The sequence below is a fragment of the Cololabis saira genome, chromosome 13 (assembly GCF_033807715.1).
Source record: "Cololabis saira isolate AMF1-May2022 chromosome 13, fColSai1.1, whole genome shotgun sequence".
NCBI lineage: Eukaryota > Metazoa > Chordata > Actinopteri > Beloniformes > Belonidae > Cololabis > Cololabis saira.
This window is the reverse complement of record NC_084599.1, coordinates 34436998-34581176: the sequence shown is the minus strand read 5'-3', so window position 1 is coordinate 34581176 and position 144179 is coordinate 34436998. Positions and strand designations below refer to the sequence as shown.

Here is a 144179-nt window from a genome sequence, read left to right as displayed (position 1 = left end):
CCTTTTTTGGGGATAAACAAAAAAATAACCAAAAGTTGTAATGTAATGATGAAAAAAAAAAAATACATAAATAAATAAAATAAAAAATAAAAAAAAATCGATCTTTAGACATATGAATCGATTTTTAGGAATTAATATGAGAATCGATTTAGAATTGGGAAATCAATTTTTTCAACACAGGCCTAGACGTTAAATTGCTTTTATGACACCGTATTAAGATCTACTTTTCATTTCGGTCTCTTACTCAGCCAGTTTTCAGCATTTTCGCTTTCATTATTGCATTCTTATTTCCAGTCAACTCTGCCGTGACGTACACTGCAGCTCTGATACCCTTGTCCCACTGGGACACGAGTCCAAAGTTGCTTTGCCTACTTTTTCCATAAAATGGGGTCAGGAGAAAGATGATGCTTCCCAAAAGTAAGCAGATACTCCTGCCATGACATTAAAACGAATATTTTAGCATGAGCTAAAGTTGTTTGGGCTGCTTTTAATGCCAAGTGTGAACACAAGTTGCTGGTATTTTTATCGGGTGCATCTCAGGATGCATTTGAATGAAGGTCTGAGCGGGGCCTCAGATCTCCGGGTCTGTCTTTCATGTGACTGTAATCTGACTATATGATTTTATTCTTCTTTAGTGCCTAATGGGATGTTTTTCATGCATGATGTCACATCACAAAAACCAAGTTGAGGTGAAATAAAGCAAGTGCACAAACCCTAGGTAAATAACATAGTTAAAATATTTTGCTCATTGCTTTTGGACTGTGCGGGAAAGATGTTTCCAACTGCAATTTATTAGCTCATTAACTTATGTTTTGAGTTATATTTGGCATTTAAAATATAGTATACATGCTTTAGGCCTTGATGATTTTCTGAGTTGGACTTACTTTTATCATTACTATTATTTTAAGAACAATAAATGTCAATTTTATGAAAAATCCAATTTTTTTATAAAACTACAAAACATTCCCAATATAGGGAGAAGATGGTAACAACCTCATACCATCAGGATTTAGATCATTTGATTGACGCAGCAGAGGCTTTTTTTTTCTGTTTTTCCAATAACTTCTGTTATTGCAAAAGATGGAGTGGTACTGTCTCCCGTTTCGACGTCTTTGTGTGCTGCTCAGATTTATGGTTTTATGGCCTTTTGAATTCTGGAGTAAATCAGACGAGAAGGTGTTTATGAAGAGGACAGGGAGCACTGTGTTAAAAGCGAGAGGGAAAGAATAGGACGGTCCAGCATTCCTGCAGACAAACACATTGTGCACAATTTTCCATGTGATCCAGTCAGAGCACTTTCTGTTGGACGTTCGCTGGTCACCACTAACTGATTAGTAAAAAGGGCAAGCAGAGGAGCCCCAGGTCAGACTCCAAGTCACGGGTGTGAATCTGGATAATTGATGTCCTCCCAAGTCAATATGCCCTGAATGCCCCCTTTTTTCTGCATTTGACAAATGAACTTGTTCACAGTTTAGTGGAAAACTTAAACCTTTTGTTTCTCATAGGGCTGGGGATCGATTCAAATGTCAAGAATCGATTCGATTCCGATTCTTAAGATTCAGAATCGGTTATCACACTTTGATTCGATTCGATTCAATATTGATTTGGGTTACTGTTAATAAAACTGTTTTTTCAGCTGTTGCATGAATTATATGACTGTCTAGGTATGCAACATATTACTACTAGTATTATATTGAGATTCAACAGCAAGTATTGGCAGCTAATGATGCTGTAAGGACCAATCAGCTCCCAGAATGCTGATAGAACTGCTTTTAGAAACATCATGTGGGTCAGAATTATCAAACAGATCCAGGCAGCAAACAGAGGACGAAAGAAATCGCTTTTATTTTTTCCCCATTTATGAGAATTTGGTTTTTAACATTTATGCAAATGTAACCCCAAGACAGTATGTAAAGCAAAGAAATAGATACAATTTATGCAATTATAACTGAAAACTTTAATGTTTTCATACCTTTAAACATATTTAAAGGGATTGTGACATGAAAAACACATTTTTCTTGATTTTTTGTGTTTTGTTGGGTGTCTTGACATCAATTACACCCAAAAAACAACGAACTTTTAACATTCAGTGTATTGTGTGCTTTCTGGGATTTTCCGCATAACTGTGCAAAAACGGCGCATGTGGTTTGGTGGCGGATCGTTACGTAACGATCCGCTAAATCACCGCCCCCTCCACCCAGCTCCCTGCCTCCGCTCCTCTCCAGCGCACCATAAAGGCTGATTTATGGTTCCGCGTTACACCAACGCAGAGCTTACGGCGTAGGGTTACGCTGCGACGCGCACCATACGCTGAACCCTACGGCGTAGGCTCTGCGTCGATTTAACGCGGAACCATAAATGAGGCTTAACACGGAGCTGTTTAGAGCGTCTTTTGTTCTAATCACCGGAGGAAAACTGCTAAGAAGACCCGCGGCCACTGACTGGACTTAAGATAAGGGGACAGTGCTGCTTGCATGCCTTTATTTTTATGATTGTTTGCTGTGGTTCTCCCTGCTGCTCTTCCGTGCATGCTTCGCCTGTCGCTCCGACGCCGCTGTGAGCGTATGGCTGGAGGAGGAGGAGGTTTGGAGGAGGAGCGGAGCAATGATTGACAGGAAAGGGGGAAAGGAAGCATTTTTCACGGCGCAAAAAAACACTGTAATAAAAAGCCAGGAAAAGAGTACTAAGAGTGAAGTTTTTCTTGTTACACTCTTTTAGACACATTTGAGGGATGTTGGCCAAGACTTTTAATAGTGTTAAAAGCATGTTAAAAATGATGTCACAATACCTTTAAAGGCAAAAACATGGCACCAGTTATTCTCATGTCCAACAAAATATTCCTTTTTTGGGCATAAACAAAAAAGTACCAAAAGTTGTAATGTAATGATGAAAAGAAACCCTTTTTTTTTTCTTTTTTTTTTAAATCGATCTTTAGACATATGAATCGATTTTTAGGAATTAATATGAGAATCGATTTAAAATCGGAGAATCGATCTTTTCAACACAGGCCTATTTTCTCAGCTAATGAAAAAAGGACAAGCATGAAATAAAAACATTTAAAAGATATATTTCAGACATTAAAACCCTGCTTTTGTGGTAAATTCCTCATTAAGAAGTGAAAAATAAAAACATTTATTTGTTGTATCAGTTCCTAATGGGTTAAAAGGACTCTGCTGCAAACAGCTCTGCAAACATTTCCTGCCACATGCTCCTGAAACACACTTTCTGTTACATCAGTGTGATTTATTGTGTTTTCAGAAGTGTTCTCATTTATGCAGTCGTCATCAATTTTGATGCTTTTTTTCCAAACCCTTACAGAGACATCTGGCAAAAAAGAAGGGATTTCCTTAAACATCCTTTTCACATAGTGGGTCGCACGCTCCTCTTTTCTCATGGCATCAAGGACGGAGAGACACATCAGAAATCTGTGAGAGCATCCTCCGTGTGTTACAGTCGCCGCATAAAAAGCTCGTTTCCACCGCCACCACATCCCGGGAAATAAATTTAGCCCTCCAGTTAAGTGCTTTACTTAATTGAAACAGAATGGACCGTCATTATTTCTCTCCCCTCTTAATTATCCAAAACCACGAAGCAACAAATTCCTGACACCATCTAACAAGGGATTAGCTCTATTGTACTTCCTCCTGCAGGAGATAAATTAACTCTCATGAATCACTAGTACATGATGTCATTTGTACCATTTCTCAGAACCCGTGCTGTATGAATCTTTTTCAATTACAAAGCTTTCAGGGTTACTTAATGTTACAGTATAAAGCCACAAACTCCACCACCCTTCTGGTCTCATTCGTCTGTATTCTTGTGACATATCTGTTGGGATGTAGTCACAACTGATAAAGTTCAATATCAGCGCAACAGCAGCCATGTGCCTGACCACGCCACCTCTGGTCTTTGTTAGGAGCAGTTGTGCAACCGCATGGTGGGTTTCAGATCAAACCATTCTGTTTCTTGTAAAGCAGCAGAAGCAACCAAAAGAAAAAAAAAGAAAAACACTGTCTGGCTGCGTTGCCAGTCAGTGCACGTCAGAGTTTGGCTTCTCTGTATTTGAGTGTGGCCTGTTTACGTTGGTTTTCTGGAAATATGGCACGTCAAATTTCAAAAACTGGGGCTGACGACTGCTCGGTTATTAAATTAAAAGCAGAAATTGGTGAGAGCGGCGATAAAGAAGGAGGACGTCCCCCGCTGACCCCTGTACCCTCAGGGTTTATGAGCGTGTATGTGTGTGTGTGTTTGCGCTTGTCAATGCTTGTAGATAATCTGATTAAAGCATCACACCACCATTATAGATTTTGGCCGTATTTCCTCCCCAGCTCTGTTGCATCGACCCTCGCATCACAGGCAGGAAGCGTGGTCTTTATGAGCGGGTGACAGACGCAGCTGGATCACATTCATGCACGCTTACTGAAGCACAGTTCTGACTGCTGAAATCTTTTTTTTAAAATACACTAATTTAAGAGCGCTACATCATTGGAAGCTGAGCATCTTAAAGGAGATATATCCTGCCCTTTTTTTATAAGTTAACATCATGTCCCAAGATCCTCAGGAATGTGTGTGACCCCAGAGAGATAAAGCCACAGCATATTCCTTTACAGCCACGTCCTCATAAGAGCAGGTTTTAAGATGGATAAAGATGGAAAAAGATGGAAAGGGCTCATAATTCTAATCAGATCTGTGACGCTACAGCGATCTGGGGCAGTTCACTGAATAATACAAAGTGACAGAGAAGTTACATCATTAAATGGCAATCTTTCGTAGATTATTTTAACTCATTGAAGACTCTACCCACCGACTGATCCCTCCCGCTTACCTTAATTTTCTTTTCATTTCTTTCATTTATTTATTTGTTTTGATTATTGTTATTTATGCTGCATTTTATGCTGCTTGCTTTTTTTTTATTATTATTTCCAGTTAATGGGATATTAGTGATGGGCATTTGCATTTATCACTGCATTTGTTTTTGTATGCCGCATTTGCTCATCCATACTCTCCTCCATTGTTCATTTGTTGCTCATCTGTTTATTTTTTTTTATTTAACTCTACAGAGACTCTGTTCTTAGTTCTGTGTTTATAAAAAAAGGGACAATGTATAATGCATAATTCGTATTTTTGATTATTTGTGTCCATGTTGTCATTGTATGTTGTTTTCTTTTCTAAAAAGATCAATAAAAAAAAAAAAAAGAGAAGTTACATCAGAGGCTTTGAGTTAGAAGTCGCATCTGATACTTGAATAAATCTTCTCAAGCCCCCCAAAAATCCCCTCACCGAATCTCACTCACAGCTGCTATGTTGACATGAAGCACTTATATTGTGCTAAATTGTACAACAGGAGCATAATAGTCATAATTAGATCAATCTATGCAGAAATGTAACTGCTGTGCATTTAAAAGCTCACTCTGACCTTTCCTTCAGGAAGTTTAAATTTGACAAAAAGCGATGGTTTAAGTTGCTTCTATCAATTGCTGCTGTGCTTCATACAAACGCTGCATGCTCGGCAGATAAGCATCATATGCCGTAGCAAATGTCATAACGTTAATGAAATGATAAGGCCAATAACGTTTGTATCTCATGTCTGAAAGGGGCTTTAATGCTGAAACGGAGAGCGCGCTGAACTCAGTTCCCTCCTGGTCCCCCCCCTGCCTCCGCAGCCGGTGGGATGTTTGAGTGTGAACACAGTCATGAAGGCATTTCAGCTAATGTAAATGCGCTGTGTGTGTGTGCGTGTGTGTGTGTGTGTGTGGCTGGACTTCATGTGTTTGTGTGTGTGCTTCCTGTCTTCCCCTGTGGGACACTTACTCTAGATCTGAGTGCTGATCAGAAAGGTCCTTGTTGTCGGGCTGGAGATCGTGGAAATCCCCTTCTGTATTGTGGGTTTTTGTGTGTTACACATTTGGCTTTTGAATGCCATTTCCCCTGTATGGTCTGTATGATGTTAATGTGTAGCGACGGTTGTGGGTTTTTTTATTTGACTGTTTTGCCTCCATATCTTTAATTTCCAGAGAAAATAAATCCAAATGTTTTAAGTGCGTGCAGCTCGTCTGCCCATCGGCCACTTGGTAGAGCGGATCAGGATCTGGTACTTGTCTATCTGGTGGACACCTTTGTGGCACGGTGTTGCAACAATCACCTCATCTTGAAAGTAGTCAGTTACTGACTTTAGTTTGATTTCAGTCTGCATGAGTTTTCAGTCTGACCGATGCAGTAATTCTGTCTTTCTCTCTGACGTCCTGTAATCGTGCTGAGGGACTGTTCTCTTTATTATAATCAATGTATTTCTTTTTTACTCTGCAACAATATGTCCTTTTATGGATAAAGTATTGGAGTATTACAACTGCTCCAAAATAGAGCTTGAACAAGTGTTTTTGTTCTTTTGATTTAAACTCAGTTGTGAGCAGAGGTGGGTAGAGTAGCCAAAAATTGTACTCAAGTAAAAGTACTGTTACTTCAGAATAATATGACTCAAGTAGAAGTAAAAAGTAGTCATCCAAATAATTACTTGAGTAAAAGTAAAAAAGTACTTGGTGAAGAAACTACTCAAGTACTGAGTAACTGTTGAGTAACGTCTGATTTATTTTTTTTAACACAACCATTCAAACAGACAAAAGTACAAAATAATCATCGTCAGGCAAATTAAATCAATAAAATAATAAAATAAATTAAAATTAATAAAAAATAAAATAGCTTAAATTAAAATAATCTTAAAGTAAATTCAAGTACTTTAATAAATAATAAAATAAATAACGCGTACGCGGATAAAAGGGATAAAAGAAAAGTAACAAGCTCAACGTAGCCTAATGTAGCGGAGTAAGAGTAACAGTTTCTTCTTCACAAATCTACTCAAGTAAAAGTAAAAAGTATAGTGATTCAAAACTACTCCTAAAAGTACAAAATTTCCCCAAAACTTACTCAAGTAAATGTAACGGAGTAAATGTAACTCGTTACCACCCACCTCTGGTTGTGAGGTTGTAGCAGAGTGTTTAGTGAAGAACTGAAGAGGTTCCACTGGTTAAACTGACTTTTACCAGCATTCATTTGACTAAAAGTTGTGATTTCTAACAACTATTAGAGCTGTCTCTCCATTACTGAGGGAGTAAAAGAGTGTGCACATAAAGAGGTAGGCATGTAAATCTTAGTTTTTTTTCTTCTTTCTTTCTGTCTTTGTTTTTTCTGTTGTGCTTGATAAGGTCCAGCGGTTCCTCGCGCTGCTTGCCAGCAGGCCACAGATCAGAGCAAGAAAACTCGTGCAAGCTTTACAGTAAAGCAAAGCAACTTAGAAACTGGGTTTGGTATGCTGGAACCCACTGGGAGCCCACTGGGAGCCCACTGGGAGCTGGCAGCGGCACCGCTTTCAGGCCCTGACTCTGTGCACCAGATTTTAAGAGCGCATTGGTTTGATTTGAAATCAAAGTTTTGAAAGTGGTTAGCAGTCAATTCGAGCGTTCAAGTACTCTCTTTGAGAGAAAGCTCTACTACCCCTCCCTGCTGTGCCTCTTTACTGATCAAATGAACGCATCTGTACCCTGAAAGGAGGAAAAAGATCACCTACTGACCTTATCGGTCTGAAATATCTCTAAATACCATAGTGAGACATTTTCTTATTAAGTGGCTCACCTTTTTTACCATGACCAGTCCTAGAAGTTCCCAGGTCAGCTGTCGGTGTAAACCGTCAACCAAAAAAACCCAGAATTGTAATGCTGAAATATAACACGCTCCCAAACATGGGGACTGGCTTCTCTGGTAATATACAGAATCACCATCGTGTATCAGCCATCGACGGCACCAGTGAGGTAAATAACACGGGGAGGCTAAAGGCCCTGTCCCAATACTCCCACTACCCCTACTTTTCAGCCCTACCCCTAAATTTTGCGCGTTCCCGTGAGTGTAGTGGTGTCCCAATTCCTCTTTTCATCTAGGGGGAGTGCGGAAAACGAGGGTAGTGGCTATGAATCTGTCCCTACGGAGCAAGGGATTTCGGATGCTCACTAGGTGAACTAGGGACAGAAAAATTTCGTAATTTGCGGACTGAATAAAAAAAAAAAAAAAAGAGCGGACATTTCTTTAGTGAATAAAATCAATATTTTGAGTTAGTTTCTGCATAAAAATGCATTTTGATTAAATTTTTAGCGAGAAATATATATTTTACTTTCAGAATATTCACTCAGTGAATGTACATAATCACTCGTTTGCCCGTTGTTGCGAAGTCTTTTTCAAATCTGGCCAGAATAAAGGCTGATTTATGGTTCCGCGTTACACCAACGCAGAGCCTACGGCGTAGATTACGCGGCGACGCGCGCCGTACGGTGCGTACCCTACGCCGTAGGCTCTGCATCGATTTAACGCGGAACCATAAATCAGCTCCCGAGCCGGCAGGCATCATTATCCTGAAATTTTCGGAGCAAATTTCTTAACAGGCGTAGCTACAACTGTTAGATTTCATCTATTAAACCAACATTTATTTTCCTAAATTATTTATTTCAGCCAGCGGTAATTCTCCACAGAGCTGCAGGTTTCTCCCCCAGGACGACGGCGCAGGTTGACCCGGCCGTGAGCTGCTGCTGCTCCGAGCCGGCAGCTCTTATCTTCTCCGAAAACATCGGATCAAATTTCTTAACGTTATTTGGATAAACTGAGCCCAGGTTGGGGATCTTAATGGTTACTTTTACGCCTGAAAAAATATTAAAACTTAATAAAGTGGCATATTAACAGCGCTACAGCTGAAATTAAAACAGCTTTTGGCTCTCGGCTTCCTGATATGGTGTGACGTTTGTGCAAACGTAACTACGCAGTCGCTTACGTACCCGAACGTAAACCACGCAGTGACGTAGCAAGCAAAATTTAGGGGTGGTGCTGAAAAGTAGGGGGAGTGGGTGAATTGGGACAGGGCCCTGGGAAGATTTCAAGTGCCCTAAAATCTGTGGCTTCTTTTTTAGGGATAGTGGTAGTGAGGGAGGGCTAGTGGTAGAAAGTAGGGCTAGTGGTAGAAAGTAGGGGGTGTATTGGGATTAGCCCAAAGTGTATGCTTCTATCCACTTGTAACAGAGAGATCTGATAAACTCTTTCATACTAGGACCTTTTTATTGCTGCTCAAAAGCTTACTTGAGAGAACTTGCTTCATGGAAAAAGGCCTTCTTCACTTTTAAAACAGGACCACCTCAAAGATTTTGCAAATGCTGGAAAGCAAACTCTCGAATAGGTGTAAACCATTTCCAGATTAGACGCTTCTGGTGTAAACACACACACGTATAGACACACACACCTCCTCTTTCTCTCCGTTCCCTCATCAGAGTGAGGGATGGCGGTGGGCAGAGCGCCAGGTGCCTCTCATGTTTGGGAGAGCAAACAGGCTCATGTCTTTGATGGCGAGGAGATCAGAGCGGCGGACACATTCTGCGTGGCCGCGCTAGGGTCGCCTCAGTGCAACCCCGCTGCCACGTTACACCCTGCAGCCCGGAGACCCGGCGCGCGCACAATGCCGGGGCAGCAGATGCATGTGTGCTTGTGTGTCCAGCCATAGCATTCAGCTCGCTGCATATCACGTTTTGCTTTCCAAAACGGGCTCCAACCTTGACGTGCAGTTTAAGGTCACCGATAAATAGTCTAACTAAAGAACGGGAGTTAAAGTAATCATTCTGGGTGCTCGCCAAGATATTTGAGCGTTGGGTTGAACATCTTCACCACTTCATGATCGTCCTGCTTGAGTCACAGTGAATCTTCCTGGATTTTGTAGATGTTTAGTAACATTTTGTTATTCTAACTTGAGACTATTCATTTTTATATATCTAATTTAATTTATTCAACATTAAAGTTTGTTTGTATGATTTGAAAATGGTACATCACAACCAGTTTTTCTGGCTAAGACATCTGGAATTTAACAGTTTTTCTCTGTTTTATACAAAGTTGTGTTTTATTAAGCACTTCTGCTGTTAGAAAAAGAAAATATAATCTTTGATTATTTATGAAACGAAGATGTGAATTAAGTGGATATTTTTAAATAAAGTACCACACTTACCCTGCACAATTTTTTTTAACGCTAAAAACGGGCACCGAAGCCGACGAAAAGTTTAATTTAAGGCTCAAAATAGTAAATGTCGTTGCATTCTGGTAAATGTAATAACTAACAGTAGTTTTTTCTCTGTCTTTGCTGCATACGGGTCTCCATCCACCTACTTACGCCGTGCAACACAAAATCTTCATGGCAGCTATTTAAAACATCCGGTAACTGAGGTGGGGGGCAACCGCATAGACGATCTGGATAGCAAGTCTTCGTCTTTGCTCCTGAATTAAATAAAACATCATCCCCATATGTGAATAGCTAGAAGTAACGAGACTGATTGGATAATGTTGCTTGACCAGTGTCATTTGTTCACCTGAATGCACTTCTGTCAAACGGAGGATGCAAAATAGAAAATAAAAAAAAAGCAATGTACAAATGTGTGTGATTTTGGCAAATCTGTATGTTTCCTGCCAGTTGGGGTGAAGTGTGTCTGTGTGTGGTAGAGGAAAGAGGTGGGGGTATCTGGTTTCCTGCGATGAGGGGACTGACTTCATGCAAATGAACTGAGGGCCTCAGTTTGAAGGGGGGGGGGGGGGGTTGTCACAAGCATATGCACCAAGAAAAGCTTTGTGTGTGACAGAGAGGTCAGGTCCCAGCTTGCCTGCGCTCCGCCGACAGCTGCACAGTCCGACCATATCATCCCAGCGACGTCTCCCTCATGATGAAGGTGCCACCGCTGGCCGTTCGCTCCCTGCAGCACGAGCCGCAGCGGAAACCCCCGGCAGGACCCGGGGGGGGATGCTGCTGCCTGGGAGTGAGCGGGCAGCGCTCGGGCTCCACGCGCGCCGTCTGTTCTGACCGTGCGTCTCTGTGTGCCGGCTGTTTGACAGATGAGGCGTACCAGAAGCTGGCCATGGAGACGATGGAGGAGTTGGACTGGTGTCTGGACCAGCTGGAGACCATCCAGACCTACCGCTCTGTCAGTGACATGGCCTCCAACAAGGTAGGAAAAGGCCCCGTTTATTCCCCCTTCATTTATTTATGTATTTTACCTCCATTCCATAATTATCCAAGATTTTCTTCTTGGAGTGGCTCGAGGGTGTTGTCTTTATTTTGTTGCTCTGTTGAGGAAAAAGGGCTCCACGCTTTCAAGTGGCGCTCCTAACCTGACTAGGGAGGACTCGTGCAGAGAGCATTAATCCCGGAGCGTTATAAACACACGAACGGCAGCGTGCAGAACCCAGAGATACTGTAGCTGAACTCGGCGTGACCCAAGCAAAGTCAACAGTATTCTGTCAGGTCTGAACCTGTCCAGCGCGCTGAGACGGGGGAGGACACGGGTCCGGGAGAGGAGCCTTCAGCGAGTGCTGACTGGATTTAATAGCGCCTGCACGCTTGCATGTGACTGCATGTTACACATCTAATCTTTTTTTTTTCCTAAACCTTCACAGACCTCCAGCATTTTCTGCAGCTTTTTTACGCCCCTACGTTTTACTAAGACGGTCTAACGACAGGAAGTGTGTGTTTTCCATCTTGGCTTGCTGGAGGTCTTGTTGCAGGTTTCCTTCCCAACATTTTCACCGTCCACTAAAGTGCACCGAGGTTAAATTCCTGCTTCTTCATACGAGAAACCCCTGAATGTGTTTACCCAGATACAGAGAATAACACACAATCATATTTCTCTTTGTAGGGTTCATTTCTTACTGAGCTCACAACTTGATTGACAGCACCATCTTTGTTCTCTAACTGTGACATTTAGAAACCTCTCTAGATGTTTTCTTTTTTTTGTAGTAGTAGTAGTTTCCCCTACAATGAAAACAACGTCACAGGACGGAGTCTGATGAAACTTCTCAGAAACGAGACTCTGACTCAGATTGAGACATAACCTTAACATTGTACAATGTTTGTAGACCATTATTCCACATAATGATAGCTAAAAGGAGAAAAACAAATGTTTTTCGGTACTTAAACATACTTGCACAACCTTTTACCTTTTTTTTTTAAAGAAGCACCTTTTCGCTGCTTGCTGGTCCTTCTTTCTGTTTTACGTCACAGTTTGCAGCAACACTCACATCTTGCTTAATAACATGACAGGAAGTTGACGGAGAATGATCCTAATCTTCATTCGACTTCTACATTCCAGCATTAAAATTTATCGAGGGTTTTCATTTCTCTGCACCTGCTCCTGAACTTAAGTTGGAAGAACGAGCCGACTAGAGCTTTAGAAACCCCTGCTGCAGTTTTTCTTTTATGGCAGCGTATCATTAGAGTCGTTTAAAACATCACCAGCAGAGAGGATTGTGATTAAAGGTGCATGTTATTGTCCCAAAACTTAAGCTCAGGTCTAATCCACAATTTGTTTGCGCACACTCGTGTTTGTCTGGCCCATAAACGTGCATTATCGCCTCATAATTAGCCCCTTCTGACCTTTTGAGATAGTGTTGTGCAAATCTAAACACAGCTTCCTGCCTCTGAGTTTTATGTGTTGGAGAGGTTTGGGTTTTAAAAACACAAAGAACAGTTGCTGAACCCGTTTACAGACTGAAGTCTGTTGTCAACAGATGGATATGTATTTAATGGGGGGGGGGGGGTTGCCCTCAGGAGCAAATCTATAAAAATAAGCCACTATATTTTTTCTAAAAATGGAAATAAATGGAAAGGTTCAAGTTGTATAGTTTCTGATGACTTATAGTCTTGCTTTTAAGTTAGTTGTAGGACCTAACGCGTTCAGAGTTGAGCTCTTACTTGTACGTTTTCATTTAGTTAGTCAAATACAACAAAGGTGCTGCATAAGCTGAGAGGCAGTTTTGTGTAACAGAGCCTGAAAACACTCGGCTGCACGAGCCAAGAGGAACAGCTTGTTATTCCTCATAAAAGTGGACAACAGGATGTGAGCGATCCCACAGTGGCTCAAACACAATAAACTACAGAGGAAGAGGGACAATATTTGTGTGAGTATGTGAGGGATGCTTGCAGACCCCTGGGCAAAGTGACTCTCTCTTCCTGTCTCCTTCCTGATCCCCTGCACTCCATCCAGCTGACAATAGGCATCCCATCGTACTCCTTTGGATAGTTAATGGACGTGTTTGTTTATCCTATTGCTGGCGTCATCTGCACACGTATCCAGCGCTGACAGTCGGCAAAGACTGGTCTCCCCCTCAGACGCTTGACTATCACTGAATAACACGGAAAATTTGTCAATTACAGCAAAATGAAACAGGTAAACTCCAGAGAAAATGAAAACTACAGGTCTTTTTTTGTTTCTTTTTGTATGATTTAGTCTTATCTATTGGGATATTTTGCAATAATAAAAAAAACTTTGGCAGGGTGGAGCTGAACATCAGCTGTACTGTAGGTGGTGACTGATTTTATGAGGAAAAATCCCCAAATATCCCAGTAAGTGATACTGAAAAGGATTATTTCCCTCTCTATCTTTTCCCTCAGACAACATTAAACTCCCTATGAGCAGCCAAGATAATTACAGAGAAACATTATCCCACAACATGAAAAACAAACAGCAGTTCCACTTGAGTACCGAAAGCACATGTTGATTTTATTGTCTTAATCTTTGTTTTGAACTGTTTTATATGAAATAGTGTCGTATTTTTTTACTTTAAGTCCAAGACAAAACAAAACAGGAATGGTTTTAAATCCTATTTATTTCTCATAACAGTGATAAAACTGGAGAGAGCATTAGTTTGAGTGACACCGTCCTGGTTGACATTCTGACCCTTTCTCCTGGTTGTGACTTTAACCAAGGCGTGAATGCGTCCTTGCACGTAACCGTCTGTGTGTAAAACACCGCAAAAGTCCTCCACACATGAACATATGAATGCATGTTTGTGAGGACAAGCAGTCTGTGGTAACGCGAGGTTGATCCCGCACACGTCTCCGTTATCTGGGCCTCGTCTTTACAGTAAACTGAAACATTACACGACTGCAGCCCCTTTTTGTCAGGCCATACGTTACTCTGGACCTGGTTTTCTTTACAAGCCTGCGACAATAAGCGAATGTTCCCCTTTTGCATCTGCTCTATTGAGGATGGAATAACTGTAATTCAAGCTATGGGCGAGCATGAAACAGGAGTACTGGGGAAGCTGCTGCTGCTGCTGCTGCTTGAGGACGTCTCGTGCTACGTGACTGTCCCGTGTGTTATGTATGGTTGACATAGATGGGTCACGCTCTGTTGAACCTGTAGACATTGTGGTACGTGAAAGGGTAAAGGGAGGGTTTGAGTAAAGCGTCCAGCCCTGAGATAAGAACATTTATCAAACGTTAGTTGATCAATCAACTCTTCCAGTTCTAGCTTTCAAAAGTGGAACATTAATGCTTTTGTCTTGTTTGTATTTTAGATTATTTTTTAATTAATCAGACAAGTCATTTGGACTTGAAACTCTTTAATCACCAATTGATTTAATGGAATTTAGTAATATCGAGGGTAGGGCTGGGCAATTTTGGACAAAAATAAAATCCCGATTTTCTATTTCGATTTCGATTTTTTTGGTAAAACTACAAAAGACAATGGAATAAATTGTTTCAAATATTTTATTTTTAAAGAAAAATAGCAAACAGATTTCCTTATTGGGAATGAAGTGCAATTGAAAGATACTCTAAATCCTCCTTGAGTTTAGTAAAGTGACAACATTTACAATTTTCTTGACCAAACAAAGATGACTAGACGAGCTCTGTCTGTAATGCAGCCAGCTGCAAAAAAAGGAAAATTGGTTTTCCGATTTTCCTTTTTTTAACATCGTCTTGATTAATAAATCCGATGTAGATTTAAAATTGATTAATCGCACAGCCCTAATCGATGGCATTAACAACACATTCATACTCCCTGAAGGGAAGAATCATACTTTTGCATTTCAGGTTAGAACTTATTAGACCTAGTCGTTATAAAGAGTAATTGTGTGAGGGTTTTGTTGTAAAGACCTCCTGAACAGGTCACCGTTGCAACAGATCTGAAGAAGATTCTGCCTGAAGACGTGTTTTACTTAACCACTATTAGAGTACGCAGTGATTCCCACTGTGTTGTAAAAAACTACGTCAGAAACAACACATCATATCTGTACACACATATTTTCTGGATGATGGATCACAAAGAAGTCAAGATGGAAAAATTCCCCCATCTGGGTGACATCATCCGGTCTTTTATCTGAATTGAAATTCCCTGAAAAGCTGAGTTTACTGTAACACAAGGAAAGAAAAAGCAGTTTTAGTTTTGATTAGAAAGCAGCATGAGGCAAATTTTCAATCTCCAAGTGTAGTTTAGGTGTGTGAGTGTGCGCCAGACGCTCGCAAACTTTGTGCAGCTGTCAAGTGAATGCTGTGCTTGAACGCATCACAGAGCTGCTGCTGCTGCTGCAAACTTTCTGCCATCTGTAGACCAAAGTGCCAAGACACTGGCCACTTCCACAGATTCTGACTTCATTGAAAAGCTCGGCCACTGCTCATCAGAAAAAAGAAAAAAAAAAAAGGAAGTGTCCTATTCATTTGAATGATCAGTGAGACGTGGACTGTGTAAACAAAGCTGTGACTGCCAGCTGCAGGAGAGCGAACAGCCAGCCAGAGGAGCGAGGAGCGAGGAGGCTAGAGGCGGGTCTACCCCCAGGAGGGAGTGTGTATGAAGCGGAGCGCTCCGAAACCACGCACACAATCAATTCAGTCATTGCTCCACATACACAGAGTGTGAGGTAAAGCCCTGTCAGACTTCACAGCCCAAAGTGAGTCACAAGAACTCTGGCGTTTCCCAGCGTCAGCCAGCTCAGACTTTTTACTCATCCTGTAGTCAGACTTCGACAGACTCTTTAACGGACAGAAGCCTCGCTGTGCTCTACAGTCTACTCTGAGAAATAATGGGTGCCTGCTGCTTTGAAAGAAATGACAAGAAATTAGGGAAACTAAACGTTTGGAAGAAGGTGAGTCCTCTTGTCTTATGCTGATTAAATATACTGTATTATGTGCCTATATATATATATATATATATATATATATATATATATATATATATATATATAACTTTGAGGGTCAAACTTTTGTTTGCTTTGTATTCTACTAAGTTGCCTTCTTCTTAAACACAAGATGTTTCACTAAATCCTTTACATCTCTTGATTCTTTGCTGGTTTGTTTAAAAGCGATCAAGACATAAAGGACTTTAACGAGTCGCAAATAAATGCTCGAGTGTTTTCTTTGAAAAAAAAAACACATCGGAAAAAACATTATTGTTGTTGTGGTTTAGACTGCGGTTAGATTCAATTTATCTCTAATGCAATTAATGTCCTCCATGTCTTTGCACATTTCCAGAGCTTGGTGCTCAGAGAAGCAGTCAGACTTGCATCTCAAAGTGCTTGTGCATCCTCTCACATGTTGCTGGATTTAGATGTGTCAGTGCTAAAAGTAAAAGTGGTAAGATTGTGGTTGTTTCTGCACTATAACTTGAGGATCAGAGGGAATTAAGTGGCGATCACAGCTGGAAGTTCACACCTCGGGTGTTTTTATTTGATCTCAGCAGCAGGCCTGGGTGTCTCTTTACATTATTGCAAGTTTTTATTTTATTATAATAAATAATATAATAAAACTAGACATATCAGGGTGTCTTGGGTTTGTTTCTTATCTCTGGAAGAGTCCTGTATTGTCTAAACCGAGTGAAGGGAGCAAGTTGAAACTGAAATAAGAGCAAGAGCAGACAGATTAAGTGGTATATCTGAGCGTGGTAAACAGCGGCAGCGTTTCTGTTTCTGACACAGATGAGCCAAGGTCACGTTGATTTAAAGAGAGAAGAGCTGGGAAGCTGTTTGTATTGAGCTGGATTTTTGATCATCAAACAGCAGACGGAAAGAGTTTGGGTTGCCCTTTAAAAAATCCCTTTACCCCCTCCAAGAAAACACGCAGTATTTTTCATAAGCTCGCTCTCTGCTTTGGCAGTAACTGCTTTCATCTGTTTTCACGGAAACCTCGATCAACATGAGTGACATGAACGCATCTATCCTCTCCTCTCCATTTTTGTACTGTACGGGTCCAGAAACACACGAATGCGCTCCGTCTCACACAGAGCATGAGCGCATGAGTCAGAGGAAGTGAGAGGTAGCTGGGTTCTCAGACGTCTGCACCTCTACCCATTATTCACGCATTTCATACGTAAGAAGGTTCCCTTAATCTTTACTAAATTGGCGGCACCCGTCCTTGATGTTTTGGCGATGTTACCAACTTGCGTCACATGTTAAAGTAAGAGGAAATAAACAGCAACCTCTGCATAACTGGTGGTCCAGAATAAGTGAACACACGGAACTGATGGTGAATTTATAAGATATGACACATTAAGGGAATATATATTCACTTTTAATGCAGAAGCTTGCAAGAAATTGTTTTTTTTTATTAAAAATGCCCTTATGAGAACTTTATCCTTGTAGTGTAAAAGTGTGAACGCATTACCCTGCAAAACTTTTAAATGCTGCTAAAGCAACATTTGTTTGCACATTTCCAAACTTGATATGAAATACTTATGAAAAGTCATCAGTAAGTTGTAAAATAACTCTGCAATACCCCCTAAACACCCGGTGCTGGTGCGTCCACGGCAGAATGAGCTCAGTGCACCCACTAGTGGCTCTGAGGCACAACTTCATCTGCTGAAATTAGGCATTTTGATACAAGAGAAGTACAAGGAGAGATCTCAACAGGCCCAGTTCATCAATTCAATCTGTCGTGTGGAGTTTTGGCATCTTGTGCATGCTGATGTGGATTTAAAAATCACCAATGAATTAAATAATTGTAATGTTTTTAATCAGTTGAAATATTGGGACACGGTAATCAGCAGACAGATACAAAGCTGTGAATGGGGTGTTGGAGGTTGTGCGTGCCGGGAGAGTGCGTGAGCTGGGTCTCGTGTCGGAGGGAGACTCCGTGTCGGCCTCTCTCTGCCTACCTGTCCGCCTGGCTGCCCTGCACAGTGAGCTGTCAGATCAGATCACATCCGAGCAGAGCAGCTCGGCTTCATGTGCCCGGCTGAAATGCCACAGACTTCATTCACCTCCTCCGCCTCCCTCCGCCGCGGCGACTCTGCTGAATCGAGCAGAAAAATGAAAGAGAGGCACCTTAATGGAGGAGCGTGAGAGTCAAAGGCTGTGAGAGAGGGGGATAAACGGGGACGAGTGAGAGCAGAATGAAAAGCGGACAGGGTTGAAACTGTGAATGATATTCAGCGATAAGGACGGGATGGAGAGGTTAATCTTCCTTTAGTGTCGTGGTGTCAGTATAGGAGATAAAAAAGCTCCCCCCTCTCTTCTCCTCGGTGAAGTAAATCAATCACACGCTGGCAATAACACACTTCTAGGATGAGCTAAACATGAGAGCAGGAGTGTGTAAAGCCTGCATGTGACATGTCAGCATCAACTGCACTTTAGTAGATAATAGAGCCTGTGAGCCACCGTGGGTGTGCGTGTGCAGCGAGGAAGCACAGCCCCCCCCGTGCACTGCAGAGAGAAATCTCCCACTGTTATTTCTGCTTTCCTTATGTATTATGCAGTGAGCTATTATATAAAGGGTTGCCTCCTCTTCTTTTTTTTTCCTCTCTCTTTCTCTTGCTTCCTACCAACCCCGCATCTGGTTTTCCTCCGTGGGAGGAGGATCCCAGAATCCTCCTGGGAAGGCTTTGATCGTCTTCCCGTCTTCCCAAACATGTACGCACGTTATCGGACGTGGTGGGGGAACTTTCAGTGCTGACACGGCGTGAACTGTAGCATTTCCTCCTGAAAGACCCCTCGAAAACATTGACCCAACCACAAAAAAACACAAAAAACCCCTTGAAACGGATCAGTGGTGCTGATGTGGCGGTATATATCGGGTCAGGTGGCCCCGGCCCCGCACACTGCAGCAGTATCAACACTCGCTCCAAGGGCGGCCCATCGATTCCTGCCCGCGAGACTCAGAGATTGATGACTGTGTTGGCAAGTGGCAGGCGGGAGAGAAATTGACATGTAAGTGGTAGAGAGTGAAGGATGGACATTGTGGATGGAGGGAATTTGCGGCGAGGGGAGGGTGCAGGGAAGCAGAGGCGATGTGTGTGGTGCATCCTCGTGACAGCTCAGCAGCGATACCACATGTCTGCCTGCGAAGGAAGAGGGAAAGCCTCTCCCCTCCTTCCCCTCCTCTCGCATCCTTTCCTCCTTCCCTTGCCACCTAACGCTGTTGCTATGGCGTTGGGGGTTTTCTACTAATGGGGACACACTCGCAGGCAGACGGATCTGGGTGGGCTGATTCCCCCCAACCCCCCCAAGTTGGGGAAGGATGCAATTATCTGCCATCTCTCCTTTCTCTCATTTTTTCGTCCCCGTCTCTGACCATCTTCCTCGCTCGGCTCGTTAAAAATAGCCCGTCACAGACACCCTGTAGCATCAGATATTATTATGGGATGCAGAGGATGAACGGGCTTATGAGGTCCCCACAATGGCCGTGGCACTTTAGTTGTCAGAAGGACAGAGGGAGAGGGGGAAGGAGTGCGTGTGATTATAGAGATAATGGCGATTTAAAAATAAAGTTAATGCACGCTCACACTCCTCCAAAACGTGCCATTGTCAGCCATCATTGTTTCGTGCGTGGCGGGGAGTTGGTGTTTTACAGCTCAGTGACATTCCTTCACAATGGCTTTACTTTGTAAAAAGATCACATAAAGAGGGAATTACAGGGTCCTGAAATGAAAGAGGATGGAAATTATCTGGAAAAAAAGAGAGAGCTTAGATCTGAAATTCAAGTCTGAATATGCTTCAAAATGTCATCTACACCACTCCTAAGCTGTAATTAGGGTTCCCTTCTTCCCCCCATTTCTGTCAAATCATGTGTTCTGACTACAGTGTTGCTGGGGCTTGCAGGATGTACGGCGGGCGGGGGGGGCGAGGGGGGGAAAGGAGGAAAAACATGGAGAGAGAGAGAGAGATAGGGAGGGAGGGGGAGTGAGAGCTACAGCAGCGAGAGCAGCGAAGCGAGACAAATTCAGCGTAGGAACCCCCCCTCCAGTCAGATGAACATCGCTCTCTCTCTCTCTCTCTCGCTCTCTCTCGCTCCCTCCTTCTCCTCCTCCTGTCTCCATCGCTGTGTTTTTCCCCTCCTTCCTTCTCCGCTTCCTCTCCATTATTCATCAGCGCACCGAGAGTCCCCATCTCCCGGCTCCAGCTGCTGCTGCTCCAGCAGATCCGTCGTGCCTGCTGGATCTCCTGGCCCGGCTGCAGCGCCCTAAATTCCCCGCATCCGTCCATCCGTCCATCCCTCCATCCGTCCAGCCACCTACAAAAAGCATGGAGACTCAAAGCTGGCCTTTTTTTGCAGCTGAAAGGGAGAGTAAGCCAGTATTAAGCTGCTCTCTTTGCTGCTGAGAGAAACAAAAAAAGGGATTTTTTTTCTGATCTTTTTCTTGGGTGCCGAAAGGATCCTAGTTCGTCTTCCTTTTATTTTTTCCATTGGATTACAGTTCTGGCTTTGTGTAGGAACGAGACAAAGGGGTCCAAAATGCCTGAAGCCAATTACCTGCTGTCGGTGTCCTGGGGTTACATTAAGGTGTGTGGCGCTTACCTACGTAGCTTGTTGGGATCCCGTTCCTCATGTCGTTGCATCGCTCTGTGCTGTGTCGCCGCCACGTTAGAGGCTCAGTTCAAACGCAGATACTTAGATCTCATGATTACAACTGCCTTTATTTGAGATTTCTGGGATAGCAGGCTGGATTAGATGCATCCAAACATATTTCCATCACTGGGGGTGGAAGGGGGGGGTCTGGCAGAATGGTGTTTGGAGGCTCAGGCTCCATCTTGAGCCCTCTGCAGAGCTGTATTTCTGTTTTTGTATGTGTGCAAGTGTGTATGCATGTGCGTGCGCATGCATTAGTTTGCCATAAACATCTGCTGCTGCAGCGCCCGGGCTTACGTGCAGTACGTGTACTGACAAATTAATCTGTGTTTAGTACCTTTTTTATTTTATGAATATTTTTTCTTTGAATTCATTGATTTTTAAATAGTATTGAAAAATCCCAGAATGATTTTGTGAACAATATAAACACATTTCTTGCATCTTTGTTAAGATTTCTCTACACTGGTGCAAGTTGCACCTCCAAATAGGCTCCAACAATGTGAATGTGTGCAATAAAACTTTAAAATTGGTTCCTGTGGGTGACTTGAGGGGTATTAAAAGGCGATGGACTTCCCACTGGTAACACAGCGATGATCTGCATCATAATAAATTCCAGGGTAAATGGAGAGTAAAATACTGTTTCCCCTGCTGATTGTGCACTGTAATTAAATCACTTTCTAGCCCTTATGTAATAAGACTGGCCATTGCTGTGTTTTCCATGGAGTCTTGGGGCATCATTTTTCTCAGGTTTTCCCCTACAGTAAGTGGAAAATGACGACGTATTTCTTTCTCTCCCCCCCTCCTTTTTCTTTCTCTCCTGCAGTTCAAGAGAATGTTGAATCGGGAGTTGACGCACCTATCTGAGATGAGTCGGTCTGGAAACCAGGTTTCCGAATTCATCTCTAACACCTTCCTAGGTAAATGTGTAAAAAAATGTATACACACTTATATCCTGTTGAAATATCACATATTGGAACTTTATTATCTGCCTTTAATCACCACAGACTGTGGTTATGTGCTGCATTTTCAACAAAAAAAAAAACAAAAAGAGAAAAACAATTAGATACAAACACCCAACGTAGAGATTCCCATTTATTCTATGATTTGCTGCAGTATTTTCTGGAGGCTTTGTCTAGCTCATGATGGTGAGTTGTGCAAGTTCCTCTGGCTGGCTTTCCTGTTGGGGCGTACCATTTATTAAAAAAAAAAGAAGGCAAAGAAACTGCGCCATGAAGCTTAGTCGAAACAGATCTAGCTTTAAATGGCTCTGGAAATTTGAGATAAAGATATAGACTTCTGAAATGACTGAGCAATCTCGTATATTGGTCAATTTGTTAAAGCCGCTATTTGATTTGAAGGAGAATTGGTGTTTACTGGAACTCCATCAGCGTTGGTTGCACAATGAAGATCTGAGAAAAGATGGCAATAGCTGATTGTAAATACACTGTTGTGCTCTTTCAAGATTGCTCATCCTTTTTCTTTAAAAAAAATATATCAATTGCATTATGATCAAGTCAAAGCTCCCAAAAGGATAAAAAACTGATATTATTTATATGTTTTGAGAAAATGCAAGTTCACGCAAATGTTGGATTCATGAATGTCTGACAAGACAACAATCTAAATGTGCTGAAGTATGCAGGCGAAGATTATATCAGATCGTAGGCGAACGAGTCGGGGAGGGAGATGACTGCAGAGACAGGAAATATATAAATAAATAAAGAGAGGTACAGAGGAACCCCCTTCGCTGGCGGTGAGATAAGCCCGGCAGAGCGCGTGACTCATCCACATCTTCATGCATGTGTGTCAGCAGGGACACCATGTTGTCTCTTTACCGCTCACAGACCCTCGTCACTGACCCGGGAATCCAGGAAAAGATACCGCTCCGATTCAAAAAATTAATACATTTAAAAAAATTAATGATTACTGGTGATGGAAAAAAGTAAAAAGTATAAAATCTTTCTTTCAAGATTAGAGAAATAACATTTTGATGCCAAATTTAAGTGTGATTTTTAGATTGTGGAAGTAGTTTAATTCCTGGATTAATTAACCTTCCAGAATTTTAACTGGGGATTGTTTGGTTTTCCACCGGGGACGGCTGCCCAACAATGTGCACACCATTTGCGTTTTTCTCCCTCCACCCCAGCGCTTGCATGTACACTTTCCCTTTGATCACCCAGCAGCAAAACAAACCTCCCTCAGAGAGGATGGGGTGGAGGAAAAAAAAAAAAAAGAAAGTTGCCTGCTCCTTTCACAGTCTCTAATGCGCATATGCATCCTTCACTCGAGAGCATATGGAGGAGGATGAAAACGATTCAGAAGAAATCGAAATTAGACGTAGGAGGAGGTGACAGGGTAGAGAAGAGGTGCCGCAAGATACAAACATATTTTTAGTGTCTGCTCAGTTTTCTTAGCTTTTTTTTTTTGTTAAAAAAATAACTATCCATCAACTATTTGTCCTTTTGTTTAAACCTCAAACTGTGACATTTAATCAGCTGAATCCCACATGGTGACGGCCGTGCTGCGAAACACTTTACCGCTTTTACAGTATTCACCTCACACGTGGTTTGGAGGCAGAAATGAACAATGGCCATGACTGAAAGTTGTCTCTCACCAATCAGTCGTCACGAGTTGTGATAAATGATGAGCTAAGGATGAAATCCACAACACATGTGTGAGAGTGCTTAGTGGCCGGTTCTCACTTACCGGAGAACAGACCAGAACATGAGAGAACCGGGCGAGAGGGGGTGCAGAGAGCATGAGAGTGAAAGTGATTATTTGAATTACAGCTGGTAATTGAATAACCCTCCACAGGGGAAGGCTGATAGGCCGGCGATGAGCTTAGCCGAGGCTTGATAGATGAGCCCGCGGCTCACATGCATACCGATAGCCGGCCCCTGCGGGATTTCTATCAGTTCTCCTGTAACCTTTCCGGCTGTTGCAAGACACTTGTATTGTGTTTTACTTTTACCGTGAAAGCTAGCATTTGGGATCTTCTGTTTCGTGAATGAGAAGAAACTGTGAATGATGCCTCGGCTCTTGGTCGGTCAATGGTCTGACCTAGGAGGATAAAAAGCCAGAGATGAGATGAGAGCCTGCTGTGAGGCGGCCGGGGTGGAGGTGGAGCGATGGGGGGAGGAGAGAGAACAGTGGCAGCTCAGAGAGAGGCGCTGCAGGTGGCCAACAGGGAACATGAATGAACAAAGGGTGGCGGCACATGTGATGAATGACTCCATGAATTCCCCAGAAACGAAGCTGCTACAGGTGTCTACAGCAGCGCACCTGCACTGTCCTCTTTTAGTCTTTACTCAGACTGCAGTTTTCCACCTAAAAAAAAACAACAAATCTCTGTATTCTTTTCGCGCAGACAAACAGAATGAGGTGGAGATGCCATCGCCGACGTCCAAGACGCGAGAGAAGAAGAAGCAGCAGAAGCAGCAGCTGATGACGCAGATCAGCGGGGTGAAGAAGGTGTCTCACGGGCCGTCGCTCTCCACCAGCAGCATATCCCGCTTCGGCGTCAAGACCGACAAGGAAGAGCTGTTGTCCAAGGAGCTGGAGGATCTGAACAAGTGGGGCCTGAACATCTTCACTGTTTCAGAGTACTCCCATAACCGGCCCCTCACATGCATCATGTACGCCATCTTCCAGGTATGGAGAGTCCTATCTTCCATGACCAAACAAATGGAATTGTTCTCATTTTGTTTCACCAAGTAGCAATAATAATAATAATTGTATGACCAGAGTTTTTTCCTGTGTTGTTTTCCAGGAGCGAGACTTGTTGAAGACGTTCAAGATCCCGGTGGATACGTTCGTGGCCTACATGATGACCCTGGAGGATCATTACCATTCAGATGTGGCCTATCATAACAGTTTGCACGCTGCTGACGTCGCCCAGTCCACGCACATCCTCCTTTCCACTCCTGCTCTAGATGTAAGTCCTTCCATTCAGCGTCACTTTCCAGTATTGCATGTTATCTGTCTATATATTTCATCGGAGGGGCATCCGCAGACCTAAATGAAAACTAAATTATAGGAGTCGGTTTTTACATTTTCTCACGTGCAGCTTTCCTGGATTGTTTTTAAAAGCTCCAGATGCTTCCAATGAATCTTTTTTTCCCTTTTCTTAGAAAATTCTTTGGTCCAACAGTCTTATTTCCAGTTTTCTAACAAATGTCTTTTATTTAGAGGTGTGATTTATTACTGTCAGAGTGAACTCGGCTGTGATTTACTCCTCTAGACATCTTTCATATGCAGTTGCCAACAGACACTTTATAATACTCATATAATACAATCATAATGGACCTTCACATGAAGGATTTTAGCGGTCTGCTCCTCTTTTTTATGACACATGAATAGATTTTTTTCTCCATCTAAAGGGAGATAAAAGTCTTTTTTTCTCTCCCAATCAGAAGTCGGTGATAAATTATCTGACATGCTCTCCTGTTTCTTTCACAGGCGGTCTTCACAGATCTTGAGATCCTAGCGGCTATCTTTGCTGCAGCTATCCATGATGTTGATCATCCTGGAGTTTCAAACCAATTCCTAATCAATACCAGTAAGTTCAAAGTATTATTTAGCTGAAAAATTGCCATTTTAGCAGGAGAAACATAATGCATGTAATGTGTATATAACAGCTAACTTCACACAACTTATTTTTACCCACCGTGCAGACTCTGAACTGGCCCTGATGTACAACGACGAGTCGGTGCTGGAGAACCATCATTTGGCTGTGGGCTTCAAGCTGCTGCAGGAAGACAACTGTGATATCTTCCAAAACCTCACGAAGAAGCAGCGACAGTCCCTGCGCAAGATGGTTATCGACATGGTAAGATGCACGCTCTCACATTTTAACTCTCTTACTCTCAATTGCCACTGGTCACCGTCCCGTCAGTGCTGATCGTGTTCCTCTTTCATGCAGGTTTTGGCCACCGACATGTCCAAACACATGAGCCTGCTGGCCGACCTGAAGACTATGGTGGAGACCAAGAAGGTGACCAGCTCCGGAGTACTGCTGCTCGATAACTACACAGATAGGATACAGGTATGTGTTACTTCTGGAATACTACCAATACTGTCTGACTGAGGTCTATCAGAGTCCTTCTAGAACAGCGGTCGGCAACCCACAATGTTGAAAGAGCCATATTGGACCAAAAACACAAAATACAAATATGTCTGGAGCCGCAAAAAATGAAAAGTCTTGTATAAGCCTTAGAATGAAGACAACACATGCTGCATGTATCTATATTAGTTATAATTGGGGGAAGATTTTTTTTTCATTATGCACTTCGAGAAAAAAGTCGAAATGTTGAGAAAAAAGTCGAAATGTTGAGAAAAAAGTCAAAATGTTGAGAAAAAAGTCGAAATGTTGAGAAAAAAGTCAAAATGTCGAGAAAAAAGTCGAAATGTCGAGAAAAAAGTCGAAATGTCGAGAAATAAAGTCGAAATGTTGAGAAAAAAGTCGAAATGTCGAGAAAAAAGTCAAAATGTTGAGAAAAAAGTCGAAGTACAATCTTGAGAAAAGAGTCAAAATGTCGAGAAAAAAGTCAAAATGTCGAGAAAAAAGACAAAATGTCAAGAAAAAAGTCAAAATTTCGAGAAAAAAGTCGAAATGTCGAGATTAAAAAGGAAAGGAAAAAGGAAGAAAAAAAGGAAAAAAAGAAGAAAAAAGAAGGAAAAGAAAGGAAAAAAAGAGAAAAAAAGAAAAAAAAGAGAAGAAAAAAAGGTCAAACATTTTTGAAAAAGCTCCATTGAGCCACTAGGGCGGCGCTAAAGAGCCGCATGCAGCTCTAGAGCCGCGGGTTGCCGACCTCTGTTCTAGAAAAAAAACGTTTTAAAGCTGAACGTTATTCCACATCTGTGCCATGTAATAAATTGTGATTATGTGCTATTTCCAGGTGCTGCGTAACATGGTGCACTGTGCCGACCTGAGTAACCCCACAAAGCCCTTGGAGGTGTATCGTCAGTGGACTGATCGGATAATGGAGGAGTTTTTCCACCAGGGAGACAGAGAGAGGGAGAGGGGGATGGAGATCAGCCCCATGTGTGATAAACACACAGCCTCTGTGGAGAAGAGCCAGGTGAAGCAACTGCACTGTTTAAAAATGACAGGGAGTGCTTAACAAAAAAAACAACATGCCCTTAATGCTCGTTTGTCTTTCATAGGTGGGTTTTATCGACTACATCGTGCACCCTCTCTGGGAGACCTGGGCCGACCTGGTACACCCCGACGCTCAGGACATTCTGGACACACTGGAGGACAACAGGAACTGGTACCAGAGTATGATCCCCCAGAGCCCGTCCCCGCCCTTCTACGATCAGGGCTCCCATGGACACAGCGGAGGCACAGGTGGACAAGGAGGAGGGGAGAAGTTCCAGTTTGACTTGACCTTGGAGGAAGAGGACATGGATGGGATGGAAAAGGATGCTGAAGGGGAGGAAGACGATGAGGAGGAAGAGTTGGAAGAGGAGGATAGTCTTGGAGATTCTCACTCTCCTCCTCCAGGCTATTTGGACGATCAGGCGCCCGAGGACAGTGCCATGATGGAGCCCATGACAGCAATAGAGATTGTGACGCACGAGGCATCGCCCACCGACACATAGGGCTTCCATCACCTGGCTCACGTTGGTGATTTGAAAGTTTTTAGCAAAGCGGGGATATCCTCATGCTTTTTAACAAGCCCACAGAAGCGAGGGCTTAGTTTCGGCCCGCACAGGGGCCTCTTGCACTTGGGTGTTTGAAGCCAGACACAGATGGACAGTTTCAGAGAGGCGGCTTCAGAGTTCTCAGGAATTAATTACTGCGAACATTTTAGTCTTGGTGAACGGATGAAAGTGGAACTTGAAGGATTTCAGCCAGTTTTGGAAGTTTTTTCAACTGGACTGGCATTAAATGGACACTGACACTACTGAGAGAAGTTTTGTACCTAAAGACTCTGTTTTGTTTTTTTGTTGTTTTTTTTTTACAGATAAATGATCTAGAAGTAGCATAGAGTAAGACCTACTGATGGAGACACATTTGTAAAGTAAAAGAAAGTGTTTACTTTTTCTGTACCATTTGTCAAAGGACTTTTGTGTGCCTTTTTTACTATTGTCTTTATATAGTTTTTTATTTATTGAACACTTTAGTATGTTTGTTAAATGTATTTTTTTTCCTCAACTAAAGAAGAAATCTTTTTTTTTTTTTTGTATGTCAAAGAGATAAGTCTTCCATGTATTGGGCAATAGAGAAATCCAAACAAATGTCGACAAACTTATCTAGAGAAAGGGGGAAACATGACACCCACATCATTCAGACTTGTTTTTCAATTTGAGCACAAGTTTGTTTTTTTTATTTTCCTTACATCTCAGACATTTATGTTGAGTCATGGTTCATGTTACATGCTTAGTTTCTTTTCGCTTTTGATAACAAGTATCAGTCAATGAATGTCACGTCTGATTAATTTTTTGTTTTTAATTTTTGTACAGGGCTGCAAACAGTTGGGCTTTCGTAGTCGTTGGCACCAAAACTGGACTTTTAACTAAGTAAAATAACGGGGTCATATGAGTTACCGGATCTTTTTCTGCTTATTGTTGCAATTGTTCTGATGTCAAATGACCAAGGGAGGAGAAATTGTAGTAGGGCTGAAATCAGGCTGCTTCGATTAGAAGTTAAAATAAGAAATCAAGTCCCGCAGATGACGTTAACGACGGCGACGGACCTATTTTTAGCCGGCAGGTTTGCCACAGTCCCATTAATCTCACTAGTTGGAACAGGTTCTGACCCCAGATCTGAATGATGTAAAGCCCCCCCTACCCGGGTGCAATCAGGCCCAGACCAAACCATTAAAGGTGCTTCTGCAGCTGCCTGTCTAAAAGGCACTCGACAACCTTTGCCAAAGCCTGCATTCACATGGTTTACAAACCGATCTGGCCTCCACCGACGCGACCCCGAAACAATCAGGCCGCCTAGTTCTCCGTAATGATAAAAATCTCCAAAGAGCTGCTTCTGCTCATTGACGTCAGTTGGATTTTTTTTCTCCCTCCCCCTTCTGCTATATCGGGTTTCCAGGACAGTCGGGGTTTTAGGATTTTGCACAGCCGGCATTGTTTCAGCCTCCTGACTGACAAAAGATAATAGAAATAATTAGGTAGCCTTGATCCACCCTCCCCCCAGCACGCACACAGAAACGCACACACATACGCCCCTCTCCCTTCCCTCCCAGGAAAAATAACGGAGGATGACTTGAATGAGACTTGCAGATCTCTTGCTTCTGTCCCCGCCCAGCTGATTTTCTGGATATCAGTTGCATCAAATCTCTTAATTTTCATGGTTTACTGATACTCAAAAGGTACTTAGTTTCCCTAAAGCATGCTTAAGCGTTGCAGCGGCATGTGTGCTGTATGGCAGTATGTATATTTTGTATGCGTGTCTGGATCAGGCCTTACCCCACCATCAACCCATCACTCCGTCTCACTTTGTCTCTGTCGTTTGTCGCTAGGAGCTCAATTTGGTCCTTTTTGCTGTTTATAACAGTGTATATTTATTCTATACTTTGAGCTTGTAAATACAAAATACTGGTTCATTGTAAAAAAAAAAAAAAAAGAAAGGAAAAAAAATCTATTTTAATTTATATGCACTTGCATTACCTGGAAGTGGTGGTGTCTAATGTGTAGAAGACTCTGATGAGAGTCTTTTTTTTATATAAATGTATATTGTTTTTATATAAATATATCTAAATATATATATTCGCACAATGTTTTGAGTGCCCAGCAGAGCGGCGGTGAAAGAGACGTGTCACATGAAAACCTTGTAACTCGTGTACCGACCTTATTTTTACAGAAAAGCTCAAATTATTTTCCCTAATTTCACAGAAAATGATTTTAGTTTGTTAGCATGATGTATGACATTAAACCAAACATGCTGACACCTTCCTTCTTTCTGTTGAATTTCAGTTTAATGATATTTCTTAAATAACAGCCAGGACTTTTTATTTCCTTCCAATTCAAAACTGTTTTTCAACGAAACAGACTCTCTCTACAAGGATTTCATCTGACATCAGCAATAAGGTAGACCAGAGACAACATAGAGGACTTGTTAAACTGCATATTCTTGGATATAGACTACAAATATGATACTAAGTCAATCCTTAGTTTCAAAGAACACAGCTAGTTTAATTATCTCTCGGTGGCTTGTGCTTATCCATCCAACATTTGAATGCAGATTGCTAATATATGAGGCCAGATACAAGATCGAATGACAGACGCTAAGCGATTGTCTCCTTTTACACTTAATGCACTTCATGTACGAGTAAGGCACAGTATTGGTAGCATGCTACAATACGCCCAGCACTGATGTGAATTGTTCCAAGTCAACGACAAAACATGATATTATGTATCTGAATGTGCTAATGTGTGAACTCTTCTGACCAAACTTGTTAGCAGTTTTGAGATTCAAATTTTGTCAGTATTAGCGTTATCTATGTTCAAGCTTTTTTGGTCCTAGTTGTGTCCAAATGGTTAGCCAGATTTAGCACTATCTGCATGAAAGATGGGTTCTTTTTACTGTCAATGTGTTCAAGTCCACCGGTTGTTGCAGGTGGGTTTTTAAATGTTTCACACAATGTATGGTATAATATTGTATATTGTGTTCAAAATTAAATCTGACATACTTTTTCTATGAAGTGATTAAAAACGAAGCATGAATATATTTCTTATGTGTGAGCTGTTTTTTTTCTCACAAGTAGGGTCACAGTCTTCTTCTGGTGGCCCCAGAGTCATGTTTGTCATGTTTCATCAGCCTGTGTCCTAACAGACAGACTCAAAACCCATAATATGTTTAAAAAGGACTGAGCACCTGGATCTTGTTCCAGTTTGAATGTAAAACTGGATCAACAATGGTCTAAAATCTCTGCAAGGCACTGAAGGAGGTCTGTAGTTTTCCTAACATACTGACCAAAACGTTAGCAGCCAATTTACAAAACAGCACAACCAAAACACACATTATACAACACATGTAAGGCTGCAGCAGAATAAAATAGTTCCAGATGATTTGCAAACTTCTGAAAAAGAGATGCACAATATGAGACCACATCTCACAAGGACTGCAGCTGTCGGCCGTGCTCCATGTGAATTCATTTGACTGTTTAGTTTATATGATGTCTGAAAATGTCTTGACATCTTGGTTTTCTCAACAAACATCAAAAAAGCTACATACGTTTACCGTAATTTATAATATCTGAACAGAGAAAAAGCAGCAAAACTCGAGCCACTATTTGATTTGCTAATTAGTACAACAAAGACCAGGGCTGATGAGATCTGGATTGGATAAAAGAGGTTTGGTAACCTTGATATGAAAAAGAGCAACAAAAACAAACTGAGGAAGGTCATACGATCCCAGAACATCCTTAGGAAAAATAAATCATCAACCTTAAACGTCAGAACGGTGCTGGAAAGTGACGCAGAGTTATATCTGGCATGCAAGTCTTCATTTTCTTTGATGTAGCTGCATTTGCTGCATCATCACCGAGGTTTGGCTCTAATGTGCTGAGAAAGGAACACAGTGTGACACAGACTCAGCAACACATTGCACACACAGTCTGAAAGAGCTGTCCTCATGTGACATAAGGCTGAAAGCATAAAGACAGTTTTCCTTTTTCTGTGTATTGAAATGTTTTTAACGCACACACCACATCTCTGATAATAACAACTCCTGGACCATTACACCTCCTACCATGATTTGGTAAAAACCTTTACACGTGAAATACACACGTGGACAAAATTGTTGGTACCCCTCAGTTAAAGAAGAAAAACGCACAATTCTCACTGAAATCACTTGAAACTTACAAAAGTAACAATAAATAAAAATGTATTGAAAATTAAATAATCAAAATCAGCCATTACTTTTGAATTGTTGATTAACATTATTATTAAAAAAAACAAACTAATGAAATAGGGCTGGACCAAAATGATGGTACCCATAACTTAATATTTTGTTGCACAACCTTTTGAGGCAATCAATGCAATTAAACGATTTCTGTATTTGTCAATGAGCGTTCTGCAGCTGTCAACAGGTATTTTGGCCTATTCCTCATGAGCAAACTGCTCCACTTGTCTCAGGTTTGATGGGTGTCTTCTCCAAATGGCATGTTTCAGCTCCTTCCACAGATGTTCAATGAGATTCAGATCTGGGCTCATGGAAGGCCACTTTAGAATAGTCCAACGCTTTTCTCTCAGCCATTGCAATAAAAAAAATAAACATGTGAGACGTGTTTAGCCGAGGAGATAAGAAAAAATCCTGTAAGAGACCATTATATTTATCACGAATACCTGGTTTGACTTCAAAACTTATAAATTCTTAATTATAGCTGCACTGATATTGGATATTTGGTTGAATATTTTCTAACTTGCAGGATGATGTATCAGATAATGGTTAATATCTATGAGGCTGCTGTAATTAACTTGTTTTCTTTCCTAATTTATTAATTAAATACACAGTAATAGAGCGGCACAAACTCTTGGTACTATATTTTACTATGGCTACAACAATTCAGTTACAATTCATGTTTATATATATATATATATATATATATATATATATATATATATATATATATATATATATATATATATATATATATATATATATATATATACATGTATATATACATGTATATGGCATCCTGTCCAAGGTGAACCCCTGCATGTCGCCTGTAATTAGCTGGGACCCCTGTGACCCTGCAAAGGATGAAAAGGGTATAGAAAAATGGATGGATGTATATACATACATACATACATATATATATATATATATATATATATATATATATATATATATATATATATATATATATGTATATGTATATATATATATATATATATATATATATATACATATATATATACACAGAAATATATGTAAATGTTTCTAGATATGTTTTGCATGGATAGGAAAATTATGCTTACTGTATGTCAAGCAGGAAAAGTATCTGTAGATCCCGTCTTACAAGTTAAAGTCATCATAATACCTTCAATATTACACAGGATTTTATTGCTTTTTTAGTTTCCAGTTTAGAGCTGTTTTTCAAAGCCAAAGCATTACAGGGATAATCCAGCAGTATTTAAAATATATGTATTCCTTTACCATCATTTTAAGTAGAGGTAGATGCAGGATTCAGGAATGATACTGTTACTAGTGTTTATTTAATATCTATTTAGTTTATTCCAGTGTTTCGGTGCTGAGAAACATATAAGACATTTAGGGCAGTGGGACTTCGGGATCTGGAAGGATGAACACTGCATTAGAATAGGAGACTTGTCCAATTTTCATTCATATCCTTCCATATCCCGTTTCCTGACCTACAAGAGGCCGGAGGCAGCTCTTACATCAGCGCTGACCTTGAATCGTGAAGGAATTGCGTCATCATCATCATCTGACACCTTATTTGCCATTGACACCACTTTCATTCTCTCCCTTCAGTCCTTGAATCTTCACATCCAGGACTTTCCTTTAGCCCTGTCCGATCTCCTCACGTTTCTTCCATCTCTATTGCATTCTCCTATTTCCCACTGAGGAAGTCCCTCTCCGCTTTGCCTCTGACATAACCTAGTAAAAGGAAAGATCTGATTTGCTGAAAACTACTTGCGTACTTACTGTATTTTCATAAATGGGACAGGAAGCCTCTCCTGTCCCTTTATTACAAAAGCATGAAGGTCCACTGGGATGACCAAGTTATCTTATAGAGCTAAAAACAGAGCCACGCATTTCCCAACAGTCGTCATAAATGACACCACTTAGCACCAAGTGTCACACAGGAAGCTCAGGAAAGGAAATGGATTTCTTTGGAGATAATAGGGAATCAACTCTAGGCTTGAATGAATTTCCTGATGCATATTTATCTTGTAGATTAAGAAAGACTAAAAGAAAGTCATGAAAAAACAAAAATTAACAAAAGAGTGCTCTGTGGGTACACTAACATTAATAACAGCACCCTCTTTTAACTCTATTCAAAATACTGCAGTTTGATGGTCTGAAACATGATGTGTGGTAAAACAATGCCAAGAGGTAAAGTCATAAGCAATTATCTTAGAAAAGTAGATACATGTCTTATTAACTGTCAAGCACAAGAGTGGAGAGGTGATAATTTGGGGTTATTCTAGTTGTGATGGATATTTACCCTTGGCCATTTGAACGCTAATTCTACTGATGGAGTTATTAGTCTCCGCCTGCAACAGTGTGCAACCTGATATTTTGTTCCTTAAAGATTATCTTTGGTAGTACAAAGACCTGTTTATCTGAATTGTAAGAATTAGTTATCATTTGAGGTGTTTAAAATCATTATGCATGCCTTGTTCTGTGATATTTCCTGCATCGAGATGCCTAATGTATGTTCTGACCGCCTTGCATGCAACTGCTTAATTTGATCATTGCTAAAGTCTTATTCCTGGCAATCTAAATGCAAAATAGTCACCTAGTGGTATACAGAGGTGTTAATATGTTTTACAACACTGGTCATCTTGCAGTTGCAGAGTGAACCATACTACAGAGGTGGTGGACTTTCACGTTGCTAACAATACCCGTGCCCTATACAGTTGAAAAGCCTGGGCTCATCGACAGTGCTGAATAGACTCAACCATTGATATGATAGAACATAAAAACAATGCAAGGGGAAAAGCAGTCCCAAAGTTGAGGTGTATGTCACAAAGTGAATGGGCCCCACCACAGAGCCTTGGGGCACTCCTGTGAAAAAGAGCAGCAACTTGTTTCACACACTTAATTCCTCAAAGATCCAGAAATGCATGCTGCGTTTAAATACTTGTGAAAAGCTTGAACATATGTGCTTCCATTGGATTCTTGTGTTTTTACCATCCACAGTTTTTTTTTTAAAGGTACAAAAAAAGGTTTTTCTGAGTGAACAAGAAAACTCGTCACCACAAGATTAGAAAATGTAGGCTTTTCATTACCTATACAGATTATAAAATGTTAATATGAACAATGTGGGATTATGTTGTAGGAAGCTACAGCTACTTGGAAAGTCGATTCTTGTGCAATGAATGCAAATAATCAAACCAGACAGTAGCTGTGCAGTTGAAAAGATGCCGTGATGATGGTGGCCCATCATTTGAAGTGAGTATAGGTATATATATAGTACTATGAATACCCTTGTTTTATTAAAAGAAAAAAAAACCTTCATGGCCAAAGAGTATAGTTTAATTTTGCTATAATCTCAAATCAGAGAAGTGATTTTTTTACACTTTTCAGTTAGTGTATAGTGAGGTATTGTCTTCCACTTCACCTCTCCCTTTGACACAAGTGTCAATCTAAGTCTTTACTGCCAGTTCAAAATAAAAACAAACAGTGCCACAAATACCATTTACATAGCTGTCACATAAGCCCCTTTCACACAGAGATTCCGCAATATTGGTGTAAAGAAGTCCTGCCAATACGCCGCCTTTGTTGATTCACACAGAACCATACAACGCCGGCATAACGCCGCTCCCGTCTGTAAATTCACACAGCATGCCGGCGTTCCGCAATCAGAGGCGTGACGACAGCGTCAGTCCGACCGTCATGTCAGCGGCATGCCGGCTGTGTCATTCACACAGACCCCGTTTCGTCTCTGTGACGGCTCTGTGACTACCTCCGCTGCCGGCTTATTGGTGGGGCCACTTGGCCCCCCCATTCCGCCTCCGTGACTTTCACACAGAAGAGCGAGGCGGCTTAAAGGCGCAACGTTCCCGCCTCGAACTGGCTGTGTGAAAGGGGCTAAAGACGACAGGGTGTCAAAAAAGAGAGAAAAAAATACAATAAGAGATTTCCAACTGAAATGAGAAGCACTGCTTCTAAACAGCTTCACCCTATTCAACTAGTTCTGTGGATAGCCCAGCTACACTGGGCTCATTTGCTTAAATAAGTAAATAGAAACTATGATATAAGCAAGGAAGTAATTGTCTAATTTTCTTGAATCCATTAATGAAGATTGGGAGTCAATTTGAACTCAGAACTTCATCGTTGCTGTGTCACTGAGGCCTTGGGTTCTAAACTTGGTCATGATTTGCTGTTCTCACGCACTCTTGCCAAATCACAAATCTGCAGCATATGGAAACAATTTTTTAGCTTGCATGAGAGCTTGTGAGATGACATGTGTGTGCGTGTCTTTCACTCATTGCTCTTGTGTCGCCCCATTCCTTACCGTAATCTCTTGTACTTCTGAGATTTTCCAGTCAATGGCAGGCACAAACTGTTCAGCAGCAGAGTGTGAACTAGGGTCATTTTGAGAACTCACCTCTGACCTCCATGCATACCTACTATTAGGCATGACATTTTAATGTACTCGTTTACTTACATATTTATTTGGATGGCTCTTATTTTTAACAAGTTAAATGTATTCATGTAAGCCACATATTTTCTCATGAATTCTTAATATTGATCGTAATGAAACATACAATTTTTTTTATAATGAGAAAAAGGGAGGACAATGGAGATGGCAAAGAAAATTATTGATATGTAATTGGCATTACTATACATAGCAGAGTCCAAACTAAAATGGGGATATGTGATGAACCCCTTTTCAGTTTCCATTCAACTGATTTCAACACAGATTGGGAAGCTCAACTGACTGAAGCAGGAAACACCATTTCCCCCATGCGCTTATATAACAAAACCATATAAAATTTAAGTAAGTAATTAAGTAAGTAAGTAATTCGAAATTTTACATAGATTAGGAAAAAGAAAAGAAAAGTGAAAATATTGCCCAGAATGTGTAAACATGGTCCAAATATGGATGTTTCACAGGAAAGCAACTTGTGATGAATCAGACTGTGCTTTGAATAATCGGCACGCAATAAGTTCAGAATCATGTGAAAATAATTTTTTTGTTCTTACCAGTGTTTGTGACATGTTGCACAGCCACATTTGTGCAATAGCACAAAGGAGCCAAAAATAAACACTTACACAAGATGGTGTGTGTTAAGTACTCTGCAGGGAGTGTGATAAAGTCATCAGTGCAAACAAGGCCAAATCAGACCGTAGTTTTGTGTCATTCGAAACTTCAAATTGCTTTATATATGATATACAATATAAACAGAAAACACACTAAGAGAACAACAAACAAAGACAGAACACATTTGCACCCCATACTGGCCACTGACTGCATTGTTTTCCAATATCATCAGTACAAGATAACGACAAAACCCTCACCAGCCTCAACACTGATACTGGCTGGTCACCAAAGTGGAGCATTTAGAATCTAAAGAGAGAATGAATGAAGACGGTACACAAAAACCAGAGTGGGTATAAATAAATAAATTTAGGTAAATACAATTTAAAGTCTACATATTGTGAATATGATGTACAAAAACACATGAGCAGCAAATGCAATCTGGAGCAAAAGAGTTTAACACACAGAGGGCTAATAAAATAGTATATAACTCATCAGAGCTCATGCTCCGACTGTGGTGCTCCTGTCAGGAACTTCATCTGGTATTTCAATCCCAACAAACAAAATCAGACTGTTTCCTTTATTCAGTTCATGATAGTGGGATTGGTTAACAGGCATTATCAGAGCCGGGGTCTCCCTCCATACTTTCTTTTGGACTCACAGCTCACACTTTAACATGCATAACCTGTACTACACTTGACCTGCCATTTAAATAGACTTAGCTCTTAACGTGTATGCCTGGGCCTCTTACTGTACTGAAGCTTGAATCTTCATTCCAGCTTGTAAGCTGCTTTATTTAAACATGTCTGCTAAATGACATGTCAATGGTGCAAACACAACCATGGATAGATAATCATGTGTGTTACCTTGTTATTGATTAGGTTGCATTTGTAAGTTCGAAATGAATGAATGCATGTGCAGGGTGAGAACAATGGTAGAAGTGAAGCAGACAGGAGATACAGGGACTGAGATCTTGTCTCTAATGCCACATCATAGAACTAACCATATTGTTCTCTGTCTTAGTTGTTACAGAAACAGAGTATCTAAACAGTAAGGCACATTTTCTAAATATTTCTCTGTGGGATAACATCACCATAAACACATACCAACAATGGCTCACACAACATGCACTGATAAAGTTAAACTTACAAAGATGCACACACACATACTGTAAACTCTTGCACATGCTAAAAGCAACTGGAAAAAAACTGAAACATGCACTGATTATAGTGACAACATTGATCATCTTGTTTAGAGGAAATGAACCACTGAGAAACACTTTGTTCTGGTATTCATGAATGTTGAGGTCAGTCTACCTCAGCAACAACAAGAACAACAGTCATTGACACCAGTCTCCACCAGCAGGATAATATAGCCGACCAAACTTGCGGCCCTCCGAAATCCCCAGATCCAGCTCTAATTAAACGATTGAGGGATCCACTAACAAAGCTATGCTATCATTAGATGGAAGCATCCAGCTGTGTGCACTAATCAGTGAACATCATTGCTGGACTTATTGCAGGGTTTTTTTCATGCAAATATTTGCTTAAATGCATTGAGAGCATAACTGAGTTGTTGAAAAGAAACATTTTAAACATTTTTGATCTATCTATAAAAATGAACAAAATGTACAAAACATACAGTACACTAATGGAACTAAGAGGTTCACTTTACCCTGTGGAAGACATGCAATAATCTGCAGCAGGACAGCCCCCACATTTCTGATATACAGGTGACAGAAAATAATTGACACTCAGATTAGGATTTAACTGAATGCTGTGTGGCAGTCCTGCATGGTGATGTAATTTGGAAATCAAAGGTCAGCCAGCAGGGAAAGACGTCTTTGTTATGCAACACTATTGGGAAGAACGTCAAAATATTGTGATTTGCCAGAGGAAATTAGTTTCCTAGGCGGTTAATGATTAATTATCAACCAAGAGTCTGGGCTGTTGCTAGATCCAGGTATGGATCCGTCCAGTCACTAAAACTGGACTGCAGACAATACTTCATTCTCTGTAAGTATGCACATGTAGATATCCCACTGTTTAATAGACAAATACTATGGACTAAATTATAAAGTCTGTGCATAACACATTTGTCACTTATCACTTTTTTAAATACAATTCTCACACCAACAAAATCAACATCCCAAACTTGTATTAAGAAGCAATTTATATTCTTTCTCATATAATTAATGTCAATGCCAATGCACCCGGAAGTCAAAACATCACTCTCTCTCTATTTATTTATTTCTTAAGAATATTTAATATTTAACTTTCTTAACCACAGGAAGAAAATTATCAGATAATTATTCATCCATATAATTTTGACATACGGATATATTAATGAAAGGTGATCATGGTAAATAAAACAAACTCTTAATTAATATGTTTATATTAATTATTAAAAAAAATAATATATATATATATATATATATATATATATATATATATTAGGTTTTTACCAACTTGATATTAAATTAATAATTTTAATGAAACAAAGTATTAACGTAAATCTGTTTCAAAAGAGATACAAAAAATTATTTAACAGGTATATGGAAGAGGAAATGGGTTAACGAGGAGTGTGAGAAACAGATAAAATAGGGAAAAAGGTATATTATACTTGTTTAAGATCTGTTTAGATATTTATGTGGATATTTATGTAGTATATATTATATGTTGAGAGGGATAGTTATAATTATGTAATATATGTTATATATTTATTAGGTATGTAGCATATATATATATATATATATATATATATATATATATATTTACAGGGATATTTATGTAGTTTATATAGTGTATATTTATATAGGTTGATATAATATTTGTATTTTCTATATACTTATATGGATAATTATGTAGTAATAGTTGTATTTATATAGACTATATTTATATGGATATTGTGTAGATATAATGATATCAATAATGTAAATTCATAGAGTTATAAAGGAGTAGGAACTAGGAAAAAGTGTATACTTCTTCCTAATCCTTTTTTCAAACATATGTGAATATGAAGAAAAAAATATATAAATAAAACTGTTTATTTATTTTTATTTTTTATATACATGTTCGAAATAAAAATGTATTCATTCAAAAACCATTAATATGTATGCAGACGAATAAATAAATAAATAAATAAATACATTTGGGCGAGGGGCGGCAGATCTGTCAGATACGCCACTTCCGGCGGCCATATTTGTTTTGATTGACGTGGTTGAGTTCAAAGTTGGACATAAGCGAGTAAAAAAGTTTGCTAAAAAAATACAACCACGAGGACATAAATACACGGCTTCAAACGAAGAACCTATACAGGATTTCCAAACAATCGTAAGTATTTAATTATCATTAAAGGAAAAAAGAGTTCCATCTATCGCAAGCTTACTTTAATTCAAATGTAAACACTAACTGCATGATTTTTGACGTTTATCATACTTTTCTGATTATATTAAATTGACAAATGTGGTATTTTCTTAATGGCACATTTTAGCTTCCTGGTCTCAGCAGGACTTTTAAAAACGTGTCCACGCTTTTATCTTCGGCAGACTGGACTGTTCTCACGGGTCTCATTAATAAATGTCATTTATGCCTGGGAATGTTGAATAAAACCAGTCAATATACACACTTCTTTGGGAGTGTGCTCAGCTTTCTCTTGGCAATTTGAACGAAGCAGGTTTTGTTCCATGTGATGACTCACGTGGGCCTCCAATGTGACACAAATTTGACCATTAAGTTTAACACATGCTGAAAAAATGTGACAAAGTACATTTGCTCTAATATAAAAGGGGGCCCTTCATTTTTTGAATGGGGAAAATGAAGATGGAGCCTTTAGACGGGTCACATGTTCATCTGAGCGTTGAAGAAGAAAGGGTTCATGTAGAGGTTAGTCTAATGTTGAAATATCAGTGGGAAGAGGAGGGATTTGGCAATCTTTTGTATGATAAATGTGGAATGAGGTTTAAGATTTGGGTGTAATTTGCATGGCAATTCAGCCTGGGAAAAATGTCTGACCCTTGCTACTTGTGTTGTGCAGAGAAAACTGTAAAAAGCAGCATCACCAGGCAATGGATTGTGATTTCTATCCATGAAAGCCTGTATTTTACTGCAGTACAATAGACACCACTTTTTGGCCTGTTTACATCCATTCTGTGTATGTCACCATAGCCACCATGTGGATGAGGGACGGAGGTGGGTAGAGGAGCCAAAAATGGTACTCAAGTAAAAGTACTGTTACTTCAGAATAATATGACTCAAGTAGAAGTAAAAAGTAGTCATCCAAATAATTACTTGAGTAAAAGTAAAAAAGTACTCAAGTACTGAGTAACTGTTGAGTAATGTCTGATTTTTTTTTTTTTAAAACAACCATTCAAACAGACAAAAGTACAAAATAATCATCTTCAGGCAAATTAAATCAATAAAATAATAAACATTAATAAAAAAATAGCTTAAATTAAAATAATCTTAAAGTAAATTCAAGTATTTTAATAAATCATAAAATAAATAAAATAACAGAATAAAAAAATAAATTAAGCACAAGTAGCACAAAATTTCAAGAACAAGCCCATGAACTCATAGAAACTCTGTGTGTGTTTGAGTCTGTGTATATGTGACAAAACATGCAAAAACAAACATTTTTCCCAAAGAATCACCCAGTGATGTCATGAGATTGACGCGTATAAAAGAAAAGTAACAAGCTCAATGTAGCCTAATGTAAGAGTACCGGTAACAGTTTCTTCTTCACAAATCTACTCAAGTAAAAGTAAAAAGTATAGTGATTCAAAACTACTCCTAAAAGTAAAGAATTTCCCAAAACTTACTCAAGTAAATGTAACGGCGTAAATGTAACAGAGTAAATGTAACTCGTTACTACCCACCTCTGATGAGGGAACATATGGAGGGACACCGATTAGATCTGAAAACACGTAAACATTCAGAAAGACAGGATTCTGATCTGATATGTTAAAAATCAGATTTGTAGCAGTGTGAACAAAGCTTGTTCACACTGTTCAAAGCTATTCACATGGCATATTGGCATATCGCTAACACAGCACAACTGCTTTACTTGAATATTGGATATTTAAAAAATCCCAGCAATATTTAATAAAATAAGATGGATTTTCATATTTTACATGATCATTTCTGTGCATTAAATCTGTATTGTGTAAATAAGTCTCTGCCATCATAAAACCATTAACTAAAAGTCAAGATTTATATGACATGCTTTCATTAGTGAGGAACTGAGTTTTATGCAGCTTTAAATATGCTAAAACAATACATGATTATCTTATCTTATCTGATCATTTTTCTTCCCCTCTTATGACTCAGGAAATATGGTAAATCTGTTTGGATTGTTTTGTTTCTGTTGAATAATACATAATCTTCTGAGTTAATTGTGGGAGAAGAGAGGCACCAGATAATTTCTTCTTCATGGGCAAAAGTTTCCTGCGTCATGTCTTTGGGTTGGCCTCATAACTCAGTAGGCAGGTCCACTTTTTTTCTATCTCCAAAGGACTCGGTAGGCAGTAAGTACCAGTTTTTTGGGGGTGTTTTTTTTCATCTTTTCTCTTGTAAATCCGTACACCTATTTTAAGATGCCCCATAAATTATGGGTCCTGTTAAATGCGTCATTGGGAGGCCTATGCAGGCTCCTATCTGAACGTCACAGTGTCTTCACACACACACACACACACTCACACACACACACACACACACACACACACACACACACACACACACGTACTGTATACACGTAGCCTACATTAGCAACATCCTTGTGGGTGTCCAGCCGAGCTAGACTGAGCCAGTAAGCAAGCGTGGGCAAGTTCTTTCTTGTTTTTCTCACCCAAATGTAATTCATCATTAGTCAATTTATGTTCATTGTCTCGCACCACATTTTTCTGATTTTTATTTCTTTTAACTCTATTTATCAAAGTGTGAAATTCTCTCTTTGGCTTCAGGCACTTAGTTTGCTTTATCAGTCACGCAACACTTATTACACACAGAAACCTCCCAAATCCACTTAACGCTTGTTTAGAAATATACATTTCCTCCTCGAGTTATCCAAATAAGCTATTAGAGAGCATAAAACGTACACGTGAGGTTTTATCATCTGTCTTTAAGATACTCCTTATGGTGAGTTCACCTTGCTTCATTCTGTCATCTTTGCCACCCTATCCAAGAAAAGTAAAGCCCTCCCAAGGCATGCCTAATTTAAAACCGCTCCACTGTTTATAGATATATGCTGATTGTATAGCAAGTTTGGTCTGTGTTTATTCAGGCCTTGGCCTTGTGTGGAAATGGTAATTGGCGTGAGTAAGAGGGACATATTGGACTTGTGCTGACATCCTGGAGACCATTAGCGAGACCACAGAGCAGACCGTCATAGTATCAGAGAGATGAGCTCATCTTTTCCACCGCCAGCTCTCAGGCTGCAGGGGATTTCATGGCGGCCGTCAAACGGAGGCCTCCTCCGGATGGGTTTTGGGACAGTCAAAAAGTAGTTTAATTTAATTATTATTTTTTTTTTTATACTAATGCTACAGGGAAAGGAGGATGTGAGAAGTATATAATTTAGTGTGGTAGTTTAACTCAACTGAATCTTTTATTTTATGTTTTCTTGTTGGCTAACACATACAGTTGTGTGAAACAGTGTTTGCCCCCTTCCTGATATCTTATTTTTTTTACATGTTTGTCGCACTTACATGTTTCAGATCATCAGACAAATTTAAATATTAGACACGATAACACAAGTAAACACAAAATGCAGTTTTTAAATGAAGGTTTTTATTATTAAGGGGAAAGAAAAATCCAAACCTACATGGCCCTGTGTGAAAAAGTGATTGCCCTCCCCCTGTTAAAACATAAATTAACTGTGGTTTATCACATCTTTGGAAAGCTAAGTTCAATTTCTCTAGCCACACCCAGGTCTGATTACTGCCACACCTCTCAATCAAAAAATCACTTAAATAGGACCTGCCTGACAAAGTGAAGTAGACCAAAAGATCCTCAAAAGCTAGACATAATGCTAGAAGATTTCAAAAGCTAGAAATCAGGAAGGGGGCAAACACTTTTTCACACAACTGTACATGTACAGTTGCTATTGAAACTTCTTGCAATTGAAACTTAACCCACATTTGTCCCAACAAATATGTTAAATTTGCATCCAAATAGTTACCCCAGCTGCTTCAGATCCAACAAGACAAAGTTACCTACAGTATGAGTTGGCAGTCGGCCTCCTAAGCATCATCAAGTAATCAGGAGATGGATGCTAATTAGAAAGGGCAGCAAGTGCGGTAATGACTGAGAAGAATGTCTGACCGGCTATACCGACAGAATGACAGCACCTTGTGTGGCTGGATGGCACGTAGGCACACAACATGGCCCCCTGCCATCGCCCCGCCTCACGGCCCGCATGCCTTTCCCTGCTACTGAGTGGAATGTTGTTATGGTTTGACTGCACTCACTGGTGCTTAATCGGTGGGTGAGTGTTTGTCTGTGTAGGTTTAATGACTGCAGCCCAATCATCGTCCCTCATCAGGGCACTTTGGCTGTGGGAAGAGATGGCGCTGGGTGGGGGTTTGCAGGGATGTTTCTTTAGTAGCGCGCAGGAAATGACAAGAGGTCTTGAGGACATGAGACGTGACCGTTTCAACATATTCTCTGGGAAATCCAAGTGTAGAGATGACATTTATCAAGAGGCATCTGATCTTTGAAACATCTTGTCTTTAACAATTGACTTCCCTCAGGTGTGTCCCAGAATGGACAAAAAGCTATGGGTGTGGTGTCGACTTCAGTTGGTAGAGTTTAAAAAAAAAAAAAATAATCATTTCATGAAATCAGGTTGAATTTAAGACTTAGATTCAAAAATATGAAAAGTTTAAGTTTTATTGGCACAGACTAGAGAGAAACATGTTCACATAGTACATAGCTACAGTATAAGTTGACGTTGTGTGAATCAGGTCTTTGGAGAAGTTATTGAAAGCTTATAGAGAGAGCCTGGATACGTACAATTACATACAGTTACAGTATACTTATAATAACACAACAAAAACACATCATACATCGTTCCAGATCTGTGGAACGAAGTCTTCTTTTTTTTGCCATAGATAAGATGTTTTTTTTCTGGTAGGTATGCTGTGGAACAGATTGAAACCTGCTCAGTCAGTCTATTATTTGTTTTGTTTACAATTTGGTACATTGTGCATGCTGGTTTTGGTACACATTTAATTCTGTTAGCCGAAGGATACCAAAGCTCTTATGATCTTCTTGAAGCAAAAAAAAAACAAACGAGAAATAATATTTATTCTGATAAAGCTGAAATATCGTCATTGTGGCTGATAAATTCATATTAAAAAACAAATGATGAGACAGGGAGTGAAAAAGAAAATCCTGAGTGTTGCCATTGTATGAGTCGTCCACTAGAGGGCAGTCTGCAACTACTTCTTGGCAACACATTTGGAACTCAAATTTAACATAAACTGAAGTTTAAGGTAATTTGTTTTTCGAACGGATATCTTATTGGATTTCAACATCAGCAAATACCAGTATTAGTTTAAAAATGCCGATATTGGTTGGGCTCTAGTGTTGGATAGGTGTGAATTAATCTGATGAGCTTGTAGATGTGGATCCCTCTTTCAGATTGCTTGTTTCACTTCATTAGATGGTCATCATGTGCATATTGATCTGTTCTTTTTTCTGCTCTTTCTAGCCCTGTTCTTTTGGTTAATTATTGCCCCCAATACAGGTGTTTACAGAGAGAAACCTATTTAATTGGTGTAATTTTCTTTTTTACATATTTAAGAACTGAATTTTGTTATTTATTTGAGCAATTGATTGTCATGTCTTTATCATGTACTATTATATTTGTGTTTTACTGACCGAATACTTTGATACCAATTATTGCAATGAATAAATTAATAATAACAATAATGATGATGATAAAAAGAACAGGTACAATTTTGTAAAATGTAGTTTCATTTCATGTGAAAAAAATTCAAGTTGGATCTGGAGCAGAATGGATAAATCACCACATTATGAATTAAAGGACCGGCAAAGACATCTCCATGCATCACCTGTCATCCCTGTGGACCTTTACTTGCCAGGATAAAAGAAAATGTACTAAATCTAAATTTCCCTTTTTAAATGTTCTTATACCGTGTCAGAGATGGCCCAGTTGAATTAGTCTGGTTTTGCGGCTGGCAAAGACATTTTAAGGCCTCCAAGTAGAAACTCATCTCTGAATAGTAGGAAGCTAAGAGCAACACTGCACCCTGCAGGCAAAAGCCATGAGCAAAGGTTGATAGAAAGTAGGTCAGGGGGTGTTAGATGGAGAGCTTGTGATGGTGGGTGGAGGCAAATGCAGAAAGATAAAAACATACAAAGTAGACTGTGAAAGATGAGCAGAAAGAGAGATGAGATAGAATCAGAAATACATATTTTTCTTTTATGTTATTGATTTTAAATAATAATGCTGACTTTAAACAAATTTAAGTGTTATTTATAAAGAAAATAAAATCTACTTAACCAAAATTATTCTTTCTTATACTCTAATGGAAATTATTTGTGCTTTTTGTGACAACTATTGTTTGTGACACTGCAGATATTAAGCTTATACTTTAATAGTAAACCATCAACAAACAAACAAAAAAACACCATTGTTGCGTTCAGTGTCCTGCCCAAGGACATTTCCACACCTGACAGGGCTACGGATTCATCCTCCAGCCTTCCAGTTAACCCAGTTAACCATCTCTACTGTTGGACACTATTAAGATTTTTTAAATTCTGAGGACATAAACAGTGATTATTAAAGGAGCTTGAGGCAGGATTTTTGAAAAAAATTCGTATACGTTTTAAGTTTTCTAGTAATAATGTCAGATGAAGCGTTCCAAACCAAAAAGAATGAGCCCTCTAGCGTATCTCTCCGTTGCCTTGAACAGGCTGTGTGCTGCAAAATGTGCTGCAATTGTGACCGGAATTTCCCGCGCTGTCCTGCGGATGTGACGTCACATGACGCTGCATGCGTGTTCTCCCCGTTCTCACGTGCCGGCTTCGCTGTTGGCTGCAGTACCCCCGACGGCCGTCGTGGTGAAGGGTGGCGCTAGAGAGTCTCATTTCTTAAAAGGAGCCTCATGCTCCTTTAAGAGTTTAGTACAGTCTTCAGTCAATGCCACAGAGTTTGATTAGGGAGTATGATTCAGAACATGCATCAAAATGCGGACTGACCTTCAGTGCCTGACAAGTCAAGACGCCTAGCCTATTGTCCAACAAGTCCTCGTACTAGTCTCCACAAGTTGCACGTTTGCCTTCACCAGTGCACTTGAGGTTATTTACCGGTATATCCTGCCTGAGGCTGGAGGGCACACGCGCTCCTATGTGTCTGTTAGCTTCATAGTTCTTCATGAAAACTCATCCTGGTCTCCCTCTTTTCTTTTCTACTAAACAATTCTATCTGTTTTTTCTCTTATCATCTTTCTCTTACCCTCCATGTGACTGAAGTGAGTGCAGAGGATCTACAGAGAGAGCTGGAGATGGATAAAGACTGGTCCCAAGACTTGTTTGACATCTTTGCAGGTACAGTAAGTTTAATAACTTTGGTGATTTGTTTATGTTCTGACTTGTCTTAGTCAAAGTGTGTTCTTTGGCATGTCAGTAAAAGGAAAGAGAGAATCGATTTGGAAAAAAAAAAAAAAATCAACTTTAGTGTTTAGTCATTCAGAAAGAGAGAGCGACAGAGCTAAATAGATGCTAAATTCTGGTGCCATTTACACACAATGTTCCTACTGTAGTTCCTACTCTTTATTGCTTTCTCCAAGTGTAATATTTAACTTATAAAGCTCTTCAAGATTCCTAAGGCTTTTTCTACCAAAGCTGCTCCAGTGCTAGGTAGGAACCAGGTAGAACTGGTTTTTCACTTTTCAACTGTCTGTTGCAAAGAAAGCATTGGTGCTACATTGGCACCAAAACTTTGCCAGGATGGATGCAAAAATCTGTTGAGTCAGGTGCGACGGATGGGATTATGTACCAAAAAACTGTCACCCAGTGGGCCGGTATGCACGGCTATGCAGTACCGACACTTTTAACCCCCCCACAGTGTACCGGGACTATTCCTGGCTTTCCTCAATAGTCAGAACCCTCCTCTGACCTCCACACTTTACAGCTAGTTTTTTTGTCCTTAAAAAAATAAACATCTACCATGCGAAATAAGTTTTTGTTTTGACGCAAACCGCTTGCTGTCCACGTCATGCCGCACTTCAGGTTGTGTACATGTTCAAGTGGACGTACTGTAGGTCTGTCGGGTGAGAGGAAAAGTGGAGGGGAAACAGTCACTGCTGTGCTGTTGACTTGGGACAATTTGGTTTTCAACATGTTTATGCAGAGACTTTGTGATGCTGCTCAATTATTGAGTTTTTGAAGACATATTTACAGGTAAAACGTTAAATGATATTAATGAAGTAGCATGAGTTTGCACAGGCCAGGCCCCAATACTGAAAATAAATGCATTTTTACAGAAGGAAACAGTCATATTTCTTCACCTCTTTATGTTTCTGAGATGCTTTTATTTGATATCTTTATTTTTTCAATGATAATTTCCATGCCATGTTAACACCATGAAGGGTAAAGTTTATAAAGGTGGCTCCATGACACTTTGATTTGATTTAGAGCTGTCTTTGTTAGAGTTGTCCCGATCCGATCACGTGATCGGAAATCGGGGCCGATCACGTGATTGCAGACTCGATCCGGACTCGGACGTTATGAGCCGATCAGGAATCGGATATATATATATCAGGGTTTCCGTTGTCCGGTAATTGCCGGACTTTGTCCGGTAAAATATGCCGAAGTCCGGTATTTTATAATCTCTCCGGTCAAAATGTCCGGTGAAAATACTCACTGGCGCCGACATCCACGTGTGCGTTGATTTATGGTTCCGCGTCGCACCGACGCAGAGTCTACAGCGTAGGGTTCGCGGCGACGCGCACCCTACGCCAGACCCTACGGCGTAGGCTCTGCGTTGGTGTGACGCAGAACCATAATTCCGGCTTAAAAGTAAACAACATGCGCCCAAGTACCCGTGCATGACAGGCAGACACACACGGGGAGAAGAGACAATTTCTTTAATTTTTTTTTTTTTTTAAACTTTATCCTTATGAACGCAATTGTTATATACGGTAGTCCAACTTTCCTTATTTTAATCAGAACACTTTCTTTTTTCCTCTTCGGCGTGGAGTAGTGGGCTTGGAGCGGCAGCCATCGGTTAGTTTTTTCTTTTTAGATCCGAGGCTTTGCGTAGATGGTGGCTTCCGCAACTTTCAGGCGCTTTTTCTGCGCAAGCAAGCTTTATAGATGAGGCCCCAGGACTGAAGCATAATACATCCATGGACTGAAGCGGAGCTGCGGCGCCGGCATTATGGTTCCGCGTCGCGGAAGGCTCTGCGTTGGTGTGACGCGGGACCATAAATCAACGCACACGTGGAGTAGTGGGCTCGGAGCGGCAGCCATACACCGCATGCGCGCAGAGCACGCCTGTTTTGTTTTGAAGCTGAAGCAGCCCTATGCTAAAAAAAAAAAAGAAAAAGAAAATAAAATTTTTTTATACTGACTTAAGAATGTTCAAGCTGCCCACCTCCTATGTGCTCAGTTTACAGTACACATGTTAAAATATAATAAAAGGGTCATCCTGCATAATTTTCTTTTCTCTATTTCATTTTTTATTGTTTTATAAAAGTATCGGATCGGGACTCGGTATCGGCAAGTCCTCAAAATCAAAGGACTCGGACTCGGACTCGGGGGCAAAAAAACCTGATCGGGACATCCCTAGTCTTTGTTCTTTTTCATGTTTGTACAGTAAAGCGGTATATGGACAGACATACTGTATACATATCCCTCATGTTTTTGTCCAATATTTGTATGATAAACACCACTGGTCATCATTGTTGAATCACATCTATGTTGAAGAACTGAGTGAAAGGAATTGACAAAGATCTGCCACTGAAACGAATCAGAAGTCGCCCTATGAGGAGACCATCTCCTAGGACTTGTGGTTAGATGGTTCCTGGCTCGACTCCAGATAGGCTTGCATGGGTTTTCTCCAGTTAGTCCGGCTTCCTCCCACAATCCATGAACATATGTGCTAGGCTGATTAATGATTCTTAATTGCTCACGGAAGTGTGTGAGTGTGTGTGGATGCTTGTCTGTATGCGGTCCTGGTGCACTGGCAACCTGTGCAGGGCAAACCCCTGTCTCTTGGGCTGGGATAGGCACCAGCAGACACCCATGACTAGATTAAGCAGGTATACAAAATGGATGGATAGTGTTGGTGCATAAATAACATTCATAGTGGCTGCTTCAAACTGAATTTAGGAACAGTATTTGCATCTTCTTTCACATAAATTGTTGGATATTTACATGACACATAATTGTGTTTATCAATCCCAATCAAACAGCAGGAATAATATCTTTGAACGTTGTGTGATGTTACATAAAGTGGCACTCACACCAGCTGTTTCATCAATAAATGCTGCTGTCATGTCTGTAGTGTTGCTCAGAAATACCAGTCAGCATTTGGAAAAGCTGGTCGACATAGCAACGAATGTTACAAACACGAAAAGTATTTTACAACAACCTTTTATAAGTACTTTTGGCAATATTAAAACTTTTATTTTTGGCAGAAAACACTGTTATCTGTGCCTTGTTATGAAGTGAGATACTGCTGAAATTCACTCGAGGAAGTTTCAACATTGAGACAGATGTAATGACATCTAATGTGTTGACATGTCTCTATAATGGCTCTTTGTGTATTAAAATGTAAACCAGTTCATACAATGTTCTGAAGTGGAACCTGCTAAGAACTGGTACCAGCAACAGCCCAGTAACAGGGTTCAAACTTGTTTATTTAACTGTCAATTTTCATGCATTTTTGTTTTTACCCGGTGGTAAGGAAGAGGGTTTTTACCTTTACATTTGCTTCTAGTATAGCGACCTAAAATAAAGTGAGATAACACATACATAACAAAACATACCAAAGTGTACATACACAATATTAACAACCCTAAACCTTTGCAAACACTTTCATCATGCGTTGCAAAAACAAGCAGAATGGGACGGACATGCCAAGGCAAAGTGAAGCCATGACATTTTTGTTTATTTTTAATATTGCAATAGGTTGATTGACTTCTGACAAGTATCTAATGTTTATATAAAAATGAAATGTGGAGATCTTTATTTAGCCAGAAATGTCAAGTTAAATAAAATGGCCACACATTTATATTCTTCTTTGCAGTAGATGATAAAATGTGCATGGACACTAGATGGCAGTGCAGGAGGCAATTTCTTTCTTTTCTTCTGCAAAGATGTTCAGCAGGGAGACTGCAAGAGGAAAGGTGGAGAAAAATGGAGAGAGAGGAGAAGAAAGTGGGAATGGTAATTGGATATAGTGCAAAAAAAAACAACAAAACTAAATATAAGTAGAAAAGAAAACAGGATGGGGAGGGAACAAGCAGTGAGGAGGATGACAAAGTTAGAAGGATGTGAATTAAAACTGGGGCAGGATTGGAAGGGCCTCTTTGGACTCATTCGTTAATATAGAGAAGCTGCTTAAAGAAAGGCAGAAAGATTAAAGGAGGGAAGTGACAGAATCTACAACATGAAGAGAGCTTGAAAAATACCTCAGTGAGAGCAAAAACGAAGAATAAAAGAAAATCTGCAAACATGAAAGAGGAATAAATCATCTATGTGAGAGGAAAATAGAGATTTGGGGGGGCGGGGGGGCGTCTAGTTTCACGTGGCCTTAAGCATGACTTCGAGGTTTGAGTCACATGGCCTTTTCTGTTTCCAGCATGAGGAAGAGATTGCTAGTTCAATAAAACGTATAAATGTATGTCCTTCTGAAGGAAATCTGTAGCAATGAAATGTTATTTCTTAACTAAGCAGCATGTAAAGAGCCAATCCTCATACGCACGGACATGTAAACATCTGTCGACTTTGGCTGTTCCCTTCAGGGGTTGCCACGGAGAATCATCTGCCTCCATCTAACCTCCTCTGCATCCTCTTCTCTCACAACAGCTGACTTCATGTCCTCTTCACGTCCCTTCTTCAAAGTTGACTTTAAATGAAACCTATTTAAACCTTCTCTTTTCTATTAAACCTTTTATTATTAGGCAAGGTAAATTATTAGCTAATATTGATTATTAGCATGACCCCCCCCCAAGTATCATTTAGCTTTATTTTTTATGATGAAGTAGGCTGTCCTTGAGCCGGAATAATTGCGGTTTGATTTCCACCACATGTCAAATTATTCAGACCTTTATTAACGTACAACATGTAATTTTTTTTACATCTGGCATTAAAGCATGTTCCCAAGTCTGTCTCGAGCAATAAGATCTTATCTTCCCACACTATATGCAAATAAATATGCATCTCCAATTAGCTTTCAAACACCAATTTTCTTTTTTCCATGTTTGCCAAATGAAATGGCTTCATTTGGTTTAACTCCCGAGACGTGTGTGTGTGTGTGTGTGTGTGTGTGTGTGTGTGTGTGTGTGTGTGTGTGTGTGTGTGTGTGTGTGTGTGTGTGTGTGTGTGTGTGTGTGTGTGTGTGTGTGTGTGTGTGTGTGTGTGTGTGTGTGTGTGTGTGTGTGTGTGTGTGTGTGTGTGTGTGTGTGTGTGTGTGTGTGTGTGTGTGTGTGTGTGTGTGTGTGTGTGTGTGTGAGTGATGTATGTGTATATATAGAAATGAAATGGGGGGGGGGGCGAAGAACTTCCATCACAAACTTTTATTTCAGACTTTATTCAACAAACGGTATTTACTGTACAATACAAATCTGGGTGTTTACAGGAAAAGATAGCTTAAAACAGAAAGAGGAAACTGACTGGCAAAGGGCTTTATTGTAGTAATTTGTGCACAAATGAGTCATCTCTTATGATGATAGTTTGTTAAGCGATCCCTGTATTTGTCTTAGGATTCACACCCACATATTTTTACCAATATTTTCATCAGGGTGTGATTGTTGAGACGAATCTCTACATACTACACGTGGTGTGTGTATGTGTATAAAACATGTTGTATTTTATGACTCATATACAGTTTAATACTAAATATTACTGTACGATTAGAAATGTATCTTACTAACAGTATAATATATTCAAAATGCAAGGTGCTTGTTGTATCTGCTGCATGATATTTATTCTGTCAGTCACTTCACTTTTTCTGTGCGTGTATTTTTCTTCCTAAATGTTAATATGCTTTGCATTTTTAGTTCTAGTTCCCACGTTGACGCAGATATCCTGCCTGTTTCTACCCGCTCCTTGAAAATTAATCCTTTCACACACGAACACAAGCACACACCACGTTCCGGAGGTTGTTCTGTCATCAGCCCTTCCTGCTTGTTGGCTGCAGCTGTAGCCTGCGTTGCCTTGACGTCACGCCGACTGATCCTAGTCCTGGTGCAGTTGGTGAGCACAGGGACAGAAAAAGGGCTGCTGAGTGAAACAGGCTGTCAGTGAGAGGGTAAGGTAGGAGGGACCCGGGGGGGGAGGGAGGGAGGAGAGTGGAGTGTGAAACCACACCGATATTCCATAGATGGGTGGGACACAGCGTCAGGCACACACCAGCAGCTGCTACAGAAACTGAACAGGGCAGTGCAAGGCAAAGATTTCATGGAGATTTTATGGAGTATTTGTGTGTGTGTGGGTTCTCTCAACATGGGATGTCACGTGAAACACAGTTTCTCATTATTCTCTCTGTGACAAAATAATGTTACTCACCGCTTGGCAGAATCAGCTCACTGCACTGACATAAGGTAGGGTGAAGGGGAGGGGTGTGTGTGTCTGTTTACTACATTTGTGTGTGATTACTCTGTACATGTGTGTTGGCTTTTTCAGTGTGTCGTCCTGCATGTGTGGACATGTATGCGTTTTTAGCGTCTGCTCGCAGTTATTTGTCAGAGCCAGATAGTAATGTAGCGTCCTCTTTGCACATAGTGTCAGGAGATTTAAGCTGTAAACCATGTGACTCCGCAGAGAGCTGTGGGGATTGGCTGAGGCCGTCTGTGACCTCAGCACACTGCCTCTGTCCCTCCTCAACACTGCCACCCCCCCACCCCCCTTGCAAACACACACTCACACACACAAAATCCTCCCTCTTGGTTTCTCTGCCTCCCTCCCTTCCCTCACCCTACCCTAGCTCTCTCATTTATTTATTTTTTTTATCCTTCACTTGGATTTTTGTCTTCCTCTCAGCATCCTCAGCTGTGTGTAGGTTAGAGCTGCAGTAACAGCAGCAGTAGCAGCATCCATGACTTAAGCCTGAGCTTTGATCGACAGCTAGCCTGGCCCTTGCCCCTCCTCTCTCCTCTCTTTTTATCCCTGTCTTCCTACTGGGCTAGTTGACAGGCGACGTCTGGGGGTGTAGGAGGCTCATAGTTAGCCAGGGCGTTAGCCACAACCACACAGCTGCTCTCCTGCCCATCACTTATACTGTATATCTGTAACCGGGGGCCGCTTCTCTTCTCCCCCTCCCTACACTTCCCGATTTCATTTTAGGCTCTTTGGAAATAAAGGAATGCAAATCTGCAACCATGATGGAAGGTAAGCTTTAATTCATTTTTTATTATTATTTCCCTTTTTACACCTATTTATTAACGTAACCCTTCTCCGTGTTCTTGTGCTGCAGTGTTGTCTCTGCTGGCAAGTGTGAATGTTTGTGTGTGTGTGTGTGTGTGTTTGGGAGGGTGAAATGCCATAAGCAGAGCTGCTATTTTGAGTGCATGCATTTCAGTGACTTGGATGTTATTCTTAGGAGAGGCCACAGCCACTGAACGTCTAACACAGAGGCACAATGGCGAGGCTAATTGAAGCATGCACCTTTGTGTGTGTGTGCGTGCGCATATGTCTGTGTACCCCCCCCACCCACCCCCTTTTTTCCCGCTTCCCATCGTGAAGGATTATTTGGATTTATTGTGCAGTAGGGCTTATGTGCCCAGCTGGCTCACTTGTATAAATTCTCTTTGTATTATGTGCAGGGAAACGCATGTTCACAGTGTTGTATGACTCTGCTGTGTGCTCACACCAGGATGGTATTGAGCCCGGCGTTCTCATGGGGATTGCGCTTATAGATCGTACATAGGATCATTTCCTGATGAAAGTCGACCTCCGTTTAATTTTGTATTTTGAAAACAGTCATTAAGAGAATAAACGACTGTTTTCATATCTTCATGTCTCTTTAATTGATGACATCATCAGAGGCAAGCCGGTGATATAGGGATGAATCCCTACGGCTTTGCAGCTGTCATATAAAACCTGCAGTCCAGCTGGTTCATATTTATTTTGTTAACTTGTCTTGTGTATTTTTAAAGACGTATATTTGAAGTTATTTATGTCAAGAGAATAAACTGAATATGTGAAGATTTTGATCATCCTTGTATTATGTAAGATCTCATGGTCAATCATTTGAGGCCGTAAATGCTGAAAAATCTTAGTCATACACTCCCATATGCATCTCGTTACGTGAAAATCATCATGATTGTTTAGCATCTGTCCATCAGTGAATTTTTTGTATGTTAGATGTTCAAGTCTGTTTATTCAGGTTCACTTAGGATGCGACTTCTTCTGTCAAAGAAAAATCATGTTAGCATGTAGCCCGGTTGTTGGAAACCTGTGTGGGGGGAAATGACTGGATGTCATTCCTTCCTGCTATGTGTTCAGTATGTCTAGCCTGGCCTATTGAGAAGGTCCGTTTTTCTAATCATTATAACTTTATTTTCAGAAGGGTTGATTTTCAGGCCATGTTTTGTCTTAAGGTGCCATTTTTAAGTTTAGATAACTGGCATTGAAGATGTGTGAGATTAACTAACATCCTCAATTGGCTCAGTGTTTTGACCGTATAGCATTTCAAGACCTCATTATTAATATTTATACAGTATGAGACCATGATTCGGGCAGTTCAAAATGGTCATTGCTGTGTATTTTATTACTTTAAGCTCCGAGGTAACTCAGTGTATTAGCTGATTCAATAGCCTTGGTTTTTCTTCACTGTCTACATTATGTATTTTCAGGCAGTCAGTAAAAAGAGAAAAAGTTGTTCTGGTAGGATTAAGCGGGTTGTAATTGTCAGCAGAAGTACTAATTATTTCACATCATTCTGCAACTATGAGGTCCTCATGGGATTCAGATTTTTATTATCACCATGATTGCACAGTTTCTGTCTTGAGTTGTGTTTATACCACAGAAACGTTTCATTAAAATCCAATAAGCTCAGCTTTCTTGTGTGGGTGTAGAGGCACAACAACATATTCTTTTGAATACCTGTTTGTGTATTAATTTAAGTAACAGTTGTAAGAAAAAAAATAAAAGGTGTGACACTTGCAAAGTGTTTTCTGTTTTCTAGCATGGCTAGTAAAGGCTTAGCATGGAGTGTGTGAGGGCAGGATTACATTCAGGTGTTAAAATTGGAGGCTAATCCTTGTCAGCTCTGCTTTTTAAAGCCCGATGCCATGGCCAGCATGACTGTCCTTCAGGAACTCACAGGACTGAAGATGTTAGATGCTTACTTGATTGTATTTCAGGGCAAAATGGTGGACAATGCCAACGGTAACAACAGCCAGTCCTCTTCCTCTGACCACAATGCTAGGTTCAGGATTATGTTGGGCTCCTGTAGCAACAGAAAATCAAGTGAACTGTATGTGAAAAATGTGAGGCTCATTATGGGTTGATTGTTTTCGACATTTCAAGTTTTTTTGGCTTTTCAGCTCGAAGGTTGTTGAAGTATTAAAAAAACATCAGGATTATTTTGGTGAACAATAGCGTCGTGGTCATTGAAAGCGACTACCCACTGACTTTCAAAGAATTTTGCGTTTGCCGAACTCATAATAAAAATTATGAAATTCATACGATGCAAATTGAATAAAAACTAGAACTCCTCAAAATCGTTTAAGCATTTCAAACCAGAAACATCAGTTTGTCCTCTATCGACTTTATGTTGCGTACAAAAAGCAGAATGGGATCACCCACCTACGTATAAGTGGAGTCTGCTTAAAGTGTGCTAACCATTACAAGATAGAATACTCCATGAAGCAAAATTATTGTTTTTTTTTTCTCTTTTACATTATTTTTGTTAAACACTGAAATCACAATCAAAATTCAACACAGCCCTAAATTAGGCACCGTTTTAGAATAACTTGCCAATGCCTTATTTATTGTCATACTGAGCACAGCACACAGGTCGATTACTTTTGTTACAGAAATTGTTTTTAATTTACGAAATAGGTCTTTTTACTGTAGTACTATTTGAAATGAGAAATTCCACATAAATGATGTCTTATTTTCAAATCATTGGCTGCTGTCCTTACTCAACTTTGACCGTCAACGCAGGTCTTTGTATCAGCTGCTGAGTCACAGCTGAGTTCTGCCTACTGGCCCTTGCTGAGATTCTGCAGATGAGGCACATAGCTCTACTTTACAATTTACAATTTTCTTTTCTGTAAATGACCTCCAGCACTATATTACCTTATTTCTGCTAGTTTAGTAGCATATGTTACCTTACCATATCATAATCACTGTTATAAAATTATAAAGGACCTGGATTGGTCCGTGTCATTTTTGGAGGATAGTATTGTCAGTAAATGTCATTTTAGGGATCAAATCCTTTGTTGTTGTTTTTTTCATAATAATAATAATTCTTCATGTTCAGTTCAAGCGGGAAGAACGCTAACAATTTTGCTTTTTCGTTATTGAATTCATATCCTTTTTACTTTGTGTGGCTATTCTTCTTGAGCCAACGTGAAGTGACAACTTCCTTTTGTATATGTAACATTAATATTGTGACTATTCTGACATGTTCTCATTTTGATATCTGCATACTTCCTCTTTTCTAAAGACAAAAACAAAATATCACATTTCTAGATTGTTTGATGATCATGTTTATGTTTCAATTGGAGAAGGCTTTTAAATTCTAGTGTCATTTCCTGCTGCACCATCAAAAGCAAAGAGTTAATTAAAACTGTAGTTTCAACACTGATAAGGCTCTAACAAGAACTAAAACAATTTGTATAGCTTGGTGATGGGATCAGAATGTTATTTCCTAAAAATAGTGTGCCTTGCAGTAACCATATGCTGGGTTTTAGACTAAGAGTCTTTTTAATCTCAGTTACTATCACTTGGAATTAGACTGTCTGGCTCAAACTTAGAATAAATCTTTGACTAGAACGTTAGCGTAAAGCGCCATATGGTGGAGTTCTGGGGTCGATTTCAAAGATTTTTCTTAAATGTCTGACTTGTTTTTGCATGAACCTAACTAGTTTTATGGGTTTTTTTTGTTTGTTTTAATCATCAAGTTTTATATAGTGAAGTTTTGAGTAGTTGTGGGTTGTTTCATAAAATACAACTTTAATTAAATCATATTCATCTAAACATGAATATCTTCCTGAAAGATATATGTATCGTGAAAACATCATGGCATTGTATATTATTTTATTTAGCACATGGACATCACGTTAACTTAAGCCCATCTATTGTTTTGTACAATACATCTATGTATTCTATTGTAAGTCAAAGATGCTTGTATCACTTGTTTTTCAAACAAGGGGCATCCTTTACGATTTTAAAAATAAAGCTTGCTAGCTGCTGAATTGCAAATAGAAAAAAGCGTTTTCTTAGATGGCTACTTCAAGCTTCCATTCAAAAAGACGTGTTAAAATGCAGCAGATTACAGCAGACATAAATGACTACTAAAATATGTTTTTTGGTCTCTTGTACAGCTAAATTGTGCCTTTTGTAAACAGTTCTTTTGGCAGCAAGATCCCTGAATGCTTAACTTCCGAATGGTAACCCACAAGTGACACTGTTTTACCACTTGTTAACAGAGTGTAGTTTAAAAAAGGCCATATTTTCACATGACAGCAGGTTCAGATTAACTTTATGAAACGTCTGTAATATTGATATTACATGTTCATGCAAAGGTATGTTAAAATGTATATATTTCTTAGTGTGTTTTGGGATTGAAAAATTGGATTGTGTTCAAAATAAACCCATATTTATCATGTATAGTGCACTATATTTACTGTCAACCATTATTTGAGGATTCAATCTCTTGTTTCGCAAATGAATCTCCTATAAAGTACCCACAGAATCCTACAGGAGTATGTAAAAGCAGCGTTTGTGGCATTTGAGCAACTTGTGGTAAAAGCCCTCCATTGCAGTGTGTCACCTTGCATCTGATGTGGATTTGTCATTGCTCCAAAGATATAACTTGTGTGCTGATGCAAGTGGAAAAAGTTGTCTGTAGCCCAAGAGAATTTTAGTGCTCTTACAAAACGGGGATGACATGCCAGCAGTGAGTGTGACATTAATTTTACATCCCAGTCCTCCTTCAACATTATTGTAGTTTCTCAGATTCAAACTGTAAACATAATATGTGTATACATGGATATACATATTGCCCACTATTTTACTGTAACCTTTGTACATATTTTCACTACTTTTGCTAAAGGCCTTTTATGAATACAGATTTTAATTATTTTCACTTTTTGTATATTCTTATAGCTTTTTGTTTTTATTTGCTTGGAGTGTTTTTATTGCGTGGCTTGATGCAGGATTTTCATTGCTCAGTATAATGCCGTGTTACTACTGTTTGCATAACAATAAACCTTTTGAATCTTGAATTTAAAATCACAGTTATAAAAACATTAATAGCATCTGTACTAAGGCTTTTAGTAGGAAAATCCTGCACTGCTGTGCACAATATTCTCCCGTTAATATACCTTTTAGCAGTTCAAAGGATGGGAAACTGGTAGCTTGGTCCAGACATCAGTCCTGCAGTATCTCTGTGAGTCACTGGCCTCCTAATAATAACATAATTGTGTTCACGGATGTTCATGTGATGTTAGACAGTGCTGGTATGAAATACTAAAACATGCACGTCCTTGCAGAAGAGGAAGAGGTTGAGTATGTTACATTAGAGTCGTGCAGTTGTGGCTGTGCTTGACAGTAAATTTGAAACGAGCTCAAATAAACTTTCCCGCAACAAAGATGGGAAGATTCCGAGATTCTTGGAGAGGAGGGCGTGAAACAACAATAAATCACAATAATCTGCTTGTTCTTGCATGGACTACACTTATTCATAGTCCGCACAAAGTCCTCACTACAATCCCCCCAAATTCTCTTCTTGATGATTTAAATGGAATGAAACTTTACTTTATTCATCCCAAATGATGCTGTTTACATTATGATTGGAGAATAAATAAAGGAATAGAAAAATAAACAAGTCTGTCGTTACACACACATTCTTATGTAATAATGCCCAAGAACCAGCGCTAAATAAACGGGCATGTTTGTGTAATCTGATGGCGGCTGTAGATAAAGTTTTCTCTCAGCATAACCACAGTGTTTCCTTGATTGGTAAATCAAATTCAGCGTGGAAAACGGTTTTGTCAGAGGATTCACTTTGAGAAAAACATCATGCTCTAAAGACACGAACTCTGCACATAATTTGGCAAGCAATATTCTGGGAATAAGTCATGTCCATGCAGTCATTGTTTACTCCCCAGTGGTGCTGCACTGCTTTACTTAAATACTGCTTTACTGATCTGACAGCGCTGTGTGTGGCAGGGCCCTCTGTCATTTGACTGTCAGAACAGTTTCAGTCAAACATGTTCAGTCTAATTTGGGTGACTTCAGTTTTTAGTTTGTTATTTTTTTGGGAGGGGGAGGACATAACTGTGATGTCATCACTGTGATGGCATGGTGGGTGCACTTGTATTAATATAGTTAATGACAAGAAAGCAACAAAAGGAGGACCTGTTGGATACAGTACATCAACAAACGGAGAAACTTCTCCCTTATAACTTACATCTGAGGAAAGCATGGAAGTCCTACTTTTCTGACATCATCACCAAAAACAGTCATAATACCCGGGAGCCTTATTTGCTGCAGTTGACAGGCCAACAAACCCTCCTGTGTCAGCGGCAGCTGAACTTCAGTCCAGCGTGGCCTGCAATGACTTTGCCAAATACTTCACTGACAAAATCCAAAATATTAGACAAGCAGTTGGTACAGCAGCTTCAGGATATGTACCGATTCCACCGAAAACCGGTTCAAACACCACGACACAGTTTCATCCCATTAACAGCAAAGACCTGGAGGACATCTTACGTCAGCTGAATTCCTCCTCTTGCTGTTTAGACATCCTGCCAACAAGTCTGTTCATAAAGGACTCAAATATTTGGAGTCAGACCTGTTACAGGTTGTGAACTCGTCTTTAATATCAGGTGTGTTCCCAGAACCGCTGAAAACCTCTGCTGAAAAAGGACAATCCTGACAGGATACAAATGAACGACTACAGGCCAATCTTATATCTTCCATTTTTTTTAAGATAATTGAAAGTGTTTTTTCAACAGCTAAACTACTTATCTCCAAAACATTGCTCTGATGCCTTCCAGTCATGTTTTAGACAGCACCACAACACTGAGATTGCTCCGACCAAAGTGTTTATTGACATGTGCCTGAATACAGACGGTGGAAACATGTTGGTCTTAGTTTTACGGATCTCAGTGCTGCATTTGATACAGTTGACCACAATATATTCCTCAAACAACTGGAGAGTACTAAACTGGTTTACACGAGCAGACACGAATCACATGTTCCCCATGGTTCCCTCCTGGGACCTCTTCTGTTTAACATCCACATGCTCCCACTGGCACAGATTACAAAGAAGAACAAAATAAGCTACCATAGCTATGCAGATAACATGCATATATATATTACATTGTCACCAGGATACAGAGGCCCTGTACAGGCTCTTGGTAAATGTATTGAGGAGACTAATGACTGGATGTGCCACAACTTTCTCCAGCTAAACAAAAACAAACCTGAAGCAATTGTCTTTGGATCCAAAGAGAAACGATTACAGGTCACCACAGAGCTTCAATCTATAAAAACCACCAACCAGGCTAGAAAATCTAACCTCCATAACAGAGGACAGACTTAAAAGTTCTAATGCTGGTCTATAAAGCTCTTGAATGATTTAGGACCAAAATACGTCTGTGACCTCTTGACCCAGTGTAAACCTTCCAGACCCCTCAGGTCATCTGGGTGCAGTTTTATATCAGTTCCAGAGTCAAACCCAGGCATGGAAAAGCTGTGTTCAGCTTCCATGCTCCACATGTCTGAAACAAACTCCCATTCAGCTTCAGATTAGCTGAAACATTTTATTTAAATCCAGGTTGAAGACTCACCTGGTCTCAGCTGCATTTGAATGAAGCTCCAAATCTGCAGTTGCTTTTAAGGTAGAGTTTTAGCTTTTTTTGCTTAAATTTAGAATCATGTTTTTTATGTGATGTTTTAGTGTCTATGTCAGGGGTCGGCAACCCGCGGCTCTAGAGCCGCATGCGGCTCTAGAGCCGCGGGTTGCCGACCTAGTGGCTCCTGGAGCTTTTTCAAACATGTTTGACCTTTTTTTTTCCTTTTTTTTTGTCTTTTTGTCTTTTTTTTTTTCCTTTTTTTCTTCACTTTTTTTCCTTTTTTCTTCTTCTTTTTTCTCGAAATTTTGACTTTTTTTCTTGACATTCTGATTTTTTTTTTCTCGATATTTCAACTTTTTTCTTGAAATTTTGACTTTTCTCGACATTTCGACTTTTTTCTCGACATTTCGACTTTTTTCTCGAGATTGTACTTCAACATTAATCTCGACATTTCGACTTTTTTTATCGAAATTTCGACTTTTCTTGACATTTCACATTTTTTCGCGTCATTTCAACTTTTTCTTGACATTTCAACTTTTTCTCAACATTTCGACTTTTTTCACCAAATTTTGACTTTTTTCTCAACATTTACGCCTTTTTTCTCAAGATTTCGACTTTTTTCTCGACATTTCCGTCTTTTTTCTCGACATTTCAACCTTTTTCTCAAAATTTTGACTTTTTTCATGAAATTTTGACTTTTTTCTCGACATTTCCGCCTTTTTTCTCGAAATTTTGGCTTTTTTCTCGACATTTCGACTTTTTTCTCAAAGTGCATAATGAAAATAAATCTCCCCCAGTTCTAACTAATATAGAAACATGCAGCATGTGTTGCCTTCATTCTAAGGCTGATACAAGACTTTTCATTTTTTGCGGCTCCAGACATATTTGTTTTTTGTGTTTTTGGTCCAATATGGCTCTTTCATTATGTTGGGTTGCCGACCCCTGGTCTATGTAAAGCACTTTAATCACCTTGTTGTTGAATTGTACTATACAGACTTGCCTTGTCTATTAGAAGGCAGGCCAAGCTGGACTTGTATTTCAGATATTTAACAACCTATTTTATCCTAATAGTGGAAGTCCTCATTCATAACTAAGATAATTGATGCTGACTTTGTATAAAAGGTTAAACTGAGACAACGACTCTCCTCTGATCTAAACAATATAAATTACAGTATCTTTGCCATTTCTCCCTCAGACCCAACGTACACTGATGCAATCCAGCTCACAGAGCGATGCACACAGTACCCGGCTAGAGGAAAGACAGAAACACAGAAAGAAGGTGCCAGAACAACAAGCTAGGAGGCATGGGGAGTATCTTATACAGACATTCACAGGAGTTAGTAGCGAGGCAAAGTGAGAACTTGTAAGGCTGGAGGAGGAGACTGAGTGATTTAAAAATGTCCAAATGGTAAGGACGTGAGAGTACAAGGGATGCATGAAGAGCAGCAGTGCGTGTCAGAGCCCCGGGGGGAGAGAGCCAGTGAGGACAGCATAATCATCCTGAAAGGCCTGCATTTTGTTGAGTCATTTCCTTTTTTTGCCTAATGTTTGAGGCATTTTTCAAATCTGATCAGTGTTGTGAATGAACTTGAAATGAAATGTGAAATGGATGTCCCAAACCTCGTCATTTCATTTAGTTTTTTTTTTTTATCAAACTTATTTATGCATTTGTTTGTTTTAAAATGGCATCTTTAAGCACATCTTATATTTCCCCGTCATCACTCCACTCAACAAGTAGGATTGTTGGGCAAATGTTACACTACCTCCTTGCTTCTGTTATTTCCTTACTTTTCTGGAAAAACTTCCTTGACTGCATCTTATTCCACTGACATGTCGTTTTTTTTTCTTTTCTTGCACCGACTTTCTAATGATCAGAAGACTGAATAGGCATGGCAACAGGAAAGGCCGCAGGGATGTTGGCTTTATTTGGAAATTTAATATTGATGTGTTTCTCTACATAATGTATTCATATCCCAAGCTGACTCTTAGCGTTTGGCTCCATCTCTTAATTGTACGTAATTAATTAACATCATGAAATTACATTGTGGTTAGACTGAATGAAATTGTCTAGTTTATGAGGCAAACTGAAGTGCTCAGTATTTATTTTTATTTTTATTTTTATTTTTAGTGTAAGCACTTACTTTCAGCTTTTATCATCTCTATAGTTTTAGTTCTTTTTATTTCTACAAGCAGTTTTAAAATAAACTTTGATGTGTGTGAATATTACAAGGGGCTAATTAAAGGAATATTGACATTACACGAAACAAGATATTGAGACTCCTCATATGTCGAATACATTGATAATGGGTCTAATCAATAGATAATAGGTCTAATAAATCTGACATGTTTATGGATGTGTCTGGGTTGAATGTTCACGTGTGTTTGTACTGTATAGCTACAGCCACACTGTCCAAACAGATGTCACTTTCAATCAGCTGCGGATGTACTGGCACAGTGATGCAAAAACAGAGCTACAGGAAGAGATTAGCAGCGTTTAGTTTGATACCGGCCGGGTCAAGAGATGTAGTGATGAGAAGGTTTGGGACCGGAGAGACGGATGTAGGAAATGAAAGTGCGAATACTGTAATTCAGGAAGAAGAGATTGATATGGTTTTAAGAAATGTCTTTAATTTTCAAGTTTTTTAGGGAACAGATGTACAAGAAACTATTGCTTTTGTAGTCTCAGTTTCACGCCTGCGTAAAAACATAGTGTTACGATAAAACATTTTAAATTCATACTTTTCAGTGTTTTATCCAAGTGGCGCTCTCCATTTATCATTATTCCACTAACTGAGCAGGAGGTTAACAATTATACAGTTTTTTTTATGTAGAAAAGGTTAAGTTGCAGTAGATAATTACTGTTGTTACATTTTTAATGAAAACCTGTTCATCCCAGGTGTTATTAGCAATTCTCCAGCAATCTTGGTTGTTTGGGATCAGGGCAGTTAGTTTATGTTCAACACAAGTGGAAATGGCAGTGATTGGCAGGGGTACCAGAACTATTTCACAAGACAGAGATTTATTGAAGTGAATGGTTAATCAGGGTAGAGTCCCTTGTCTTGGCACAGAGAATAATTTTATAACATTATTATCCTTTGCAAAAATACACCAGAGCTTCCGATGCCTCTGAGTGAAGATATATCTCTTGTCTTATCAGTATGTTGTGAAGGAGGTGTCTGTCTCCTATGTTGAGCAGGTCGTTCAGCATTCTTTGATGAAGAGGGCCGGCTCTGTGCACTTGAGCCTCTGGAACTGATTGCTCAGTTTGTTCAATTTCTTTGAGTCACTTTCTCTGATACTGCCGCCTCAACAGATAACTGCATGCACCTCCTTGTACAAAAACTGCTTCCCTGTATTTGGCTTAATCATTGATAATACTAACCAGCATAGTGGTCACAGGGTTTGTACGTTTTGAAAAAACCTGGAAAAGTAATGGAATTTGAAAATGTCATTTTCAAGGCCTGGAAAAGTTTTGGAAACATAAGTTCACCCCAAAAGTTTTGGAAAAGGCATGGAATTTATTTTTCTCACTTGATAACATTTAGTAATAACAGCCTATAAGGTAGATTTAAAATTGCTCAAAAAATATTTCGTATCAAAGTCTCACGCGTGACGTGCCTAGCATCTTGCGCATCATGCATCACAAGCTTTTTCTGACCCCAGACGGCCACTGTGACACCGGCAGTTTGCAGCAGCAGTACCGCCACCGCCTCCTCGAAACAAGGGACTCTTTCAAATGTTGTCACCAGAAATGAAGTGCTAACTTCAGATGTCTTATGGGCGCTAAAGGTGCTAATGCTCACTATTCATAGAAGTCATCTGAAGACATAAGCCAGCTTTTCCAGGCTATGTTTCCAGATAGCCAAATAGAAACGAAATTTGCTTGTGGCGAACGCAAATGCGCATATCTGTGTATATTTGGACTGGCGCCCTACTCACTTTACGCTGAGTGTCAAAGATATGTCATGTTATTTGACGAAAGCCTGAATCACTCCTTGCAGTCTAAACAGCAACAGGTAAGCACTATAAACGGCTCCCGACATCATCTTAAGATATCTTTATTAAAAACGGCTATTCGGTCATTCTGTTAACTTAGTGTTTGTTAAGAAATTAATGTACAGACTGGGATGAGTTTGAGAAGTTTATTTAGAAGTTTTGTGTGTGTATATTGGCCGTGATGTTTCTGAGTATGAGTAGAGTGCTCCTTTCAAAATTGTGTGGTCATTGTCTGCCTATTGTTTATGTCAGTTATTTGTTCTTTAATGTGCAATATTAGATTCCTATACAACATATACTACAACATATTGCTGGTATATCAGTGTTAGTTTAAACAAATGTTTATTTTGTATAAAACCCTAATTGTCATTAGATCTCCACTGTGGTGACTTTTTACATAGTTTTATTCCTATATTTCATTCATACATTGATGTTTTAGAGGTCATGTATAATCATGGAAACTTGTCAAGTCCTGGGAAAGTCATGGAAATTTGTTGATTGTGTATGAACCCTGTGCTCAAATGTCAGTATAAGCCTTTATGAGGGGGGGATTGTTTACTACTAAACTAAACTACTAAGTTTAGTTTAGTAGTCTTTTTGTTTCGTTTTAATTTACATTGTGCAATAAGTTAGTCTGAGCTCGCTCTCTCTCTCTCTCTCTCTCTCTCTCTGTGTGTCCCCTTTATCATGTTGCGAAGGACTTTGTAATGTCAGATCTAAAATGTGCTACATGAACAATTCTACTAATCTGTCAGAACAAAGTTTCTTTTTTAGTCATTAAAATATAGGATGTTTGTTTTGGACTGTGGTCACAGTAATTTGTGTGTTTTAGTTTTGCATTGAACAAATATCTAAGCCTGAATGTGTCTTTTAAATTAGTATTTTGTTTGTTTAACTGTATTTTGTTAAGCTGGAGCAGTGGTTCTTAGCCCCGTCACTGCTCCACCAGCTAGCAGATGGATGACTCAGATAAGATTTAATTTCAGTGTAACAAATAGAGGATCCATTGATTTTTCACCATGTCAGCAGGGTGAAACAGGAAGACTTGGGATCTAGAGGTGCATGGAGATCTGAAACTGTGAGAAAACGGCAGATCCAGAAACCACGAAGCACCTGTCATCTGCAGAGCATTACAGAAGGAAGTGTTAGCTGTTTGTGTCTAGATGGGAACACAGGAGTTTCGATATTCTGTTGCTCTTTTTATTTTGAAGACCTTTGAGTCTTATTTATCTAGATCAGGGGTTGGCAACCCGCGGCTCTAGAGCCGCATGCGGCTCTTTAGCGCCGCCCTAGTGGCTCCTGGAGGTTTTTCAAAAATGTTTGACCTTTTTTTCCTTCTTTTTTTTTTCCTACTTCTTTTTTCCTTTTTCTCTTTTTTTCTTCCTTTTTCTTTTCCTTTTTGATCTCAAAATTTTGACTTTTTTCTCGAAATTTTGACTTTTTTCTCAACATTTTGACTTTTTTCTCGAGATTGTATTTCAACATTAATCTCGAAATTTCAACTTTTGTCTTGAAATTTTGACTTTTTTCTCGACATTTTGACTTTTTTTCGACATTTTGACTTTTTTCTCAAGATTGAACTTCAACATTAATCTCGACATTTCAACTTTTTTCTCGACATTTCAACTTTTTTCTCGACATTTCAACTTTTTTCTCAACATTTCGACTTTTTTCTCAACATTCCGCCTTTCGCCATTTGCCTTCATTCTAAGGCTTATACAAGACTTTTCATTTTTTGCGGCTCCAGACATATTTGTTTTTTGTGTTTTTGGTCCAATATGGCTCTTTCAACATTTTGGGTTGCCGACCCCTGATCTAGATGTATATTGTAACTGTAATACTGAAACTTAACTTTCTGTTTAGAGCACACGCAGGAACAGCTTGTTCAATACTGTTTAAACCAACTAATCTGTCATCTCTGATTCACAGTCTCTTGTGCTGTGTTTTAATTTCCCATGACTATGGAGGTGGTCGGTGCTTTTAATATAAATGTTTTGAGTGTGATGTGTTCATAGTTTCACTTAACCAGAAAAGGCTGTTGGATTTCGAAGCTCGAATTTCTGAGCGTATCAATTACAAGCCTGCTGGTCGTTGCTGTTATAAATGTCAGAACAACCTGGGTAGTTAATGCAAGAAATTATTCATTTATTTATATATTCCCTTTGGCTTCACTCAGAGGAAAAGGTGGTTTGAAGATGGACATAAAGAAATCAAGGCAGCTCAGTTGGAAATGACTTGTTCCTAATAACTCTTCACTAATTACTCCAAGTTTGAACATTTCTCATAGATTAGGAGCCACATTGTTTTTATTAATGGGGAAATACACTCTGTTGCTAAAGTCTAATTCAGTCAAATTAAAAGGTGGAACCAAGTATTGGATCTTAAAATTCAATTTGTGTGAAAGTATCTGCCTTTTCTGCACAGATGCTGTTTCAGCTTTTCTTCTAGACTTGTTCAGGGCTTTAAAGGGAACCCTGCATATTAAGACATGTAGTCTCTAATTAGCCACAATTGTTCTCTTGTACTAAAATATGTTGTTAGAAACACATAAAATAATCTAATTGCTTTAAAAATCTACAATGTTTATTACATATTTTGACCTGCGGGAGGCGCCATGTTTTACCTGCGCAATGTATTCTGGGGGCGATGACGTACGACGGTGGCTCTGGGAAGATAAGCCCCATTAGTTTAACTGGGACAGGTATCTAAAACATAGTTGAGCAGCTCTCTCCCGGCCGTGGAGGCTGACGAGGGAGCCCATAAGACGTCTCGGTTCAGGCAAACTGGATCAAAGTTCTGTGATGCACGGGAGATCTGCAAAAATGATCAATGTTGTGCGCATCTTACCATTGCATTAGGCTCCTGCGTAGACGGCGTAGCCTACGGCGTAGACGGCGTAGCCTACGGCGTAGACGGCGTAGCCTACGCCGTAGCCTGCGTAGCCGGGGCTCTACAGCCCGCAGCGCTCCGCCACCCGCTCTCCGCTCTCGCTGCCGCTGCCGGGATGGAGACGCCGGTGGGCAATATCAGTTTGAGTGGGCATAGCCCCCCCCTCTCCCCCCTAAAACCGGCCTCGGTGCTGTGTGATGACAGACCGGAGGCTGAGGGGACTGGCCCGGGACTTTGACGAAACGGGAGGCGCAGACTTCGCTTCAAATAGGCAAGAACATCTTTATTTAATTTAATGACGCCAGATCTGGCTGGGGTTTTTATTGTAGCATCGGTTATCTGCTAATTGAAACGTGTGGTCTGTTAGTCTATCTGAGTTTTATGGTGTTTTTATAGTTCATGCTGTATGGGGCTGCACCTTTTTTTAATTTTATTTAACTTTTTTGTAGGTGCGCCGTCACCTTAATGCTCAGCTGTGTTTTCATCTGTGTTTCTGGTGCGCCGTCATCTGTTTAGCTGTGTTTTCATCTGTTTCTGGGTGTCAGAACAGTGGACGGGGGCCAGCAGGTGCCACCGTGTGACGTTACTACCCAGTAGGGTTGCACGGTATACCGGTACCAGTATAGTACCGCGGTACTAGAGTTTTGAAAACGGTACTATACCAGCATTTAAAAACAAACGGTACTTTTATATATTTTTTCTATGCAAACGAATTGGTAAATTGGAGCCTGTCTCTTTAAGCACGGCAAGGTCCGCGAGTGTGACGTAGTTACAGAAGCAGAGCCGCCTTCCCCTCCCACTCGCATGCGGAGGAGAGAGAAACGAGAAGTCGCGTGTTATTAGACAGACAGAGCGGGTTGAAATAAAATTGAAATAAATAGAGATGGCAGCTGCAGAAAAGCCCGTACTTTTGGACAAAATGGGGGCAAAAGTACGGTGTGGAAATAGTTCGGGTTCAAACCGAGCGATAAGGGCGAACCACTGAACCAGACGCACCGCAGTGCAAGCGCTGCTACAACGCGTGTCTCGCAAAAGGAGGCAACACTTCAAACTTGTCCAAACGTTTAAAGGACAACCACGCGGACTTGTTCCACGACTTCAGTCAAGAACGACAGCTGATAACTTTGTTCACCAGTTCACTGCACTGTCATGTCAATGAAAGAAGTACAGAGCCTCTCCCAGCCCGTAGTAAACCTACTGTAGCCTACATACACAGTTAAAACAGCTCCATGGTTATTAAATGCAATTTTTTTTTAAATATTTTTAAAAAATAAATTACATTCTTAAAATATTTAAATAAATTCCACAGACTAGAATATAACTTTAATATATTTTTTATATTTTAATATTATTTAATGTTTCATATATATTATAAACCATTAAGGCAATGAATTATATTAATTAATATTATATATTAAAACACAATTTTGTAAAACATTCCATTAGCCTACAATATCTAATCCTATCCTAGAGGACTGTCTCAGAAAATTAGAATATTGTGATAAAGTTCTTTATTTTCTGTAATGCAATTAAAAAAAAAACAAAAATGTCATACATTCTGGATTCATTACAAATCAACTGAAATATTACAAGCCTTTTATTATTTTAATATTGCTGATTATGGTTTACAGTTTAAGATTAAGATTCCCAGAATATTCAAATTTTTTGAGATATGATATTTGAGTTTTCTTAAGCTGTAAGTCATGATCAGCAATATTAAAATAACAAAAGGCTTGCAATATTTCAGTTGATTTGTAATGAATCCAGAATGTATGACATTTTTGTTTTTGTAATTGCATTACAGAAAATCACAATATTCTAATTTTCTGAGACAGTCCTGTAGATAATAGAATGATCCTCAATTTATTTTTCTAGTTATGCCCATTTAATGTTTCATGTGGCCTATAGTTTCAAAACACAAACCTTTTGAACAATGAGAACAAGTAAAATAAAGCAATGGAATTCAAATTAAAATGACCATGTTAATTAAAATACTGTACCCCCTCCCTCCCCCAATTACAGAAGTCCAGTGCTCCTGGCTCAGAGAGGGTGACACCACCCACTCAGAAGCAGGAGTTTTTGCTGCTACAGTATTTTATTTAACATCGTGACTTTAATTTGAATGGCATTGCTTTATTTTACTTGTTCACACTGTTCTAAAGGTTTGAACATTTTAATATCCCATGCCAATTATTTATTTTATTTATTGTTGTTATTGTTCCCAAAGTCTGCTTTAAAATAAAGGAAAATATTGACATTGAGAGAGTTCCACCTTTTTACAAAAAGTATCGAAAAGTATCGAAATACATATTGGTATCGGTATCGAAACAGAAATTTGGTATCGTGACAACCCTACTACCCAGAATGTAAAAAACAATGGCGACCTACATGTTAAATTATATTTTCAAATTTTATAAAAACGAAGACATCAACAAGGTTTTTTATATCACATTGTTATAATTGATACCAACATTTATCTTTTAAGACCTACATGTCTTAATATGCAGGGTTCCCTTTAAAGCTTCCTCATTTACATGCTACGAGCCATCTAATCATCTTTAAGAGTGTGTTCCTCCATAAAATATTTAGACTAGGTTCCATCACTTTAGGCCATGAAGCTAAAATTTAAACTTTTACAAATGACCTCCAGTAAAAAAAAAAAAAAAAAAAGATTTAATGTGAGCCAGAGAGGAAGGGAGGGAGGATATAATCCAGCTTCACATAGCAACATTAGCAGTGTCTCATAAGATCGTAGCGTCAGAGCTCTATATTTCAATCTTGCTCGTGTCTGCATGCATATATGCAACAGCTGCTGTGAGATGTGCATGCCTTGATGCGGATGTTGTAGCAGGATTCTCCCACAATGGCCCCTTCTGTTGTTTTAGAAGTAGCAGTTAGTTGCATAACGTGGAGCCAGTAGCAACAACATCATTTTTTTTTTTTAAGTGCTGTTTTTTGTGGCTTATACAACATGTGTACACAGCATTTGGGACTCATACCTTGTCACTTACAATTCTGCAGAGAAGGCAGTTTCAAATGTATTAAATGAAAATATGAGATTTGGTATTTTTTTATGTTATATTTCCTTTTTTTTTTTTTAAATATATCCCTTTCTACATCTATTTTGGTTGTTTTTTTTTAAACATGAAGAGGACAGGAAGGGGAGGGAAAAAAAATCTAACAGTGGTTCATGAGTCAGAATTGATAGCAGCTTTTGCATTTAGTGTATGCACAAAACTGGAGTGAGTCAGCAGGATGATGAACGTTCCTACCTGCAAATATCTAAAGAGAATATCTTTACACATTTGCACACAATCTGAGGATCTGTGCTGTGTGTTTCTGCATCCGTGGTCAAGATGTGGGTTATGTAAGCCTTTCTGCTCGGGATTGCAGGGCTTTAGAGTGACACTTGAATTGATGGTGTGTTTCCACTAAGTGTTTCCAGATCTTGTGGTTCATCATGGTTTCTCTCCTCTCTTTCCTCCGCTTCTTTGTCACCCTTTTTCACTTCTCATTTCCTACTAGCTACAAACCACAAGGTCTAAAAAGATGATGTCAGAGTTTTTGAGTAAGCTCTTTTTCTTCATGTACTCTAGACAGACGAGACTTCTTTTGAAACCAGATTCTACTCAAACATGTAATCTGGGTGTGAACAGAGGAGGGGTGGAGTTCGTGGTCCGTCCTCACCAGAATAAACTGAGATTACATTGTTGGGAAGAAATGAGGCAAATTTTATCCACAAGAATTTGGGGCAGATTTTTAAGAACTGATCCTAATGAGAGGACCAGCCATAGAAAAAAAGATGCTGCTCCTCTCATAAGTTTTAACAGAAATATAGTGTGCCGGATGAACACAAGTCCTCATTATTCCTCGCCTCCATCCCTCCCCCTTTTTGTCCTCATTTTCTTAATAGCTTTTCTTTCTTTTCTACAAACAAAGTAATTTCCTGTTTTGCTCTTGAGGCACATTATATGAGGACGTGACCATGAGGCATCTTAGCTGCTGATAAATATCAACTTTGTGTCAAACCTTATCTGGAAGAGATCCACCTCAACACACACACACACACACACACACACACACACACACACACACACACACACACTTGTTAACACACAGCTTTCTCTTTTTCTCTGCCACGTTGTGTCATTCATTTCTGACAACTTCATTTTTTTATTTCAAATTTATAAGGGCTGTAAATCTTGTTACCGGACTTTTCATCAAAATCCACTTCAGTTTAAAAGTCGTAGAATAAAAAAAAATCATGAATTCTTGATTAAGAGCTAAACTACACATCAGGAAAAGCATGGAAAGTGAATCGTATGTATATATTACTTTACATACTATATATTAAGACACAAAAGCAACATAGTATTAAAAAGAGGCATTTTTAACATTTTCAATCAGCAGTACAGCAGAATACAACGTTTAAGGCACCCGTGATCAGAATATTTTAAACATTTGCCCTTTATGCCTTCAAATGATACTACAAGGTAAAAGTCCACATAGGTCAGATTATAAACATGATTATTTTGGTCGATATTGAAATCTACTGATTGTGAAGTATGTATTAATTAAACTTGATATGCAGATGTTGACATTTTCATCGTAAATTTTGATTGGGGAATAAAGACATTTTCAGACTGAATAAAGAAAGTCTCAAGCCAACAAACCAACTGCGTTGTATACAGTAGATGTTTGAATATACCTTTAACACTTTCGGACAGAAGCACTGTGTGGGCCAGATACTACTTAAATTAAAGCTGCAAGCAGCAATGAACGGACCCTTGCGCGTGCAATTTTCACCAATAAAGGTCAAGGACTCAAAACTGAGTCCGATGACACCACCCACGACTCTCTGTCAAACCATTCAAATGTTATGGCAGAAAATAGGGATTATCAAATATCGACCAATCAGAAGAAGGGGAGGGGCTAATTTGCACCAATTATGTTCCATGACTCAAAACCGAGTCAGATGACACCACCAGGAACTATCAAATATGGACCAATCAGATGAAGGGGGGGGCGCGCTTTTTGGCATCTATCGTCGCCACGGTAACGCTTTTGACTGAGAAAAGTAATGCCCATCGTCGCAGGATGGAGACGCACATTTTGATGTATAACACACCTGGGTGCACGTTACAGTTCGGGCCGCATTAACTGCCGAAGGAATGGCATAAATTGTGCCAAAATTACATGCTTAATTCAAAATGGTCGACTTCCTGCTCGGTTTCGGCCATGGCGCCAAGAGACTTTTCTTTAAGTTGCGACATGATACAGGTGTGTAGCGATTTTCGTGCATGTACGTCAAACCGTATTGTGGGGCTTGAGGCACAAAGTTTTCTAGGGGGCGCTGTTGAGCCATTAGGCCACGCCCATTAATGTAAACCATTAAATATCACATTTTTCGCCTGGCTTGCGTGCAAAATTTGGTGACTTTTGGGGCACGTTTAGGGGGGCAAAAAGGCCCTCCTTTCATCAGAAGAAAGAAAGAAAGAATAAAAAAAAAAAATCCTACAGATACAATAGGGCCTTCGTACTGTAAGTGCTCGGGCCCTAAAAATCATAATGAAACCGAAACTGAAATGTTTTCTTGTTCAGTCATATTCAGTATCATTGTCTTAGTTCTATTTACAGAGGATAGTCATTTGCTTAAATACAATGTATTTTAATTAAGCATATTTTCTCTCTTCTTGTGGCTGTACAGCAGCCACCACAACAAAAACTAAAGAAAACATTGCATTCTGTTCAGATATAATGTGATGTAACAAATGATTAAATGAACACCTTCGAGAGGCAGCATAAATCTGACCTGATTTGTTGATCACTAATGGCCAATTTATCGTGCAAAAAAATGGTCAACTGAGTCATCACTGACTCATCAATTAAGGGCTCAAAGTTCCCTTCAGTGCTGGTTTGGGGTTATTTGTGTGTTTGTGTTTGTCAACTGTTTGCTTATCACATAGCATCTTCCTCCTCCACCTTTTTTCTCAGTTGAATACGAGTTCAAGCTTTGCAAATACCAGTCTTGTTGGGCTTTTTTAAGAGAAGAAAAACTGTCCATCCTCTCATCAGTGACTCACGCTTCACTGCACACCCACAATGTCTTATGTCACATGACTCAGCCAGGAGTCTCCGCATTTAAAAATGACATGAAAATAAAAGGTAATAATCATGGAATATTTTCTATTTCATGTATTTATCCACAATTCTGATGTACAAGGCAATTCTTAATGTTTGATTTTGATTGGTTGCAGAGGTATTCCCATTACAGTCAGATACAACTGTAGATAACACTGAATAATATCGTCACATAAGAACAGAACTACACTGTTTGATGCGTTTTGGAATAGGGATGGAAATCCATAACCAGTTCTTGTTCAGAACCGGTTTGCAGTGTTTCAATTCCTTGGAATCGTTTGCCAATTTGCATACGATACCCTTTTTGATCCCAGTGGGCACGAATGTCGTCACCACGCACGTTGTGTAGCTTGCGTAAGCCAGCAGTCAGTAGTCAACATGGCGCCCAAGCGATACAAACACTCCAAATTACGGTTACATTTCAGTAAAAAAGACAACAGGGCAACTTTTTTCACTTGGTTAGTGGATATTTCGTCAAAGTGTTAGGGTTGCAGACTTTCAAAATAGGCAGTTTGATTAGATTTGTTCATATATCCTTTTAAAAACGAGAATTTTAATTTCTATCAGAAAAATGTTGGACATTCTCGTGGAATTGCCAGAGAATAATTTATGTTGTATTTTATTTTAATTTCTACAGAAGAATATTTAATTTATTGTTATTAAAATGTTATATTGGGGATGATAATCAACCTTGTCCTTTTTTTTCCAAATGCGAATCGATAAAAATCTTATCAATTTTCATGTCTGTTCTGGAGCAATAAGTGGTTTTAGGAAATAAATGAATTACAAGGTATAGATGCCATAGCATGTGACTTTATGTGCGCCGTGGTGCAGTACTGCAATGTCGGCTGTGGGATCTCTATGAAATCAGCAGCAACATTTGTCACACATATTTTATATTAGAATATTCAAACATGATACCTAACATGATGAAAAGTCTCTGAATTCCTTAACCACTGTTATTTGATCATATTACTTGATTCAGAATTTTAGTATATTAATACATTTGCCAGAGACGGAAAGTGTCTGGGTAAAAAGTGAACTCGTCATTATCCCTGTAGGCTGATAAATCCTCTCAGCTGTGGAGGTCTTTATTTATTTTTTCTTCTAGTCAGTAGATAAATCAGTCGAGCAGCTTTAAACCTTGAAACCCAGACAGTATTACCGTAGCTGATGTCACACTTGAACTCCGTGTCCAATTGGAGACTTGATGAACTCATTTTTCTCCAATTATCTTTAAGAGGCTGACTTTCAAGCTGTTGCCATGCTGTCGACAGGCACCTTAGTGTTTCAATGCAGTCGTAAGGAGTGGGTGAATACTGTCCATTTCAGTAATTTAACCTTATCAAGAAAGGTATATTTATTACTATTTACCTGTTGTATAATGTTGTAATGGAGGATTGTTATTAGATTAATGTTTGCATTAGAGGAAGATCAGAAGCAGCAGCCCTATTAAGCAAGCAGCACACTCCTTCCTTGAGACCAGTGAAAAAAGACAAGTGAATAAGACGGATGGCTTTACTTTTTCCCAGCATCTGTCAGATGGCTGCTTCTCTGCAGTTATAAAATGCAGCAAAAGAAAAAAGAGGATGTTTCTCTTTCCTTTCTGTCTCATCCTGTGTGGGAATGAAGTTCAGCTACGCTGCTTTATGTGCCATTTCTCGTCTGTCAGATTCATAAAGCTGTTAGAAGACTTTTATTTTTTCCACTCAGTAGTTGAAGTGATGTGTTTTGAGAGGAAGACATGGCGGATATAAGCAGGGGTTTTTGAAGTTTCACAGTGGTTTTACTCTTGTAGTTGGGTAATAGCCCTGCATACAAAGTAAGTAGTCTACACATAGTAAGATTTCTCTGACTTCCAACCACAGCATATCGGCCATCAAGAAGTACCTAAAATCTTTCTGGACGTCCTGTATGATGTATCTGTGACTGTTTTTTTCAGAATGAACAAACTCGCATCAAGGACCAAGGTGCAAAATGAATTTAGCATTTGCTGAGACTTGAGCAGGAGTGCATTAAGCAACAGTGAGGGGTTGAAAGGACACGTTATTTCTATATCTTTTGCTCTTATCTATCCGCGGCTGGACTCACCAGTTTACAATACATCATCCTCCAGCGTCTTTGTGCTGAAAATCCATGTTAAAAGCTCTGCAGCAGGGTCACTTCCTGCAGAGCCCTTGGTTGTTGCTATTCGGAGCCTGAGGTGCAGAAGCATGAGTGCTGGTTGTGCTGGTTTTTAGAGATGGAAGGAGTGAACAATGCATGGGGGGGTGGACATAGATGGCTCATGAATAGCAAAACACCATGGTTTTATTGATGTCCTTTTATTTGCAAACCTTTTAGTAATTTTGCATTAAATTAAGTCTTTATGTCAATCATCTCATGATGGATAATAATGCATCCTCAATGGAAGGCATTGAGGATGCATTATGTGTGTATTTTCAGATTTACTTTCGAAATATATAAGTCAGTCATTAATATAGAAAAATCCTCAAATTATACATTTTTAGTCTTTTTTTGTTTGTTTTATATAATATGCCTATATATCCCTCTATCAATAACAATACATAATAGTTAAAACACAGGAACACAGCAGGTGCACAGACGGATCAACATCATGGCACTTTCTGTTTGTTTCTGTATCAACTCTCAACAAACTAATGCAGTATATGTTTGCTGGCCTTGACACACTTGACCCCCCCACATCTTTTTGTTCAAGAGGTCACTAATGTTACTTGATGAAACACTTGGTCTTTTACTTTTTATAAAGTGTGCATCATCAGAGCATACATGGACCATCCACCTCCTAATCTGTGCATGCACAACAGATCCACTGATGCTGCAAGTGTTGCACTCGATCGCGCACAGTGCAGCCACCTGGACGCTACAGACGACTTCTAATTTTAGCATCCACAGACTCCAGTGAAAACCGACTCTATCTCTTTTTCTTTTCCCGGCCATACTGACAGAGGCGCCCTCAAAGAAACAAATTCTCTGGCATGAAAACATGGTGAGGCTGACAGGTTGTGGGTGGAGATTACTAGATTTTTTTATCCATTATCCCCCTTGTTTTATGATTATTCTGCAAAGTGTTGAGACAGAGGGACGTTACTACGTTTGTCTTCTGCAGAGTGTCCTCTACTCTCGAACTAGCAGGCAAAATGTTGTTCCTTCACTTGGCAACACATGATAAGAGGAGAGACTAAATGACTTTATGTGCATGACCTGGTTTTTGCGATTGTTCTTATTCAGAACATTTTATATTACAGCCCTTTTTTAAGCTAGACCTTCAGTGGAGCGTTATAAGGTCACTGTAGTGTATCAGCCTGTATTGAACTGCTTATCTTCCTTCACCTGTCTGCTCCTCCTCCTGCCTCTCATTCCAACAAGTCTTTAAAACCTTGAATTTGCAACATACTTGTCCGTCTATTACAGGGGTCGGCAACCCGCGGCTCCAGAGCCGCATGTGGCTCTTTAGCGCCGCCCTAGTGGCTCCTGAAGCTTTTTCAAAAATGTTTGACGTTTTTTTCTTTTTTCCTTTTTTTTCTATTTTTTTTTCTTCTTTTCTTTTTTTTCTTCCTTTTTCCTTTCCTTTTTAATCTCGAAATTTTGACTTTTTTCTCAACATTTTGACTTTTTCCTCGACATTTCAACTTTTTTCTCGAAATTTTGACTTTTTCCTCAACATTTCGACTTTTTTCTCGAGATTGTACTTCAACATTAATCTCGACATTTTGACTTTTTTCTCGAAATTTTGACTTTTTTCTCGACATTTCGACTTTTTTCTCAAAATTTTGACTTTTCCTCAACATTTTGACTTTTTTCTCAACATTTTGACTTTTTCCTCAACATTTCGACTTTTTTCTCGAAGTGCATAATGAAAAAAACAATCTTCCCCCAGTTATAACTAATATAGATACATGCAAAATGTGTTGTCTTCATTCTAAGGCACTCTAAGACTTTTCATTTTTTGCGGCTCCAGACATATTCGTTTTTTGTGTTTTTGGTCCAATATGGCTCTTCCAACATTTTGGGTTGCCGACCCCTGGTCTATTAGTCCTGGTCAATCCATCTATCTTTATATCTCACTCCTTGCTCTGGTTCTCAGACCTTGTGTGTCAGCCAGCCAGCCGTCAGTGCCTGTCAGTGGATCCTCATGCTGCTTGGGCTTGTTTAACAGCTTCACTCATTGCATCACAACACACTGCCATTGTCGCACCGTAGTTCTGGAAAGCCGTTCTCCCACCTGAGCATGCTCAGACATGCATGCCACAACAGCTCATGGGCTTCAACATGTTTGCTAACCTTTGGCAAGAAATATACATACACACAAAAACATGTACAAAAACAACTTACATCATAAGGACTTTTATTTAATTCCCAGATTGGCAGAAGGTATTTAAAATCCAGAGGCTTTCCTTTCTCCACTAGCATTCAACTCATGCTTTTAAATCTCAATGGTGTATTATCATTCCTTTTGCTTACTATGCACGGCAACACAGATCCTCCATTCAGTTTGAAGTGGCCTGGCCTGCTGCTCTGTAACTGGCAGCATGAGGTGTGTGTGTGTGTGTGTGTGTGTGTGTGTGTGTGTGTGTGTGTGTGCGTGTGTGTATGTGTGTGTGTTTTGCTGCTTGGTTGGCTGTTGGAGTTTCTTCATCACTTCCCTCTTTGGAGCAGCTTGTTAAACAGACCATGTTTTGCTTGTTAAGAGGGCAGAGTAAAGGTTTAAGTGTATTTCGTGGTGGAAAACATCAGCCTATGTCTGCATCCTTGCATCCTTGAGATTTTGCGAAATTGTGTGTTTTGTTTCCGAAGCATTGTGCAGCCTACCTTCCCGTTTAGTTGGCTAATGTCTAATTCTGTGGCCTATATGGCTGGGGATAATTCGTCTCACCCCCACCCCTGTGAGACACACACATGTGTAAACCCACAGGAAATAGCACAATAAGTGCTGTGCACAGATTCGGGCACAGCCCTCAGCTTAAGACTAACCTGTTTTTCTTTCAGTTTCCTGATTGTGCTGCCTGTGACTTTGATTTAAAAACAATTTCTAAATGACAGTTAGACCCTAAACAGTGTAGTTTGGTTTCTGAAGAGCCAAGATATGATATGATGACCATATCACATTATATGACCATACATTAAATCTAAGTGTTTCACGTTGTCATACATTTAAAAAAAAAAAATTAATTTATCTTTTTTATGTATTCACTGAGCTTTTACCACGATAGCAAATCTGCCAAGTTTTAATACAGAATGATGGAAGAAAAAAGACATGGGGCCCATACAAGTATAGCAAACTTAAATTTCCACTTCTTTCCTATCTTGGCATATAAATTGTTTTTTAAATGTTTAAATATGCTTCTTAATTTCTGCTTTAAAGGCATTTCTCTTGGGAGGGAAAGAAAAGTAAAAACTTGTGAATTAGTTCATGTCAAGCACCGTCGTTCTAAATGCCTAAATATAAAAAGGTGCACTTCCTTGACTGACCACTAGGGGTGTGCTCCAAAAGTGGGTCAATCTCCACCGACTCCTTTCTCCAATTTTGCACCAGAAATAACCATATTTACAGCCTGGTTCAAATAACAGTTTTGGTCTCCACAGCTAGATTCATGACAGCTGAAGCGGAGGATAATTTTTTCGTACCACATCAGGTACAATTATATAAAGCAACAAATTAATGTATAATAAGGGTTTGGTCTTTATTTGCAGCCAGCATAACCAATGAATAGGTGTCTCCATGTTTGGTACTAAGGGCTTAACACTGTATTGACAACTGAGCATAGCTTCTGAACTGTGAATAAAAACCTGAGAGAGCATAAGCATTCAAAGTTTAGAGAATTTCTTTGTCCAAAATTAGACCAAAATAACTTCTGCTGGTTGGCCTGGAAGGGTCAAGGGATGTAGCTTAGCTAAACAGCGGAGAGCTTACGCTAAACATTAGGCCTGTGTTAAAAAAATCGATTTCTCAATTCTAAATCGATTCCCCTATTAATTCCTAAAAATCGATTCATATGTCTAAAGATCTAAAGATTTTTTTTTTTTTTTTTTTTTTTACGTATTATTTTTTTTCATCATTACATTACAACTTTTGGTTATTTTTTTGTTTATCCCCAAAAAAGGAATGTTTTGATGGACACGAGAATAACTGGTGCCATGTTTTTGCCTTTAAATATGTTTAAAGGTATGAAAACATTAAAGTGTTCAGTTATAATTGCATAAATTGTCTATATTTCATTACTTTATATACCGTCTTGGGGTTACATTTGCAAAAAATGCTAAAAACCAAATTCTCAAAAATTAAAAACCAAAATAGACCGAAAATGGAACAAATAAAAACGGAATGTGGGAAAAATTAAAACCGATTTCATCCGTCTGTTTGCTGCCCTGGATCTGTTTGAAAATTCTGACCCATGATGTTTCTGAAAGCAGTTCTATCAGCATTCTGGGAGCTGATTGGTCCTTACAGCATCATTAGCTGCCAATACTTTGGCTGTTGAATCTCAATATAATACTAGTAGTAATATTTTGCATAACTACAGTCATATAATTCATGCAACAGCTCAAAAAACAGTTTTAATAACACTAACCCAAATCAATATCGGAATCGGATCGAATCAAATCTTGATAATCGATTCTGAATCTTAAGAATCAGAATCAAATCGATTCTTGACATTTGAATCGATCCCCAGCCCTACTAAACATGCATCAGCTAAACGCAGCAGTCATATCTGATGTAGCCACAAAAACAATATTTGACACGGGAGGTTCTTTTTGAGACGTCTGCCAGCAGCTGCAGCTGCTCCGCTGGTGTGGATCAGCTGGAGCTGGGAGCCCCAGCTGATCATTTCAGAACCCTTCCAAATTAAAGCCTGCTGGGACATCGCAGTCAATCACCCTCCGATGCTCTGACTCCTGACTCCACCAGGTCTCACCCCCACAACTAGCTGGCTGAGAGGCGGCTAGTCCCAACGGAGGTCTGCTAGTCCTTAAATAGCCTTGGTACCACTTCTATAGGTTGTTGTTTCAGTCTTGCCAGTTGAAATAAGGATGTTTGGACATATTTGATCACTATCAATGTAATGTGAATTAGTATCATACGCCAGCACAAACTAAATAAGCCAAGCTAAAATACCTAAATTTGGCTGAAATAGGTTATAAATGTTCCAACTGGCTTCCTAGGCCTGCTTGTTCAATCTATTTGCAACTATTTACCGCTATGCAATATGAAGGAAAAGAGGCTTTAAAAGCACTCTTCAGAAAACCTGCAGGTGCTACCAGGGGGTTTGTCTAGTTCTTCTTACACAGTCTGTGGTTCATACTTGCATAAGTGTTGCAATAGTGTAAATGGAGCGTTTGAAAGTGGTTCCATTTTTGTAATAACCATTTCCTAAATGGTGAAGGGTGGACCTCACACAACACAGTCACTGCTGCTTTGGGTGGCGTTGTGTATAGTTGGCTTCCTACTTCTTCAAGGTTGGACTGAATTCAAGATTTTCTGATTTTCCCTGAGGTAAGGTAAACATCATTTTAAAACATTTCTCTCTGAAGTGACCACTGATCCCTGATGCTAGAAAGGGAGATGTATTGTGTTTTCCCAAGGGTAAAACTTCAAATCCTTTAGCTTTTCCTAAAATTACATTACAGTGTCTTGAGAATAAACCACTAATTGCATTAGCACTTGAGCTAGCATCCCTCTGAACGGAAGTAATCAAGTAATTTTAGAGTGTGCACACTTCCTTCTCTGTCATTTAAGCCCTGTTATGCAGATATGTCTCCCTGCACATGCACATCATTTTACCTGTTGTGGGTCCTGCTGTCTTCTAAACATCTCCTGAACTTATCAGCTTTCACAAACAATATGAGAAAGATAAAAGGTCTCAGTAGAGATAGCAGGAGATTGATCAGCTGTGTGGTCTTTGGGATCTCATATGACCATTTAAAAGGTCCATCTTCTCCAAATAATGCTATCTTAGTTCATTTGATAACTAACAATAAACCAATTCATTATGTGCCTGTATTTCTTTCTGTGGTGTCTCTTTTTATCTTTGACTTCTTATGATTTTTCCTCGCTTGACTATCTATTTCTGTAGCTACTAATCTGGCCACCACACTCCAGGATGGGTGTTCCCAATCACTATCTACAGTACAAGACGATTTTATACATTATAATTGAAAAATAAGAAAGAGCTTCTCATCTCCTTTCTGCTCATGCAAAATGAAAATAAAAAGGATACAGTGATCCTTTTATTTACTTTGATATTTATTATTTTGTAGACCTGAGTTATATGAACCAATGACAGTTAATATCCACAGTCAATTGACTCTTTTAAGAGAGGACTTAAAACCCACCTTTTCAGCAAATCATACGCCAGCTATGATCAATGATCTGCCAAATTTAAAATTTTTGAAATTTTTTTTATCTTATGACTTTTTTACCTTTTTCTTGTAGCACTTTGAGATTCACCGAATAGAAAGTGCATTATAAATTTGTGTATTATTATTATTATTATTATTATTATATCGTATTTATTTCACTTGTTAGTGAAATAAATAATAAAACAGTGTTTGAGTGGCCGCTTTCATCACTTTATAATGTTTCCTTTCTTTCTTACAACATTATGCAGCATTTTATATACTGTTGTTGTTTTTCCTTATTCTTGTTGCAAATATGTCTTAAGATTTGCAGCAGTACTGGATCATTGTTGTTGCACTTTTGTTTCAAAGTACTCGTCACATTCTCTATCGGGAAAGGTCAGGCCTGCAGGTGGGCCGGCACAGTACTGGTACCCTCTTCTTCTTTAGCCACACCTTTGTATTGTGTGCAGAATGTGGTTTTGCAGGGTCTTGTTGATAAATCGTGTATATGCCACTGGAAAATAATTAATCGTGTAGGCAGCGGGTCTTTCCCTCTTGAGTAAATTAACTATTGACGAAAGACAGTTCTTTGTGCTGTGCCGTCTGATTCAGTTTGTCTCTTTAAACTGTTGACACATTGGATATCCTCTGTTGATCTTTGGCTCTTAAAAGACTCGCTCTTTCATGGACACTGCTTTTTGTACCAAATCATCATTAAACTTACTAGTAAACATCACCTTTTTGAAATAACTAGGGTTTGTGTTGTTTGATTAAAGTATTTAACAAGACATTGTATAAAATATGTATAAGATATATATATATATACACACACTGACTAACTGTGAGATTGGAAAAAGTATTGCATATGAAGAGGGATGATTGAAATCTCCAGAGATTATCATTAATCCGTTTGAGTGGTTGTTTTGTTACCTGGCAACAATTGTCCCGATGATGTCGCATGCAGCATTGGCAAGTAACACCGGTGAGCTCTTCCCAGTAGACAACATAGGCCAAAAGTCACAGACAACATCTAGAGTCTGTGGGTGGGTAACATGTCTCAGACTATACTATCTGTTGATAGCCAGAAGCATTGCCTGACTTCTGCCTCTCCGTCTGAAATGCTTTGTCTGCTGTACTGTCCAGAATCCATGTAATTGGGTGCTGGAGTCTGGAATGTGCTCCTGCAGCCACATCTCAAACAACATTATACTCCCACCGTCTCCTAATCAGTGCTGCAGGTTTGTCTTTTAAACTGTGCAAAGATCTTGCATTCCCCCGTGATAACCGAGATGTAAATGGTTAAAACTGCTTTCATAGTCCTGCTTTTTTCTTGACCTCTACTCTTCAACATATGTACGTTTGGTGTCTAATTGGGGTGATTAGTTGATCGTGACTTGTTTTTTTTTTTTGGAAACTCAATCTGTTGTTCCTACATGTAAACAAACTTTCTGTAGTCATGGCTACTCGGTTAAAAAGTTTCAAGATTACCAAAAGAAAATAACATCCATACCAGCAGAGAAAAGTGTTTTAAAAAATCATAGTTTTAGCAGCAAAATAAGAGTTTAGTCAAATATCTTGAGAAGATACAAAGTAAAACACAGTTAGAGCAGGTATAAAATAGATGTGCGATAAAATAAAAGTCTAAATAAATATGACAATACCTATTTTTAAGTTGTTATTGTTCTTTATTTGTCTTAACTCTTCAATAATTTTTTTCTTCTTTTGGTTTTTGGTTTGCATTTCCATTACCTGTCATCCTATAAAGCAATGTAAGGATTCTGCTAAGCTTTATTTTGGTCACCTGATGATACCAAGACTATGGATTAAGACTTTTTTTTTTTTTTTTACCAAAAAGTAAGCCAATTTATTTTCAAAGACTGTTCTTTTTTCTCAAGGATTTGATGCAAAAATAACATTTGTAATCCAGTCACGAGTTGAGGCACTGATGCTGAATTTGAGCACTAACAGAGACTGAGGACATGATACTTTATCTCTGCGTGTGCATGTGTTTATGTGCGTAAGTCAGAGGTAGCATCAAGTTCCTGATCTCAGTCTCAGCGTGCATCTGCATGCGGTATGAGGAAGAGAGTAGTTGGTCGTGACATTGTGTGATGAGATTACAACCAGACGAAGACGACAGAGAATGAGAGTAAAGGAGTTATCAAAGAAGAAATGGAGGGGGACGCCTGGGCTTTCATTCTGGGTAAGAAAGAGGTGGGAGCATTTGAGAGTAGGCCTTTCAGTATGTTTTTCTCTCTAATTGATATTTAACATAAAATATGAACGTGAGGTGGTTTGAAGTAGTGATGGGATGTAATCAGGTCTCCTCAGAGGAATAATGTATCTTATTAAATGTGAAGCAGTCCTATCAGGAGGAATATTGTGCAAGTAAAACAGCAGAAGCTGTGTTAAAACAACTTTTATTTTATTGAAATAGATTTTTTTACTTTACCAAATAGGATTTGAAAGTCACATTTTGTTTACAAGGTTTAGTGTTCGTTTCCTTTCGTTTCGACTTTGTTCTTTGCCCAAAGGCAACCAGAAGGTTTTTCTTGACGTCAGAGAACAAATGCACTTTGATGTTTCTTGCTTGACAGCCATTACTAAAATTGTTTTTGTGGAAGGTTTTTTTTCCACTTAGTTTATCTATTTACATCAGAAAAAACAGCTAATGAGTGCATTAGGAGTCCTGTGCTATATCAAGTGTTATTGAACTTTCTGTGTGACCTTCAGCAGCTTTCTATATTCATTCCCGACAGCTTCTCCTTGTTAAATTGGTGTCTGATTGATTTTCATAACTCAGTGGATTCAGCTCTCAAAAAGATGCCCCTGATGATCGCAAGGTTCTCATTCAAGCTGCGATGAACATGATCACATTTATAGTTTTGACAGGTTTTTTTTCACAGTGCTGCAGCCAGTCACTCAATAATACATGAAAACATTGCTCTTAATCCCCAGGATGATAGTTGATGCGCAGCTGACCACAACAAGCCTTTAAGCCACCTACAGTTACTCTCTCTTCAGACACAACTTTAGTTGCTGTACAATAATTGCATATTTTTTCTTTTTGTCTTCTCAGGATTGAAAAAACGTACCAGGAAGGCCTTCGGGATACGGAAGAAAGAGAAGGACAGTGACTCCACGTAAGTCCTCTCAATGATTTCTAATGTCCTGTATGATAATAGTATACCACACAATGTGTGTGAATTTAGGTGAGGTGAACTGTGGAAAAATGTTTATTATAATTTGATATACGTCTTTTGTTCATTGTTTTGGTTCAAATGTTGAGACAGGAGGAAGCCTTAAAAAAAAAAAAATCTGTCAAGTTGTTAATGAGAAACAGGGGTGGGATTAAATAAGTTTTCTTCTTCCCACTCCTTTTCGAGTGTTGACGAATGAATTTGTATTTTGAACCTGCACCTGATAAACCTGATAAAAGGTATTTGTTTAATTTTATGTTGCACGCAGGTCACTTATGTTATGTTTATTGCTTGAAATAAATTAATTGATTGGTTGAGTATTTAAAATGTGTAGATATTTATGACTTTTGCGTTATTTTTAAGGTGTTCTGTCGGATGAAAAAAAGAAAAACAGACAAAAATAGCAGATTAAAGTAGAATCTTGACATAATATTGGCCATTCAGAAGATATATATTAAATCAGGGTTTGCATGAATGTTAAAACAGAAAAACATTTACGTCTATCTATCAGCCATCTCAGACGTCCAACACCAAATTTAGTTGCTATGCTGTTAAATGCTACACTGTTAAACTACATATTTGATTCCTGTTTATCAGTTTAGCTTGAATATCAAAATAATTTGCATACCCAAAATATTGTATCATATTGCTGATACAAGCTCCTCTCGTTCCAATGTGATAAGGATGGAAATGTCCTGCCTGGTATTTTGCTGAAACAGTTGAATCCTTTGTAATAATTCAGGTGGTTAGCCTAAACTGCATTGGATTCTTGTGTTGTAAAAGGATTGCATGCTGGGATATCAGTGGGAGTGCAATTTTAAAGTGAATAAGTGTCTGAGTATGGCTGTGTTGAGTAACCTTTATAAATATTGTCTCAACTAATTTGCAGGAGCATTTGATTTCACCTGTCCTTTTCTTCTCTTTCATTCCCTACAGAGGGTCTCCAGACAGAGAGGGGGGTGTAAGTAAAATACGTTATTTTATCTACAGAATATATTCCATTTTATACCTTTTTAATACATTTGTTTTTAATGAATCAATTGTCATTGAAAGTAACTAAAACCTGTGAGGTGAAGCTGTATATTATTTACTTTCTTTGTTCTTTTTGCTTGCCAGGAACCTCAAGAAGTTGAGTCGGTACTGAACTCAGCTCTTTCGAGTAGACTAGCTCCTAGTGTAGTCTAGTGTGTAGACGTTAGACGATAATAAATACAATTGTTTGTTCTTTAACCAATCGGTCCGCCTCCAGTGTTTGAGCCGTTTGAGCTGCTGTTTCATACGCAGAAGCAAAAAAAATGTTGTAAAAATGTTGAGACTGCCTGGCATGACAAGGTAAAACAAGCATGAAGGTTTAAAGAGAGTTATCTGTACTAAGAATCCTCCTCTCCTGTGGGTAGCATAGAAGTCAATACAGTCTTACATAACATGCGTTCCTTCTACAGGGACTTTAATCAAACAGTGTCTTCTTTTTTTTTCAGTCTCAGAAGAAGTCAAACGGGGCCCTCAATGGCTTTTATGAAGATTTCGACTGGGAGAGATATGTAAGTAAGAGCTAAACTACTGATTTATACTATTTTACATGCAGTCTTTGTTTTTCTTCTGCACAAACTTCCCTTCAAATCTGCAGCATGAAGGAAACACCAAATATGAATGTCTGTCATTGTAAAAGGAATTGTGTTTTAACATGTTTGTTGACATTACCTTGTAAAAAATTATTACAGGTGAATAAATATTGAGAAAGGAGTAAATTAAACCAAGTAATTTACAACATTTTATCACCTATGTTTTAGATGAGGATTTGGACTTTGAGGAGCTCGTATCAGACATCTTTTTGTTCCCAGGGAACCTAGAATTCGTTTGAGTCCTCTGAGAGTCGGGCGCCGTCTCTCCGGGAGGACTTTTGTTGTCACAGAGGCAGAAGCTCCGCGTTGTGATGCCGATCACATGATTCACGGATGATTTGCACTGAGTCACTGTGTGTTTCAGAACTCTCCTGAGCTGGATGACGAGGGCTACAGCGTCAGGCCCGATGAAGAGTCAGAGGAGGCAGATATCCTTAACACAGCTCCATTTCCTTTTGAGGATTATCGGTTCAGTAAAAGAAAAGCATTGTTTGTTCAGGATTGGTTAAATATTCCCACTGATATATCCAGTAACGATGTTGTCAAACCGCTCAAACCAGATACGCTGTTCCAGTGTCGGAGGTATCCATGTACGTAGAAAAGTACTCACCTGTACAAGTACAAATATAAATGTCACAAAGATTTCAAAAGTTCAACCAGGGATGTGGTTCGACAGTTTTTTTTATTTTGAAACGTAATAGTCTGGATGGTCTGAAGTGAGGGCTTTTGCTTTCCTTGACATTTTCCTACCACCTACCAAAACTGCGCACTTCTTCTCTTCCGATGAGTCTGAAGAGGAGGAGGACCGCAGGAAGAAATTTAAGATCAAGATCAAGCCGCTGCCGAAAAATCACGTGGTAGCAGCGCCTTCGGTTGATGAGCTCAAAGCCTCCATCGGCAACATCTCTTTGTCCCCATCTCCTCTGGTGAGTAGCCCTGACGCCACGTCTCCTCACCGCCGGTTTTCATGAAAAAAACGTTCTGCTACTAGTTATGTATTGGCGATGTGCATGGTAAGGAAGTATCGTGATCATGCTCTTCTTCAGCTTATTTTCTGAGATTCTGAATCGATCAACTGAGAAAATAATCATAAAGTTGATAAAAATAAGTATGTTGCTCCATCAGGTGGAGCAGTAAAGAGGTTTATTTATTACATCTACATCAAGAGTTGGGGTGGGGGGGGGTTATTGAAGAACAAATAAAGGATTATTTGTAAAGTATTATGTTGCTACTGTTGCTTTAGTAAGAAAGTTGCTCTTAAAGACTCTTCCATCAGTGACGAGTTATGATTTAAAATGATGAGATTAGCTGGGTAGCTGATGCCGTCTCAGGGGGTCTCGGTTTTTCAGCGTGAAACTTGTGTGTAGAGCTTTTGGTGTGAATTGATGCAGCTCATCAAAAAGCTCAAGTCAGTCACACGTCTAGCAGTGAGACTTCCAAGCAGACTTCAGTCTTCCTCGCCGTTCCAGCTGCAACCTATAGTTCTTTTTCCACTATTGAGGATGGTTAGCTTAGGTGTCCCCCTTGAATAATTAAGGTAGGAAAAGTGGGCACAATGAACTCGTGTTACAGTCTGGTATACAATGAGATTACTTGTAGCAATTTGAGCTTCTGGCCTCAATTATTTAATCCATCTTGGGTGTGTTCACCCACCGAATCTGTCAGCGTGATCAAGTGTGAAGGTTGTGGCAGCAGTAGTATAGAAGCAGTACCTGGACATGTTTTAGTTTGACCAAGACCGTGGTATTGAAACAACTAACTAACTACATCACCTCTACCAGTTGAAATCAATAACACATTTGCCTCTCAAGTAGGGCTGGGCGATATGGACCAAAAGTCATATCTCGATATTTTCTAGCTAAATGGCGATACTCGATATATATCAATATTTTTTCTGTGCCATAATACGGGTTTCCCCCAAAGCATTATAGCATAGCATCTCTGTTAGCTTCATTTTTTTCTGAGGCAAACCCTTAAAAAAACAGTCAGTTTTAATACAAAGCCTCGTGCCAAATGTCACACAGGTTCCTTTATTAACAGAGGTCTGCACAATATCAAAATGTATAAAACAAATGAAATAAAATAAACTGCCTGCATATATAGAATAAAAATGCTTCTTGAATAAAATAAAACAAATATCCCTTTCCTGCATAACAATTAAATTAAAATACACTGTGCAATTTATACAATGTAGACAGTAACAGGCAGACTTTTCCACTGAGGTTGACAGTTGTGCAAATAAAACATTTGTGCAATTCTCAAATAAAACATTCAAGTCAATTTGTCACAAAATAAGCTATATCAAAATCATAAAAAAAAAATATATATATATATTTTTTTTTAAATCGATATAAACGATATTGTCTCGTACCATATCGCGTTTGAAAATATATCGATATATATTAAAATCTCGATATATCACCCAGCCCTACTCTCAAGACTAAAGTGAATCAGACACCTAAAGAGGAAGATGGGCTAAATTTCCAAAAGCAAACGGTCTTTCTAGTTTTACCCCTTTTTAAAAAAAAAATGTTTCTGAATAGGTTATTTCCAGACCAAAAAATGAATGACTCACTCTTACTTCTGCTTTTAAAAACTAGACTCAAGCTAGACACGGAGCATTCAGAGCATTTGAATACCATTGATGTCCCCCAGACTATTCAGAGACATAATAAAGCCTTGCACGCATACCGAGATGCTTAGAGTTGTGTATTACAACTGCACCAGCTTCATTCCCATGGCGTTGTTTGTCATTACCGACATGAATTATTAACGTGCACACAAGCTTGTGAGGAGGCATTTTATCAGCTTAGTTTACATTAAAGCTTGGCCCGGATACGCTGCCGACATGTTGGGAGGAGAAGTGCCAAACCTGTTCAAGGGGAGAAGCAACATTAACTAAATGCAGTGAAAAAACTGCAGCGCTCCGGCCCCTTTTTCTTTAGGATTGCAGTGGATGTAGAGCGCTGCCCACGTACTGTAGCACACAAATGCTCTGCTTTGACAGTGTTGAACCTTTACCTCTGAGCTTCTAACCCATCCACTCCTGTCGCCCTGTTTTATGTCTCTCATCGTTTGTGCTTTTGCTGCCTAAATGATGCCAACCCCTTTAGAGGAGTCCGGTAAGCATTTGCTGTCTTTGACCTTTTTTTTTTATTTATTTTTTTTATTGCTAGAGACTCGCTGCTTACATGGAAGTGCATTTGCTGTGTTCATGTTGCTTCTAACAAGCTCACTACATATGAGCCAAATAAGTAAACTAGCATGCCATTTGTTCATTAATTAAATGTCTCTGCATGACCCATATTGTATGATGTACCTAGTAGTTTTAGATCACATGCAAGATGAGAACAAGAGTCTGTTTTTAAGGTGTTTCCACTAAGACATCTCAAATCTGATTTTTATATAGTTGTGTAGTCTTGATTCTCCACTTTTCAGTCCAAATAACAAGATTAAAAACAGTAGAGAAAAGGTTGTATACTGAGTGAAAATGTTGAGTTCTTCCCAACTTGTCTGAGTTTAAATCAGAGAGGCCTTTTTAGGTAATATAAAAATCTTAGTTTTCTTTTTTTTCATACTTTTTATTTTGTCTTTTTCAAGTTACACAAAAATGAAAGAGAAAAAATAATAATAATAAAAATAAAAAATGATAGTAACAATCATAACATAACTACCTGGGGGAGATGTAATATTTTGCCATTCTTATCTTTCCCTTCTTTAAGGGCATGGCTGGGATTTTACCTTAAATGTAGACAATTTTTGCCACTTTTGAGCAAAATCCCTTCCTCTAATTCTCAAACAAAAAGTCAATTTTTCCATGGCGTATATTTCTTCAACAATGTCGAGCCATTGTCTCAGTCCTGGGGGATCGCTTCTCATCCAGAGTCTTGTCAGGGCCTTCTTAGCAGCAACAGTCAATATTTTGAAGAGGTAGATGTCTCTCTTTTCAATTACTTCAACAGGGATAAGTCCCAGATATACAGTCCTTGGGTCTTTAGGTATTCTCAGATTTAGAATTTCCTCCATTGTTTGGACAAATATCTTTACTAGTTTTATGATGACTTCTTCATATTTCTTAATATTTACCATCAATCCAGTCAGCTTTATACCCAACTTCATATTTCTGCCTTAAATCATAGTTATATTAGAGATCAGTGTTCACCTCTAAGGAAGCTAAATCAGCACGTTGTCAAAGTCAGAACACTTCCTGTTTACATACGACCGAGCCACAGCGATTGGTCCTGTCAGCCTGTACTGAGCTGCGTCCAATGGGATGAATGCCTGCAAGCTGCATGTCCCGCCCACGATTGCATTACGTTAATCACTCATGGCTCACTGCACAACTGGAGCAGGCACAAAAGTGAGGGATGGAGGGAGAGAGGGATGATGAGGGGTGGATGTGACAGTGGCAGATGGAGAGATTTTTGTAGAAATCAAAGAGACAAAAGGGGCAGATGGGTGGCTACACGGGAATATTAAAGGAAACCCAGAGATTAGGTGGCAAATATCACAGTTTCTACTCGAGAGTGACCAGGAAATGGATGGATGGAAACAAACGAGGGGGAGGGAAGAGGGAGAATTGATTGAAGCAGCTCCACGGGATATTTTGGATTACGTCCAGTCACAGCCGGCTCACAGATGATGTTAGCAAGTCGATCAAATATTCTCATTCAGTTGATGGTCTTCAGTTGCTTAGTTTCTACGCCACCAACAAAAGTTGAGAGTAAGCATGGACACAAACACACAGATTGGTTTTCTTTTTACTACTTCCACTAAAAAAATCAAAACATACATGCCTAAACAAGCAGTCTCATAAAACCTGACATGTTTGACCGATAAAGGACTTTTCCTTCACATTACCAACTTCAACCAGCAAGGCCAGACACTTCTTCTGATGCATATGATGTGTGCTTTACTGATTTGTCACTCTCTGATCAGGTATCTCTTCTTTCTTCCTTTTTGCTGGTCACAGAAACGTAGTCCGGTAAGTGTCCTTTCCTTCAGTCTTCCTGGGATTAGACCAAATGTTTGTCACATGGCTTCCTCTCCCCTTTTGCTTCTCACCGTGTTCTTAAGCGTGGGTGACTAAGATAGACATACTCGGATTCGGCAACTGAAATTATTGGTCTAAATTGTGTTGGCAGATTTGTTTTGATTTGTCCATCTTTTTCTCTTTTTTTTTAAATAACAAAAAACCCTTTGCAGGATCTCGAGTATACTTGTGTCCTTGTTTTTCATCACGCTTGGTCTTTCTACTGAGAGGAAATTTGCACTTTTGACAGCTGGACTCTTTGATGTCTTACTTCAGTCTCTCCCCATCGTGTCTGCTCATCTGCTCCCGTCTCACTCCCTCCTCTCACATGCCTCCGCCTCTCTGCCTCTCTAGTCTTTTGTGTCCTCTTCACACCCATTTCATTCTTGCACAAGGGGATTTATTTGAAAAGCTCAAAAAGCTACGTTACTGATGTTGGCTCTCCATCAACAAAACCCCGATCACTTTTAAGTTTTTTTTCACTCTCCTGCTTCATCCACGTCACACCTTTTCTGGTGACAAGAGTGGCTTCTTGTGACTTCAAAAACATGTTTCCAGAGCTTTGAAATATGTCTTCCTTTTGATGCCACTATCCACTACTTTCATCACGATTAAGTGACTGCCAGCTGCAGCCGTGCAATGACATTTCCTTTTCTAACCGTGTTGTTATAAGTAGATCTTGGAGAAATGTATTTTAAGAGCTTTGTATCATTATGTCTTATCTGTGTTAATATTTTTTTATCTTTACTATCCTAAATACCTGCTGGGATGCCTGTAGATTGCAAGCCTCTGGGAAAGTCGTTAAATGATCTTTTGTTTGCTGGTCTGGTCAGATTAAATCAACCTCAGGCTGAAGTTCATCTTCTGACCTTCATAACTCCACGGCTTACGTAATTGTTCTGTCTTAACCGCACAACACTGTTTCGCAAAAATAATCCAGTTGACATTTTACAGTCTCCCAATGTATTTGCAGCTCTTGAAAGTGGATGAAATGATGTAGGATGTAGATTTGAGTCCGTCACTGTAACAGGCAGAAATTGGTATCTTTGTGTGGTTGAGTTTTTTTTTTTTTACATTTTGTTGTCATTCTCTTTCCCCCATGTGACAGGGTTTGAAGAGGAACACATCCAGTGAGTATCAGACTAGCTGCACCTCACCTTTTGAAAAGCAGTGAATTAGTGGAACGCGGTGCAGAGGTCACGTGAGGTCAGTTGATTTGATCTGTGCTCCAGGTGAAGAGATCGCCAGACCGAGGCGTGTTGTTCCTGTTGTTCCTGCCGCTCCTCCCGCGGCGCCCGCAGCAGCTCCAGCACCGCAGCCCCCCAGGTATGTACGGCATTGTTGCCTCGTCAGGTGTCGTAGGGAATGTGTCTCATCACGCCTTACACGGCATGATTTCTGTTTTGTACTTTTTACTCTTGAAAATGTCATGAAAGGGAAATTTTCCCCTTGCTTCTCACTTCCATCACCCATAATAATAATAATAATAATAATAGTTTTTTATTTAACGTATTTTCTGGACTATAAGCCGCATTGCACATAAGCCGCATCTGCTCTATTTTTTAAAAAATAATAAAAAAAAGATATACATCCGCTCTATTTTAAAAAAATTAAAAAAATTAAAAAAGATATGCAAGCCGCAGATATTTATTTTGTTAGATTAGATATTTACAACATGTACAGAAGGATTTTAAACTGTAAATGATGTACATGTTTGTACCTAAATAGATCCTTTCCTATCAGTGTCTTTTAACACGGCAGCAACTTTGCTGATTAAAACGGGACAGAACCAAGAAAATAACTATTTATCTGTTTGAAATCTGCTTCTACCTACTTCTATCTGCTAAAGAAGAAGTAGCGTATTCTTCTTTGCATTTATTTTGTCTTAGTTTTGATTCTAATTCCGGTTAGAGCGCCCCGAGCGGTGGAAGAAAAATCTACAGAATAGCTGCCCCTTTGTATAAGCCGCATGGTTCAAAACCTATGTCCTATGGACTATCAAAACCTTATAGTCCAGAAAATACGGTACTAAACTATTATATTCTTAGATTGGTTATATGGTGAAGAGGATACATACCATCCTTCGTCATCAGGTGACATTTTTCCAGCCCATCCAACCATGACAGATCGTGTCATGGTTGGATGAGATTTAAGACTCTTTATCTAGTAGACCAACAGATGTACGCATCTGTTGGGCAATTAAAACCCCATCGTTCAAGGCTCAGAAAACATAAGCATGCCCGCGCTTCAGCTACCATACCTTTAAATAACATCAGGCTGCTTCTTCTGTTTCTGCGCGGTTCCTGTCCCCACTGCCGGTGTCGCAGTAAGGCACGAATGCCAAAAATAAATACATGCTCGGTTGACAGTCTGAAGTCTTTTGCAGATTACTGAAGTTAACTTAATATGAAAATGTTCTAGTAAATTATTAGTTTTATGGGAACTTAAGATTCAATTACAACCCAAACTTTGTAATTTCCTTGTAATTGAGAATAAACTCAAGGCCAAAAATAGTCCTCTGGGATGACAAGTTGCAGCATAAAAAGCTGTCACTCCATCCAGACTACGACTCTGCGCCTCGAGAAGCCCGTTCACAAGTTATGAATGTTAAAGGCTGCCCTCTTTGCTTTCGCTCTTGATGTTTGTTTAACAGTCACTTGATTATAAAACTATCAGGACTAACATGAGTCAGCCAGGGATATTTCCCTGGAGCTTAGAGAGGAATATCCACCATAAGTCTGCATATAATGTGACTTAAATGTCCTGCGTTACTTCTCCCGTGTGATCTACTGTCATAGAGTTAATCATAAGAGAAATTACAGCTTTAGGATGTTTCTACCCCCAAAAGTGCAGTTTTGTCTAACTGCTGCCAGCAATCTCATCCATTAGTTTACTCTGCATTTGCTCTTTCTTATCCCACGATCTATCGTTGTGTCTCTTACCTCCGAGGACTACGATAAACAACCATAGACTTTTGTTTTACTTGGGATTTCCTTCCCTTGGGTAACAACATAATCAGCAATAACATCTGCCAACCTGATTAATTCATGTCAAAGAATGAACATTTTTTTAAAGATTCATTTTCTAAAACAAAGCATTTTAGGACGAATGAGACGAGATGTGCTGCAGCTGTGTGTAATATGTGAGGAGTTATTTGTTTTTAATATACCCTGAAATAAAACAATAAACCTATAACTGACTATTTTATGGTATCTTAGGTACTGCAGGTATGATAAAAGTAACACCATCTGTGTCTTCAGTGCAGTATGCACCGCTTAACTGTTGTAACTGCAGCTGTGTCATAAAATCACTGCTCCGCTGCCAATAACTTTACCGTTGTTGTCCTTCAAGACAAAAAACACCAGTTCCTGAAGAAACCACAGCCTTATTTGGGCCTCCTTTGGAAACAGCCTTCGGAGAACAGAAAACTGAAGGTAAAACTGCTCCCTGTGTGTTTTCTATTCAGTTTCCCTCTAAATGTGTCTATTGTTTCTTTTTTTTAAATAGGTCTGTGGTGGGAGTTGTTACTTGTGCTTTTTTGTTGTCAAATTATGTCAGCAGTGCAATGTATAGGTCTTTCTTAACGCGATCTCATTGCCTCTCTAAGGTTGATAGAAAAGTCCTGTGGCCGTCATAACTTTCTCTCTGTCTTTCTCTTCCACTCCCCCTTCCTCGCAGCTCTTTGAATAATGGTTTTTCCTTTCGGCTCAGTGTGCAGTTCTGGAGTCAGTCCCGTCTGTCTCTTTGGGTCAGTGTTGGCCCCCTAAGGTCTCGCACATGTGCATAGTGCAGCCTGTTGATATGCAGATTCTGCTTTCACCTGCTCACATCCAACCCTTTTGGATTTAAGTGATGCAGGCTATGAAAGGCTCTTAGACGTTATGTAAGTACCATTTTAGGCATTAAAAAAAACCATCGTCCTAAATCAAAATGCCTTTGCAAATTAATTCAGACAAGTGTGTATCATTCCACAAGATACACTATAAGCTAGGGGTGTAACGATACACTAATCTCACGATACGGTATGATACACGATATTGAGGTCACGATACGATACAATATTATAGCAGTATTTTTTTAACAACCTTGAATGAGGAACATATGACTAGAATAATGGTCTTTTATTTGAAAGACACAAAATACAAAACAATCCTGTGCATTTGCCCTATTGTTACAGTTTGTAATGCTTTATAACTGTTTAAGTTTTAAAGAGAAAGCCAGGCCAACCATTTTCCACAAACTGAACTAAAAGTAAATGTCAGGTTTGCATTATGCATCTTCAGTTTCATACAAATAAAAATATTTTGCCACAAACTGAATAGTTTCTCTCATGTATGATTTGACTTTTTTCTTTTCCAGAAATTTAACAACTAAAATTAAATAAATAAATAAAAGTAAATAAATACATACAATTTTACATCATAAAAAAGATTGATTCATGCTCACCTTATAAGTGTAAGAGGAGATTTATTTTTGTTAAGAAGTTTATTTTGGTAATTCAGGGTTCATTATTTTATAAATATATTCTTTATATTCTGATGTAAATCAGGGACTATAGTGACACTAGGCAGTTTATCTGTAGTGATTAGTCTGTTTTAGGCACTAGGTGCTGTGTTGATGTTCTAAAATCTTACACTGTTGAGGGACATTAAAGTACACTCGAACTCAGCAGAAGTCTCCGTGTTTATCCTACTCACGACCCGAAAAAGGTTTAATTTAATAAGGTAAGGCTTAAATCTACACCAGACTTAAAAGTTCAGAGCTCAAAACCCTGCTAGAGTCCCGTGATCGGGACCGCAAAACGGTACTAGTTTCTTCTGAGTGGAGTAAGATTTTGGTCCGCGGGTCGAGGCGCGGTCGTTACTAGTCAACACAATAGATTAATATTAATAACCCAATATCGAAATTTTGTGGCACGATATATTGTTACACCCCTACTATAAGCAGAGTTTGTGAACCCTTTAATAAAAAGCATTGAAATGTGGATCCAATCTTCAGTCACGGTATGTGTACTCTTACTTCCTGCTGCCAGGATATGCACATTGATAAGGCTGAAATTGCTATAAAGGTGAATCATTGCATCAGCTTTGAGAAAATCTCAACCTTTTAAAGGAGATATTTATTATTGGGGGCAGGGGGGGATTCTTTGCTCAAGCTTTTACTTTTGGATATTACACGCAACTGAGACTTGAGTTAGAACCACAAAGGGGTCGTTGCATGTGGATTGGTTCTTTGTCAGCTGTACAGAGCAATCACCTGTTATTACATGGCAACTTCTTCTTTTCAGACTGTTTGACCAACCTGGACAAATTCAAAGTATCCGGATGACATTGTGCCTAAAGCAGGGGTGTCAAACTCATTTTGCTTGGCGGGCCAGATTTTACCTTTTTTTTTTTCTCGCGGGCCGCAGGTTCAAAATAACAAAAACAGTGCGAAAATTTTTTTTCTAATTCTTTTTTTTTTTACTATTGCTTTCTAATCCAGTATCAGTTTAGTTAATTTTAAAGGAAATATGCACTTTGTTTACACTGTAATTATGTAAAATGTATTTCTTCAGGATCTTTTATTGAAATGTCTCTGTTTTTTTCAAATGATATAAGATACTTTTAATATCATTTTACAAAGATAAACAGAAACAAGTATGTTTTTTTTATATTTCGCTTTTTTCAAAAAAATCTTTCTTATTACATCCGAGAGTGTTTCTTTGTGATTTAGAGATTTTTCCAGTACAATTTAAGTGTGTGTATTTTTAAAAATTGGCGCGGATATTTACGCCAGTGTGCCGAAAAGTCAGCACTTCTTTTTTAACTGTTTTACTTTGTCACTATCCTCGTATTCAAAACTGAAATTCTCCGAATAAATATCTTCTATCATCTTTTTTAGCAGTGATATTTTTCCTGCGAAAATATATAATAGTAGTCAGTTAATAAAAATAAACGATCGTCTACAAAGAAATAAAATCGACAAGTGCATTCTAGAAAACTTCTAAAAAAAAAAATGTCAAACTGCTCTCTTTTTGGAATAACGATGGATTTGTAGAAGAAATATATTATCGGATATGCTGCGATTCATGGCAATTATTTATGCCTTCCTTTTTAGTAAATTAACATTTTGTTTTTTTTTGCGTTGGAAACTTCTCGTGGGCCGCATGAAAATCTCTCTTGGGCCGCACATTTGACACCCCTGGCCTAAAGCGAGGATCAGCACCAACTATATGTGACAGAATTGCAGACGAGCAACTGCTCTTTCCTCCCACCAAAGCTGTCTGCTCTGAATACAGTTGTGTCAGACGTTTTCCTAAGACCTCTGTAAATCATGCCAAGTTTCAGAAAAGGCGTCATTTGCACTCTTATTTTCTTGAAGATCAAGTGGGTTTTTGCTTAGGCCAGTGACATTAGTTTAATAGGCTGTCCTTTAATCTATCCCAGGATGATTTAGTGTTCAGACTAAGTGAAAAATGGGGACACAAGTGTCCCAGACTGCCATCTAATGCATCTTGATTAATCAGATCTGAATCTGTCTAGGAATGTTTTCAGACCGAGCGTCGTCGGCATCGTTTAGATTCAACCGGCCTGCTGACATCTTTATATTCACTCAAACACACACTGCTATTCATGCTCCAGAGTACCAGAAAACCATAACTATTTTGCTGCTAACGCCGTTCACGTGGCCTTCTCTGTCCCCTCCTGAACTTAGAGGTTCTTTCTGAGTCCGATGTCTGGGGGACTCCTCTCCCAGAGCCCGAATCCTCTTTGACGAGATCCTTCCCCACAGGAAGTAAGTTGTGTGATTCCCTGCTCACTGTGGCACACTTCCTCATCCCCCTGGAATGACTGCGCTGACCCGTCGGCCCACCTCCTCTACTCCCTCATCATCTAACTAACAAACAGATGTGGACATCGTCCTGATTAAACAACCATGTGGCCGTGATGTGTTCCTTTATGTCAGACCAACGTAGCCCATTTCATTTCATCAGCCATTTCACACTCCATATTTATTATTGGTTGTAATCTAGTATGAAGGAGGTGTTCAATACTTGCTATGCACCACCCCCCCTCTTCCCTTGCTGCCTCCCCCTTGCATTCAGCATGAAGGTGGTGGAACTGTACAGTACTGTGCTGCATGGGTGATGATGTGTTTATTGTGGATGCATCTGGCAGGGGGTGGTAAAATAAGTCATTTTTAAACGCTAACATTCAATCTTTGTTATGTTGTACATCAATCTGTTGGTCCCCCATCCTTTTTTTCTTTTTTACTTCCTCGTGTCATCATTTACAGTCCTCAGTGGGCTGCAGGGGCGTGAAACGGTATTGGTAAAACAGTTACTGTATTTTCTGGACTATAAGCCGCTACATTTTTCATAGGTTTTGAACCATGCGGCTTATACAAAAGTGCAGCTATTCTGTGGATTTTTCTTCCACCGCTCGGGGCGCTCTAACCGGAATTAGAATCAAAACTAAGACTAAATAAATGCAAAGAAGAATATGCTACTTCTTCTTTAGCAGATAGAAGTAGGTAGAAGCAGATTTCAAACAGATAAATAGATAAATAAATACTGGTTATTTTCTCTTGGTTCTGTCCCGTTTTAATCAGCAAAGTTGCTGCCGTGTTAAAAGACACTGTTAGGAAAGGATCTATTTAGGTGCAAACATGTACATCATTTACAGTTCAAAATCCTTCTGTACATGTAGTAAATATCTAATCTAACAACATAAATATCTGCGGCTTGCATATTTTTTTTTTAAATAGAGCGGATGCGGCTTATAGTCCAGAAAATACGCTACTTGTGGTACCTGGAAGGATTAATCATAAATGAACTTGTGGTGTCATTTCAGCTCCTCCTCCACTTCCACCTAAGAATGTCCCGACATCTCCCCCGACGACTGGACCCCCCTCTGCAGACGATACTGGTGAGAAGGGGTTTTTTTTGTTTGTTGTTCTTGGTCTACTATACTTCCCATCGAGTCATCTTAGTAAAAAAAACAAACGTTTTGATAATCTCAGAGACGGTTTACCTCCGTCGTTCAGCATCAGTCTCTGTGGGCATGTTTTCTTTCCTGTTTGTGATGTTTTATCTCCTTGTGTAAACCTCCTGACTAACTTTGGTTGTGTTTGTCTCAGAAGCATCAGCGGATGCAGACAGCTCAACTCGGAAGCCCTCGATAGCCGACTTGGACAACATCTTCGGGCCGGAGCAGTCTCCTCCTCCCGGCGAGGACACGAACGACACGTGGGTCTGCTTCAGCGAACGGTCCTCTGAGCAGCCAGCGGCACCAGAGGATCCGGCACAGCTCCTCCCCTCCTCGCCACCTCCACCGGAAGAACCAGCACCTCCTCCACCCGAATCTCCTGCTCCTTCTCTCCCTACATCACCACCTCCACAGGAAGAGCATGCACCACCTCTCCCTACCCCCCCTCCCACTAAAGAAGCCCCGGCACCTCCTCTACCAACCTCCCCACCTCCTTCAGAGGAACCTGCTGCTCCCGCTCCACGTTCTGGCCCAGCCACACCAGAAGATCCTCTCACACATGCCACCTCTCCCCCTCCTGCACCAAAGGAGCTTTCATCATCCTTTCCTGCCGTCGTCCCACCGGTCCACGCCCCCAAAGCAGACACTCCTCCGGCAGGGACCCCCCCTCCCGAAGAACCCGCAGTCCCGTCGGTTTCCCCACCCGCCGTCCTCTCCCAAGGGGAGCAATCCAAAAACACAGATGCCCCTCAGCCCAAAGAGGACAGCGCTGCTGAAGTCGTCTCCTCCCCCAAAGATTCGAGCCAAGGGAGTCGGAGTTCACCACCGCCGCCTCCTCCCCCAACATACCGGGCAGTGGTTTCATCACCGGGTCCCACATCTGGAGCCACTGGTACGAGCAGCGGTGAGTGGTTCATCGTTGTCATGCTGAAGTTTGTGTGTTTTTGTGCTGGACCACAGCTAAACCGTGACAGTTTACACATAGCAGCAGGAATTCAGACATGAGAATGGCATCGATGAGCCAGTGGCTTTTCAAAATAAGAATACAAACGATACATTCATAAGGCTGGACATAGAGATCACACTAACTCACTATTCTTACAGGCTAAAGTATTAAAACTTATGGATTTAGTGGCATTTCAATCTGCACAAGTAATGTTTAAAGCGAAAAATCATTCGCTACCGGATAACATTCAGAAATTATTTATTGGGAGGGAAGGGGGTTAAGGGGAAACCTAAACTTCAAATCTTTATTTGTGCGTACAACAAAAATAGGTTTTTGTGTATCAGTTTGTGGAATCAAACTGAAATGATTTGAATTTGGAGTTAAAAGAATGTACAAACATAAAACAATTTAAGAAATATAAAGACATAGTTTATTTGAGGTATAAAAGTGAAGACTGTGTTTAAAGATCAGCAGCTGTGTGTGTTCTGCTATTTCGTCATGTTGTTTTTGTATGTTTGTATAGATATACGTATTATATTTATATCATAGTCATATTATATTTATATCATAGTTATATTATATTAATGATAGAGCTTACATTTGGTATTAAACAGGTTATTTTTGTAAAAATGATATATATTTATTTATACAATTTAGTGTATAGTATAAAACGTAAATACAGGCATATAATGTATGTTTAGTTGTGGAAAGGGGGTGGGATTAAATAAGTTTATACTTCCACTCCTTTTTCGAACATGTAACTGAAATGTTTTTTGATGAGTTTTTTTTTTCTTTATGTGGTGGAATGCCCACCTGTATTTGTTTCTCTTATCTTTTTTCTTGTTTTTTTTTTATACATGTTCGAAATAAATAAAAACGAACGAACGAAAATAAACTTTAACATTAACGTTTCATTATCCTGTGGAGGCTGTGGGGAAACAATTTATAGGGTCTTAGAAGAAAAATTTTACCACTTTCAAGGGGAGGTTCAGTTCAGAAGACAAAAGATTTGGAAGTAATTTGGTATTTTTTCATTTTGTTGGGGATAAAAAGATACCAGTTTACTGTTGAGTTCTGTGTTGCATAAAAAGTGAAAATGGTCCGTTAATTGCATATGTTTTGCGACAATGAGACGATGCTCTTACTATATGTGTGAGCTCATAGCCCTCTGGTTCTTTCTTTGAGAGGCTCATTGTCTGTAAAAATAACTTTCACCTGCCCGAATACACCGTTATTTATGCTGTGTGACATACGATCACTATTGGATTTCCATATATCATTCATTTATTCTGTGATGATACCGCCGTTGGACTCTGTTGTCCAAGGGTTTTTCAGGAAGCCTGTGTTTGTTTTTCTCTGCCGCAGGTTCCTCCTCACCTGTACGACCTTCCACCCCTTCGTCAGTAAACCCAACCCCACCTCCGCCTCCACCTCGCCCCCCTTCACGCCCCAAACTTCCTCCAGGAAAACCTTCAGTAGGAGATTCGGTAAGAAGTGTATGTTTTTTTTGTTTTTTTTCTTGTCAAGTACCGTATTGGCCTGAATATAAGACAGTGTTTTTTGCATTGAAATAAGACTGAAAAAGTGGGGGTCGTCTTACATTCGAGGTCTAGACGTTATACCCATTCACAACGCTAGATGGCGCCAGATATCTTTAAAGCGAATGCTGAATTTAACTCCCCAGGCCAAAGCGAACCCCTGTCACGAAGAAGAAAAATAAAAAATAGTATAAGAAAGAAAATAAGAGACGAGATCACAGAAAGTGGAGAAACGTAGCGAATCTGGAGAAAAGTGGGTGGAAGTTCGGCAGGTAAACCGGCAGCTGAGGAGAAGTTATGATGCAAACTTCAAGATAATGATTTCAATGAGGCAAAATAACATGCTTTTTCTCTCGAATATATTGTTATAATCATTTGTTTCAGATGTACTGTAATTATTTTCTGTATAAAAATTTAATTTGGTGTTCAAAAAGTCTTTCTTCAAACTTGAGTCTTGAAAAAGAGGGGGTCATCTTATAATCGGGGTCGTCTTATATTCGGGACAATGCGGGATATTTGTTTTCTTGCGAAGCAGAACAGAGCTTAGCCAGATGTTTTAATATGTTTAGGGAAAAATATAAATAGGAAACTGAAATTATTCTTTCCCTGTATATATTTTTTCAGAATCGACCTTTCAGCCCGCCGATACACTCGGCGAGCCCTCCGCCATCGGCCCCTCTGGCGCGGGCCGAGAGCACGTCCTCCATCTCCTCCACCAACTCCCAGAGTGCAGCCACCACGCCCACCGTCGGCAAGGAGCTCTGCGTGTCCGTGTCAGGTGTGTGAACCGTACCTGAGCTGTGCACCGTCACCGGTCACAACTGACTTTCCCTGTTTACGCGGGACATTAAAGGTTATTTATTTCATTCATTGGCCCAGTTGTTTGTTCTTTTACTCAGTTTGTGCTCAGTGACTCATTTATTCATTCATTTATATATCTTTTTTTGTTGTTGTTGAAGTGTTGATAGTTTTTCATCAAAAATGCTTCATTTAAAGAAAGGCTGTCATTTGCACAGTCACTGTTAAAAATCTGTGCAAACTACCTCTATATGTTTACGCATTTGTAAAAGACAATCTTGTTTCTTTATTATGGTTAGATTTTAATCAGTTTCTTTCCAAAATCCCTGCAATACAACAAACTGTGAAACAGGAGATAAATATTGTGCTCGGTTGACACATGTTCATTTTTATGCGAAGTGTGAGTAAAAGGTGAAAATAAAAAGCCTGGGGATGATTTCATAGTAAAAACATCCAAAACAAACATTTCTTTAATGAACTGACAACACAACAGTTTATGCACCTTGATCTGACTCTAGAGTCGGAGTTAGAGGAGTTTACAGTGCAGAGTTGTGAGTTGACATTAGTAAATCTCAGGACACTGTTAAGATAGCGAAGATAAGACTTTTAAGATATAAAAAAACCAAACTACTCACTGTCAGTAAAGCTGCAGTCATGTCAAATCATAATATAGTCCTTGACTGGTTTTCAAAAAGAAGTATTCAGAGTTTACAGAAATATGCATTAGAGCTCATCATTGATGCAATATTTATCAAGATGGTGTTTGCTCATAGGCCAGAAACTGTTGGGCCGTACAGCCAGGAAAAGGTCACAGAGGCTGTTTTAATTGTAAACTGTCTCCTTTGCAGTTTTACCTTCTTCAGTTTTGACATTTTCATCATATTTACATTCAAGATGCTTATTTCTTTGAAAGCTTTTTTTTCTTACATATGCTCCTTGAAATTCTCTTTTTAATTTCTGTTTTATTTATTTGCCAATTGTCCTTTTATTTGATCTTTGGCTTGTCAGAAGACGATGCTTATGTAGACAAACTGCCGACGTTTGAAAGACACTTTGACTCATTTGCAGGTATAGTAAAGTTCCTTTCTGAGTGAGGAAAGGGAGTGTGGGACATGTGAGGGTCGGGTATATGGAATACCATGTGAGTCAATATATATATGACTAAACAACAAAGGAATTTATTTATATATATATATATATATATATATATATATATATATATATATATATATATATATATATATATATATATATATATATATATATATATATATATATATGTAGTAAATACACTGCATAACCAACTTTGATATATTAGTTTGGAGTTGAGGAAACAAAATCCAACATTTGGATGTCCCCTGAATAACTGTATTAGTTATGTATCAAAGTACATAAACTATGTACATATTTGTATTTATTTAGTATTCCTATTCATTTTACAGAATTTAATCTGTTTTTTTTTTTGTTTTGTTCTTTTTTATATTGATTAAATGGCATTTCATAGGGAATGGGGTTGGGATTACTCTTGTGCAAATTTTGAACGTGTCCGGGCTCTTTACCCGGCTTTACCCGGGTAAAGACTGTCCCCTGAGTGGTTTGTGCCTTTTCGGTCGATGTGCTGGTATTCAAACATCGAGAGTAGGTCTTTTTTTGTTTTTTCTACATATTTTCAGTTTTTAACTGTAACATAATTCAGTAAAATTGAGCAGATTATGCAAATATACGAAAAGACCATCTCTCTGCCATTGTTTGAATAGCTGCTTATTTCACTGTTTTACTTCAGGTTTATGTCTCTGGGACATAACGGTTTTTTAATTGTTTATTTTTTTCCCTTTCCTCTCAAATGTGGCATCACTTCTCAATGAAATTGTCATTTTTCTTCATCATTTTGCTTTTGTCAGTTCCTGCCTTCGCACACATTTCCAAGACATTTGATATTTTTCATAGTTGATATCGTTCCTTTCCTTTTTCACGCTGTCTTTCTCTTTCTGGCTTGTTGTTGAAATCACAAATAAAATCCACTGGGGAAAAAAAAAATAAAAACATTGAAAGCCATAATGAATACACTCCAAGGAGATCCAAAAAAATGTCTCTCTTTTTCCATCTGCTTGTTTGTGAGACTTTTCTCTCTGTTTTAGACTGTGGCGGTGTTCTTGCCACGTCACCGTGGCAACCACCCATCTCTTCTCCTGGCAACTCATGCTTTGAGTTCAATGCAATCCCTCCCAGATACCTTTGCTCTCAGTTTGCACCACACGAGCGTGTGTTGTTGTGTTCAATGATCACGCCTGCAGAGCTCCTATTTGGGTCTCTGTTTCTCTCGCTCTCATAAATACACATTCATAACGCACATTTTCACACATGCTGCTGGTTAGATCTCTAGTCTCTGCTTATCGGCGCAGGAAGCTTGGAACAAGAATAAGCCGAATAAGGTTAACCAATCTCTCAATCAGCTTACTCCCAAACATGAACCCAAACACCAGCCGCCCCCACATCAGAACCCCTGCCCTTTTGTATCCACATTAAAAGCTGCTCTCATCGCTCCATCACCTGGAGTCTGATGACTCATTCGTTGACACACCTTTGCTCGTGGGACTTCACAACAATGGTTTGAACTAGAAACAAGCCTGCCTTGCTCTGCTATGACGATTGGCTTTTTTTTTATGTTTTATGTTTTCTGATGTGGAGTCAAATGTCTGGTAGTGGAATTTACTTAAACATAGAAGCTAATTAAATTACATGAGGTATTGTAGTTTAGTTGAGGAATTAAAACTGCTCATCTTCTGGTGTTCTTAGTAAACCCATTGTGAGCTAATCTGTGGGTTTTTTGGGTGTTTTTAAGCCAGAGCCAGATCTTGGTATAGGCCATTTAAGCGGTCATCTTTGGCGCCATCTGGTGGAGGGGGCAGTGCTGCAAGTAATAATGTTCAGTCCTGACAAGTGCTCTTTTCTACGGAGCCCCTCTGGTGACATTTGAAAAAAATAAAATAATGCGTGGCCACGCGTTAATAACTCGTGGCCACGAGATAATCAATGCGTGGCCACGAGATAATCAATGCGTGGCCACGAGTTATGTATCTCGTGCCCACGCATTATTTTACTCGTGGATGGCATTATAACCTACTGTCTGGACTTTGTGGATGCAACTTCTTTGGTGGGATGATTATGAATCATTAATAGCGGTAATTATAGACTATGTATATTAAAGAGCAAGAGGATTGTCATGGCGAGTGTAGTAATAACATAACGCATTAATTATCTCGTGGCCACGAGATATTAACTCGTGGCCACGAGTTATTAATGCCTGGCCACGAGATATTAATGCGTGGCCACGCATTATTTTATTTTTTTCAAATGTCACCAGAGGGGCTCCGTACTTTTCCTGTGCTTCGTCTTGAAAATAAAAAAAACGTATCCTCTCTCTCGTCCCTTTAGGTATTATATCTAGATCAACATCAGTTGTTGCTTGTTGGATCAATGTTTCTCCTCTTTAGTCTTTCAGAAAATGTTTTTGACGTATAGTAATACAACAACCATTGTATTGAAAGCAAGAAAAATTGCCTGTTCCTGCATTATTGCTATTATAATATTTTTATTTATATATAATATATAGATATATAATTATTTGTGGGATTGATTACGATTAATAACTAGTTAACTATGAAAATCTTTTGTCTCACATCTGTCTGTGTGTCACAAGTTGGGCAGGAAATTTTCGCTCAATGTTACTGAATGTCTTCTTGGTTAGAAATTGTGCAAAATCCATTACTCTACCTTGAAAGCAGCAAAAAGGCGTTTGTACATTAAAATATCAGTTTTAACTTAGTTAGAAGAATATTGGATTACTAATGAAATTTCATCCAGCTCTTTCCGTCTGCCAACTCTTCTGTCAGCAAAAGACCAAACGAGTAAATCAGTTTTAAAAACAACTTGTCTTCCACACCACTAAGGGGACCCCGTGAGCTACATACAGAAAAGTTCCTATGTGCCAGTTTAAATACTTTCAAATTATCCCATTTGTCACAACCTATATACTTAATACACTGTAGAGATGTGGACTAAAAGAGCAGAAATATTTTCTGATATCTCAACCATCTTTTGGCTCCTTTTGAGATTGATGCAATCCTAGAAGTTACATTTTTCTGATGTTGTATTGTGACAAAAAAATGGAACAGCAATATCCTGCTTATCTGTTGCCATATAAGCAGGCCTGGAAAATAAAAAGTATATCTGTTAATGAGGACTTTCTGAGCCCAGCTGTGTGTGCAGACTAGTTTTGGTGTCTGCGAGGAGGTAGATGAAGTGTTTATAGTTTTATTTGGATCCCCATTAGCTGCAGCAAAACTGCAGCTATTCTTCCTGGGGTCCGACACATAATATACAATACAAGACAAAAATTTAAAGCAAACCTAAAGAGGTAGTAGAAGAAAAAGAAAAGAAACATAGAAAAGAATAAAAGGAAAAGAAAAAGGAAATTCTACTACAAAATATATTCTAGATTTCTGTCAAATAAGACCAGTGCTCTTTTTGACACTCACATTAAGGTTACAGTCATTCTGAAACATTTAGATGTAATGCATTTACAATACAAAATATATCCTTCTTTAGATAGCATTAACCAATTCAAACAATGTATAGTCATCTACAATGCGTTTAAGTTATAATCACTTTTTTTTTAATTATCGTAACTTGACCCATGACCATTTTTAGTAAACCAATAGCCATTTAATAATAATTAAATACGTTTTATATGTATATATTTAAGAGATGTTTCTTTACTAATAATTTGAATTATTTTATGCTGGTAGTTGCTCAAAGTGTTTGGGAAGTAAGTTCCATTCATACATAGCTCTGTACATCACTGTTCTCTTACTATAGTCTGAAAAATGAAAAATGGCCTCTGGCAGCGTCTCGTGCTATAGCTGTGATTTTCTGAACTGTAACATAGTTTTCTGTGTAGAACATGCAGGGTTTTGGATATGGATACATTTCTTATAAATATTAATTAGAGCTGGGTATCGAATTTCAAATTTCAAGAATCGATTCCGATTCTTAAGATTCAGAATCGATTTTCACCATTTGATTCGATTCGATATTGATTTGGGTTAATGTTGCCTGGATTATATGACTGTAAAATAACTATTGAAATAATAATTTCACAATAATTATTGTGAAATAACTAAGAAATAAATAACTCAAATAGGCATTTCAATATCCATTTAAAGTGCAAAAAAAGAGAAATTGCAACAGCTCAAGCAGTAAACAAGTTATTTTAGCTTGTCTGATTTATTCTGTCACCAGACACACAGTTTGCCATGAAGCACCCGGCATTTTTCAGGTATTTCATGAGAAACCGTGTCCGATAACAGAGAAACCAAACAAGCTATAGTAAATATAGATAATATGAACTTCATTGAACTAATATAACATTTAGAAATTTAAGCTGAAATGTCCAGCATTTTCTCTAAAGAAAAGTTAATTTAGTTCAGAAGTTTTCAAAACTACTGGGACTACTGGGATTAAAGTTCACCAGGCAAAACTGTAATGATGGAAAAAAAAAAAAATGTAATAAAAAAAAAATCGATCTTTAGACATACAAGTCGATTTTTAGGAATTAATATGAAAATCGATTTAGAATCAGAAAATCGATTTTTTCAACACAGGCCCAATATTAATAATGAATAAAGTAATCTTTCCCTTACCATTAACCAGCTGAGATTTCTATGCATTTTAAATACACTTGTTCTGAAAGCACAACCAAGGACAATGCGAGCTGCTCTATTTTGTACTATTTGAAGTTTAGTGTTGTCGAATCTCTGGAGCTCCTGGAAGTCCGATCTTAATTCCCATCGCCCTCTCCACTGAAATGTGGTACGCAGTACCTGTCTGTGCGTCAGTCTGTCCCCTGGATCCAGCCTCAATGCTGCCCTCTGCAGGGCATCTCTGTACATAGCGTTCCTGCTGCTGAAATTGGGGTCATAGTAGGGCTGGGCAATATGGACCAAAAGTCATATCTTGATATTTTCTAGCTGAATGGCGATACTCGATATATATTGATATTTTTTCTGTGCCATAATTGGGGTTTCCCCCAAAGCATTATAGCATAGCATCTCTGTTAGCTTCATTTTTTTCTGAGGCAAACCCTTAAAAAAACCTTCAGTTTTAATACAAAGCCTCGTGCCAAATGTCACACAGGTACCTTTTATTAACAGAGGTCTGCACAATATCAAAATGTATAAAACAAATGAAATAAAAATAAACTGTCTGCATATATAGGATTAAAAATGCTTCTTGAATAAAATAAAACAAATATCCCTTTCCTGCATAACAATTAAATTAAAATACACTGTGCAATTAATACAATGTAGACAGTAACAGGCAGACTTTTCCACTGAGGTTGACAGTTGTGCAAATAACAAAACATTTGTGCAAATCTCAAATAAAACATTCAAGTCAATTTGTCACAAAATAAGCTATATCAAAATCATTAAAAAAAAAAATGTAAAAAAAAAATATATATTTTTTTTTTGAATAATCGATACAAACGATATTGTCCCGTACCATATCGCGTTTGAAAATATATCGATATATATTAAAATCTCGATATATCGCCCAGCCCTAGGTCATAGTGTCGCCTCGACAGGTTCTCTGAGACCCCGCAGCCTGAACGGCGCTGCAGCCCTCCACCTACAAAGTCCTGACCCTCACTCTCTCCACCTTGCACATTCAAGCATCCACAAAAGAGCATCTTGTGTCACCCATCTTGTCTTCTGTCCCGGCGGGGTGTCGGCGCTCTGTCCTCCCTCTCCCCCGGAGCCTCCACCCACTTCACTCCACCTCACTCCACTCCATCATGACGTGTGATAGAGCTGCCATGTGAGACTCACACTACTCTCCTTCTCTCCCCTTCTCACCCATTTCCCTCCCTTTCATCCCTCGACCTTCTCGTCCTTCTCTTCTGACCCCCACCTCCCCTTCCATCCCTCCCTCCACCCTCCCACCCACACAGAGAATGACCAGCCATCCCTGGTATGGTTTGACAGAGGAAAGTTTTATTTAACGTTTGAAGGTAAGTTTGCTCGGCACCAGGGCAGCGTGCTCACACAAGCACTCCTTCCGAGGCTGATTAACGCAAGCTTCGCCCATTCCTCTGCCCTGTCCTGTCACTCTTCTCCCCCTCCCTTCCCGATCCCTCCATCACTCTAACAAACATCACACTAACCTCCTGCCTGAGTCCACCTCATCTGAACTAAAATATCTGGTGTAAATATCTCGTAACTTCATTTCTCCCGGCATTATTCATTCTCATTTCATCTTGGGCCGACCACCTTTCATTCTCCGAAGAATCATCTTCCTCTGTGCAGTTTATTAATTACTTTTGCCGTGACTTTCTTCCCCGTTGGGCTCCTGGGTTTCTCTGGTGATCTTTGCGCTCCGTTTTGTTTTCGCTCCCTGTTTTTCTGTGATCTTGTCTGAATAGATCATCTTTAGTGGTTTTCATGGACTAAGGATGCACATCTTTCTCTCTTTCTGCCTTTCTTTCTCATCCAGCTATGCTTTCTCACATAAGAGCAAATATCCGTGTGCAACGTACTATGCAAAAACTTTACGAGGATGTATTAGAAGTCATTTGGGTTTTCACAGTCTAAAGAGCAGAGAGAAATGGCTATCCTCCTCATGCATCAAGTGCTGTTTTCACTCCGCCTTACTAACATCAGTAGTTGTTTTCATTTTGAAAAGACGTGCAGTTTGATGTCATCATTCACGTGTTGTGTTCCTCATTTCATCCCTGCACTCTTGTACAGGAAGAGTGTTGACTGCTGGTTTGGATATTTGAACGTGCATCTTTTCTTAATATGAATATTTACCTGAAGGGGAAGGCAGTGAGCTGTAACTGAGCTCACATGTATACAACATTTTATTTTTTATTTTTAAATTGCATACATGTTTGTTTCGGGTGCATTGTACTGTATTAAGTGCGCTTGTGTGCCTGTCTGTGTGGGTTTTAGGCTGCTCTCGAGGGCCCAGTCCTCTCACCATGGGCGCTCAGGACACACTTCCTGTGGCTGCAGCATTCACAGAAACGGTCAACGCCTTCTTTAAAGGAGCCGACCCCACCAAGTAGGTGCTCAGAACATCACTCGTATCAATATCTCCTGATTACAGGAGTATTCAAAGGTCGTGGTCGCAAAATGTGTCTGTATTTATGCTTGGCAGCACTGTGAATATGGTTTTTCTTCAGTTAATAGGATAATGCTGAATATAAGGAAAATAAAATAGGTAAAGAAACATAAATAACATTTTTATACAAGTCAAGTTATGTCTATTTATGAAGCACTTTAAAACAACGACAGCTGACCAAAGTGCTGGACAAGCAAAGGAAAGACGAAAACAAAACAGGACAACATAAAACACACAAATAAAATAAAACAATCATGATAAGTTAAATGCTATTGAATAAAAATGGGTTTTAAGATGAGATTTTAAAACAGCCATAGAAGGAGCCAGGCGTATGTGCAGCGGCAGCTCGGTCCAGAGCTTGGGACCAGTTACTGCAAAGGCCCGTGCATTTACACTCTTCTATGGACATTAAAAGACCTGAGATGTAAGAAGGTACAAGACCATGTAAAGATCTGAAAATAGATGACAGGAGGGTTCACATGAAGTTTGACAACAATTATGTTCAAGCTTCATCATAAATATTTGGGTTAAGAGTGAAAAACCTAACATCAGGCTTGCAGGAGGGATGTTGTCAAGTAAAAGAAAAATAATAAAGCTCATAAGCACTGATGTGGCTGGATGCCACCAAACTTCAGCAAACCACAAGGATCACCTGGAACTGAACGACGGAGACCCAGTAGTCTACATTTACTGAGGTTAGCCAGGACTCGTACGGAGCAGGTTTATAACGATCGCAGACTGAAGCTTGGATGGAAACATGGGCAGACGCAAAACTGAGGAGAATACCCGAAGACTCGTCCTGTACAAAACAAAACAAGCAGTAAATCTAAACCACAGAAGGAAAAGCAGTGCAGCCGTCTCACAGCAAGAAGGTCCTGGGTTCGATTCCCACCGGGGACGGTGTGGGCGCTGAAGTGCGTGTTAGTTCCCCCATGACTTCAGCGCCCACACCCTGGGTGGGGTTGGAGAAAGGGCCTTTCTGTGTGGAGTTTACATGTTCTCCCTAGGGCTGGGCGATATATCGAGATTTTAATATATATCGATATATTTTCAAATGCGATATGGTACGAGACAATATCGATTTAAAAAAAAAAATAAAAATAAAAAAAAAAAATAAACTTTTTTTTTTTTATGATTTTGATATAGCTTATTTTGTGACAAATTGATTTGAATGAGATTTGCACAAATGTCAACCAGTGGAAAAGTCTGCCTGTTACTGTCTACATTGTATTAATTGCACAGTGTATTTTAATTTAATTGTTATGCAGGAAAGGGATATTTGTTTTATTTTATTCAAGAAGCATTTTTATTCTATATATGCAGGCAGTTTATTTTTATTTCATTTGTTTTATACATTTTGATATTGTGCAGACCTCTGTTAATAAAGGTACCTGTGTGACATTTGGCATGAGGCTTTGTATTAAAACTGACTGTTTTTTTAAGGGTTTGCCTCAGAAAAAAAATTAAGCAGAGATGCTATGCTATAATGCTTTGGGGGAAACCCCAATTATGTCACAGAAAAAGTATCGATATATATCGAGTATCGCCATTCAGCTAGAAAATATCGAGATATGACTTTTGGTCCATATCGCCCAGCCCTACTACCCTCAAAAAAAAACATGCACACAGTCCTGGGCTACACATGCCCCTCTGGCCATGCGGGGCCAGTGGTTGACGATTGACGTGTCCAGGATTTACTGTACCTGCCCTCCATCCAATCAGAGCCGGGGTAGAGGATAGTAAAGGAATAAAAGCTCATTATTATTTTTATGATAGTCAGTGTAGGTTCAAAGAAGAGTTAATACTTTAATTGATCAAAACAAAACATCTGCTCTTATCTGTCTTATGATGATAGTTGCTCTCTGAGCTATGCGTTCCTTATAATGAGCATGACCTTCACAATATAGTTTTTTTGTTGTTTTTTTTTTAATAAACCTGCATGTGGAAGCTTTATGTCAGTAACACATACTTGAGCATGCTCGTGTTTCTGTGTTTGCACAGTGTTGGGTTGACTTGAGATGAAAGAGGCGATTGGTTTAGATGATTAATCTAGCATGTCCGTCATGGTGTTTCATACCGTAGTACTTTAATGACTCGTTCAGCAGTTTAGATTTAAAATGAAGTAAACAAACAGACAAGAACTGAAAAGTCTGAACGCTGTTTGTGCATAACCTTCCCTCCTCTTCCTCTCAGGTGTGTTGTGAAGATCATAGGTGAGATGGTTTTGTCGTTTCCGGCGGGAATCACACGGCATTTTGCCAATAACCCATCCCCCGCTGTGCTAACCTTCAGCATAACCAACTACAGCCGACTGGAGCATGTGCTGCCTAATCCCCAGCTGCTCTGCTGGTAATGTCATCACCGTGAACTTTGAACTCACCCCCTTCTGTTATATGTAAAAAAAAAAAAAAAAAAAGATGATGATAAATGTACAATTTTCAGTGTCTTGAAACAATTGAATCTTTTTGTGATTACAACACATTTTTACATGCAGTTTAAAAAAACAAATCACCCTAAATGTTAAAAGCTGGGCATACACTGTGCAATATTTTAAATCGTTTGATTCAGCCCCATCTCAAACTGCACTACTAGATCTCTGAGTTCAAAAGATCGCAGCCCACGAGTCTCACACTGTACGTCCCGATGCTCGGATGCGACACGTCTGCTCACACTATACCTTCATAATACTCACGTCGGACTTCTGTGTACTGGAACTGCAACGTCAAAAAGAAGACGAGGAAGAACCCCGAAGTGGGAGACACCAAAGATGCTCAGCAAAAACATACGCACTGCAATTTGTGCGATTCTGAAATGAAATGAAATGAAAAAAGATTAGACAACGTTGTGATTGGACAAGGAATTGGCTGGGCAGACGTGGGAAACGCTGTCTTTTTTTTCTGCTATTAAAACATGATTTGTAATGTGAATTTGCAACACTTTAAACTACAAATAATAGTTTTTGACGTGACATCAGAGATTGCGCATGCTCTCTGCGAAAGGATGAGGCCAATCGGGTCGTAGCTGCTTCAACTGTGTGATTCCTTCACGAGGAGCGACCAGGATTTCAAACATGATTTTCTTGCGAGCTCACGATTTGTGATCGGGAGCTCGTCGTGAGGTGTTAATCTCTCGTCGTTGCCCCCACGTACACTGCACGAGGCACGACCAACGATTGGGTCGAAATCTGTCCCAATCCAAAAAATAGTCGAACGAGTGGAAAATCGGTTCAAAACGAGCCGATAATCGCACAGTGTCTGCCCGGCTTAACGTGTCATGATATTTATAATTCCACTAAACCTCATTAAAACCAAATAAAATGTGTGGACTTACTTTACATTACACATGTTGTTAATAATATAAATTTCTATTTGCAAAGCATGAGAGATGATTGCATATAAAAGCATGGCAACATGTCTAGCCTGGAAGATTTTAACTGAACGTCGTGTCATCTTTGTTGAACCGTGTTTCTTTAACACTTTATTTATGAAATGTAGAACCTGATCTAAAGTATGTGTCTGTATCCCATGTTATTAGTCAGTTAAATTATTAAATACCATCAAAAATGCTTGTAATTCTTGCTATAAATAGTCATCAGTTGAAAGTAAGACAAGATGTAAAATGGCAAATAATTTATTAAATAAGTGTTAAGTAAGAAAAAAAATCAGAGGGAAGTAAACCATATACGATGATTTATTAATGTCCCCAAACTCATTCAGACCTGAGGTGCCCTCTATGAATTAGTGCATTTACACTCATACTCAGGTCATTATGGATTAAGAATTGATGACCGAGCAAACTTTGGTGAAATCATTCAGGACATTTATGCTGAGTCATCATCACTCAGCCTGGCAGCCTTTTTGTTGTTTGTGCGAGTCGTGCTGCCCTTGTATAATAGTAAACCGTGAAAATAGGTACGTCATTGTAGTCGGACAAAACTTTACCAATATCAAACAAAAATGAGAATCTAGAAAAGAAAAAAAAGGAACTGGATGACAGAGTTGTATAGATATACAGTTAAATTTTTTTTTTTTTTTTTTTGGGTCATCGCTAAACTGTTAACAGAAGAGTTGTCAGATTTCTGTATTTTTATTGTGTCATTCCTGCTTCCCAACCAGCGACACCACAACACAAGCGAAGGCCGATTCCAAGGACTTCTGGGTGAACATGCCCAACCTGATATCACATTTAAAGAAGGTGGCAGAGCAGAAGCCACAGGCGACATATTACAACGTGGACATGCTCAAGTACCAGGTCAGCTCCGACACCCCAAACCATTCTTCTTTTGAGATTAAGTCAACTTTAATGATCACAAATTGGGATCAAACAATGAATGAAATGGAGCCGTGTTGCGTGTGTCTGTGGTCAGGTGTCGACGCAGGGGCGCCAGTCGACGCCTATGAACCTGGCAGTGAGCTGGAAGTGTGAGCCCACCAGCACGGACCTGAGGATAGACTACAAATACAACGGGGAAGCCATGACGACGCCCATGGCCCTCAACAACGTGCAATTCCTCGTCCCTGTGGATGGAAACGTTTCAAAACTACAGGCTGTCTTACCTCCTGCAGCATGGTACAGTCCACACTGTCAATAGATGTATCCGTTCAATTCGTTTATTACTGAACATTAGGGGTGTAACAATATATCGTGCCACGAAATTTCGCGATACAAAAACGTAACAATACGTGTCGTGGAGGTGACAAAGTGTATCGCGATATTGGGTTATTAATATGAATCTATTGTGTTGACTAGAAACGCGCATTCAACCACGACCGCGGCCGCGACCGCATCTCGACCCGCGGACCAAAATCTTACTCCGCTCAGAAGAAACTAGTCCCATTTTGTGGTCCCGTTTTGAGCTCTGAACTTTTACTAATGTAAGGCTGGTGTAGAGTTAAGCCTTACCTTATTAAATTAAACCTTTGTCGGGTTGTGAGTAGGATAAACACGCGGGCAACTTCTGCTGAGCTCCAGTGTACTTTAATGTCCGCTCAACAGCGTAGGATTTTAGAACATCAACACAGCACCTAGTGCTGTATCACTCCGCCCAATCTAAAACATACTAATCACTACAGAAACTGACTAGTGTCATTATAGTCCCTGATTTACATCAGAATATAAAGAATACATTTATAAAATAATGAACCCTGAATTACCAAAATAACCTTCTTAACAAAAATAAATCTCCTCTTACACTTATAAGGTGAGCATGAATCAATCTTTTTTATGATGTAAAATTGTATGTATTTATTTACTTTTATTTATTTATTTAATTTTAGTTGTTAAGTCAAATCATACATGAGGGAAACTATTCAGTTTGTGGCAAAATACTTTTACTATGAAACTGAAGCTGCATAATGCAAACCTGACATTTACTTTTAGTTCAGTTTGTGGATAATGGTTGTCCTGGCTTTCTCTTTAAAACTTAAACAGTTATAAAGCATCACAAACTGTAACAATAGGGCAAACGCACAGCATTGTTTTGTATTTTGTGTCTTTCAAATAAAAGACAATTTTTTCCAGTCATATGTTCCTCATTCAAGGTTGTTAAAAAAATACTGCTATAGTATAGTACCGTATCATGAGATTAGTGTATCGTTACACCCCTACTGAACATGGAGGAAAAAAGATTAAATGGTTGTATTCAGCATTGTATTGTAAAGTGGCTATGGTGTCTTGATAGAAACTTAGAATTATTGGTATGAATGATTTTGTGTATCACTTTACATTTAAACATTTAAATGGTAAACATTATACAAACGTCCATAAATAAACCAAGAACAGGTTTGCTTGGTTTATTTTAGCTTTTATTCAAACTTGGGAATGATTCATTAGATTCAGTTTTAAAACTGGGACTATGTAAATGATGAGAACTAGTGATGATAATAATTAATACGATGACGGGAGGGTTGCTGTGGTTTGATTGTTTTTTTTTTTTTTCTCTTCTTCCTGGCAGGAATGCAGAGCAGAAAAAAATCCTGTGGAAGATCCCCGATATCTCCCAGAAGTCTGAAAATGGAGGTACGGTTGACGGCTGTGAGAGAAACGTGGTGAAATGTCCCTGAATTGAGTACGGGGATTTTTCTAACTAAAGACAGCCTACCGTGAAAATGAGACGGCGTCACGATCTGGCACCATAAATTGCACATTAATCTCACGTAACGTAGAATCGTTGGATTTCTGGGTTTTTTGTAGCTTTTTCCTCCTAACGTTGTAAACCCACAATTGAATGCATATTTTTCGTGTCACATTAAACTTAGTGTTATTTTACAGTCTTGCACTTAGTGAGACCTTTTTTTTTTTTTTTTTTTAGCCATATTGTTCAATTGGCAGATTTGAGTTATACTTGTGACTTTATATAAACATTTCATGTGTTCAAAAGGATCAGAATCCTCTTCCCCCAGCAACAATATTTATATTGTTTTTATCATTTGGTCAGCATATGCATTAAGAAACAGTACACGTGCTAAAAATAGGACATCTAAAAGAAGAACAATAAGGACAAACTACAGAAAGTAGAGCACGTGAGAGGAGGAGCTGAACTAAATTCATCAGCAGGTTTCCAGCGCAGCTGAGCCCAACAACTCCCACCTGTGTCTGACAGCGCTGCTACGACCACCTCACAAAACCTGATGCTCACTGCATCAAGGCAAACTATCTTCAAACAGTACTATTTGTGCATCAGACAAATGTTACATGACCCCCAGCAGTGATTGCTTAGAGGGGCCCAGAACTTTGATCAGCCTCATACACTGACCGTGCGTCAGATATGCTCATTGAACTGAAGATCTTCCAATACAATGTCTTATTCCTTTAACCCTTGTGCTGTCTTCGGGTCAAGGAAGGAAGGGAGGAAGGGAGGAAGGGAGGAAGGGAGGAAGGAAGGAAGGGAGGAAGGAAGGATGGATGGAGGTAGGAAGGGAGAAAACAAGGAAGGAAAGAAGGAAAGAAGGGAGGGAGGGAGGGAGGGAGGGAGGGAGGGAGGGAGGGAGGGAGGGAGGGAGGGAAGGAAGGAAGGAAGGAAGGAAGGAAGGAAGGAAGGAAGGAAGGAAGGAAGGAAGGAAGGAAGGAAGGAAGGAAGGAAGGAAGGAAGGAAGGAAGGAAGGAAGGAAGGAAGGAAGGAAGGAAGGAAGGAAGGAAGGAAGGAAGGGAGGGAGGGAGGGAGGGAGGGAGGGAGGGAGGGAGGGAGGGAGAAAAGTGGAAGGAAGGAAGGAAGGAAGGAAGGGAGAAGAAGGATGGATGGAGGTAGGAAGGGAGAAAACAAGGAAGGAAGGAAGGGAGAAAGGAAGGAAGGAATGAAGGGAGAAAGGAAGGAAGGAATGAAGGGAGAAAGGAAGGAAGGAATGAAGGGAGAAAGGAAGGAAGGAATGAAGGGAGAAAAGTGGGAGGGAGAAAAGAAGGAAGGAAGGAAGGAAAGAGGAAGGAAGGAAGGGAGAAAAGAGGGAGGAAGGAAGAAAACGAGGAAGGAAGGAATAATAATAATAATAACTTGCATTTATATAGCGCCTTTCAAAGAACCCAAGGTCGCTTTACAAATCATTGGCCTTTTCAAGGCATGCCTTGAAAAAGGAAAACCAAGGAAGAACAAACAAAACAAAACACCATCGGGACAAAACGACAGGGGGGGGGGGTGGGCACTAATGGGGAAAAGGTGGGTTTTGAGTTGGGTTTTGAAAGGAAGGAAGGAAGGAAGGGAGAAAAGAGGAAGGAAGGGAGGGAGAAAATAAGGAAGGAAGGAAGGAGAGAGCAGGAGGAAGGAAGGAAGGAAGGAAGGAAGGAAGGAAGGAAGGAAGGAAGGAAGGAAGGAAGGAAGGAAGGAAGGAAGGAAGGAAGGAAGGAAGGAAGGAAGGGAGAAAAGAGGAAGGAAGGGAGAAAAGAGGAAGGAAGGAAGGGAGAAAAGAGAAAGGAAGGAACGAAGGGAGAAAAGAGGGAGGAAGGAAGGTAGGAAGGAAGGAAGGGAGAAAATAAGGAAGGGAGGGAGAAAAGAGGAAGGAAGGGAGGGAGAAAATAAGGAAGGAAGGAAGGAGAGAGCAGGAGGAAGGAAGGAAGGAAGGAAGGAAGGAAGGAAGGAAGGAAGGAAGGGAGAAAAGAGGAAGGAAGGGAGAAAAGAGGAAGGAAGGAAGGGAGAAAAGAGAAAGGAAGGAACGAAGGGAGAAAAGAGGGAGGAAGGAAGGTAGGAAGGAAGGAAGGGAGAAAATAAGGAAGGGAGGGAGAAAATAAGGAAGGAAGGAACGAAAGGAGGGAGGAAGGAAGGAACGAAGGGAGAAAAGAGGAAGGAAGGAAGGAACGAAGGGAGAAAAGAGGAAGGAAGGAAGGAAGGAAGGGAGAAAAGAGGAAGGAAGGAAGGAAGGAAGGAAGGAAGGAAGGAAGGAAGGAAGGAAGGAAGGAAGGAAGGAAGGAAGGAAGGAAAGAGGAAGGAAGGAAGAAAATAAGGAAGGGAGGGAGAAAAGAGGAAGGAAGGAAGGAAGGAAGGAAGGAAGGAAGGAAGGAAGGAAGGAAGGAAGGAAGGAAGGAAGGAAGGAAGGAAGGAAGGAAGGAAGGAAGGAAGGAAGGAAGGAAGGAAGGAAGGAAGGAAGGAAGGAAGGAAGGAAGGAAGGAAGGAAGGAGGGAGGGAGGGAGGGAGGGAGGGAGGGAAGGAGAGAGCAGGAGGAAAGAAGGAACAGGAGAATTAGGTCATTTTGACCCAAAGGCAGTACGAGGGTTAAAACCAATTCTAACACCTGGGTTTTATATACAGATGTAAAATCTTTGCCTCATCCTGACATGTTTTCTTAAACTCTTTTGCAGGTGTGGGGTCATTGCTAGCACGCTTCCAGCTGGCGGAGGGTCCCAGTAAACCGGCTCCACTGGCGGTGCAGTTCACCAGCGAGGGCAGCACCCTGTCGGGCTGCGACATTGAACTGGCTGGACCAGGGTACCGCTTCTCTCTCGTCAAGAAGAGGTTTGCTGCAGGTCAGTTCAGTAGCTCGGCTTTTTTCTAAGGATTTTTCAGAAACGTTTTTATTAACAATCACAAACTCCACGTTAAGCTAACCCTAAAGAAAACTCAATAATAATCAGGTGCCCCTTATACAGGACTGTGTCAGAAAATTAGAATATTGTGATAAAGTCCTTTATTTTCTGTAATGCAAAAATGTCATACATTCTGGATTCATTACAAATCAACTGAAATATTGCAAGCCTTTTATTATTTTAATATTGCTGATCATGGCTTACAGCTTAAGAAAACTCAAATATCCTATCTCAAAAAATTAGAAAAATGTGGGAATCTTAATCTTAAACTGTAAGCCATAATCAGCAATATTAAAATAATAAAAGGCTTGCAATATTTCAGTTGATTTGTAATGAATCCAGAATGTATGACATTTTTGTTTTTTTTTAATTGCATTACAGAAAATAAAGAACTTTATCACAATATTGTAATTTTCTGACAGTCCTGTATATGAATCTTGTTGTGCTTACTGGCCTCGAACCAGCTTTATGTGGTACGCCCCACTCAAAAATCTGTCAAAATGTTTTAGTGCGACTTTGGTAGCGACGAAGCCACTCGGCTTGATTGACGGTCAGACCGTTCCGAACTCACACATTAAAGTCAGACAACAATGGATAACTAATTATGTAGTGCTGGCAAGCAACCATCATCCAGCATCCAGTCAATGTTACCTCACTATAATAATATATATAATATGACGATATAATACGTATCTTCAAATCTGTATCCTAATCCAATAATAATCAAATGTTGGAATGCAACGTTGTTCCAACCTCACACTAACTTCAGGTGTCCTCTACCGCTGGCAACGATGAAGCAATCGGAAAACAGGACGAAGTACGACACTAACCTCCTCCGCTTTTTATTTGTGGAAGACAAATGATTTAAAATGTGTATTTTTCGGTTTTAGTTACAACTGAACAATATTCTGAGTTATTGTGAATGAGTTGAATAAAGTTCAACTTACCAGACAGTTTTGTTTCGCTTTATATATGTTTTAGCATGTTTTATGTATAAAAATAGACCCGTTCATTGATATTGCATTGCAAAATATGGTACTCAACATGTCGGCTTGTTTGTCTTCCAGTTTTTTTTCTAATTACACCATAAAAGGTTTATATAAGGATTTCAATGTTGACTGACTCAGTACATAAACTATGGTTATTGAGCACCAGCAACGGAAACTGTAAGAAATTAGATTAGAATATTAATAATATGATCAGAAAAGTTGAGAAGTATTTTAACATGCGTGTGCTATACCTTGATTTCATTTGATATTGTACTAGATCCATTGTCTTATACAGTTAAAAGTGTCCTCTTTTCATCCCCTTAAAATGTCCAACCCTACCTCTAAGGTGTCATGCACGCAAAGTTTGTCACGTGAGGAGTATTCATTCACTTCCCACCAGTAAAAAGGGAGAGATGTGTGTATTTAAATAAATACATAAATCACAGCCACAAATGTTTTTTAAATGTTGGTGAGAGTCCTCCAGCACAGGGGTCAGAATGACATCAGTCATGAATTATTGTGCTTCTGAGAAAAATTTGAGTTTAGTGTCAATGAAACAGCAACAGCTTTTTTTTTTCTTTAAGTAGTTTATTTGGTCGATCAGTTTCCATTGATAAATACTTAGCATTTCATTTCCTTTTGTAGGAAAGAAATAATGATAATAAAAAAAAGAAGTAAGGAATAAACCGACCAAAAGGTGTTGGCTGAAGCCTAAGCTTATTGTGCCTACCCTTTTCAACTTTGTTTACTACATAGTACTACTACTGTACTAAAACAACAAGGACAAACAATCTACAACAAAAAAAAACAAAAAAAACAGAGCAAAATAAACACACATGCAAAACAAGGAAGACAAATATAAATATGACAGAAAAAAACTAGTAAAAAAAAAAAAACATACAGAAGACGGATCTCAGAAAAACAACTTACAGAAAAAGTAAATAATCAATGCTTAGAGGAAACAAAAACAATCTCTAGAAGAGTGAAAACAAAAGGAAACCAAAGACCAATCATTACATTTTTTGGTGTATCGGTATTATTATTATTACAACAACAATGTATGTATATATATATATATATATATATAGTTATGTATCACACCAATGTTCTGTATCTTTCGATTATATTGGATTTATACATCGTTTTATATGTATTTATTGAACTACAGTTTTTTAATTCATTATTTAGGCTATTCCATATTTTAACTCCTGCAACCGATATGCATCTTTCTTTAGTATTTATCCTAGTTTTGGTTCTATTATATATAGCAGTGCCTCTCAGGTCGTACCGGCTATGTCTAGCCTGTAACAGACTCTGGAGCTGAAATGAGAAAAAGTATTTACTCGCTGTCTTTCAGGAAAATACCTGGCAGACAACTGACCTGCACTACTGAGAGCATCACTGTTTAACGAAGCGACGGCAGTGAACTGCAAGGTTGGCATGGAGACCAGAGGACAGACCTGCACCAGACTCCTTTACTTTTTCTGAACCCAGACGACAGGTCTGCAGCCTGCCCAGCAGTATTGTATAACTTTGCATTGTGGAACTGTTTTAGGTCACGTAATTATCGTATTTGTATTCATCTCATAACATCTGTGTTGCTGCAGTAAGACACCTGGGTTTGTTCCCTTACTGAAGTCTGTACCTCTGTCTCCGTCCTCCCCTGGTCGACATGCAATGGTGTGTATTAAAGTTTCACTGCAGCTGCCTGAACCGGACTTGAACAGGACACAGCTGGAAACAATCCACCTCTGCGTGACGTGTTGCTCTCTGTGGTCCTTAAAAATAATCCTTAACTAAGATCCATGCGCATTATAGATTATGCATCTCAACGTCTGACACATCTAAAGTCGCTAGCTACGTCTCCAAGCCTAAGATGTCCTCAGCTTTTAACCTGATTTGTTATTGGCGGTTTGTGAAATGGAATGAAACACTGAATCAAACACGGGGGCGGACTTTTATGCATTACCTACTGGTACCACAGGGTCATGTGACACTGTTGGCCACATTCATTTCGTTGCATCCAAATCCGATGTCCGACACGTCGGGCAGCTGCAGTGACGACGGTTCACTGGCTCCAAATTTGAAAAATATTTTTTCTTTCTGTGTGAACAAAAACAAGTGTACAAAGTGTCATTTTAAATAAGTAATATGTATCTTAAAGGGCGTTTGGTGTTCTCCTCGTATTGTTGGATAGCCTTTCTGTTGTTCCCGGGGCAACAGTGTTAGACTCCAGAGTACATGACAGCATTCTATTTTTATTTATTGATGATAATGATTTGTTGTATAAAACATGTGATTCTGTATATGAATAGAATTTGAATGGTATCACACAACTCAGAACCCTTAAAAGGTATAAATATTTGAATTATCTCATTTTTGTTATCTGTGTAGTTGGGTAACCTGTGTACAGTATGAGGTATAATTTTTGAATTTATTTCAGATATAATTTTTTTAACTCAAGTGCAACAGAATATCTGAGCTATATATGGGCGGACGGGTGGTGGGTGGGGGGGGGTAATTTAAAGACAAAGATAAGTATCTTCCTGGATGCTGTTTTATGCTTCGTGAAAGCAGTTTTATTGTAGAGTTAGTTATATTGTGGGCAAGCTCCACACTTTAAAGGTGCCACATGTACTTGTTTTATCGTAGACGTTCACTGTCCCCAGCTCGTCCAGGTCCATGGTGTCTGTATTTACCTGCAGGTGCTCCCGGGTCTTTATTAGGGGTGGACTCCATGTCAGTTTCACCTTTTGCAGCTGGCAGCTGCAGTCCGTGTTTTGCTCTGGATCTGGTCGGACTGGCTCGGCGGGAGAGCAAAACCACGACTACAGTTGCCAGATTCTGTCCCAACAGCAACCAGGTCATGATGGACCGGAACCAGCTGGTTAGCAGCCACTTTCCAAATGAAACATTTACATATGCACCTTGAAAGATTTAGTTTGACAGTTTTAAAGATGCAATATATCTGTTTTATCTGTCAGGACACTGTTCACTTAGCATAAAGACTGTTTTTTTTTTTTTTTAATTCACATTATTAAAACTCTGCTCAGCAGCTCCTCTAAAACTCAATACGATATATCTCGTTTGTTGGCCTCTATGAATAACAAATTTAAGTGTGTAAAGGATACACCGTAACGTTTCAGATGTGCCTCTGAATTTATGTGGTTGTGCTCACAGCAGTTTGAAATGATGCTGTTAAGTCCCCACTTTTTGTCTAGAGCAAAAATACCATAAAACTTTATGCAAATATTAAAGTCCATCACCAGGATGAAATGTTACCGTTTTGGTAAATCCCTTTTTAATCTGCTGCACCAGCAATAGGTCAAACATGCAATTGGGCCTCTGCTGTAGTTTACCAAGTGCTTGAAAATCACAACCTTCAGCTGTCAAGTGTTTATTATCAAACCTGCTTACATGCTGAACCCTGATGGGTAATATGATCCACTCTTACCTGCTAATCATCAGGATGTAGCTGTTTTCATTAGCGTTTAGTTCGTCTTGTCACTGTGCCTACTTGCAGCCTCAAAAAGACTCATTAACTTTTGAGAAGAGCAGATCCAACCGTTTCCATCAGTTTACAGTCTTTATGCTAAGATAAACACAAACGGCGTTACTTATATTCATCGTTAGCAGTCACGGGATCTATTCTTGACAAGAAAGTAAGTATGTATTCCTCAAAATGTCAAGCTGTTCCTTTTAAATCCAACAACAAAAACAATCTGGTTTTTGTTAGTTTTTTGTTTTGTTTTATTTTCCGAGCCGCGATGATGAAATGTGCTGATTGTGATACCGTTATTGGAAAAAAGGGGGGGATTTGTTTACGGGGACCAGCTTGTTTCTTTTATTCAAACCTCAAAGCGGAGAGGAAGCATCGCTCCGGCGTTCCCAGTTCTGCTGCTTGGCCTACAGCTGTCCATTTAAGCCTCTCTCGCTCTGTTTGCTTAGCGTGTCATCAGTCTCCTCACTGGTACCATAACTCCCAGATTATATCATCACCCCGTCACAGCCGGCGCTTGAATCCATGGCTTTACTTTTCATAATCGTAACGGTCTCTGTGAGATGACGTGATTTGAATGAGGGTGTAGAGAAAGGTTCAGTCGACATATATATATATATATATATATATATATATATATATATATATATTGTTGGGTTTTTTTTCTTTTGGTATCTTCTGTGTGTGTAACCTGGACCAGCAGTCCTCTGTAAAGGAGAATAAGCTGAATATTTTTAAAGTGCATAAAAATTAAAAAATATTATATTGTTTAATGTGAAGAAAAAACAAAACAACACTGTGCTGATGATGTTGAACTTCTGAATGCGCTGACACTCGACGTGTGTGTGACGTGTAGCTGAAAAATCTCTGTACTGTACCAGTTGTCAGAAATCTGCTCAATGTAACCGACCCCGTCAGAACTGTTGCACATTTGGCATTTGTGGCTGTACTTAGGGAACAAACGAAAAGATGGTTAATCTCAAAATAACTTCTACTAAGTTAGTTAGTACTTTTGATTGGATATAGTTCATAAATATATCTAGTTATTTCAGATCTAGAGTGTGCAGTTACAATAAAATTCTTGTTCTTAACCATGTTTTTTACATTTTTGTGTACGGACTCGGTCTGGGGGAAACGGTAACGTTGCATTTCGTTGAAGTGAGGCGGTGATGAAAGACTGGTGCCATTAAGCTCCTGGTTATACATTAGTTTGGTAACGTTTTCTCTTGTGTTGACTGGATGACTTACCGTACCGTGTGGGACATTGTTACCTACTGTAATGTATCGTGAGACCTTAGTGCAACCGTCACTTCCTCATTATCTACCACGGCCCACAATACACGCCGCCCTTCAAGTATCTGCTCTAAAGTGTCTTTCCGCTGGAAAGGCAACACTAAAACTCTTAATAGCTGCTAGAACATTGTTTGCATCTTTTAATAAAAATTGAAGAAGTCCAGTATTTTCCAGCGCTTAATTTCTGTGATGAAACTGTCCTGCAGTTAATTCAGTATTGCATGCAGAGCATGCAGTGTGAGGAGGGGCATCTGTGATGACAGTGGTGAACTGACACGTTGTGCTAAGCGTCACCTACCTTGTGTTACTAATGAGAGGAGAGCAGGTCGTGTGTTTTCGTGCGCTAGGAGCCACAATGCTTTTTGGTTCTGTACTGTTAACCTCAAACATGTGCGCAAGCTGTTTGAGCAGGACATAACAACGCTAAGATGAACTGAGGAACTAAGTTTGCTTCTTTCCAAAACCAATAAAAGTTGTAACTGGATGCTTTTTTTGCGGTTTTATTCATATAATGCATCTATATCCGCTCGTGATTATGTGTATTAGAGCTGGGTATCGATTCAAATGTCAAGATTCGATTCCGATTCTTAAGATTCAGAATCGATTATCACCATTTGATTCGATCCGATTCGATATTGATTTAGGTTAGTGTTGCCTGGATTATATAACTGTAAAAGAACTATTGAAATAATAATTTCACAATAATTATTGTGAAATAACTAAGAAATAAATAACTCAAATAGGCATTTCAATATCCATTTAAAGTGCAAAAAAAGAAAGAAATTGCAACAGCTCAAGCAGTAAACACATTATTTTAGCTTGTCTGATTTATTCTGTCACCAGACACACAGCTTGCCATTAAGCTCCCGGCATTTTTCAGGTATTTCATGACAAACCGTGTCCGATAACAGAGAAACCAAACAAGCTATAGTAAATATAGATAATATGAACTTCATTGAACTAATATAACATTTAGAAATGTAAGCTAAAATGTCCAGCATTTTCTCTAAAGAAAAGTTCATTTAGTTCAGGAGTTTTCAAAACTACTGGGACTACTGGGATTAAAGTTCACCAGGCAAAAATGTAATGATGGAAAAAAATATATTTTTTTTTTTAATAAAAAAAATAAAAATAAAAAAAAATCGATCTTTAGACATACAAATCGATTTTTAGGAATTAATATGAGAATCTATTTAGAATCAGAAAATCGATTTTTTTCAACACAGGCCTAATGTGTATTCCTTTTTAGAGCGTGTTTGCGATTGGCTCTGATTGATAGTGGTGTTGGATCGCCACTTTAATCCAGGCTGAAATATCTTAAGCAATTATGTGATGAATTTATATGGAATCATATAAAGATATGCAGCTTTAAATGGCCATTATTAGTTGTTTTTCTCTCCCACTGAACATTGCTTCACCCTATTCACTTATTAACAGTGTGCCCTTAGAAAATACCCACTTCCAGTGACAGCTGGGCTAAAACACCTTGGCTATAAACGCTATTCTTTAGAAACTGTTCCACTTCAAACACTCAGGGTACCCTGCAGCCTGTTACAGAGGACATAAAGTTCAGTTGTTCTCATCTCATTAAAATATATTTAAATATATGCAGATAACACCAAGTCCCAAGTCGGGCAACTGGAGTCTGGTGGGGGCCTCCTGCTCGCTTCCCTGACGCCCCGGCCTGACCTCACCCCTCATTGCAATACATAAATTACCAATTCTAACTCTAATTATTATTCCTGGCATTATCATTATATATTGTTTCATAGTGTATTATTATATCAAGTTATGAAATCTCATGGGATGTTAAACTATAGTATTATTATATTGTTATATATTATAGTATGGTGATACCATTTGGTTATATGTTATAATATTTTATAAAAATTATGTTATATTAGGATATTACTATATTATTATACTATATTTATATGATATTGTGCTACACCACACTATATGATAATTATTTATCTGTTTACTCTCGAATTAATATTCTCAATGTATGTATCTACTTTCATCATCTTATTCACACACACACACACACACACACACACACACACACATAATGATGTCGTCTTTTGTCGTTGTTTGCACTGTATGTTAAAAAAGAAAAAAAAGAAAAAAAAAAAAAACACCAAGTCCCTAATGTAAGAAGCACCACAGAGGATGGACACACGGTGTGCAAGAATATTTATTTGACATCTGTGAAAAGACAGAATACAGTTTGTTTGTTTTTTTTTGTTTTTTTTTTTTAAATATATTTTTATCCCAAGTTTTTTTCCCCATTTATCACCCAGTGCTCCTACCTAAGTTAGTACTGGGCAGAATACACTTTTAAGTTTCTTATAAAGACATCAAAGACGAGGTGAAAATTTCCCTTGTGATCCTGTGGATTCATTCTAGATACAAGTACAGGACACAGTCCGTCATGGTTTCACGCAGAACCTCAGAACCGTAATCAGATCAGCGAGACACTTGTGGCTGCACACATGCTCAACGTTGGGTTGACACACAGACATTCACATCTACAGGCCCCACCGGTTCCACAGCCATCATATTGGGGTTCGGTTGGTTTTTTTGTTTTGTTTTTGTTGGTTTTTTTAGGAGAGGAAAAAAACGGGAGAGAACAAAGTCCTTTTGGCAGCTCAAATGAGGCAAGTGAGAAGCAAAAGGGAGGGGTCATCCTCAGCAGAGATATGTGAGGTCACTCTTTCTGCAGCCCACCTGACAGCACATGGTGGTCAGGATGTTGTTAATGTCCCGTTTAGCCCAGTCCGAGCCCAGGCTGCTGAGGCTCTCCAAGCTGCTCTGCTCACCTGCAAACACAACGGAGAGGGATGTCAGCGTTTCACTTTACTTCTCTTTCCACGATTGTGATTTCTGTTCTCATGTCGGTCCTGTGTAATTTTACGAAGAGTATTAGGGCCGGGCAGGAGAAAAATAAAAATAATATTTTAGAGGAGGAAGATTTTTTTTTTTCATTATGCACTTCGAGAAAAAAGTTGAAATGTCGAGATTAATGTTGAAGTACAATTTCGAGAAAAAAGTTGAAATGTTTCGGGGAAAAAAGTCAAAATTTCGTGAGTAAAGTCGAAATGTTGAGAAAAAAGTCGAAATGTTGAGAAAAAAGTCAAAATGTCGAGAAAAAAGTCGAAAAGTCAAGATTAATGTTGAAGTACAATTTCGAGAAAAAAGTAAATGTCGAGAAAAAAGGCGAAATTTCGACTTTATTCACGAAATTTAGACTTTTTTTCTCAAAATTGTATTTCAACATTAATCTCGACATTTGGACTTTTTTTCTCGAAGTGCACAATAAAAAAAAAAATCTTCGCCTCTCAAACTATTTTTTCTCCTGCATGGCCCTAATACTCTTCCGTAATTCAGATAAGTGACTGCACTGATAAAACCCTGCACTCTCTGCTGTCGACGGTTCCAGCTTCCTATTTTCCTACGAGCACGTCTGAAACGTTAACTGGATTTATGCAGGAGACAGGAGGAGGAGGCAGCTGCCTCCAGCATGTTGCCGGTGATGTGTGACCACCTCCACCATGATAACACATCTGTTCCCCCACCGCTCCGCAGACAGTCGATCGATGCAGTAACACGATCTCAGATCCCCAGTTCGCCCACACAGAGAAGCCTGCTATTGTTTTACGTTAATTTAGACGGCATGTAAGAAGAAGAAAACAAGAAAGAAAAGGAAAGCAGCTGTACTCATTACAGCTTAGGGGTTTTTAGTTATTACACTTATTAGTGTGTTGCTCCACTCTTGAAAAGCAAACGCACCCACATGTCACATCAGATCGTAGAATAAGGTTTTAGAATAAAATAATAGTCAGGAAAGAAAAAAAAGAAGATGGTTAACCACATTATAAAGACGTCTTCCTCAGACTGGCTCCTGGTTGACAGCAACAATTAAAACTAAACTAAAAGAGTTCGGTAAACTTCATAAACTTTGAATTTATATTAGACCTGATTGACCTGAACATGAGCATTTTTATTCAATATCCTTTTTTCTTAATTTTATTTTTATTTTTTTATTTACATTCAATAACTTGAACAGAGTTGATCAGGTCAGCTCTGGATTCTTTGGGAAGGAAGAGTCTCATTAATTTCTATCTCACAAAAATTTTCCTAGTAGGCTTCAGAAAATGTGTATATCTGCAGAAGCCAAAAAAAAAACTTTGTGTTGAGCATATTAATAAGTGAAATATAAGGAATAAATACAGTAGCAAGGTGTAAGGAAGACCCTACGAACTAATTAACCAACCACCAATGTTTTATTCAATTTCTTTTGACAACCACAGTTTTATTTCAACACCTCTTTGGTGTTTGAAACAGATGTAATGTTGGTGTGGAGATAAAGATCAGCCTTTTCTCACCGTTCATGTCTGGTTCGGTGAAGAACCTCCTCCAGCGGGAGCCTCCGCAGGTGTAGACGACGGCCCTCAGGAACTCTCGCCCGCACAGCTTCACCGTCTTCACCTCTGCCCTCGCCTGGTGCACACTCGCCACCGCGCACAAGAGTAACGGCAAAACCACCAGGACACGCATGCTGGACGCCTGGCTGTCTGTTGCAGTTGCTCTGCGTTATCTTTCTGTCCGGTATCTTCTCTTCGTAGCGCTGTAACGCCGTCCTTGATCCAGCTCTTGCATCTCCCTTGGTTTTATACCATCCACCTTTCACTTCATCAATGTCCATCATCTCCCCGCCTCCCTGTGACTGACCCTTAGCCCATCCCAGAGACACACACACACACACACCAACATACACACACACTCGTGTTTTTGTATGCGTCCGGTTGTCTCCACCATTACCTTCTCCAGCCATCTTAAACACAGTTACGAGCACGAGCACTTTTACAACCTCCAGCTCACAATCATATTAGAAGAGGTGCGGCCTCCACGACCTTCCTCCCATTACATGATTTCATCCACTGACCCTAATTAAGGCATGCAAAGTGATTCCCCCCCGCCGTCAGACAGATGTTTTGCGTGTTTACAACACCGTGATGGCCTGGTTGTCTTTTGCTTTACAGCAGTTTGGGCCATATGAAGGAAAAGAGTCAATGTTGACAGTCCATCATGCGGCCATTATGCTGCTGCTGATGGAGCTGCGAGCTGCTCTGCGCCGCGTTTCCCTTCGGTCATTAGAGGTCCCACTTAGGATGTTTGTGAAACAGGGACATGTTTAGCCGGACAAGGTTTTTACGGTTTCCCTCGTGTTGACAGAAAACAGCCGAGGCCGTCGGCGGCTGCCTCGTGCAGGGAGGCGGTTGAACCTTCCAAGTCCTGTCGGGCTGAACGACATATTAAAACATATTTTATCACCTTTCATTTGCGTGTGTGATTGTAGCAGAGGTGTCAAAAGTATTCACATTCATTACTCAGGTAAAAGTATAGATACTAGAGTTTAAAAATACTCCTGTAGAAGTAGCAACTCAAGTTTTTTTTCTCAAGTAAAAGTATAAAAGTACTGGTTTCAAAACTACTTAAAGTATAAAAGTAAAAGTAATGTAAGGGGGGAAAAGCCATTAAGGACAAAAGCCATTGAAAATGAATGCATCTTAGTATAATGCAAATATATTAAAGAACCATATATGTGTACTATTGAGCATTAACATGTGTTTCAGAGAGCAGGAGATATGATGACTAGTTGCCTATAAGTATTGTAATGGTGCAAAAAGTCAAACTTCAGAGGCATGTTATCATTTATCCTAACCTTTATTGGAATGTACATCCAAGTTTAGTTGCAGGAATCTGAGGGAACGGATGTAAGAACAAAACTGGACAAGAACATCTGAAACAACCACAACCAAATTCACTCTATCCGGATGGAGCAATTTAACTGGATAGTTTTTTTTAAAGGCCGAAATGAAATAGAGTAACGAGGCTGTTTTTAAAATGTAAGGAGTAAAAAGTACAGATAATTGCGTGAAAATGTAAGGAGTAAAAGTAAAAAGTCAGCTGAAAAATAATTACTCCAGTGAAGTATAGATAACCAAAATTTCTACTTAAGTAAGGTAACAAAGTATATGTACTTCTTTACTTGACACCTCTGGATTGTAGCCTGGGCAGGAGGGGGATGCAGGGCCGTAAACGGACCTAACTCACGTCCTTGGCTGATACTCTGAGCCAGACTATGTTTATTGAATTCCACTGACATGTTTGATGCCAATAGGCTGAATAACAACGGCAGCGGGGCAGGAAAGGTTTCCTCGCATCATGGTGGGATGTAATTACCGTCTATCACATTACAGAAACCACCACGTGTTTCCATTTCAGCCTTCAAATTATCAAGTGCAAGACAATGCAGAGATGAAACACGGCAGAGTTCCAGGTTGCCGATGCATTCGAGGCCTGTGACCCCGAAAGTATGTGAGGTAACCCGTTTAATCTGGGGTTATTTTTCAGCTGCAGAGTCAATACTTTAAATAGTGGAGCTCTTTCAGTGAGAGCCTCGCCGGCCTTTTCTCAGGCCTCAGCTCTCACGTCACATGTCCCCCCCCGTACACTGAATATCTAAAGAACATTTTTCACAGCCGTGTCCTTTCAGAGGAGCAGAGATTATTTCATTACAACTTCAACTTGTTACAGACAGTACTGGAGTTGAGGGCGGATGAGGGGGATGGCATCCCCCCTGAAATAAAAACGGTCAAAATCATCCCCCCTGTAAAACTGCCATCCCCCCTTTCCATCCCTTATGTCATTTCATCAATGAATGTGGTTTTACTGCTATTTCAACATTTACAGTCATCACCAGAAAAATAACTTATTTGACAATTTTCACCTGTTTCAAGTAAATTTAAAGTAAATTAGAAAAATCTGCCAGTGGGACAAGATTTATCTTCTCATTACAAGCAAAAAAAATCTTGTTCCACTGGCAGATTTTTCTACTTATTTTAAGTGAAAATCTACTTGAAACAGGTGAAAATTGTTGTTTTTTCCAGTGATGAGTCTTGTTTTAAGTGTAATAAGATTTTTTTACTAAAATGAGACATTTTAACTAGAAATAGGACAAATATTCTTATTTTGAGTTTTTGCAGTGATCCATTTTACTTATCCTGTGAAGGACGGAGGGATATTGATAAGTTCAGAAAAGTGTTTTATGTTTTTGTGTTTTGATGTATTTGATGTAAGCCCAGTGGATATTTAAAGCTTACAGAAGGCTGCATTTAACTGCTGCTATGTCATTCCTGCAGTATTTCTGTAGTTGTTTTGGTCAGTGCTATTATTTGTAATATATTATATTATTTGTAATCAGCACAAATTATCTGTCCCCATATGATAAAATCCACCATCCCCCCTGATTTTTCTTTTTACAACTCGAGTACTGGTTACAGAGGTTCAGCAGTGAAAAGATGCTTAAACGTAAATACCTCCGGAAGATACAGGATATTGTGCAAAACAGTGTTTTATTTAGTTCGCTCTGTCAATTGACTTTTGTACTCTCGCTTAAATAAGAAACGGCATCAGAGGCTTTTGGAGCAGTAAAATATTGAACTCTGGGTTCAGTTCGTAACGCAAACACCACAATGTGAAATTTGGAGATGTAATCTGTCCTAATGTGATTGTTCATATCTCCCTGAGACATTCAGTCGGGGAGCAATCTTTCAGGGGGAGCTACAGGATAAATGGATGAAACAGACACAAACCTAATTGGCTCAGGAAAATAATCAGCGTGTGCATCTTTGGTCAGTCTGAAGCCTAAGATGGCGTGCACAGCGTCCACCACGTGAACCGACCGACAGGTGCATGTGTGGGAGGAATAATGGGTTAAAATTGCTGGCATAAAATGCTGTAAAAGTGCATTAACGCAGACAGCAGAGCGGTAAAACGTCAACAAAAGGGAGGATTATATGTGACAGTATAGCACTTACAATAAAGATTTGTCAATTGTACTCAGTACTCGAGTTGTAAAACAAAATCAGGGGGGATGGTGGATTTTATCATATGGGGACAGATAATTTTTGCTGATTAATAATATAATATATTACAAATGATAGCATTGACCAAAACACCTGCAGAAATACTGCAGGAATGACATAGCAGCAGTTAAATGCAGCCTTCTGTAAGCTTTAGATATCCACTGGGCTTACATCAAATACATCAAAACACAACAATAAAAAACACTTTTCTGAACTTATCAATATGCCTCTGTCCTTCACAGGATAAGTAAAATGGATCACTGCAAAAACTCAAAATCTTAACAAGAATATTTGTCTTATTTCTAGTTAAAATGTCTCATTTTAGTAAAAAAATCTCATTACACTTAAAACAAGACTCATCAATGGAAAAAAACTGCAATTTTCACCCGTTTCAAGTAGATTTTCACTTGAATTAAGTAGAAAAATCTGCCAGTGGAACAATATTTTTTTGCTTGTAGATAAATCTTGTCCCACTGGCAGATTTTCCTATTTATTTCAAGGGAAAATTTACTTGAAACAGGCAAAAATTGTCAAATAAGTTATTTTCTGGTGTTATTTTTCTGGTGATGACTCTAAATGTTGAAATAGCAGTAAAACCACATTCATTGATGAAATTACATAAGGGATAGAAAGGGGGATGGCAGTTTTACAGGGGGGTTGATTTTGACCGTTTTTATTTCAGGGGCGATGCCATCCCCCCTCATCCCCCCTCAACTCCAGTACTGGTTGTACCCAATCAAAGAAGGAGATGTTTCAGCTGACAATGATTAGAGGCGACTATTCTGGAGGATGTTTCTAAAAGATGTTACTATACCAATTATTTAATTAGAAAATAAGCAAAGGCATGTATTTTTTTTAAACTCAAATCCCTTGTTTTCCTAGTCATTGAGCACAGACGCAACAAAAAAACCATTAAAGATCAGTTAATGTTAAGGCTGACCCCTTTGTTGCTCGTCCCCTGTTGATTATTATGGACTGATTTTGGTCATTTTCACATCAGGAAAGCAAAATACACACTAGCTTGAATCTTACAACGTCCACTCTAGTATTTTATCATTTAGAGGATGCACCACATGCGTTTTGCACATTTCACGAACTGACCTGAACACTTAGTCCATGTCTGTGACGTTGTTATCCACATGAGAGGGTCATCATAGCGGATAAAAGTTGTCTGAAAATGACAGCAGGAAACCAAGTGGTGTTTTATATCTTAGCGATATCATATAAAGGAAGATGAAATGTGTTATGTTTCTCAACACATCATTGAGGATGAGAAGCAATGTCAATACTCTGTGGCTCATTAAATGAGTTTTCAGAACATTGAACCTTCATCTCTTCCAGTGCGCTGCGTCTGCCTCTTCCCCTTCACAATAAATGCTTCCTGTTTTCAGCTCATGGAGGTAAAATCTTGAATTTATAGGACATGCCAACAAAGAGATGGATTATGATGAAGTATTTATGTTTAGTTTATGCATTTTAGACAAGAAAAAAACATTTTACATTTTAGGGATTCAACAACAGTACATAACATTTATTTCAAACACACACAGAGTTTATTTGAATTCAGTGGTATCTTGTTTTGACTTAAAAAAGAGGAAAAGCTTTTACAGTTAGGATAAATGCAACCTCAGATTAACCAGAAATATGAAACTCAAATTAACCAAAAATATAAAACTTTTTTTTTTAATCACTGTAATTCATAACAATTTTGTTAATCTGCAAAAGGAAATTCTATATGATATATATTCAATTTAACAAAAAATAAGCCAAAAAGAAAAACTACATAGATAGAAATTATGTGAACAATATTAAGAACCCCTTAATGACTGAATTAATGCAACGTCACAAAGACAAATTGGCCAAAACTCATTCACAAAATATGAGAAATTGATAGTCAAATCGTGGGGAGACTTATTATTGCTTATCTCTTTTTCTCTTTTTCTTTTAGGCTTCACTTTTGTTAAACAAATGTCAGGATGTAACATTTTATATGTTGTTCACCTGTGGTTTTGTTTGCATGATACTAAAACCCACAACTTTTTTTTATTATGCTTTTAAACACACAAAGAGAAAGAAAAGAGCACTAAAAGATGGGTTATGCAGCTATGTTCCGTCACAAATTAGATCAACCGGCTTTCCCCACCGTTCAGCCATCATTGTCTGGAAACCATGGCTGTTGGGCAGGTTTACATCAGGGGGCAGATCAAAATCTCCTAAACACTTGGAAACAGATCTCAGGAAGAAGTGAGTCATAAACATTAAAAAAGAAGGGTCAATACAATTGCGAATCAATAAGAGAAATATAGTGAATGTTTCTACAAGGCAACTTCTTTTGACTCTTTCATTTGTAGAGGTCACCACAGCGGGTCATTGCTTTCTGTACGTTGTTTGGTGTCGTTTTGTGTCGTTTTGTGTTTGTTATTTTTGTTTTTACACCAAATCCCCTCCTGACACTTCTACATATCGCTATTTCTCGTGGCTTGCAACACTTTTTTTTCCCCCATTCACACCATTACCTACCACCTTGAATACCGTTCAATAATCATGTCTACCTCGACTGCTGCACCTTTCACTTTTTTAAATTGTATATAAGTTAATAAGAGCTGTCATTTGCCTATTTGCCTATTTACTGTACAGTGAGCGAAAACAACCGAGTCAAATTCCGTGTCTTGTTTGACCTGATTTGGCCAAATAAACATGATTCTGATTACCTTTCATACCTGTCAGGTTTTGGGTTTAAAAATGAGGGACATTTTCCACCGTCCCACCAGCCCAACCGAGGTCCAGTATTACATTTTAAGACGGGTTTACAAGAAATATATAATAACGACCTGTCAACCTCTTACAAACTACAACTAGGTGCTCACAATCACAGAAATGTTGTGGACATTCTTAAGTGTGTAATTCCTATAATAGAGACTAAATTAAAACACAAAAGGGAATTAAATTACATTAATTTATTTTACATATTTTCAGTTTGTACAGCAGCTGAGAGGAATCTCGCTATCTTAAAGGGAAAGTTCGTTTTTTTACAACCTGGACCTTATTTCTGGCATTTTTTATGGTCGTATACTCACCCAGGCAAGTTTGGTGTCATTTGGAGTCCTTTGGAAGATATTAGGGTTTTTTTGCGAGCCGCTTCTCCATATAATGGTAGCGCATGGGGGCACAGCGGGACACAGACGATGCAGCGTCTAAATAACACATGATTGCCGCGAAACTTGTTCATTTCTTTTATGAATCACTAGATCTGCTTCCAGGACCTGTTGTCTACATCCGGGGCTGTGTGTGTAACAAATAAATCAGTTTGTAAACAAGACCTCTGAACTCATGACGTCATCTCTGTGCGCGCATCGCAGACGCAGCTCTGTGTACAGCTGGAGTTCGCTACTGTTAGTTTACTGTTAGTTATTTGAAACATGTCTGAATATTTGTCAAATTCTGAGGTGGACGACGACTTTGAATATGATGGACATCCTTACCGTTTTGAGCCAGAGTATACGGCTGAAGAGCTCACTGAACGGAGGACAGAGTGCGTGCGTGCGTGCGTGCGTGCGTGCGTGCGTGCGTGCGTGCGTGCGTGCGTGCGTGCGTGCGTGCGTGCGTGCGTGCGTGCGTGCGTGCGTGCGTGCAGAGTCGTATGGGATGTTTTAAATTCTGTTTTTGATGTTTTATTCTTCTTGTAAAGCACCATGTGTTGCATTCCTAATGTATGAATGGTGCTATATAAATAAATAAAGTTTGAGGAAACACTCCAGAGGGTCATCACCACCGCCCAGAAGATCATCGGCTGCCCTCTCTCCACACTGGAACACATCCACCACTCCCGTTGCCAGAAAAAAGCCCAAGACATAATAAAAGACACTTCACACCCTGGACACTCGCTGTTTGAACTGCTGCCATCTGGGAAAAGATACAGACTCACGAAAACAAGGACAAACAGACTCAAACACAGCTTTTTTTTTTTTTTTTTTTTACTTATTTTTTATTGAACACAAACAGATTAATACACATTTACACTCTTTATCAATATTAACAGAACAGGTACAATCGTGTACAATGAAAAACAAAAGGCTAACAGGAAGTGTTCATAGCTTTGTCAATGCTTCTGTTATTAGCGCCCAGCGGTCACTGAACTGGTTCGTTTTTAGCCTTAATCTTGCTGTAATTTTCTCCATCACATACACATGTCTTATCCTCTCCCTCCAGTGTGTCTCCAGTGTGTCAGGCTTGGGGACTCTCGTTTCAGCCAGTTGACTGTTATCATTTTTTTGGCGACTAAAAGCAGAATTCTCAGTAGAGAAGCCAGATCTCTCTCCATCATATCCTCCGGAAGTATAGCTAGTATGACTAGGGCCGGCCCCATCGTAAAATCCTCAAACACAGCTTTTATCCAACAGGAACAACCACTTTTAACAAAAACAGGAGCTAATGTGCCATAACAAAAAATTATTGTAGGCTATGTTGATGAAAGTTCTTGTGGAGGGGTGAATGTGTATATACATTTATTTTATTTGTTTTTATTTCATTTTATTGATTTATTTTTCAGTTATTTTATTTTGTATATGATGCGCTGACTGGAGAGCACTTTTAATTTTGTTGTACAATGGTGATAATGACAATAAAGATCTATCTATCATGGCGCCAGGTTGTTGCTCCACTTCCTCAGGAGAGAAGTTTGTTTTTAACCAAGAAAGTTTTGATGGGATTTTCTGATTGGTTTATAAATTATTAGAGTGAATTTAGATTTTCCAATTACCCTAAATAGTTGGTGTTTTGGGGATGTGGGGGGAAACCGGAGTGTCCCAGGGGAAACCCACGCAACATGGAGAGAACACCTGAGTCCACACAGAATCAGAGCCACGGGTGGACGAGCTTCTGTGGGGCTGCAGATCTCTGAAACCTCCATGCTGCCCCTGTTTTATTATTATTATTATTATTATTATTATTGTTTATGGTGGTGCAGGGTTGAGTTGTAGGTGGACGGAGGTGGGGGGTGTATAAATGTTAGAAAAAAGAGAACTACTGGTCAGATACTCTTCTATTGAACATCCTTGAGAAGAATCCCCTCTTTTTCGTCTTTGCAGGAAGCTCTTGGAGTTCTATTTGTTTGTTCTCCAAGCATTCGTTAATTTCCCTGATAAGATGTTTCCCCTTCTTCAAGTCCAGCTTCCTCTCCAGCCAGTCATCCATCTCGTTCCGAACTCGCAGCTTCTTCTCTTCCAAAGCTGCTTTTTGACGTTTGACCTGCTGCAGCAGCGTTTCCTCCTTCGTCTGGAGGTGTTGAAGGGCTTCCATCCTTTCAATCTGCACCTCATTCATTTGTTTTTCCTCTTGTTCTAATGTCTCCATCTCATTTTCCAGTCGTTCCCTGTCATCCCTCAGTTTTTTCATCTGTGGCTTCAGACTTTTGTTTATTAATTTTAATTGTTTCGGTAATTCCTCCAATTTTAGATTTGATTGTTCTCTTAGAGATTTCTGCATCTCCAAAGTTTTCTTCTCTTCTTCCAAGAGATTTTGTTCTTCTTTTAATTGTAAGGATTGCTGCATCAGCGTTTCCTTCTCTGTCTGGAGGTGTTGAAGTTCTTCCTTCATTTCAATCTTTGTCTCATTCATTTGTCTTTTCTCCAGCTCTAATGTCTTCCTCTGCTTTTCCAGATTTTTCTTGTTATCCTTCACTTTTCTTGCCTGCAGCTGCAGATGATTATTTTTTAATTTCCATTGTTGCTTGGCTTCCTCCACATTTACCTTGGATTTCTCTGTTATAGATTTCTGCATCTCCAAAGTTTTCTTCTCTTCTTCCAGGAGATTTTGTTGTTCTTTTAATTGTAAGGATTGCTGCAGCAGCGTTTCCTTCTCTGTTTGAAGTGCTTGAAGAGTTTTCTCATTTTTTATTTTTGTCTCACTGATTTCTCCTTTCTCCAGCTGCAGTTTCTCCCTCTCCTCTTCCAGTCGTTTCCTGTCATCATCCAGACTATTCTTTATTAATGTAAAATGTTTCATGACTTCCTCCAATTTTCCTTGCTGCTGCAGCAGCATTTCCTCCTTCGACTGGAGGTCTTGAAGGGCTTCCTTCATTTCAATTTTTATCTCATTCATTTGTCTTTTCTCCTGATCCAATGTCTCTGTGTCTTTTTCTAGTTTTTCCCTGTCATCCCTCAGTTTTTTCATCTGTGGTGGCAGTCTATCCTTTACTAATGTTAATTGTTTTGTTAATTTCTCCAATTTTAGATTTGATTGTTCTCTTAGAGATTTCTGCATCTCCAAGGTTTTCTTCTCATCTTCCACACGTTTCTTTTCCTCCTTTAAATTTAAGGATTCCCGCATCAGCGTGTCCTTCTCTGTCTGGAGGTGTTGAAGGGCTTCCTTCATTTCAATCTTCATCTCATTCATTTGTCTTTTCTCTTGTTCCAATTTCTTCGTGTCTTTTTCCTTGTCATCCCTCAGTTTTTTAATCTGTGGCTGCAGTCTATTCTTTACTAATGTTAATTGTTTCGTGAATTCCTCCAATTTTAGATTTGATTGAGATTTCTCCATCTCCAAGGTTTTGTTTTCTTCTTCAAGTTGTTTAATTTTCTTCTCTAAATTGAAGATCTGCTGCAGCATCTCTGTCTTCTCTCTCTGGAATTCTTGAAGACCTTCCTCCATTTTAATCGTCATCTCACTGATTTTCTGTTCTGTTTGCATTTCTATTTCTCTCTGATGTTTTTTATTTGATTTGACCAGTTCATCTTTCTCGAGGTCCAATCTTGTCTTCTGCTCCATCAAAGCAGTTCTCTCCTTCTCATTCTCCCGTTTAGTTTCTTCCATATCGCTTTCTGATGTTTCTATTATCTTATTTTTTTCTTCCTCCAAGTTGAAGATCTGCTGCAGCAGCGTTTCCTTCTTGCAGAATAATAATAATTATTATTATTAATCCGTTACTTTGTCTTGCAGAATAATAATAATTATTATTAATAATCCGTTACTTTGTCTTGCAGAATTATTATTATTATTATTATTATTATTATTATTATGAATCCGTTACTTTGTCTTGCAGAATAATAATTATTATTATTATTAATCCATTACTTTGTCTCGCAGAAGTGTGTCACCAGTTGCTCCTCAAAGGAATGATTCTGAAGGAGAGAAACACCGTATTTATGCGATGGTACGATGACGTCATCATGCGTCATTCTTTGAAGTTTAACATTCTACAATGGTCGCCATGGCAACCATAGACATAAACGTAGACGCCCCATCGTACGTCAACTTCGCCGCCATATTGGATGTGGCAAGACTGCGCTGTAAACTAATACAGGTAAATGGACTTATTTTCATAAAGCGCCTTTCTACAAAGAAATTTACGTTTTACATCTCATTTATTCATTCACACACGCACTAACATACTTGGGGAAACAGTTAGGCACCAAATATAATATATTTAATTTTCTCAGATGGCAAAAATAAGAACTTTATTGATCCCACAGTAATTCATGTTATCAGCTATAGAGAACAAGGTAGTGCCGAAAAACAATATATGTCCCCCCTCACAAAAATAGAGAAACATATTTTCTCATCAACAAAGCATATTTTACATAGACATATTTAAAATTTTTCAAGTAACAAAATAACATATTTGAACCATTTTTCAGATTTTTTCAGTTATTTTATTGTCTGAAAAATGATTCAAATACGTTATTTTGTTATTTGAAAAATTTTAAATTTGTGTTCAGTTAGGGTTGCCAACCGTCCCTTGAGAAATGGAATCGTCCCGTATTTATAAACTAGTACGCGTCCCGTATTGAGCTGAAAAGGGACCGCTTTGTCCCGTATTCCTGTGAGAGTCAAAAAATAGTCATAAAATGCCAATGGAAAATGGCATTGAGCTGTTGAGTTCATAAGTTAATAAGCCTGCACCCATTCCGTAACCCCCCGCACCACCAAACACACACAATAAGAAATTCTATTTTATTACATTTGTAATAAAACAAATGGACAGTTATCCTTCTCGGTAATAGGTACCAAATTATGGAATTCACTGCCACCTGAAATCAAAATATTGACAGAGCTCAAGGTTTTTAGCACACAAGTAAAACAATGGCTGAAACTGAAACAAGCTTGTGAACATTGACTTTAACATACTGTACCACTGTATTATTTTAGTTTTCTGTCCTTATCTGGTTTGTGTTTTTGCTTCTTGTCTTTGTATTGTCTTTATTCTGTTTAGTCTGCTTTGCATGTTTTGTATTTTAATGGTTTTGTATTGTTTTAACTTTGCTTTCGAAATTTAAGTAAAGGCCTAACCAGGGACAGGGGTTGCAAATTAGCTCTGGCTAGAAACCTGTATGTATGACATCTGTTTTGTATTTTTTATGAAATAATGTTATTTGTCCCTGTTTAATAAACGTAATAATAATAAAAAATAAAAAAAAAACTATTGCTATGATGACATTAAATACCATTTAGATTTCATCGAGGTTATGAATAGATATTTTAAATCACGTGACATCACATGACAAGTGGTAGAGCAGGTCGTCCAATGATGGAAGGATTGCTGGTTTGACTCCCGCTGCCACATGTTATATGTTGTTCATCTGTGGTGGCATTTGCCTGATACCAAAAACCCACAACTCCTTTTTTAGTTATGCTTTTACACAAAAGAAAAAGGAAAAGAGCACTAAAAGATGGGACTTTCATGCTGTAAGAAACTATTGAGGTTTCTTTTATTTTTACCGGAATACAAACTTTAGTAAAGTGTTCAAACTATTGCCAACCGTCCCTTGAAAAATTGAATCGTCCCGTATTTATAAACTAGTACGCGTCCCGTATTGAGCTGAAAATGGACGCACTTTGTCCCGTATTACTATTAGAGTCAAAAAATAGTCATAAAATGCCAATGGAAAATGGCATTGAGCTGTTGAGCTCATAAGTAATTTTTCCCTGTTTTAATACAACTGTAACCTACAGTCATGGCCTTTGAGGCACAAATATGTTTACAAGTTTTCTACAGACTTTCTGTTTGCACTTTTGTCATTGCACT

The 144179-nt window shown here is 39.2% G+C and overlaps 3 protein-coding genes across 9 annotated transcripts in view; 2 read left to right on the top strand and 1 right to left on the bottom strand.

The window, feature by feature from the left end:
- Positions 1–30305, top strand: part of pde4ba (phosphodiesterase 4B, cAMP-specific a) — a 234395-nt gene extending 204090 nt beyond the window's left edge. For all 4 annotated transcript variants that reach the window (XM_061738743.1, XM_061738744.1, XM_061738745.1 and 1 more), the window contains 9 exons: positions 10900–11012; positions 21444–21537; positions 23985–24268; positions 24387–24551; positions 25076–25175; positions 25291–25445; positions 25539–25661; positions 26515–26697; positions 26783–30305. In XM_061738743.1, the coding sequence (XP_061594727.1) occupies positions 10900–11012; positions 21444–21537; positions 23985–24268; positions 24387–24551; positions 25076–25175; positions 25291–25445; positions 25539–25661; positions 26515–26697; positions 26783–27220 (1655 nt within the window). In that variant the 3' untranslated portion in view covers positions 27221–30305. The remainder of the gene's footprint in view (positions 1–10899; positions 11013–21443; positions 21538–23984; positions 24269–24386; positions 24552–25075; positions 25176–25290; positions 25446–25538; positions 25662–26514; positions 26698–26782) is intronic.
- A 22753-nt stretch (positions 30306–53058) lies between these two features.
- Positions 53059–127703, top strand: sgip1a (SH3GL interacting endocytic adaptor 1a). Of its 4 annotated transcripts, XM_061738740.1 has the most exons (25): positions 53059–53329; positions 54072–54116; positions 86229–86292; positions 87286–87310; positions 87466–87486; positions 87828–87890; positions 88336–88399; positions 88722–88897; positions 94112–94133; positions 94236–94329; positions 96355–96437; positions 99700–99780; positions 100839–100913; positions 101125–101877; positions 103285–103415; positions 104082–104235; positions 105264–105323; positions 111265–111324; positions 112265–112376; positions 114630–114785; positions 116552–116687; positions 116803–117005; positions 118390–118454; positions 121221–121385; positions 123792–127703. In XM_061738740.1, the coding sequence occupies exons 2-25, from the start codon at positions 54107–54109 to the stop codon at positions 123812–123814; spliced, it is 2796 nt and encodes a 931-aa protein (XP_061594724.1). In that variant the 5' UTR covers positions 53059–53329; positions 54072–54106; the 3' UTR covers positions 123815–127703. The 4 variants fall into 4 exon arrangements, with proteins under 4 accessions (XP_061594724.1, XP_061594725.1, XP_061594723.1 ...); XM_061738739.1 differs by lacking the exons at positions 53059–53329; positions 54072–54116 and adding an exon at positions 85236–85352 and having other exon boundaries at positions 103285–103406; XM_061738741.1 differs by lacking the exons at positions 53059–53329; positions 87466–87486 and having other exon boundaries at positions 53718–54116.
- Positions 127704–129402: 1699 nt separating this feature from the next.
- insl5a (insulin-like 5a) lies at positions 129403–131823 on the bottom strand. Its single transcript, XM_061737255.1, has 2 exons — positions 131612–131823; positions 129403–130045 (listed from the first exon to the last, which is right to left on the bottom strand). Exons 1-2 carry the CDS (start codon positions 131781–131783, stop codon positions 129915–129917), a joined length of 303 nt encoding a protein of 100 aa, XP_061593239.1. The 5' UTR covers positions 131784–131823; the 3' UTR covers positions 129403–129914.
- Positions 131824–144179: the final 12356 nt, after the last annotated feature.

What these genes read in the sequence shown, in the direction of transcription:
- sgip1a (XM_061738739.1), top strand. Translation starts at nt 85,322, where the DNA reads ATGGAGGGGGACGCCTGGGCTTTCATTCTGG. An exon ending in AGCCACTGGTACGAGCAGCG is followed by an intron (nt 101,878 to 103,284) that starts GTGAGTGGTTCA and finishes TCTCTGCCGCAG; the next exon opens with GTTCCTCCTCACCTGTACGA. An exon ending in AACCTTCAGTAGGAGATTCG is followed by an intron (nt 103,407 to 104,081) that starts GTAAGAAGTGTA and finishes ATATTTTTTCAG; the next exon opens with AATCGACCTTTCAGCCCGCC.
- insl5a (XM_061737255.1), bottom strand. Translation starts at nt 131,783, where the DNA reads ATGCGTGTCCTGGTGGTTTTGCCGTTACTCTTGTGCGCGGTGGCGAGT. An exon ending in CACCGAACCAGACATGAACG is followed by an intron (nt 130,046 to 131,611) that starts GTGAGAAAAGGC and finishes TTGTGTTTGCAG; the next exon opens with GTGAGCAGAGCAGCTTGGAG.